Below are 143,360 nucleotides of genomic sequence, written 5' to 3' on the forward strand. Positions count from 1 at the left end.
AGGGATTAAAAAAGCATTTTCCTCCTGGTCACAAGCTGAGGCTGTGGGTTGGTCAAACAAGGCATTTTTGGGTCTTCTCAGTGCCCTCTTGTAGGTAAAATGCTCACCACATCTGCACATGCATATGCACCCAGATCACTACTTGCACATCAGGGCAAACTGCTGGTTGTCAATAAGGGCAAGTTTAACCCTCTTAGCTGTCTTGCCAAGGGCTGTTTAATGCTGGATGCTACCCCATTCCACATCCATTGGGTGGTGAGTCTCATGGCTCTGAGGCCCTTTCCTGGTGCCCAGAGGAGACTTTCAAGATCCTGCTTTTCCCTGCAACTTACTCCCAACCGAGGATGGCAGACTGGCACCTTCAACATGGGGGACTGAGCTGCTCTTGGTGGCTTCCTCAAACACACCGGAGATGTCACTGCCTGCTGGAGGGGATGGTCAGAAAGGACAGGCTGAGGTACATAGTATTACCTGGGATTTTGGAGAGCAAGAGTCGGGCCTGGCTTTCCCCCAGGCTTCCCCTCTGTGAGTCTGGGCACCAGACGCTTCATGTGAGTAACATCATCTTGGAAGTCTTCAGTGCAAGGGATTTCTGTACAGTACCTGGCACAGCATGGCCTTGGAGAAACAGTCATGACACTCAATGTAGCCATGGGCTCCTCTGGGAACAGGTCCCAGAACATCTCCAACCACCAATGCAGATGTTGGTATCTTTCTCCTCCCATAAACCTCTAGGGTGCATGTGGACAGACAGACCTGGGATGCACCAGACCGAGGGAAGAGTTACCTGGATGTGTTCCCAAAGCAGCCCATCTGTCCACAGCTGCCCCACGGGTGAGCCAACCATCCAAAGCACGGGCAGGCCACTGCTTTCAGCACCCAGGAGGATGGGTGGGCTGGTACCCCACTCATGGAAAGGCATTGCAATTTTCTGGTGCTGTCTGTCCGTAGGAACCTGGCTTTCATGCAGCAGGCGCTGATGGACATCTGTGTCAGCCTGGCCATCTAGTGCCATGAAGTCTGGGACCAGTCCAGCACATGGTGGAACTGTACTTCAGACCAATTCTCTTTACCAACAGATTCAGCTTTATTGTTATTCTTTTTTACATGATCCTTAGTGCATCATTTCAAATGAACTATCAAACTGTACAAAGAAACAGATAAAAGAAGAGGTGACAAAGTTGGGCAGAGGTTTTTTAGTGTCATGAACCATCATGGAAAACAGTAGTCCATAGGCTGTCAAATGCTGAAGGTCCAAATAAATCTTATTTTCTTTGTTTAAAAAATGCTGCAAAATATAAACAATAAATGACTGTAATTAGCAGCTACAAGATCCTTCAAAACTGGAACTTGATTACTGTGAATGCATCTAGCAGAAAGAAAAGCAATTTGAGATAAAGGACCAAACCAAACAGTGAAATAAATAAATAAACTGTGGGAGGACAGTCATGGCATTGAAATGCAGAGGAATCACTTCTAGCACAACAGTAAATCGTTGGACCACAGACAGCAGAAAGGAACAGAAACACAATTCCCCGCTTAAAAGAGTATAGCGTGTGCATTGCAAAATGGAGGAAGTACAACATTGATGGGCAGGTGGAATTGCTCCTGCACACAAAGGTTCAGCTGGATCTGAAGCATGGCTCCAGTTGCGCCTCAAAGCCAAAGTGGCGGACACCATGGATGCTAAATAAGCAGCCACTTGGCCAGTTTGTCTGAACAAGCAGGTACAGGAGAGTGATGTTTCACAGCAAAGCCAGGTGGGCTTTCCATTTGAATAAAAAAAGGAGGAACAAAAAAAAGATACATAGGCTACTGCAATTTTTAAAACATCCTGGTGGGCTGGTCAGACCCTCCATGGTCCCTAGTGTCTTCCCCAGGCAGCTTGCCTTCACTTGCACACTGAGGTTAAAAACCTACATTAAAGTTTCCTTATATATATATATATTTATTTATATATATTCATATGTATATATATATATATAAAAAAGGATAAGGTGACAGAGGGCACTTCAGGCCTCTCCTGCCATGGGCAGATGACATTCCCACATGCTGTGCTGAAGACGTCTCTCGTTCGGTCGGTGACTAGCTCATGACACCCATCCTATCGCGATGTGCTGAATGGTGCTCCTCTTGGGGGAGGGACATGCTCCCTGCCACTCTGTGCCCTTCTCTGGGAGTGCTGGTGGTGCCACAGACTGTCATCTCGGCTGAGTTTCCTGCACTGCCAGGAACTGTGGACATGAACCGGTGGGGACTCCAGGAAGATAAGGAGGAGGAGAGAGAGGGCTAGTGGAGAAAAGAGCAACCTGGCCCTTGGAGAACCAGCATATCCCTTTGTTGTACAGGCTGCGGTAGGAGGGAAAGAAAAGCCACTGGTGCTGTTGGGGATGAAGAAGAGATGGCATGTCTATGATGCTGAAATGTCAGAGCGTTGCCAGAGAGTGTCAACTAAAGCTTCTTTGATTTCTTTCACTAGAGCAATCACCATGTTGTACACGTCTATGGTTTTGCTCATGTAATTTCCTAGGTAAAATTGTGCTCATCGATCTAGTCCAGGAGCGCAAAGCATCGCCGGTTCATCCCCGCTGTGCACGCATTCCTTGTTAAGTGTTCTGCTCTAAAATGTCCTTTTCCACCTTACAGCTGATGGACATGTGCCCTTGGCTCAAGGAAGGGCTTGAATGTGTCTTCCGCAAAGCAATGTCATCAGCTTCCACCTTGAAGAAACTGGTTTCAATTCTCTCTAGGTCATCTGTCCCGACTTTTATCTTCATGCACAGCAGGTTGATGTATGTCTCATAGCGGCTCTTCTGCAGGGAAAGAGGGAACAGAGAGCCTGGGAACAGGGACAGGCCATGGCATGCATGGAAAGCAGAGGCAATGCATCTGCATACTGCAGGAAAACCCATCCTATATTGTCAGGATCCCACTAATCACACCCAACAAGTACTGTTTAACCACAGCACAATGCCTGGTCTACGCAAAGTCTGCAAAGACTGATCAACCCATCATTGAAAGGGTTGAGGAGAAAGGGCAGGGTTGTGCAACACTCTCCAGTTGCTGTTATGGATCTTGACTGCCATTCTGATTGTATGAGGCAGATACTGGAGGTGAAACCAGACCAACAGATCTGCTCTTTCCTGACTTAGGAGTTCCCCTCGATTGATTCAAATACTTCTGCTTGCCATTGTTTCCATCCAGTGATTCACTTGTTATTGCTGAGTTGTGCCCCCATTGCTCCTCACAGAGCACAGCATAAAGGGAGGCATCTTCTCTCTGCCTGGCACCTTTATTCCAAGGCTACATGGGACCTCTTTTTATGGACTTGGGTAATACTCGTTCTTTCCCCTAACATCTCAGAGGCAGCCTATACTCACTTCTTTGTAAGCACAGAGAAACAAACATTTCTAGAGCACATCTCATAAGACAGATGAGATTAATTATGCTCTGGAAGTGCCAACTTCTCCTTGCAGACTGAAAAGGCAGCCTAAAGAAAATGCTCAGATGGAGACTTCTCTGCAGGCATCCCAAACAAGATGTCTGGAAAACAGGAGGCAGCAGCAAGCAACTATTTGAAGGGTTGGTACAAAGGCAAGGGAACCAGCAGCCAGAAACTGTGGCTTTGGAGAGTCAGGCTGGGTGTTACACAAAAGGGTGGTGCAGCCCTGGTATGTGGAAGGAGGTGGGACATTTCCATCCTTGGAGATTTCTGACTCTGCCACAAAATAACACACTCAGCCTGGGCTAATAGTGGGAATAATCCAAGCTCCTGCTGGAAGCAGGAGTAGAAGCCTCCAGCAGTCCCTTCCCACTGATACCTATGTGGCAGGAATCACACCTTCTGCTCAACTCTCACTGGAACAAAATATCCAATTACTCCCACAACTAAATGCTTCTTAGACTTTGCAGAGAGTTTAAACTTAGCTACATGCATCCTCAAAGAGTCTGTAATCAGCTGTAATGCTAGTTTTGGCTTTATTTACAGAAAAGGTTGCAGCAAAACAAGATTAATTCTCCCAGGGATTCCTTCAGCTTTTTATTAATGTTGCTGAAAAAGACTGATGCACACCAAGAACTGAACCACTTCCTTACTTAGGACCTGTGGAAATGTCAAGTTTCAGCACAGTAAAGGAAGATTTTATTTCTCTCATCAGTTTTCCCCTCCTCTGGTTAGAAATCACAGAGGGGAGGAAATGTCTGTTATTTCTTTTTTTAGCTTCAGTGCAAAACAGTGAGGCTTGCTGCTGCCCAAGACACCCATCCAGCTTGTGAACCCTCTTCCTTCTCTCTCCTTTCACACTCTCCCAGGCTCACAGCATCCACTCTGGAGTTCTTAGTTCTCCTCAATCAACCAAGGTATCATTTATCACAGAAAAGATGAAAGTTCCTTTACCTCAAATATTAGGTAATGTTCTTTGAGTCTGTATTCCTCAGCCTCTTTTGACTTGAGGCTCTTCTCTACAGGATGTAATTTATGCTCTGCTAATTCGTCTGCAATCTGCTTCATTTTATTTTCATGAGACCTCAGCTGTTCCTCCTGCCGAGAGAAGCGTGTCAGGTATTAAAACGTAGGAGTGCAACACCCAAGTGCACTGCCTATCTGTTGATCTGGGATCTGTCTCCACAAAGATGTAAGCTTAGCTACTGTGCTGGAGACAAAGGTGTGCAGTACATTTGCAAATTCATCTGATAAGGAGCAGCTGAACAACAGGTATTTGAGTAAGATTAAAACCCATGTATTGCAAGTGCCAAGAGTGGATTTCTCTGGCACCTGGGCTTCTTTAGCATCATAAACACGAAATGCTCTGCATCCTTTAACAACCAGGCAGAACCAGAAGTGTCCCAAGAGCTGCTCATCCTGCTCTTTTTTTGAGGTAAAAGTACCCTCCTCACCTGGGCTCTGAGAAAGGTGACAACTGGCCACATCTGGTTCAGCAGATAGGAGCTGTATCTCTGCCCTGACATTTCAGGCTGTCCTCCCCTTTGCTGGGGGCCAGTAGTAATGCGTCCCTACTTTCTGGAAGTGCTAAGGCATGTTGGGCTTTCCCTGGACAGTGCAAACAAAAGCTACTCTTTGGGTGGCAGCTGCCCATTGCTCTTGGTTAACTGAGCCTTAGGCAGCCATGGACTGGTGCACCGTGCCCCCTTGCTTCCAGAAAACCTTCCCCAGCGAGACTCAGACTCCCCCTTTGTCTGTGGCTTTTCGGCTTGAGAAACAACAGGGTGCCACTTCTGAGTGCCAGATTATAAAATAAACCAGGGCTGTTGCCAGCTGTTGCGCTCAGTAGCACCAGCTGTTTTAACTCCAGCAACAGAAAGGTGCTGGGATGTGATGGGCAAAGAACAATAAGCAAGCCAGAATCAACAGCCATACAGGGAGGTATGTGTGCATAAGGTTGCTTTATAGCCATTGCAAAGGAAGCATTGGCCAGACAATCATCCCACGGTCTGTCCAAGTTGCCCACTCCACTCCCCTGTTCCTGCCCTGAACACCTGAATGTGTCTATCAGGCAGGAGCTGCAGGAGCTGCAGATGGGCTCAGCCTGAGCTGCATGCTGAAGGGCTGGCTGAGTGCTGGGCACCCCTCCATCTCTCCTTCTTTCACATGTTACCTGGCACAGCTTGGTCATGGATGAGGGCAGGAGCGGGCGGCAGAACTTCTTCATGGAGCAGATTGCAGCTGGGAAGGCTGGGGCAGAGAAAATGGCAGCAACAAGGTTGATTCGCAGGATCCAGGAGAGCATTTCTTCCTTGCTTCTGTTATGGAGGAAGGGAGAAGAGAGAGGATGTCTGTAAATGCTCCTGAGCCAGGACCAACCAGCTCAGAACAGCCCTGGAGCCACCCGCTCTCAGGAGACCCATCAGTGGCCTTGCTTTGAAGCCATTTCTATGCCACCCTGAGTTGTGAACAGAGGAAAACACTGGCCTAATTGGCTCCTTTACAGGGCCCTAATGATTTCAAGGCTGTTGTCTGCCTCTTGAAGCCCTGGCAGTCCTGTCTTCCTCATCAGCTCGGATTGCATTCCCTGAGAAGCTGGGGAGAGATAGCATGGTGAAAAGGGCCAAGGATATCCTGCTCTTTGGAGAGTGGGAGGCAAACAACAGAGGTCCCACAGAGCAGGGTGGATCCCTCATTTGTGTCATTCATGGGACACTGCCCAGGGTCCCTCATCAGATCTGTTCAGGCACTGCTTCCCCCAGCTTTCAAGTGGGCTTTCACTGCACAAATTCAGATGTCAAGCTTTAGCTTGATGTTAGTACCCCAGCCCAACTTACAGACAATGTCACCTATCTCAGCAGTAAACAAGGAAAACATCAGACAGAAGACGACTCTTGGTGATGACACATGACACTTACTAGCAGAGCAACTTTCCTCTGCAATGGACTAAGGAAGAAAGAAGATCTAGCCTGGCTGGGGAGACTTCTTTAATGAGCTTTAGACAGTTTCGCCATCAACAGCTGATGAGAGGAACCATCAGCTCCCTAGTTCAATGTACCACATAGATTTTCTCCCTTCCACAGACTGACAATAGAAGTTAGTAAGGTGAGCCCTTTACTCAGCCCTTTACATTCCAGCCCACCTTGGTGACAGAAAGAAAGGACCTCCAGGACTGACACACAGCTACCAAGAGTGACAGGTAGAAACTGACCCTGTGACCAAGTCCTTTGCACAGCCCTACAGACCTCACCCTTAACCTTCCTGCTCAGCACCCTCCTTCCCCCCCAGATTTTTCCCCTAATGTGTGTGTTGATCTGGCCAGGTTGGAGGGAGTCTGGTGGTGGCTGGAGGCCAGGCTGCCAGTCCAGGGTCTGTGGGAAGAGCTGGTACTTACGGGGCCTGGAAGAGGAAGACTCTCCAGTCAGCTGTCTTCAGCTTGAGCACATTGGACTTCTTGCTGTAGTCAGAGGCTTTCGTGGCTAAGGCGTGGTGCACACGGATGGCATTTTTCAGATCCACTTCAGAGAGGTCTTTGTCAGGTTTATATTCATCCTGTGAAGAGGAACGTTAATTGGATAATGACAACACTAACATTTGCGGGCTACTTTAATGAACCTGCCTTTGTCTCTGTGCTATAATCACAGAGTGCTGAGACCAGGAAAAGCACTGCTTTGTACAGTAAATGCTAGGAGCTGATAATGATAATAATTAACATCTGGCAACTTCTTCCATCATTAAGTTCACTGGGAAGATGTGAAGAAGGAGATGAAAGTTTTAAATGTAATTATCAATAGTTATCTCTAACACAGCACAAGCCTGGGGCTTTGGGGGAAGGTACAAGACAGGGCCAGGTTTCTGCAGAACTTCACCCAGAGCACAGAGCTCAAGCCGGGATGCAACTCCCAGTCATTGGCAGGTATGAGTGAGTGCCTGCCCTGGTGCTGCAGCTTTGTGTGGTGGAGGATCTGGGCTCAGGTTTTGCACCGTCTCGGGCAGCCCTGGAACAGCAGCATTCCTGCAGCCAGTACATCTCTGTGCAGGTGTGGGTCTAGCTGGGCAGTTGTCAGACTGAGCGTGGCCCACCTGAACCATGCTTGGTCTCATTAGTATGTTTGCCCCTTTGGCATGGTCTCTCATGTAATTCATTAGGCTGGCACTTGCAAATTGCAGCAGCATTCCCTGTATTCCTGCTTTACTTTCTCCAATGAAGGACAATTTCACACAAGTAGGGAATGTAGCAATAACTATATACGTATATATTTTATAAACAGATAGAAAATGCCAAACACGGGATTCTAAAAGGATGATCTTGGCACAGCACTTTTTAGGAAAAAAAGGAATTCAATCAATCCTCTGTTTACCCTTTGCTTTCCCAGTGACTGAGCTCCCAGCCAGTTAAAGTGATACCCTCCCTTCCACTCTGCACCCTTGCCAGCTCAACAGCTGGTCCAGCTGGGTGGTGGGATGGAAGGATGGAAAGATGGATGGATGCATGCACACATAGATAGGTGGATATAAGAAAACCTGGCCCTGGCTAAAACAAACCACCACCCCTGACCATGTTAGACACCATGTAAGACACCATGTCAAGACAGGGTGTCCCTGGAAGGGCCTGCCTTGCCCTGCTGATTACAGTGCAAACCTACAGGACTAATTTGCCCTTATGTTTTGATTTCCTTGACTGTCCTTGGCTGTCAGCACAGGGGCAGCTCTGTCCAATGGTGGTGGTCTATGTCTCCCAGCCCTTCCTTAGCTTTTAAGCTAGAGCTTGGTCTGTTGTGCAAATTTGCAAAAAGATGTTTTTTTCCTCTGTCCTGGTGGTACAAATACAGCCATTCAGGGAAAAGCCATGCTACAGTCTCCCTGGTTGCTAACCCTGATCTGTAAGGCTGTTCTCTGGTGTAGGGTCAGAAAGGTCTCTCCTCTGTTGCTCTTCAGAGCCCAGGGGCCAGCACTCCCCAGCCCATAGATGTGACTCACCCAGACCCTTGCTCCTGATGGGAAATAAGCTTCTGAAGCATTTCCTTCCCTCCTTTTTTGAAGCAATCATCCCATCTGGGAGAGTGGTTGCCATACTGTGTTCACCAACATGTGATACTTGGCCTTGTGCAGAAGAAATGCCATGGGGCCCAGAGCCCAGAAATGTCTGGCATGGGCTCCTGGCTCATGCAACTTCCTTCTTAAGGGTGAACCCCAGAGAAAAGCCCTGGCTTTCCAGGAGAGGAAGGGGTTGGTGCTGCAGGCACCCTGCGTTCAGGATGACATTCAGATGGGCTACGCCGCAGGGCAGTATAGATGACCTTTCCACAGTGGGGATTTCAGTAGGCAGAGGAATGGGCTGTTAGCCTTTTAACAAAGAAAAACACGTGCTTTGCCTTATGAGGACCTAATATGTTACCCCACTTGGAGAGAAATAGTTGCTTGAGGAAGACATTGCCACTCAGGCATCATACATTGTAGAGACTTCCAATTCTGGATGTTTTTCAAGGCTGAAGCTCTTTGGATCTGAATAAATCTGGCTGTGATGCCCACGATCTCTTATTTCAAGATAAGTTTTCTGAAAATACTGTGCAAATAGCTAGGCTTAATGGCACGTGACAAGGAGAAACTGCCATGGCTGCAAACCGGTTTGATTAATGCAGATCTTCACCTTGAATGGTATCATCGTGTATTGCCTCTACTGATTTCAGGCTCACAGGCATCAATGTAGCTGTAAGGAAAAGCCAAATCTTCTTTTTCTAACACTGGGCTCAGTAAATCAGTGTAAGGTTCAACCAAGCAGGTTCTTTCTACCTTCTGCCTCACTGCTGGTGGAAACAGGCTGTTTGCAGGAGTGCATGGTGCTGGAGGCTCCCTTCTGCATGGGCTGGCTCTGCCAGGAAGTTCATTTTAATGCCTGTGCTGCAGTAATCATGATGATATGTACTGCTGCCGATACTGGGACACCTCTAGGTTCTCTTAAACAGGCAGCCTCCACAAACAGCTCCAAGGCTGCATGATGCCATGCACACATGGCTGGAGCTGTCACAGTGCCCAGCACTTACACCGTAATGTAGGCTACACTGCGTAGCCTTCCCCTGGAGAATAATCCCATTGCCCTTCAGTAAAGCATGTCAGCTCTGCTGCAAAGCTCCCAGCAGCTTCTCTACATTTTGCCTCACTCCTTTTCTGAGCTTTGATGTAAGTTTAAGTGTGTGCATAAACTCCTGCTGAGGAAGAGATGTGTCCAAAAACATAATAGTAACACAGACGCTTTCAGTGAAGGAATTCTGGTTTAAATCTCAATGAAACTCATTTATACTAAAACAAAAGCAGTATCATATTTGGAGGAACTTCAGGCAATGGTTAGTCCATGCTATAGTACTGCTAACCTCACTCTCACTTTTTTCATGGTGTTATCCTGCCATACATTTCCTTGCAAAGGAGTTAATTTGGTATCACAGGGCTGTTGAATTTTTGTCTTATGTCTCCTGCACTGTTCACACAGGTACCTGTCACTGGGAAATGGGCAAGGTATGCTATGCCACACCCTTCCAGTTGCACTTAGCCCCCAGCCCTAGAATGGTGACATGTCTATTTTTCCCTCGATTCTCCAGGTGTAGGATGGTGGGGGTCAGCAATTTTCAGGGTCTGTTTTGGGGCTATCTTCTGCAGGAATTGAGCCCAAGTGTGGATGTTTTGTTTTGAAATCCCTCTAAATTAATTTCATTCACTTTCAGTTTTTAACGTTGATGGTGTACACAGACTCGCCGTTCATGTGCCTCTCCTGCCCGCACAAAGGCTCTGCTTAGACATGCACAACCACCCCCTTGTCTGGGCTTAGCTTCTGCCATGGCAGTGCTCCATGGTGTCTTTGGTTCACTCTTCTGATGCCAGCTCTCCCCTACCGCCCACCTCTGTGAGCGGGTGGTGGGAGATCCACAATTGAAATGAGCTCCCCAGCTCAAAGCTTGTTTTTTCAAGAAAAGGCATCGATCTCTTGGGCCTGCCTTCATAGGGCACCTGGATGGGGTGAGAGAGTCCAGTGTATTGGTCCTGCTGCCCTCTCCTCTGGACTCAGCACCAGCCCTGAGCAGTGATGTGAATATGGACATAGAGCTACAGAGATTTCTCATGCTCTCGCTTGTGAGTGGGTTTTCCTCTTTTTCCTTTTCTTCAGCTCACATCTACCAGCCTAAAGAAACCATTTAATGAGGAAAAGTAACCACTGCACCCTTTTCAGTCTGGTCATGAACTTAGCGCTCCAAGTAGCACTACCACGGCAAGGGCCTGCCTCCATGGAACAGCATCCATGGCTCAGGGATGTGCTGAGAACTCCTTCATGGTTGGGGGCTGCAAGGGCAGACCCTGTGGGAAGACCTGCACCCTTTCCAGTACTTCCATATAAAAGCATTGCATGCTTTATAGCTCTCCATCATTCCTCTCAACACCCCTCTATGTGTGGTGATTAAGGGTTATTATCCCCATTTCACAGAGGTGAAGTAAGTTGCCAAAGGCCATGGAGTGAGTCAATGCCCAGTGCAGATTAGAGCACAGGAGAGGTGTGCCCTGCTCCCAAACCTGCATTTCTTCCTCAAGACTGTGCTGCATCCCTTTAGGGGATCAAGCAATTGCTTCAGCAGACTATGCTAGAACACGCTAATCCAGCAATTAACACTGGCGAGTCAATGACATGTGACATCTCTACATCAGCAGGTTTATGGCTGCTGCCTGAATTGCTTCTAACAGACTGACTTCTACCTGTCCACCCACCTACCCATTCTTCTGCCTATCTTATGTCCACCTCTCTCTGTATCTGGCCATTCCTCCTTTCTACACACCTACCTCCCCAGGGCTTCCTTCCCGCCTCCTTCCCTCACTCACTCTTATGTCTACTCAACTTGCTCCCCAAAACCAAATTGAGAAGAGTTTCCTATTAAACTTAGGGGAATTTCCTATTAAAGCCTAGATCCTTGGTTTGGTCTGAGCAAAAAACTGGAACAGGCTGAACCTGTGTTCCATGGCATCAGGTGAGTCTGGAAGCAGGTACTTTCTCCTCTATCTTCACATCAGAAAATCTTTTCCCAGTGATTTGTGCTCAAGCCAGCTTCTACCTTATGTTTATCTGCAGGCATCTTCCACTGAGAGCTTGGGAGGCTGCACACCATTTCCTTCCTGTATTGTGCAACTCTTTTGCTCTGCAAACCACCCCATAGGCAAGAAATTGCACTAAGAATTGACAGGGAAGATGGATGTTTATCCACTCTCTGTTGTGGTGCTGGGAATATTTGGAAGTGGCAGGGCAAGGACTTTGTCTTTGTGGTCTCATCCTTCTGTCCGGTCTCTGCAAGCCTGATGATAGACACTGTCTACAGCCAAGCCCAGCCCAAGGAATCCTCTGAAGAGGACCATATACAGTCTGGCAGCAGCTCATGACTAAGAAACCCCTCTTTGCCCAAATCCTTTGCCCAAGCATTCCTCAGGTTAATTTTTGTTGTTGTTCCAAATGCTACTTCCTTGGGGCACCCTTGGCAATTCCAGTCCCTCCTGCTAATTACACATCAGTCATGGCTGTTATTTATCAGACATTTTCATAACCTAGCCAAATCTTAGGTATTTTTCTTCTTCAGTCCTTGTTCGTAAAGAAAGCCCTCGGTCTCTTAACCATTTGCTCCTGAAGGTCATCTAGACAAGAACATTGGCCTTCTAACTGCCACATCAATCTCATCCTCACTCTCTTTTTAAATTCTAAACACCTAGTAGTAACATAATGAACTATGGTAATATAACAGTCTGGCTGGTTACTGCTGCTAGCCTTGTACAGCAAAGAAAACCCAACCCCTCTGCCCCATCAGCAGCAATGACACTCAGTGTTGGCTTCATGGCTCCTTCTAGTGCTGTCCAAGCAGTCAAGAAAATCTCCACTAATCTGGATTTTGGTCTAGCATGGGAAGAAAATTCTGTCCTGAAAGTGTATTTCATTCCAAATATATACCCCCTCAACAGACTCATCCCAAGAGACATGCCCTAGAAGTCTTTGGTGAAAAATTCATTTAGATCTAAATGGTTCCTGTGATTTTGATGAAATTGGTTTTTTTTCCCATAGAAAAACTGTCATAAAATTAAATGTTGATGGTAGCGCTGTACAAGTTAAATCCTCATGCATCACCCATGGTCAGCATGAGGACCTCTTTGGTGGACCCTTTGTGGAGACTTTTAACAAGACAAGAGACTGAGATGTAAGAGTGCCACTGACTTGAAGAATGCCACACTTAGAGGGCTGGAGATCTGGGCTCTCCTGTATGCTGCAGCTTCCCTCAGCTGCAGGAGAGAGTGGCAAGGCTGTAAAAATACCACTTGGCTAAGAGCAACCCGTACCGTAAATTACGATCAGCTGCTGCCAGATTTCTGTTGGCTTTGTGACATGTGCCATAGAATCTGGCAAAACACGAGAATCATTGGGGTGTGCTACAAGCTCTGAGTCATAATTCCGTGCTGCCCTGAGGATCTTTCTGCCTTTCTTATATAATCCAATGTTTGTTTACTGACATTGCTTTGGAGATAATACTGCAATACATAGAAACATCTACCCACAGGGAGTGCTGTTCCAGCAAGGTGAGTTCAATGGGTTACTGCACAGCATGTGCTACTAAGGTAGTTCAGACCTAGTTCAGTGGGTTATGCTGTTGCATGATGAACAGACATTTGGCATCCCTGGCTGGCTCACACTGACATTCAAGTGAGCCCCTATCCAGGCTCCTTGGATTTTCCCACAGAATAGACTATCCATGGAAATCCTCCTAGCATCCAAGTGTCTTGAAAGGCAGAGAGCTGAATGCTATAGCATGCAGGGAAGCCCTTCCATGGTGACTTTGCCTCCCATGAGGACCTGGGATTCATACTTGTGTTGACTAGAGGTGGCTACAGAACAAACAGAGATGAAGAGAGGCAGAAAGTGTCACTTGGCAAGCCATGGAAGGACCCAGCTCAGCAAGGTCCTGAAGGAGAAGAGAAACTTTAAGCATGGTCCACACCAGACTCAATGAAGCTGCTCATAATCAGATCTATGCCAGCAAATAAAACAATAGGCAGGATAAGACTGGTCTGATGCTCCACCTCTTCAGCTTCCTATTGCATGTCTCTCCAACATCCTATTTCACCTATTCCGTATCACCTGTTCATTCATCCTCCCCAACAGCTCCTACTTGCTGGGACACTTCTGCAGAAATCTTGCCTCAATATTCCCTCTTTCATACTTCTGTATAGCCCTTTTTTCAGGATGTGAATAGTGCCCTTAGCATGAACACCACCACCAAAGATGATGGCATCCTCCAGTTCTGTATACTGGTCTCTGGAGGTGCTCTGTAGATGTGCATGCATGCATTAGGACATGGATTCACCTCTACTTGCATCTATGTGTCTCCTGCTTAGGACAGCATGACTGTTTTGGAGACAGCATGAAACAGCCTATGGGATAGTCCACCACGGTTACCTTTTGTAAATAAAGGATGGTCCCTTTAAGCACAGCATAAAATTTCTTCCAACCTCTTCTTCCTCTGGGAGCTAAAAAAGGAAGAACATTTAATTATATATGTCTGCTTCTGCCAGTGCTGGTTGACCTTCACATTTCTGGCAAAACCAACCCTTCTCCTGACACACCAGAGGCATGCAGTGATGCCCAGAGCTCATACACCTCCAAGCTATTGCTTATGAGTGGCTTGTCTGCAGGGACATGTGTTTGAGAGGCATGGGCTGGGAGATGCAGCCTCCCAGCAGGAACACAAGCAGGTCAAAACCAGAGATGAGTTGGTATAGGGGTACCCGTGGACACATGCAGGAAGTGCCTGCTCCTCCAAACCCAGGTTCATGTTCCTTGGACTAAATGCTTGAGGAGCAGAGACATTCCCTGAGCTCCTCTGCTTCAGATGAGTTAGGCAGACATACCCTGGATAAGGCAGCTTCTGTTCCACTGAGGAGGGAGCATTAACACCAGCCGTCTTGATGGACTTGGGGACAGAGAGCTTGCTGGAAGCTGGAGAGGGGTGGGAGGTGAGGGGAGCCATCTACATCACCACAAGACAGCTAATCCTCCAGGCATGGGCTATTAAGAAAGTGCTGGAAGCAAGGGAGGCCTTTGGTGGTAATCTCTACTCAAGACTTTTAATCAGCTGCAGTGACTAGGCCAATCATATCAGTTAGCAAAAGGGGTTATCCAAGGTTTCATTAATCTCTGCTCATTAACAATTCCCAAATATATTTTCCTTTACCTTTTCTGTAATCCCATATGCTGACAGCAGAGCTATGAGGCATCCTGTTGCCCAGCCAGCACATGGCAGCTGTTTCCAGCATATGGCAGAATATGGTCATGAACAAAGCTTCAAAGACCAGACTGTCCCCAAGGTCAGGGCTGGGGTGGACAACTGCTGTGGAACCACCCTCACCCCATTGCTCGGAGTGTGGGATTCAGGATTATGCCCATGAACAGGATGGAAGACCAGGTCTATCTGTGTGGGACAGGCACTGTTAGGTTCCTTGGCAGTGAGAAGGGAAGACTGAGGCCTCCTGAAAACAGTCATGTCTATAAATGCCTCAAAACACCCTCCTTTCCCTCTGCCCTGGCACTCATGGATCTAGGGATCTCTCTTGTGTTCCCTGGGATGCAGTAAGGAAATGCCTTCAGCAGGAGAGCCAGAGAGAAGGCTAGGGCAAGGTTCTGGTACTGCCTGGGGCACATCTCCTCCTGTCCCATTAACACATACTTCTCTTCCCATCCATGTCTGCGTGGGTTTTACGTGTGAGGACACCGTGCTTGTAGGTGACTGCGTTCAGCGCTTGGGGGATGTCCAGAAAGGGGTTGCTGCTGTCAACAATCCTTGTCACTTTCTTCGCACTGGCTCCGAATTTGTCATCTACCAGCTCCGAGAGTGATTTCCTCAACTCGTCCTCATCACTTGGAAACAAAGTCAGAGAAGAGATTGAGTGGAGGACACGTGGGTTGGGTCACAGTGTGCACTATCTGCTTTGGTTTTAAAGAGTTATTTATTACAAGGCTAGTCAGAGAAAGAAAATGAAAGGAGATGCAGGGACTGTAACACACAGAGTGTGCCAACGGTGGTGACCTGGACATAGCTGGGAGGAGCATGGGTGGCAGGTAACTGTCCCAGTGGTCCCACTGTGAGGTTACTCAAAACAGGTAAGGGAATGGGTGCTTGTCTGAACACCAGGGAACAGCAGACACACCATTGCTGAGGACTACAGGCATTTCACAGGGACAGTCTCCAATTTTGTGCCCTAAAATCAGAGCTTAAGGAGGTCTTTTGCTGCAGACCAGGTATCACTGGGGTTTCTCAACCTCTGAGAGGCAGTCCCTGGGGCCTCCTAGGTGCTGAAGGAGCTTGAGGAATGTCCTCTGCATCTCTAAGGAGCAAAAGCTCTGCAGACATTAGGGAGATGGGCCACTTGATCAAAAAATCACAAACCCTGGAATAGGTTATACATCAGCTCCCCATTTGGGTCCTCAGGGTGGGCCAGCAGAGAGCAAGAAGTGATGGTCATTTCCATAAAAACTGCTGCTTCTCACAGATCTCCTGGTCCTGGACCCTGGGCAGCACGGGCTGAGCAGATTATGGAAGTGTCCACTGACTCCACCAAGCCTGCCTCTTCCTGGTTGGAGTAAAACATATTCTGGCAAATAGCAACTAGAACTTGTATGGGAAGTGATATTTCCCAGTGTCCCTGGGACATTAAGGAGGGAGAGCAAACAGGGAATTTCTGCCCTGTGTGATACATGTCAATGTCTAAATGGTATGAGTGGTCACCTTAGGTTGCAGATTAGACTGGGACCAAACCTCAGCTGAGGAGTGACTCAGGGATGAATCCACTAGCTGGGATGTAAGCAGTAAAAAACCACACTTCCCCACCTGCAGCAAGTACGTGGCCAAAGCATCAGACACCTCTTGGAAGAGAAGAATGATTTCTCAGCCCTCAGCACCCACAGGAGTCCTGAGGCTTAGGCAGAGCCCAGACACTGCACCTGGGTGGGGAGTTAGCGGGGCTTAGTTCTCTGAGCTGCACCCTCTGAGCTCCTGCTTGCTGGTGGTCCTATACCTGCCTGTCCAGTTGGGCTTTGTGAGCAAGGGCATTTCATTCCCTGGGATGGGCAAGGACAGAAGGCAGAAGCAAGCAGGGAGAAGAGGGTCTCGCCTGTGCAAGGTTGCAACTCAGTGCCACACCTCCGAAAGAAAAACAGGTACCCCACGTCAGGGAGCATCTGTCCCACAGCAGAGGAGCTGAGAGGTCTCTCGTGTTGCAGCCTGTCCATCTGCAGCCAAGCAGGACACCCTGCAGCAAGGCAGGTCCCAGGTCAGTGTGAGGTGAATGAGGGGGTGCAAGGATACAAGCGGGGTGGGAGGAGGCGTCTAGATGCTGCTGACTGGAACTGCACTGCTGCAGCAGGACATCGCGGGGGGCTGACATCCCTCGGATGTGCTCAAGCCAGGGAACATGTGCTGGCAGGCGTTGTGTAACCACTGCCCGCATCCAGCGAGCAGATGCACTTCTGCTGAACTCCTCTTATGTAAACTGTCCCACCGGCACCTTCTGCGGAGCTGCAGGGCTCCCTCTCGCGACTACGTCGACCCGCTGATGCGGCCTTTGCTGCAGAGCTGGCATTGCTGCTTTCCTCTCACATAGATGCCATGTAAAATTATTTTTAAAGTGAAACTGATGCTATGTGACCCACTAAGAAACCACCGCCCTTCCAGGGCCACCGGCTGGCTGTGTCCTTTCCAAAGGAGACACTGGCCCACAGTGAGCACTGCTGCCATTGGGGGCATGGCTGGCAATGGAGGATCCTGCTCTGCAAAGCTTGACCCAGGTAGTTGGGGAGGGAGGTAGGATCAAACTGTCTCCACACACTTTTCTGGCCAGGACAATATGAGGAGAAGAGCAGGTGATAGAGCTAATGGCCCAGAACATCCTGCTCAGTTCCACAACCGTCTGGAGACAAGACAGATCTGAGGGGAGGGGAGAGAAGGAGAGGAGAGGAGAGGAGAGGAGAGGAGAGGAGAGGAGAGGAGAGGAGAGGAGAGGAGAGGAGAGGAGAGGGGAGGGGAGGGGAGGGGAGGGGAGGGGAGGGGAGGAGAAGAGAAATGTCCACTGAGTTAGCTTAAGGCCCCAGGTCTGTCATGGGCTTCCCCACAGCAGTGGTGGGGAGGCTTTGGGGCTGGGGAGCACAGCAGACCCCTTGCTGAGGGTCCTGGCCTGTGCTCTGGGCAGGGGGTGGGTAGCAGAGCAAGGGAAGAAGGGCTGAGGAAGGTGCTGCGTGAACCTGTCACGGAGGCCACCATGCTAGCTGTTCCCATACTTGTTTCAGAGTAACAGATGATGATCTGGAGGAGACAGAGAGCATCTCATCGAGTTTGTGGACGACATAAAAATGAGAGGTACAGGGCCACCGCTCAGAGGGACAGGAGCCTCACCAAATGCAACACCCTAGTACTGCACTGGTCCTGAAGGAGGGTTGGCCGGGGCTGACTGGCTGGGGAGCAGCTCTGCAGAAAAGGCCCTGGGGCTCCTGGAGAACAGCAAGATGAACAGGAGCCAGCCAGTGTGTCCTGGCAGAAACAGAGGCCAAGAGAATTCTGGGCTGTGTAACAGCGGCACAGTGAGGAGGCTAAGAGAACTGATCATCCTCTTCTACTCTGCATTCCTTACATCATATCTTGATACAGCAAACAGTATTGGGCCCCCAAAACAGGAAAGGGCATCAACAAGGAGAGAGTTCAGCAGAGGCCACCAAGATGCCTGGGGACTGGAGCACTTGCTATGTAAGAAGTGGCTAAGGGAACTGCACTTGTTCAACCTAGAGAAGAGATGGGTTTGGGGGACCTCATGGCAGCCTTCCAATATGTGTGAGGAGGTTATCAAGCGGACAAAGCCAGGTTCTTCACTATGGTGCAGGACAGGAGGACAAGAGACAGTGGGCATAAGTCAAAACAACAGTGGTTTCGAATGGATAAGAAAAAAATATCACTCTCAGAATAATTAAGCATTGGTTCATGGATCCAGAGGGGCTGTGGGTTCTCTATCCTTGGAGGTTTTCAGGATCAAACTGAACAAAGCCCTGAGCATCCTGGTCTGAATTCAGTGTTGACCATACTTCGAGGAGGAAGCTGGCCTGGGGATCTTGCAAGGTCCCTTCCTGCCTGAGTGATTCTCTGATACTATTTCCAGAAGAAACTATGTGGAAGAGATGGAAAGTCTCAGTGACCAAAATAACCCCAAATCTTGAGCTCCTTGTGCAAAGACCTCTGAAGCACCTGGAGTGGGACCAGCATTTTATACGTGTAATAGTAAACAAAGAGGTCATTCCCTTCCTTTAGATCATGCCTGTGGACCCTGTGTCCACTGACTGCCACCAACCTCCCCATCTGCTTTTGTGTCTAAGCCATAAATAAATCTAACTTGCCTACAGGAGGGACTTCAGTGCTTAAGGGCTTGGCAGGAAATGTTCTGGGAGCTTCTGGGGCTAAAAACATGACTCAAGACCTGTGAGCTACTTTGAAAGACACACTCTCTCTCAAATGCTTAACGTATACTTACATGGCCCACTCCAGCTTCTCATTCTTGATGGAGTTATATAGTGTCTGAAACAAGAACATGGTATTAGTTGTGTCTCTCATGGAAGACATGTCTGGGTGGTGGAGACCATCTCCTCCACACTCTGTCTGTGTTCTTGGAGAGATACCTTCCTTGCTGAACTGTCCTGGAGAAGTCCACCCAATGAGACGGACAACTGGTGTCCTGCTCGACCCTTTTTTGTCTATGTACCATGCTAGGTATTGGACTGGACACGTCAGCAGCAGAGGGATCTGGCAGCCAGCCTTGGTCAGGAGCCTGTATATGATATTTTTGACTAATTCTAGGTGCTGCAACTAGTCCTGAGTGAATCCTGGCCTACACAAAGATGTTAGAAGACTCTGGGGTACACCAAGACACCTCCAGTGTCTTGACTAGGGGAAAGGGACAGTGGAGGCTTGAATGCTGCTCTGAGAAGCAGGGTAGGAATGAATGACCTTAGGGATCAGCTTTTCCAGTTCTTCCTGTGCAAAATTGCAGTTACTTCCCTGGGGCAGTGAGAAAGAAGCAGGAATGGGCTAGGAAAACAAAATGTGGAGGTGGCCCTGACCACACTGAGGGGTGGGGTAGGGTGACGTCTGCTGGGAGGTGGGGGTGTCGTCTAAAGCACGATGTGACACCCCTGATATGGCACTGGTCGTTTCAACCTCCTTCCATACAGCAAAATCCAGGTCAGATTGCTGGATCTGCAGCAGGTGCAGGCAACAGTGGTGGTGTTAAACCACGTGGAAGGAGAAAATACTCACTTTGCGGTGTTCAACCAATATCCCATGGTACTGAACTAGTTGTGTTGGAACACTACATCTAATTACATGGAAATAAAGGCAGATAAAAGTATCAGTGCCAGATGGTCATATTTGGGGCAGGGGGTACCTTGTTCTGTACATTGTCTGCTGCATCACAGAGCTACCGTGGGGCAGAGGGACCCCTGCTATGCTCTGAAGGCAGATATGACACAAATCTGGATAAAACACCACCAGGGAACAGACCTCTGGTGGCTCACTGTGAGTTAGCAGAAGCTATCCATGTGGGTTACAATTCTACTAATGAAACAATTGTGCACTGGAAAATGCTGATTCAAGGGCTCAGAGTGTCCCAGCAGGACTAGGTGGCACTACAATAATAATGACAGTATCCCACTGTCTATTTATATCATGTTACCTTCAGCAAATCCTTTGCAAAGTCCTTCCCATCGTTCAGGCCATCCAGGTTTGCTATGAACTGTTGACATGACATCTTTTTGCCAATATTCTGTAAGGCAAAGAAGCAGCTCATTAAACTTCTGGAGAGTTTTGACTTTAATCAGAGTGTCTTTTAAAGAAAAATTTTATATGTAGTGGTGAAGCCTGGGTTTGCCCCAAGAGCTCAAAGCTGAAAGGTCTTCTGCTCTGATTTTCTATTGTGCTCTTTGCTTTATTTGCTCATGCCAGCACCCAAACCTTTCAAATGACCTCTTTTTTAATGGTGGAGATAAAACACCTGAAAATAACCTCTCTAGCTCTTGCTCCAAACTTTCTAAGTGATCTCACCTCTGGTCTCCAGGTTGGTCCTGGTACACAGTCTGTGTCTCAAAACCCAAGACAAGTACTCAGAATGCCTTGAAATTGCAACGCTTGGATGTGTCTCCAAGCCTGCCGTGTGTGAAATTGTGTGAGTATGCAGTGTCAGCATCTGAAGACAGCCAGCGTTGGGCAATTACTTGTCCTTCACAGAAACTGTTATTTTTGATTGCCGTTACGAAAAGAGATGATCCTGCTACTGGTACTGTGTGAACTTGAGTACTGTGGCATGTGAGGGCAATACACATACACTGGGAGAATCTCACAACCTGGAACAATGCCAAGGTTCTAATGCCAAGACTATTTGGTGCTGATGCTGCCAGGTCATCTGGCATCCCTGATATCAGTCTGTGGCATCTGTCTTCCCAAACCCTTTACCTCTCACCATAGCAGGTGAGTCACTCTCAGCCTGCAAGGGTCGAGGGGCTGGAGGCAGGCAGCCTTTCTGCAAGTTTCCCCCTGCAATCCTACCTCTCCAAAGGAGTGGAGCAGAGATGTGGAGGAGTCAGTGAGAATTGTAGGGTTCAGAAAAAGGAGTCTGATACCACAAAGGAAAGATAGGTGTCTCCAGTGCCATGTCATATTGCAGCCTTCACACCCTGGAGTGAAGTCCCCAAGGACAGACCCTGTGGTGACATCACATGGAGTGGACAATGGAGTTAGTGAGAGGAGAGCACGAGCTGCCACCAGTGGTCCTAAAGATCCCAACAGCATCCTGACACTAGGTGGACTTTGCATCAAGGTATCAACAGGGTGGCCATCCAGGAGGACCTGGGAGGATGGCCAAGAACAACGGATCCAGGAGCCTGCTTAGGGACTCAGTGAGGAAGAAGGGCCTCACTGGGTCACTGAGAGGGGATGAAGCTGCAGCAGATGATATAGGAGGTGCCCTGCAGGGCAAGATGTGTCCTCTGTGCAAGAAAATAACCTCTTGAAAGAGACTGACACCAGAAACCCCTGCCCACAAACATGCACAACAGATGACCTGGAGGCTTCTCCCCAGGTGAAAGCATCAGCAAAGAGTGAGGCCTTGGGATTAGCCCACAACGGCCCCCCACACACCCACCATCTGTGTGTGCAGACATACTCTTTGGCTACACAGGGAGTCAGCGCTGCCTTTGAGCAGCTCTGTCTCATACTCTTAATTATGCCTCCTGTCAGTGCCACCTCCAGATGAGCTGGCACCCTTGAGAGATCAAGAAAAAGAGGAATAAAGCACTGTTACAAATCTGCAGTGCCTTGGGACACAGTGCAGCACAACACGAGGCTCTCTGCTTTCTCACAGGGGAGACCCACAGCTGATCCCTGATAGCTAGAGGCTACTGCCAGCTAGTGCTCAGGGGGTACGCTAGCTGCAGAAGAGCTGTGGGGAAACCTGCAGACATGCTAGGTTTTATCAGAAGAGAGAAGAGAGATTTGTGTACTTGCTGGCTCGTGAATTACAGCCAAAAAAAAAAAAAAAAAAAAAAGCCAGCAGCACAAAGGCATGTGAATGGAGAAAGGAAGGAGGGTGAGAGAGTGCATTAAAAAATGCAGTAATGAACTTCCACAAGGGAGGGAGTTTGGAGGTGAGGTAAGTGTGTTGCCCGAGACCTTGAGGCACCAAATTACTTTGCACAGAGAGAAGGTGACTACTTCTACCCCTGCCTTGAGGCAGGAAAGCAGAGTGCACAGCACAGGTCTTTCTGCCTGCAGAGATCTTGTTGCAGTGATCCAGCAATGAATGCAGAGGCCAACACATTTTAGGAAGTGAGTGGATACAGTGAGATAAAGTGGCACAAGTTACCAGCCTTGCAGGCCCTTCTTTGGGTTTCTCACATATTGTGTCCAAGACATATATTAATCCCAGGGGATGGCTTTTTATTCTGTGATTTGTCTCTTTCTCTTGTGCAAGAAGATCTCTGAGCTTGGAGACAGCAGCCACACTGTGGAAAAGCAGCTAATTGCTGAGCAATTGAGAAGGATGAAAACATACCCTTTCTTTGACAGCCAGAAGAGGTGATGAGAAAGCTCCAGCAAGGATGCTAATACTATGAATCAGCCTGTTGGACAAGACTGTTGAAGCACTGCAGAGTCAGGGGCAGGATTCAGGCTGGCTGTCGGTAGGACTGAGCACAGGATGCTGGGGTGGCTCAGATGCAATACAACCCCAAGTCAACGATACCTTAACACTTCAGCTTGCTGCTTTGAGAAGTGGCCTGGAGCCAGCCACTCAAATACAAAGCCCTGCAAGTGCCTCCAAATCAACACCATCTGAACAGAGAAAACAAAAAACCACGGACTTCACAGCTTCACTTGATCAACACTTGCAAAGAAACAGTTCTGTGATCACAACTGCCTCATTATCAACAGCACCAGCACCAAGGGCTGCCTGAGCTTTCACACACTGCAACAGTATTTAGCAAGTATAGGGAATCCTAGGAACAACTCTGGAAAGGGTCATTATGAGGGTGCAGTGGGGTGCTGCCTTATGCAGTAGGCCACCTTGCTGATTCAGCAAGATCATCACATTTGGACATAATCTTCAGGTGAATGTATCTGCACACCTCAAAGCTCAGTGCTCAGATATTCTATAACCCTTGCTGAACTGGGACCGCTGCGCAGGGAGATGCATCTTCATTTCTGGCCAGCCACACAGATGGGGGCATTTTGATTTTTTGTGGTGCATCAATCACTTACCAGCAATAGAACAAGCAGCGAGGCTGCTTCACAGCCACACGTAGCTACTATTCCTGATATGTCCCCCTGGCAGAAAAGAACTTTTTCCCACCTTTGCTTGCTCCAGGCCATGCAGCAAAGCATGAGAAATCACTATCAGACAATCAGTATGGTGTGCTTGGATGGAGAGTGAGCTAGCAAACAGTGGATTAAATAGATGAGAAGGGATGGATAGTTAGATGAATGGGTAGAGACAGTATGGGAATGGGTAGACAGAGGTAGATGGGCACAAACAGTGTATGAGAATGGAGAGATGCAGAGACAAGGTGCACAATGGTGGTTAGAGTGCATAAGAAAAAATTAGGAAGGATGAGATTGATATGATGAAGGGTAGACAGGGCTGATCCTGCCAGCCCATTGTTTCAACCCAGTGTAACTAACTCCCCTGTTTACAGTTGGGTTCTTGCCTCCTCTGGGCCTCAGTCATCTGCTGCTGAGCTGACTCATCCAAGATGATTGCAGACCATCTCCTGAAGTGTCCAGGATGCCTCTATCCACCTCTAGAAGACTCTGGGCTGTAGCCTGGCATCCCTTGGGTGTTGCCAAGTTCCAGCCTTAGGAGGCTGGGCCAGTGAGTATGGAGCTGGGTGCTCAGTGGGAAAAGCAGGTGCCATGTGAAAGGCCCAAGAGGAGAAACAGTTCCTGGGGGCCAGAGGCCATGAAGGGTGGCTATCTGGAGTGCTCTCCCCAGCAGTCTGTGAGCTGTTAAACCACTTGAGCTTCTGGGCTAGAGGCCCCAGGCATCAAACATCTCAGCTGCAAAGTGGTGAGTGGAGTACATCTCCTGTGAGCTCCCCAACACGAGCATCATGCCCCTAGCAGGCCCTGCTTTTACTCAGGCTCTTTTGACCTCTCCTAAATACTCATCTTCAGGGGAAAAAACCCAAACAACTACATTTACGCTTCAGCATGAAGTGAGGGTCATTGGTCTGACTGGACCAAGGGATCTGGTAGTGGATGTGTTCTAGGCTGCAGAAACAAAATCACCCCACTGCAGGGGACAAACCCACAAATTTTGGGTACCAATGACCCCCGGGCCACGCATAGCAGCTGCTTGTACCTCAGAGCTCTTCTGCTCTCCCAGTGCTACTAACACAGCACTATTGCTAACACCAAACCATAAGCTTGGCTTAAGGAGAATATCACAGGGTTTGTAAGATTAATAGTGAGGGACATGTGGAGTTAGGAGCTGCCAGGGATCCCATTTCAAGCTTTGTTCAGTGGCCATGAGAGCTGCTGGCCTGCTTTTTGAACAAAAGCTAAAGCTTGTCACATTACAATGTGACTCCAGAAGCTGGGCTTTGCTAAAGTACCAAAATGCAACCGTGAGTGCTGGTGATGCATAGGTGTTGATTTGTCACTGTCCTTCCATGGCCAGCAGTTCTGAACAAGGAGGGATAACACTGATAGTTGAAAAGGAGACATCCCAAAGCTTTGTCTCCAAGGAGCAGAGATGGAGCAGAAAAGTACTTACTTTGTCATAAGATATCCTGGAGCTCAAACAGCACCAGCAGAGCAAGGTAGAGAGTTGCAACAACCTGGTTTATACTACAAGGCTTGTAATGCTGGCTTTTAAACACCAACTCCAGGTGATTCTATGAAAATGGAGTGTCTCATTTTAAAGACAGTAAGTTTTCTAGACAGTTTGGAAACAGGGTCTGAGTGTACCTGTGGTAGAAAATCAACAGTACTAAGGCAAAACTCCAGTGTGGCCAGGTGCAAATCTCATGTTTTAAAGCCAGTCTCATTACTTTTAAGCCTGGACTCAGTATATGTGATGGTCATTGCTGGAATGGTGAACTAGCCCATTCTAGACACACTGCTGTAGGGAACTGCCCCTTTACAGAGACACATCAACCATCTTTTCCTAACCAAAGGAATTTCCCACTCGATGGCAATGCACAGTAAAACACTGAAACACACACACAATATTAAAAAAGGAAATAAAATAACAACTGATATGCAATATCGTGACAGCATCTTTAACAAAAAGGGGTGAGAGATCAAGTCACACAATCCCAGGTACGCTGCAGTTTATGGAGGTTTCTTTACACAAGGAGAATTTCATGTGATGCATATCAGCTGCCAATGGGTTGCTAAGTAGTGAAGGACACTGCACAACCACTTAGGAATCCAGACAAACAAAAATCCTTATTTTTTTTTAACACAGAAAAAACAAGTTAAAAGCCAGTGCTTTAAAGCAAAACACTAGAATGACTGCACTTACCACCTGGTAAAGGGTTAAAGAGCAGAAAGAGAGGTTCCAGGAGCAGAAGGAAATAAAAAAAAAAAAAAAAAGGAGGAGAAGGAGAAGAAGAAATTAATGTTACACATGCGGAAAAATAAAGAGAAGATTTTTCAAAGAAAAGCTCGGGCATTTCTACACCTAGTCAAAAGAAAGCTATTTTTTCTTTGCCTAGATAGCATGAGATCATTTCTTCTTATCAAGCTTCTTAGCCAGCTTGTCAATGAAAAATAGAAATGGTAAGGTTTTGGAGGTTTAGGGGTTTTTTGGCCTTTTCAATAATTTTTATCTTCCCAGAGACATATTTAGGATTTTTTTTTAATTAAAAAAACCTAGATAAAATAGTAAGATTACTCTGGAGTGAAGTTCCATAGTTTGCCTTCTGCCACAATGCTGCTTTTGCTGTTGCAGGAAATGCTTTGATGAAAATATTTCCTTGGCTCCAACCATTTCGGTGGAAGGATGAATGCTTTTTGAGATCCTCCTGGAAGCCAGCCCCATTGCTATCCCACCGCGTGCAGAGACACTTTGCCTAGATGTGTTACTGGCAGCCATGTGGGTGGGAATGGACCCAGTGGCCAGTGTAACACTGGTCACAGGCTGCCTGTTCCTCAAAGGATGAGGCCACGGCAGCTGTAGCCAGCCTGTTGCAGGCTACAGTGCACGTCCGGAAAGGATGGTCTTGCAGAGACCAGTAATTCCCTTCACTGACTGCTGTGTTCAAACCTTGCCAGTCATGAAGGCAGTATCTGTGCCCTAATGATGGGGAGGGTCTCCCAGGAGGACTGTCAGGATTGCACCAGTGAAGCTGGTGGCCTTTGCATCTTTGCTGTCAAAGGTGAAGAGCACTCATGTAATGTCCTCTTCCCACCCCCACAGAAAAAGGCTCCTTTCAAAGGTGATTATAAACCAGTATGCAAAAAAAGAGCTAGGTTATGGCCTACTGTCCTCTCATTAACAGGCTAATTAAGAGAAAATCAGGGCAAGCCTCTGCAGATGCACAACGAATTGTTACCAGCTGGAGGCAGAAGAGAACTCTGATCATACAGCTTGGAAATCATGGGCTTGTGGGGCAGAAAAAGGGTGTGTAGGTTTCACATGCACAAGCTGCTATAACAAGCCATACCCCCATACCCTCTCCCAGATGTATGCTATAACAGGGGTCTCCAAGGGTACACAATGTCCCAGTGCTGGCCCCTATGACCAGTCCCATCTCCCCTCTGCAGTTATTTTCCCTCCCACTCTGCTCTGCCGTGTACACTTTTAGGAAAAAATCCAACCTATGCTGCCTGAAAGAGCCTCTAAAAGGTGGTGAAAGATCTTCTTACAGCCTCTGCTGTTTTCCAACCACACCTTTGGGCACTGAGCTCTGCTCACCCTGCTCTTTGTCTAGAGGCCTCTCTGATATGAAACTCTCTAGTGGCTTTCTGTTACACCTTGAGGAAAAGGAACAGCTGGGACTTAGTTCATGTTTTGGGAAAGAAAGATCAAATCTAGACCTGCATGAAAGTACTGACTCCCTTGCAGCAGTTTTTGGGATGAGAGAAGCCTCAGGTGTCTGCACCGCAAGAAATAGCAGCACAATTGGTGCTGCTGTTTGCCAGCCCCACAGAGACTGGCGATGAAGACCTGGGACAGGGCTGATGCATGCAACTGGTCCTGGGAAGAAAGCTGCATTGCGTGTGCCTGTACAAGATAACTGATGTCAGCAGGAGATATGCCTTTGGCTTGAGTGTGGGAGTGAGACACTAAGAGGACTCTCCCCAGGTCTGGGCCTGGCACCCGAAATTCCCCCTGGAGCTGGTCAGAGTACTCTCTGCCATCCTATCTCAATTTTCCAGCAACACATCCCGCACAAGGGGACAGACCTCTATACTGGGAAGGAAAAAAGGAAGGATGCCTCTCCAAGTACTACTTACATGGCCGTGAAGGTCTGTGTTTAGCAGCATCAGGGCGCAGGTGAGCGTATGAATCCCATCTGAAACACACAAGTCAGATGGGTATGATTACTCCCCTTCCCATGCAGTTTTGGTGTTTGCTGTCTTGGCAGCCCACCCGTTGCAAAACCAAGGCTAGTTGCTATGTCTGGGGACCTTAAAGAATACCTCTTTCCTTCAACTGCATAAGATAGTTTAAAAAAAAAGATATCCTCTTTTCTGTCAAACTTTACCTTTTTCTGAAACGATCACCAGGGAATTGACTTTAAAGCAGTTTTGTCAATGGCTTTCTAGAGACCAGACTTTCTGCTGAGTCTTCCTCGGTATCTGTTTTGTGCCAATGCCATTGTAGAATGGGGCAGAGACCCTGGCAAACAGAGCTAGTTTGCCCCCAGTTGATCACAGTCACCTCAGGGGTTTGTCCTGAGGTCTTTAGCCATCATTCCCAGGCAGCCTGTAAGCTCTTGAGTTGTTCAACAAACATTACTAAAAATTAGTGCAGCGTTTTTGGCTCTTTGACTTAACAAAACTCACACGAAGTTCTCCTTCCATTTGAGACAGTACAGCACCCTCTTCTTTACCATGTAGTCTGGTGGCTTGCTGTTATTTCAAAACCATGCTGTATCCTGAAACTGTTCAAGCTCAAGAGACCAGTTGCCACACACCACCTCACAACAGTGAGATGTAAATGCAGTCTGGCACATCAACTGGTTCTTGCCAAGGACCTCACAAAAGGGCTAGAGAGCACCAGGGAGGAGACATGGTCAGAAATACTACAGCCTTGGTCTTTGGCCCTGCTCTTGGCATGAGTTGGTGTGCTCACACAGATGGGCTGCTCCACAGACCAAGCAAGACATGACATGATGCTCCTGGCTTATTTCCCTCGTGCATCCTGCTCTATGAATTGGTGCCCTAGGGTCAGGCTGTGACTTACCGCAGGCCTGGCTGGGGAAGTGGCACTGGCCTTTTCTTGTGGGGGTAGATGTGCAGCCACAGAGAGCCAGACGTGGCCTGTCCCCATCCCAGGCTGCCACTAAACAAAGTCACCATTTGTGTGGAATAGTGCTGAGCCCTGAACACCCCATGCTCAAGACCAAGCTCTAAACACTGCCAGCTAAAGGCAATCAAACACATGAGCCCAGGATGAAGGTAACTCAGCACATGAGCTTCTCCCTTTCCTGGAAGAACCATGGTCTGAGGAAGGAAGGGTTTCTCATGGGAACATCACGTATTTCTCTGTGAGGGCTGACAGTTCTGGGCACATGGTGTGATGGACATCCCCCGTCAAGAAAGAATCACTTCCTAAGCAAAATGCTTCCTTCACTTTCACAAGAAGCAGCTTTGGGCTTAGGACAACATGCCTTCCCAGTGTGTATTTTTGAGTTTCTGTGGGAGGTTCTGGGCTGACATCTTCACCTGGCTCTACTGTATCACTTTGGTCAGGTAAATCATGTCCCACATGGCCCCAAGGTGGAGCTGGTGTCCCAAAACTTGCTATTCTCTCCCTGTTGCTTAGCTCAGTTGCATTCACTTTTTCTCTCTGCTCACACAGTGTCACAACACAACTGTATTGTTCTTCCATGTCTGGGCTTCATCAGTACAGGAAAGCATTAATAATGTGTCCAGGACACCACTCTCTGGAAGAAAAAACAGCCACCTCACTCAGTGGTTAGCAAATCAGAGCTCCTGCCACCCTCATTTGCAGCATCCCATCATGCAAGTGAAGTGACTCTCGGTGTTGCAACAGCCATGTCTCCATCAGTGGAGGAGTTACTGACTCAGCATGTAGTAACGCCCTGAAATGTCTTAGAGAGCTGTAAGACCTTCTCAGCTGCCTGATCATCTCCAGACAAAACTGCCTTGACTCTATCATGCCTCTATGCCAATAGACCATCACAGCCAGAGGTGTTTCTTTAGAAATCTAGATAATACACAGTGGCTCAGATTTCATGTTGGTGGAACATCCTTCGTGAGTTTAGGCTGGATGCAACAAGAAAGAACTACTTCCTGAAGAAAAAGCTTGCAATAGCTTTCTCAAATTACCATGTACCTAGTGCATGCTTTTGAAGTATCTGCAAAAGATGTGACCTGAAGGAGCCACTTTTCTTCCCTCCATTGCATCAGCTTCAAGTAGTACTTGGATTACAATTGTATTTTTCAAGCCCCATTCAATTCCAGTACTGAGCACAGCTCTGTCCTGCTTGGGACTCATTCAGTTTACATTTGGTCTGCAGAAAGTGGTCCTGCCCAGCCTTGTGAAATGTGCTGCCACCATCACAGGCAATGCTGTGGCCCTAAATGTTAATGAATAGGTCATGACAGCAGCAGCAGCAGTAATATGTTTCAGATCCCATTTTCCTTATTCTTAATAGTTTTGTACTGTTTAGGAGTGTAACATTTTCAAAACAGGTCCTACTGGCAGCATTGACATCTCCACTGAGGGCCATGCAGTTATGGAAGAGTTTAACTTTCTGGCTTCATTCGTGTTTGCATTAGCAGGCACCTTTCTCGCAGAGTCTTCAGAACTGGGATCTAATTTCTCTTCTGAACAGTTGCTGTAGCATGGCTCCATCAGCAGCTTTGTAACCCATGTTGCCACATGGCAAAGCTTGCATTTTGTTTGACTAGTTACTGCCCTCATGCTGAAGGGTGTGGGATGGAATCAGAGGCCTGACCCCCTGTGCTCCAGCTCAGCCTGTGCTCAAGTTGGTGTGTGCATACATCCACCCCCCACAGTGGGTGTTAGGCACCTGGGGACCAGAAGGGGAGAAAGGGACCCAAGGCCCTTGTCTACAGGGGTGGGACATGGATGCAGTAGAATTGGGGATCACTTCCAGGGGGAAGCGTTGAAGAGGGGTCAGGACTTGGCATTTAGGATATTTCAGCTGGGGACTGCTGCTGAAAATTCAGCCTGCAGCTTAATGTCTTCATGTGGAAGACCCTTCCCAGGGAAGGTTGTCTTTGGATCAGTGGGTGAGAACATCATACAAACACAGGGAAATTAAATCTAAACCTATGTTTTATTGGGATACCACTGATAAAAGCAAAGAGGTCATTCTGTTCTGAGAACAGTGTGTGTCCAGTTAGCTTGGCAGAGGGACTGGAAGGTTCATGTAACACTAGGCACTGCTGCTCTTTGGGAAGCCTGCAAGATGGAGACAAGCAGGAGCTCTCAAGCACAACTGGCATACTGCATGCAGAAGGGGGTGGAGGAATAACCGGCACTGCCATGGTGCCAGCTGAGAGCAGGTCAGCAGCCTGATTTCCACCCAAAGGGGCATTTCCAGATGCCTGTAAGCAGGCACGTAGAGGCATTCATATAAGTGCAAATGTGGGCATGCTCATGTCTGGATGTGTGCGTATGCACATGTGTACCAGGAATGACCTCTCCCATTTAGAACTATAAAACTAGAAACTATATCTAACTAAAAAAAATAATGGGGGGGGGGCTGAAAGTAGCTAACAAAATCTGCAACTAAGTGAGCCCAGAATTTTACCCAGCTGTGCTTTTTTCTGCTGCAGTTGTAGATGCAACAAACAATGAAATGAACACAACTCTTGTGCATGGCAAGGCAATAGCATTCCTCCGTCTGCATGGAAATGTATTCTTCCATTCAATGGACAAGGTCTTGGGCTGAGCTAGCACCAGCCACTCATTTGCCCACTGTCAGCAACCACTTTGCAAGCTACAACTGCGGTAATTTGCAACCCTGAGAACCATTCACTACCTGTGTCCCCAGTCCCTGCCAGGGCAAGGATAATCAGCAGAACAGCATCCCAGAGAAAGGGAGAAGCTGCAGCCTTGCCTGCCCAGTGGGTGCTATTCAGGCCTGGCTGTGGATGGTTGGTTTTACGCTCAGGCTCTGTGACACACATGCACTGTGAGTGCACAATGGACACTGGAGCCAGGGAAAGCAAGCGGTACCTTCGGACGTGCTCTCTTCTGGGTTGCACTGGCAGTATCGCCGGGAGAAATGAATCAGCACCCGCTCCCGCTCCTGCGTCTCTCCCATCAGCGGGAATGCTTTCAAGAATGTCCTGCAAAGAGAAAGTGATACTTAAAGATGTCATGGATCAATCTGCTGGGCAGCATCCATGCTAAGGAGGGAGATGGAAAGGGGGTCCTCAGAGCAGCTAGGAAGGCCTTTGTCCTCCCCCCAGCCTGTGCACCCCTGGGCCCCTGCAGGTGCAATGCAAAGGGTGTCTATGGAGCCAGCTCTGAGCTGTGTGGGGAAACATGATGTCAGCTGAGATCTGACCCACCTCTGGCTTGATGGCACCAGGATGGGTTGTCCGTCCCAAGGGAAGAAGTTGCTCCCACTTGCTCTGAATTTGTATGGGATGGGATTCCTGGAAAAGCTGCTCTCCACCATGGGGAAGCAGGTTGTGGGCCCTCCTGTTGAAGCCCACTTTTGGTGGCAGTACCTTGCGCCAAACGTGACACCAAAGCAAAGATTAAATGATAACCTGGAGCTCCCCCCAGTCCCTGCTCCTATCACACGGACAGCTTCCCATGGCGTCCGGAAGTCTGGAGGAGAAACCCACCGCGCTGCTCCGCTCTGTTCAGCCCAGGCCCTACGCGGGAGTGCCAGAGACCAGCTCACCTGAGTGCTTTGTCAAGGGTCAGGCCAGTGAAGTCAAAGAAGCTGAGATACTCCTCTGCTACCAACTTGCTAAATTCGTTACTGTAATTAAAGAGGGAGTAGTCAGCCCTTTAATCAGGGAAGAAGACACTGTCTACAAGAGGAACAGCAGACTGCTGCCTCCTGGCCAGCCCAACTCCCAGCAAGACACTGCAGACGTGACCCCAGACCCAAGGGGACTTTATCCTAACTTGAAATGCTGCTGGAAAACCTCCAAAGGGCCCTAACATGCCCACAGCCTAGCACTGCAGCTGCCAGCCCTAGACACCTGAGAGAGATGCCTGCCCTCACTGAATCCCTCTGCTGTGCTGCTGGCCAGGGAGAGCCTCCTCCCAAACCAGCCAGGAGAAGGAGGCCATAAGGATGTCCTGTGCTCATCCAGCACCCTCTCTCTTACCTAGTCCTCTCCCATTGCTGGACGTGTCCCCTCCTCCTACTGCAATGTTCCTGCTCTCCACTCCAGTTTGGCTCCCATACCACCCTCTCACCACAGTACCTTGCTCACGTCAGATGTATGCCGCTGAGAACTGGAGCAGGAGAGCTCAGAGGAGCTTCTGGCCCTGCTCATCCCTGAATGCTTCTCCAGAAACCATTCCCCTGCCACGTTTTTGAAGGACACTTGCAGACATGTTGCCTTTAAAGCCAGAATGGGCGCTGTTAAGTTCCTCTATCTATACAAATCAGGTAGTGGAAGTGCAAGAATAATCAATGAATGCTGGCAAGAAATGGGAGATGATCTCAATATGCTCAGCCTTTGCCATATACAATTCCTTCTCCTTCTCCCCACAAAATGAAAAGCATATTGCTAAGCATTGCACATCCAGTTTCATGCCGGGACATGTTACAAGCACAACTCATTGTCTTTCCTGCAGCATTGTTTCATCTTCTGCTGTGAGGTGGATGCTGTAAAGCCTCTGGCATGGATGCTGTCCAGAAGCACAACACACAGCAGGATCAGGCAGAGCAGTATGACAGCTCCAGGGAAGAGGTCCAGGCTGAGTTTTGAGGGGCAGGACATAAGTATTGGTGCTGGATTTTGTGCAGGAGACTGTTTCAAAGCCACATGAAGCCACAAGGCCTCACACTCATAAAACAATCTTATCATTTGGGATTGCTAGCTCTGGGAAAGACCATGTCCTCATGGGCCCATGGCCCCCCAGGTTAGTCTGTCTGAAGCAGTGCCACAATAACTGGAATGCAGATTGCTGACAGCTTCCCAGGGAGACTTCTCCATTTGTCCTGGAACTTCACAGCAAGGTGATATGAGATGCAGAAGATGACCACATGTTTGTGAAAGGAGATGTCACCACATCTTCACCCCTGTGCCAAAGAATGAGCAGAACCAAGCAAGCCCCAGGCCTCCTCTGGGATCCTCTCAGCTCTAAGTCTGCAGAAGACCTCATGTATTGCCCGTGCCAGTGCTGGGAATTAGCCAGCACTCTCCCTTCCGCAGGTCAGGTCCCACCTCATAGGTGCAGTTGTAGTCTCTCAGAAGAAAAGGTCTGATTCCTTCTGTCTGAGCACCTGTTTACCAGGTGTCCTGGGAAGCTGCTTGGGCTTGAAGAACTGGCCTTGCCCAAGGCTCCCTAAATCCAAAGGACTTGGCATGTCTATATCCCAGCACAGATCTTGGGTGGGCTGAATTGCTCTTGTGATGTCTCCATGGCCTACACTGGGAGCTACACCCTAATATACATTCCTAACTAGATCTATAGTCAGGCAGGATAAAGGTGGGTGGGAGCTCCCCTTCACCCTACTCTCCCATCAGGGCAGCCCTGAAAGGCAGGCATGCCTTGCTGCCTGTCCCTCAGCTCACTGGGTCTTGCTGAAGGCCAGGAGTCCATAGGGAATTAGCGACCCCCAGGACAAGTTGTCTGTACCAGCTGCTGTGCTGCCAACAGTCCCCAGCCTGGATGCCCATCACACCTTCTTGTGTGCCTCACTTGGTCCCTCTCTGCTTGGAAAAGGTCCAGGCAGGGACTGCCAGCTCTGCCGAGGGAACCAGACAGTGTTGCAGGACACCTGAAGGCAGCCAGCCCCCAGGAAGCAACAAACTCCTATGTCTAGCCAGGGGCTTAGTGACATTGATGGGACCCTTCTCTCTGAGCTCCAGAGCCAGTGAACATGCCCCAGGCATGCCTGGGACACAGAACTCCAACACTGGCCAGGGCAAGATCATGGCCTACACTAAGGTGGGCTTAGGTGTTTGCTCTGGTTTCCTCATTCAAGAATTGGCCTCCTCTCTCTCTGTGCCAGTCCCAGCCCCTCCTGCAGGAACAGGTGACAATTCCACCATGCAGCTCAAACATGATAGAGACATCCCCACAAGAACAGCAAGGTATTTCCCACGGGGACATGTCTGGCATCCTCTGGCTGGTGGCCTTGCCACACAGCCAGCCTCCTCAGACCTCCTCTCATCTTACACCCCAGCTTGACACTTCCTCCCTCTGCCTGGTTTGGGAAGGTCCAGGCACCAAGAATGCTTAGTGACCTGCTGGGTAACAAGCCACCCTGGGCGTAACACAGAAGCCCTGGCCTTTTCTCACAGTTTCATTCCTGCGTGGCTGGATGTGGACAGAGATGTGTTGTTTTACAGCCTGAATCACACTGTCCTACAGAACCAAGCCTGTATTGTCCAGGATCCTTTTTGCACCACAGTCACCTGGGTGAAAAAAGATTGTCCTTAAGAAGTTTGGCTAAGGAAAATTCACCTAATCTCCAGGGGAGGAAAATAGGCTGTGTGCCCATGTCATACTGCCCACGGGACTCTGACAGACCCCCCAGTTCCCAGTGCACTGTGGTGCTGAAACTGTGCTCTGTTCCCTGCTCCGTTGCTGCCTGCGTGGTTTTGTAAGCACAGTGGAATCCTGGGAAATCCCACAAGGAAGCACCCAGCACTACCATCTTCATGGTCTGGCAGCTGAGACAGTTCAACCTCCAGCCAGCAAGAGACATGCGACGATGGGTAGTGACAGAGCTGAGACAATGCCACAGACCAGTCCAGGAACAAGAATCTTCCATGGAGAGTTCAGTTGCCAAAACACACGCTCTTCAGAGAGACAAAGGTAATTTCTGGATTTGAGGTTAATTTCACAGAATTGTGTCAGCTGGAAAGAAAGTATTTGGAGATATCCAACCTGCATTTCCTTGTTCATCAAGCCTTTTCTATTTGTCCTGGTTTCAGTTGGGACAGAGTTAATTTTCTCCTTAGTAGCTGGTACAGTGCTGTATTTTTGATTTAGTATGAGAATAATGAGAATAATAGCTGATGTTTTAGTTGTTGCTAAGTAGTGCTTATCCTAAGTCAAGGATTTTTCACTTTCTCATGCTCTGCAAGTGAGCAGGTGCACAAGAAGCTGGGGGGGAGCATGGCCAGGACAGCTGATGCAAACTAGCCAAAGGGATATTCTATACCATAGGACGTCACGTTCAGTATATAAACTGGGAGGAGTTGTCTGGGAGGGGTCGATCGCTGCTCGGGGACTGGCTGGGCATCGGTCAGTGAGTGATGAGCAATTGCACTGTGCATCACTTGTTTTTCTTGGGTTTTATTTCTTTCTCTTTTTGTTGTCTTCCTTTTCATTACTATTATTATTGTTGTTGTTGCTGTCATTATTGTATTTTATTATTTCAATTATTAAACTGTTCTTATCTCAACCCATGTGTTTTACTTTTTTTTTCCGATTCTCTTCCCCATCCCACCAGGAGTGGTGGGGGGAGGAGTGAGCAAGTGGCTGTGTGGTGCTTAGTTGCCAACTGGGGTTAAACCGTGACACTACTTGTTTGATAATGATGAATGGTTTTGTTTTGTTTGGGGGGGGGGTTTGAGAAAATTTTCAATGATCACAAAGAAAAAAAAGAGGTTAAAATGAGCTAAAAAGCTTTAAAATGAGTTTTTACTTTTTTCACAACCCTCCTAGGTAGGTCACATGAGCTGGCCTGAAAGCATCACTTAAAATTACCCTGCTCCCACCACTGTAGGTTGGTCTTAGATAGTCTTAAGTGAGCAAGACCAACTTAAAACACACCTATCCTCATCCTTCTTCCTTTCCTGCTCTGCAAATCCACCTGCTTGGTCCAAGAGCCTGCAGCTCTATTCAGGTCTTGTGCTAGGAAATTATTCAGATGTCAAAAATGCAGATGATCAAAGCAAAAGTTTTCTTTTAAAGGCTGTGTCAATTCCCAAATGTGGGTCACCAAACAGCTTTCCAAGGTGTAAGGATTGCAGGTGTGAGTGAGGACTGCAAGAACTAGCAAAGGGACACACTCAGATGTACCCCCAGAGACCTATTGCTTGAAACTTTCCCCAGTCAGTGAGCTGTCATGGCAAATTTGCAAGAAAGAAGAAGGATGTTAGACCTGAGGCAGCAGCAACCAACAGTGCACCTGCTACAAGAACCACAGCAAAAAAGAAGAATGGGGATGCTGCCAGGTGATATAAAGAGCCTCTAGGAGATCATTCGTGGGCTACTTCTATCGCAGGACTAAGCTGGGAGTTACAGACAATCCTTGGTACTGAAAGTTTGGGTATTTGCTGAGGGAGTTGTGTTCTGATGATCTGGACAGGAGTGAGACATTTCAAGGACATACTCCCCGCCCCCCCCCCCCCCCCCCAGCAACCCAGGTTATATCTGATCCAGGAGAAGGATGATGGAGATTGGTATCCTCACACCCACTGGCATCCTAAAATAATCTGTTACTGCTACACTCGTTACTGTTACTCCGTCTCTTAGAAATCTCTGTAACTCTCCCACTTTTGAATAAGCACTTTTTATTTCTCTTCTGCCTTATGCAGGCAAATCTACCAGCTGAGGTGCTTGGACCTCTAGTGTGTATCTGGCTCTCCATCAAACCCTTCACGCCATCTATACAGACTGGGTCTAGAAGGCACTGCAGCAAGAAGATTTTGGGGTGCAGACACGAAAAACCTGGGAACTGGCAGGGAACCCAGTGCAGATCCAGGTCTGGATCCCAAACCCTTCAGCCTGGGGGTTGATTTAGGGGGGGTCTTCCTGGGCCCTTATCAAACGCAGGATGCTCTTGGTTCTGGTGGGCAGCAGCTTGTGGCAGTTAATGCCCAATATACACAGACAACTTGTAGGATTCACATTGCAAGGGCATTGGGCTTGGACCAGTTTCAACTGGAAGGATGACCAGTTTCAACTGGAAGGATCTCCAACAGTCATGACTTCACCCAGCAAGCCCTTGTAACAGCAGGCTTGTCTCTTCCTGCCTTTGTCCTGTCTTCCCAGCACAACCAGTGCTCCCCCAGACCCTCCCCAACACAGCTGTGTTTCTGCTGGCCATGCTCAATGCTGCCATCTCAGTCAACCCCCTTGCAGGGTTGGCTGCAACCCGAAGCCCACTTACTTTTTCCCAAGCTGGCGTGCCACATCACAGCGCTTGAACCCTTCGAGGTTGTAGAGGCGCTTGGCTAGCCTCTTGGCAGCCTCATTATCCGCCCTGCAGCCATTTGCCAAGGTGTCTGTGCTGCCCTGGTCAAGCTGCTCCATGCTGCCCATGTCAGAGTCAGAGTCTGACAGTGCGTCTTTCAAGCTGGCATCGCTATACAGAAACAAGAAATAATTCAAGGAGCAGCAATGTGACTTGACGAAACCCACAGAAAATGCCACAGTTTGATTTCTTCTTGTTCCAACCAAAAAATATGAAAAAACAATACATTTGTGAACTGGGCGTTGGACAAACCCTCTTTCATTTCAGGTCAAATGAAATAGTACAATTTTGTAGAAAATGACTGAAGAAAAGGTGACTTCTCCCTGAGAAATGAGGACATATCTGTTCAAAGCAAGCAGCAGCCCCAATACCTTTCTAAGCTTCCTTTCTCTCCACTGGTATGGAAAGTGATACCAAGCTCTTTCAGAGCTGTGGACATTCAGGAAATCTTCAGAGATAGATGGTATGCTTTTCAGTTCAGATTATTTGCCAAGGATGAGAAACTGCACTTGTACAAATCGTGCCAATGGGACTGGCACCACACCTGCTGTCACTGGTGGGCTGCTCCTCTCCCAGCTGCCTGCTGGTGTCATGGCCAGCTGTTCCCACAGACAACACGCTGAGCAGCCCCACTGGCACCATGTAGGTGGACCTGTGTCCCTTTATTTTCTTGCCCAAGGCCAGTTATGGCACCTCTTCACACATTTTTGGCCAGTGTGACTCACTAAAGGCCTGATAGCTAGCTGGACATATGGCCTCGCTCCAGCTCTCCCATGACCTGGCTGCTCATCACCTGGCTTCCTCATGCAAGGAAGTGCGCTGCAGATGAGCTGCTGCCTCCCAGGGATGATGGTTTGGGTCTGAGCTGGTCCAGGGGACGAAGTCTCTGCTGATCTCACTGCCTGTAGAAGAACTTTTGGTTACGCCTCTATAGGGGCACCCAGTCCTAAGTGAAACCTTGAGGTTTCCCTGCACTTCAGAGCACGTTTGAGAGTGTGCCTGACTGCCTTCAACCTGCCAAGGGCTTTTGCAGATATCAGGCAGATAAGGCAGTGGTCTACCCAGAAGACCCCCAGCTTTGCCTGCTGACAGGATTTGTGAGCAGCCAGATGAACGGTGGTGCCCTCCAGAGCAAATGAGAACACTAAGTGCTGAGGCTTGGCTTTTCTTGGGCTCGCAGGGCTCCTACAGGACGCTGCAGCTCACCTGCAGTTTGGGGTCCTGGGCTTGAGAACCGGGAGGACTCAGACACAGGCCCGCTGGGGACTGGCTGGTTTAATGCCATGAGACTTTGGTCACCAGCTGCAGTCCTAATCTACAGGTAGGAAAGTTTTTCCTGTTGGCATTTGGCCTCTCTGCCACGACAGCACATGAGAGGAAGCACAAGGGGGAAAAAAGCAGCTCCATCTCTATCACGTCCTCTGAGCCTTGCTCCTGGACTGGGACCCCATAAGACAAGGAGCCCTTGCCCAAGGAATTCCCAGCTTGTCTTACCTGATGGAGTTAATGATCTTGGTGGCATCTTCCTCTGACCCTTCCACATGGAACCCATTTGGGATACTCTTCAAGGACAATCGGCTCAGCACGTTCTCCGACCTGCTGCTGGTAATTGAGTGCCTGAGAGGGCTCCCAAAATCCCCCTCCACTGGCTTTGCTGCTGCTTGCTCTTGCTTATCAGCAGCCATGTGGTGAAGGGCTTCTCTCTGCTGGGCTACCAGTTTCTGCTCCAAGAGCTCTGGGCTTTCTTTGACCCTTTGCTGGATCAATGGGGTAAGTGGGGCCTCAAAACTGACACAGCTGTCTGTCTCATCTGTGAGAGAGAGGACGTCCAAAGAGTCCAAGCTGCTGTAGTATGTACCCTTCATAAGGTCAGACTCAACTATCTTCTCAAAGGTTGAGCTGAACCCATCCCTGATGTCTTTGAATTGAAAATGTTCCTTGTCATCCTCACTGCAGTTCAGCTTGGCATCTCCAGAAGCAAACCTGGACCAAAAGGGGAAATGTAGAAAATACTGTCAAGGTAATTGCTTGCACTGTTCCACTTGGAGCTAGGCGGCAACAGAAGAGGCAGAAATGGATGCTGTGATTATAGGCCCTTGGGAACTTTCTGTGGTATAACCTGCTTGGTTCCTAATTTTTTTACAAGCGTCTAGAGCTGAAAAAGGCAGAGTTTTATGATGAGCAATCCCGGGGGCCCAGCCAACCCTTAATTTGGTCATGCCCCAGTAAAAAGCCAGACCTCTGAACTGGAGACGTTTGCACCTGACACCTGCTACTGGATCCACTGCCAGAATGGATTTAATCTGCAGGTTATCTCTCCCTTCAAGTGCTCCAATTATGGCTACTTCAAAAACATGACAATCCTTAAGATCGAGGCCATTTCATCTAAATTTGGATGTTGGCAGCAAAGGTCCTTGATCCCTTCTATAGCGGAGAAAAAGCAGAAGCTTTTAGGGAGCAATTCATATGCTGTAACTTAAGCCTTTTTTTCTTAGATGAGGCACCCTAGAAGTGCAAGGCACCTTACAAATAGTTTTCTCTCCACTGAGAGGGATGTAAAAGGTGATGGACACACATCCAGGCAGGGGAGGCTCCATGCTGCTTTACAGCTAGCCTGTGGGATTCAGGCACAGCATTACAGACTGTGAAATGCATGAACCTACAAGCCTAGCTTCCAAGTAGGCATGGATGATCCTCAGCAATCGCCACTCTGGCTTTGAATGCAGGGGCATTCATTCCAGTGTACATCTCAATATGAACCCACACTGGGAGAATTAATCTGAGTCAAATCCAGCAACACCCGCTGTGCTGGGAGCCCTGGAGAGCTGGGAGGGCTCAGGCCCTCCTAGAATAGACCAGGCTGCAAGGACCTGCCTGAAATACCCCAGGTTTCTCAGGTGAAACCTGCCTCCCCACTTCCAGCAGATTCTGGTGTCATTTGCTTTGTCAGAACCAGACATTTCATGCTGTGATACAGGTGAAAGCTAGGGGAACAGTAAGCTGCTTTTCCTCTCCCTGTGACACAGTTAACTTTCTTTGTAGCAGCACATATGGTGCTGTGGTTTGGATTTGTGACTAAAACAGTGTTGATAATGTACCGATGTTTTAACTATTGCTGAACGTGCCCACACAGCATCAAGGCTTTCTCTATTTTTCACTCCCCAGCAAGTAGGCTGGGGGTACGCAAGAGGCTGGGTGGGGACACAGCTGGGACAGCTGACCTGAATTGACCAGAGGGATATTCCATGTCATATAATGTCATTTTCAGCAAAAAGAAAAAAAGGGGGGTGGGAGGGGTTGGTCTTTCAAAGTAGCCATTGCTCAGAGACTGGCTGGGCATTGGTCTGCTGATGGGAGATGTTGAGTGATTGCTTTTGCATAACATTTTTTCTTTTTCCTTCACTTATTAAACTGCTTTTATCTTGACCCACAAGTCTGCTCACTTTTGCTCTTCTAATTCTCTCCCCCATCCCACAAGGGATGGTGGTGAGCAAGTGGCTGGATAGGTGCTTAGTTGCTGGTTGGAGTCAATACACTGCACCTCCTCACTATGGTTGTCTCAGTTTGGAAATCCTGTGTCAGCATCATGGCTGTGCCTAGTGCCCCTGCTAATGAGCACAGCCTCACTTTGCAGCAGAATACGTTTCCCTGAGATGAATTCTGGGGGTAGATGAGGGACAAGCAAGTTTCCTGTGCCAGTGAACGAGATGCTATACCTGTGCATGCCCAAACCCAGCTACTGTTAGTAATGTTTCCTACTGGGCATCAGTGACAGCCCACTCTCTGCCTTCCACATCACCTGGCACAGAAGAGATTGGAAATGGATGTTGGGAGGTAGTAGGTCTAGCACAGAAGCAGCAAAACACTTGTGAGCCAGACATGGCAGAGCCATGAGCGTGTCTCCTAGGAGCCTGGCCACTTCTCAATGCACTTTACAAAACAGTTTAGTCTTTTTAGGTGGGGAAGCTGAGGCACACGCTGCACTCCATGGAATTGCTCATAGCAAAAGTAAAGAGAGGTGGAGAGATATAATCTTGTATCCCATCTCCACCAGCAGACAGCAGAGAACAGGGAAATCAAAGCCACCACTCCCTGACAGCCCCCACAGCCAGCCACATTTCCAGCTCCCAGCTATTTGCATTCAGCCCATTTTGTCCAACAGACAAAGGCTGTCTGGTTTCATAGTGGAGACGGACCCCTGAACTTCACTGCCGTGCTTGGGCCGAGGCTCAGTGGAGCCCTGAAGCCAGGTCTAGTTGTACCATTACAGGGTCTAGGGTGCATACTTCCTTCTCTCAAGGCAGGAGGGATTTGCCTGTATTTCCACTGCACAGCTGAGCAAATAGCAAGGAGGGAAGGCTGCCTCTTGAGCAGAGAGCAGGTTAGTAAGGCCCTGAATTTACTGGCCCAGATATACTGATCAAGTGTCATCCATTCCTGGAAACCCTAGCCCTTCAAAATGCCTCAGGCAGGGTGGAAGATGGCTGGCCATTTCAGGACACAGTGGCCCTAAGGGCTAGGGAATGCACGTCTTGCCACCAATAATAACACACCCATCTGGGAACCATCATCATCATTTTTGTGGAGCAGCCAGTTCTCATGGGCAGCACAGGACAGACCATGCCTGAGCGGTTATCCTTACACGGACCGGTAGTCCTCCAACGCCCTCATCAGCGTGGGCAGCAAGAACTCAGCATTTACATGAACACTAATTCCAGGGAGTAAAATGGGACCTGGCATCCCTTCATATAGGGAAGTCCTCAAAGTTATCACCCTTGTTTGCTACAGCCAGTGTGTTTAAAGACCCAAGCCTCCAGGATAGGACGTACTTTGCCAACAGGGATCTCCTCACCCCCAGAATCCACAACAACCAAAGACAGTCATAGCGTAAGAGGAGATAGAGTGGACACCTAACACAAAACCAGTGTAAGGAGGGAAGACTGCAGTGACGGATACACATAGGCTGGCCATGACTTTGTGTACAGAAAAGATCTCCTTCCACAAAGCAGGATGACTTTAAAAACTTCCCCTTGTGACAGGAAGGACTTTACAGCCTTAATTACACCCAGCAGTGGGAATTATGGACCTGCCTTGGCAGCTCATCCCATTGCCAAACTTCTTGCAACATCCCTCATCCCCAGTGAACTTCCACATCCCCTCCCCTACAGAGGGTCTGTGTCTTCCCCACACCAAAGAAAAACCCTGGGTCTTTGTGGTTTCCGCAGGTCATCACACCACTCCTTGGCCTGCATCCCTTCACTCCATCACCAGCATGTCTGTGCAGGAGCACCCATGCAGGAGTGCATGCCCTGGTCCATCCCCATGAGGTTTGGTGCTCAGCATGTGTTTCCAGGGATGTTGTACACTGCAGCTGTGCCTGTAGGTATTCTCCTAGGTGATCCTGGGCATCAAGCCCTTCAAGAGGCATCAAGCCCTGCACCTCCTGGATATTACTTAGCAGGTTCCACATTGCCATAATCCCAAGGCAGACAGCTCCTGCTCTCTCACCCCACTGAACAGAATCATTTCCATTAACTGTTCACACCACAGGGCTTGTATTTTACAGCCCTTTACTTATTCCTTGAGCCCAAACTCATACAGCAGGCAACAAAGTGAGAAAGTCTGTGTCCCTACAAATGCCCCAGCAAAGGCTGCATGGGACAGAACGCAGGGACTGGGGCAGGAGCTGTGGTCCTGGATGGGTCAGTGGGCACCAACAAGTCAGGCAAATCACATCTCTCCTTGCATGGTCCCAGAGAAGACAGAGGACAAAGAGACTTTCTACAGCTTACACCAGCCTAGGAGCACCATCTGCACCTAATTCAAACAAAGCCAGGCTAAGGTGGGAGACAGTGAAAGACCTCGCTCATGTGAATGAACATACCTCCCCACAGAGAAGTGTTGCATACTTATTACACAGCAGGGAAAGCAATCGCTTTACTTAAATAAGGAGCTGTATGTTTATTTGCATTGTAATCACAAGGTTTTGTAAGCGTATTGAAGTAACACTGTATCTAATTGCCTGTGCTGCTTTTCCCAGTCATCTCTGAAATGCTCTTTTATTGCTTACGGCGAGGCATGCAGAGCAATGCACTTGGTTATTATTGCAGCTGAACCGTACTGGATTCTTATGCACTGAGTTGTTTACATTTCAATTCTCACTGGTTAATTAATTGTAATAAAGTACAACCTAGTTTGCTGTGTTGGTGGAGTGGGGAGTCCTGTCGGAGAAGGACAGGATGGAAATCAGGATTTTCTTGCCTATGCACTGCAGGCTTTCTGCAAAGTTTTTCTGAAACTTTATTTAATAGAATTTGAATTGCTTGATGGCTGTATGTTGCCATGGGAGAAAATGTGTGGGCAAAGGCAGCAGTCCTAAACCTGCAGGTACTAAGTGCGTCTACAAGCCAAAGGTGGGGATTCCTCTGTTAAAAAGTTTGACCTTTTTGCACGAGTTCATGGGCCTGAAAGCAGAGAATATCATTTCACCGGTGAAGCTCTCAGTTTGACTGCAGAGCTGCAGCCTCCCTGAGATCAGCAAGGCCAATGCTGGGGGCTTCTGGGAAGGTGAAAGACCTCTAGGCAACATAGCCACAATGATAGGAAAATGGGGCTTTGACAAATGGTATATTGGCATGCCAATGGATACCAAGGGATAAACTAGAAAGGAGGTAAAAGGGATTCAGTTAATGCAAACTGCAGCACAAGCACTAAAGCTTTGGCTTTATTTCCTTTACTTTTTTAACAACCACTTCCTGCATAGACGCACACAGGGCAATCATGGTTTCTTTCTCCAGCTCCACTATGGAGTCGATGACTTTGGATGACTTTTTCCCCTTTAATTCTCCATTGGTTCAGTGGGAAGAGCAAGACTCAACCCCTTCTTGTAAAGTATTTTAAGATCCAGGGACAAAGTGCATCATATGAGAACCAGCATGTGGATGACGACAAGTGATTTGTTCCCCAGGAATGAATAGTTGACTGCTCATCGGTAAAACATTAGGCCAGAGACAGAGAAACCCCACATTCTCCTATATCCAGAATGGGTCATAACAGAAACAGCAACATACCGAACAGGAGTAAAGAAAGAACTGGGGAAACTCAGAGATGAAGCAGGATGACAGTGACTTCCCAGTGCCTTGGTCCATCTGTCAGGTTTGTTACTCCTGACCCACACTGATCTAGGAGAGCCAGAGAGTCAGCTATGGTCAGGAAAGAACCAGCGCCATGCTGTATTTGTCCCAGCTACGTTTCTGCCGTTTAATCTAAAGATAGGTGGTCAAAGTACTAAGGAGCTCAAACACAGTGAGCTAACCCAATCCCTAGGCAATAAGTGGTTTCCCAGAGTTCAGCTGTGTCCCTGAAGTTTTCTAACTGCCCTTCTGCCTTTGAATATAGTGTGTGCCTTGTCCCTTGTGCATTCAGCTTCCCAAAAGACTTATTTGCTATCCGAGTGAATATGTTTAGAGCATAAGATCATGAGCTGTGCATGCAGAGCCCAGTCAGGTTGCATCATCTCCAAATCCTCAGCCTGCCACTTCTCCCCATTCATGCCCTAGTACCTCAAAATAATTGCACTTTCAGTGATTGTAGCAGCATTCACTGACCACCCTTAGATTCCTCTTGAACCCACAGTCCCTGCCAGGGAGACACATACCAAGCAAATACGATTCCCTTGCAACCTGAGAGACTTGCAGACATCCAAGACCTGACTGAATAGCTTACAGGGCTTGTGGGACCTACCTGTGGGTAGACTCCTATAGCTCTCTGGACATCAGCAGCCTGCGCTGGACACTCTTCCTCTTTGATACTTTCAATAGTGCATGTTGAAACAGTGCTGCTCCTTCTTGCTGGGGTCCTTGGGTAAAAAAAACCACCAGCTTTTTATAGGGGAGCCTGTTCAACACTAGAGACGCAATGAATTAGGGACGCCTGTTGTCAGCCCACATGCTGTGTGGCTTCCCAGCTCTGCTGACACTCCTGCCTACGCTCCAGACAGCGCTCTGAACAAATGGCGCAGCCTGAAGCCTGCACTGGACTAAAATTAGGAGGTGATTCGATTCACAGGCCCCTCTTGGCCACCCTGTCCCTTTCATACATTCTCCTCTTAAGAAGGCCACGCTCCTCTGTGACAACCTCTGCTGCTCTTCTCCAGCCCCCTCCTGCTTGCAGCATCTCTCCTGTGCTGGGGTAGGTATGTAGGCAGGGCCATAAAATTCACAGCAGCCATCAACCCCAGGTGGCTACAATACAGACCCCCGGATGATTTCTGGTGGCAAAGGGAAGCATCCATACTTCTCCCACAGGAATGGCATAGGAAGCACCCTGCCTCATCCCACTGACCAGTCATTTCCCCTCAGCCCTCAACCTGCAGAACCCCAGGGAGGTCTAGGCAGTTGCAGAGGCATGAAATCAGCTGTGGACACTGCACCGGTGTAAGCGTCCCCGAGCCTGGAGGGTTATCCTGTGAAGTCAGGCTGCCAGTACAGAGGACACAGAGACTGAGGGGCATTGCACACGTGCTGGTTTGCCTCAGGCACTTGAGAATAGGATGACGCTCATATCTCAACTCACACTGCTATCCCTGTGCCACCCAGGCACTGGTAACACCTGCCACAGGTGCAGCAGGGAGCAAAGCTCAGTGCCTTGCCCTCTTTTACTAATGGCATGGTCCTTTGGATACAAAGCTGTAACCTGCTAGCCCAGGGACTGCTAGAGCAAGCCATGCTGCCAGGGACTTCCAGGGCATACCAGCCTCCCAGACAAGCCCAGCTCTCCATCATCCCCAGGCTGTTCGACTTGTCCTAAATTATCTCTGTTAACTCTGCCGTAAGTGCTGAGCTGAATCTCCAACTTGAATGTAGGACACCCCCAAAGTAAGCACAACCAGCACCCAGCACTCTTGAGATCCCTAAAGCTTCTCCTTCACTTTAGTGACTCTGTGGGCAGACACTGGCTCTAATCACAGCTTTTCTGCATTTGTAACAGGGAAAAGCAGTGTGAGAAGCCCAGAGAGAAAAAGAGTGAAAAGCCACAGTCAGCCATGAGAGCAGCTGCAGCTTTTTAAACTGATGAGTTACACACGGAGCAGAAGTAACTCGAACCAAGGAGGCTTGAGAAACAACACATGTAAACCAGCACTGAGCCGACGTTACAAAGCTTTCACACTCACCCGAGCTGCTCTTCTGGCTCGTCAGCACTTAGAGCTTCCGAGGATCCCAGAACACTGTGCCACCGCTCCTTGCTGAGGGCCTCGCTAGGTATCTCCTGGCTTGGGGAGCCCCTCTCCCCCGAATCTGTACTGCTTCGGCTGGGCACACCACCGTCCCGCTGCTGCAGTGGCGTCTGCTCCCGCCCCACGGTCAGCTCTGCATCCACGCCGTTTGCCAGCGCTGGCCCATCCTCACGGCTGCTCTCACTGGTGGCACCCGTCCCTGGTCCCCGCTCACCCTGCCTCTCGCCCGGCTCTGTCGTTGCTTCCAGATGTTCATCCCCCTGGCCCCCGCGCTCCCCCTCCACTCCTTGGGAGGGCTGAGCATCGACCCGGGGGCTGGCTCTCCCGCTGGCAGACTCCGGAGGCTGGCTGAGCTGCTCGTCCCCATCACTGCAGGCCAGCACGGCCGGCTGCGAGCCCGAGGAATGCAGCTCACAGCAATCTGCGGCAGACCATGGAAAGTGGCTGTTCTCGCTCATATTCCGCTTGTCCCAGCGCTTACGGGCTCCCTCCCCGTGCTCAGCTCAGGCTCGGTACTACCTACAACAGAAAAGAATCCACGTCACGAGCGCCTGCAAGGGCTGTCAGAAAGGCACGGGCTTGTCGTTAGCAGCTCAGTAGGGCAGCAGTTTGAAGCAGAGCACAGGAAAATGCCCCCCACCCCTCTCAACCCCTCATTGTAAAAGCAAGGAAGGACCATACTGGGGTTTGCTGCTTTTGCAAAGACTAGTGCTTGTTACTCAGCACAGTGAGATCCGGAGAGGAAAATCTGCCATTGTGGTCTTGAGCCATCAGGGGCCCAGGCACCCGCCTTCTCCTGCTGCTCCCATAACCCCCAGACAGCCCTAGTCTCAAGCACAGGGGACACATACCACACAGGCTCTTGGTGCCCCAGCTGCGGCAGGCAGCTGCCCAGGGCTGGGGACAGGAACATAGCACAGCTGCTTTTCCCAGGCTGGCTACCAGGGTGCTATTCCCAAGTACTCCCTGCTGGCCAGAAATAGGAGAAATAGGGGAAATAGGAGATAGGTGTGATTTTTTTATATTTTTTTTTTAACACTTCTAAGCAGCTGGGATGTGCCAACCTGTGTGATTTTCCCTGCTGACTTTGCGTTTATGCGGAGCTTCTTGCCTGCCAGAGTAACACTCCTCTTTTCCCGACACACAAGTACTGCTGAAGGGTGTCGTAAGTTGCCAGCTAAGACTCCGGCAAAAGTGTCCTTATTGAATATACCCTGGGGTGTTTTCTCTGTAGGGCAAGGGAAGGACTCTGTATTGCACCAAATGAGACAAGTAGCTTTTTGATAAAAAGGCACCTTATTGGCGAACATGCAAAGTTTGCAAGTCTTACAAGCACCATCATTAGCCACGGGCTGTAGCCCCACAGTGCCGTGCAAGCTTTTCTCCATTGTAACGCCTGTAGCTGTAACCAAGTGCCACCAAAAATTATCTCTTCTGGAAGCAGGAGTTTCTGTATGGCGTTCAGGCTGAGCCATGATAACAGCTGATTTTGTTTTAAAACAATATCTGTCTTCACCTGGACAGGAAGCATGGCTAATCAATTACAGCTGGCAGATGGGACCCCTGGGTTTTCCCCCTAATTCTGTTCCTAACTCGCATCTCAAGCAGATCATTTAAACTCCCTGCCTCAGCTTCCCTCTCTGTAAACCAGGGGTTATACATCACTTCTGAGAAGCCATGAGGTTGCCCAGAGGTCAGCAATGGGCTCTGGGTGCTCTGACTTGCTGAGCTGCAGCTCTCGTGAGCAGTAAAATCACTAACTGCTTGGCTAGTACAGGGTTCTACTAGTTCTTGGTAACAAGAGGTGCTGGACTGCAGCTGCCTCTGCTTTTACAACCCTTTACCCTGTGGAGATGTCAGCAGCCTCCTCCCTGCTGCTGATTGCTCTGCATCTGGGCAAGGAGCAAGGGAGAGGTGGGATTCTACCCCAAACACCCCTCTATGGCCTGGGTACGGGCAGATCCACAGGGGTACATGCTGAGCTGCTGGATGAGCAGGACAGACCCTGAGGGGAACCCCAGTCCCCAGCTGAGTTTGCTCCAGTCCCACAGCCCAGGCAATCCTGGACCCAGGATCTGGCCTGCTCTCCATGTTCTGCTCCCCACAGCTGGGAGATACGGTGGGCTGGGGAGTTCAGAGCCCTGCATGGGATGGGTTTGGGGAGAAACACTCCTTGAGGGCTGCATGTGCCACAGTCATGAGATGGGGCAGGTCCCTCCTCGAGGCAATGCTGGCAGTTTTACCTCTTGTCCACGTGCATCCGTGTGCATCCCCCGCTGTCACAGAGTGTGCAGCATTGCCGCACCTATTGTACTAGGCACAGCCAGGCGTATCCGATCCCTGCACGATCCCTGCCTGTAACAAGGGATCAGAGAAAGTGAGACCCAGGCCAGAGAGGACAACCCCACTGATCTCCTGCTACCCTGCCACTGCTCCATATCAGACTGTTTCCCAGACCCACCCCATGGCCTGTTCTTTGCAGAGCACTGCAAATGGTCTTCCTTCTGCACAGTCCTGGTCCTCGCTGGTTTTCAACCATAGCAGTGCATCAGCCGAGTGTAGAAGTAATCCTTAGAAAGGGCTTCTGACTTCTCTCTTTATCAAGTCCCCCCTGACCAATTAAAGCAGAGCAAAGGGACTATGTGGTTGCAGGTTTCAGAAGAAACTTGATGATGAGCCCACTGAATGTCCAGTTTCACCCACCAGATCCACAGACGGAGACACCTGTGTTACAGATGAATCCCCCCCCAACACTCCTTCCCAGCCCCACCAACAAACCAAAAGCCAGGTTAGAGGTCTTTGAGCCAATCGTAAGCAAATCTGAACTATCAAAATCATTGATGTAATGACATTTCCCTTGCAGAGTGTATTGTACAATGCAGACTGGCAGAGACAGTGACGCCTCTCCACAAGGTGATGCCGGGCTGGAGGAGCATGTCTGGTCACCACAGATGGTGTGTCACCTACAGACAACTGCCTGAGCTAGCAGTCCAGGCTTGCTATAGAGTTGATGGAGACAGACAGACAGGGCACCATTGCCTCTGTGCTGTTAGAGGTCTACCTCAAGCTGGGTAGATCAGGCCCTAGATGTGCCAGCTGCTTTCCAATGGCTGGAGAGAGCCCATGGAGGAGCTTGGCAGCAGATATCTGTGTCAAGACTCTGTGGAAGGATCTGCTTACACCCTCCCTTGGGCTTGCCCTCGTGGGCCTTTGGCCTCTCTCTGAGCCAGCCTGCCTCTCCCTGACAAGAGAAAGGCCAGCCTAGGCTTCCTGGGACATGGGTACATCAGCTTCCTGTGGCCCAGAATCCCACCCGCAGGAGCTGACCCTCCCAAGGGAGGTGTTTTGGGTTTGTGTGGCTGGGTTTTGGTAGCAGGGGAGGGTCCGCAGGGCCGGCTCTTGGGAGAAGCTGCTCGAAGCTCCCCCGGCTCGGAGCCGGACCCGCCGCTGGCCCAGGCCGAGCCCCTCAGCGACGGCGGTCGCGCCTCTGGGAGAACAGATTCCAGAGGGGAACGGCCCGTGAGTCGGGGGAGTGGGATGTGAGAGGAACCCCTCTGCGGATACCGAGGTCAGGGAAGGAGGAGGAGCGGGGGAGGACGCGGTGAGGCGGCAGGCTGTCCCCCCCAGCCCGTGGAGGGGAGCGGGGGAGCGGAGGCCGCCCAAAATGGCCGCGCCTCCGTGGCTGAGGCAGTCTGTGACTGAAGGACCGCACCCTGTCTGCGGAAGGGACCCGCGCTGGAGCAGTTGGTGAGGAACTGCAGCCCGCGGGAAGGACCCGCGCTGGAGCAGTTGGTGAAGGGCTGCCTCCCGCGGGAGACACCCCACGGCGGAGCAGGGGCCGAGCGCGGAGTCCTCCTCCCCCCGAGGAGGAAGGAGCGGCAGAGACAAGGGGTGAGGAACGACCCCAGCCCCCGTCCCCTGCTCCCCTGGGGAGAGAGAACCGGGAGTGGGGCTGAGGCGGGAGGGCGGGGGGGAAGCTGTTCTCAGGTTGGGTTTTGCTTCCTAATAGCCTTGTTGTGATTTGATTGGTAGCAGATTAAATTGATTTTGTTTCTTCCCCAAGCTGAGCCTGTCTTCTGCCCGTGACCGTAAGTGGGGAGTGATCCCTCCCTGTCCTTGTCTCGACCCACGAGCCTTTCTTTGTATTTTCTCCTCCTCCCACCGGGGCCGGGGGGAGTGAGTGAGCGGCTGTGTGGTGCTTTGTTACCGGCTGGGCTGAAACCACGACAGGAGGTCAAAACAAGCCTCTGGGACAGTCCTCAGGTTCACACATGAGGGCCAAGCCTCCTCTAGCTTATTCTTCTGCCATCCCAAATGAAGAGGAAAGACTTGCAAATCTCTGTCCTACCAAATCCAGGACAGAAAATCAGTCCCAGGCACTTGGTCTTCTCATGCACCACCACCAGGGCCAAGACAATGCAGCAACTTCAAGGAGTTTACCTGCAAAACTACCAGGACTCTCTGAGCATGACCACACTGTAATCTCGAGTAATAATGAAAACCTAACATGGGACAAATTTTGACTTTCCCATAGTGAAGGCATAATACAGACATGCAACCCAGAGCCAATGCTCAAATCTTTGGAGGAACCTTTCCAGCAAAGCTTTGCTGGCCTTAACATAAGATGAATAATGTGGCTTTTTCGAGTCCAATTTTAAAACCAGCCAAAGACTTTGGGCTGAAATTCCCCACCTCCCTGCCATCCATCCAAAAACTCCAGTAGGAACCAGACACCCCACCCAAGCCAGTCCAATAGCTAAAGCTTGGCACAGCTATCTGCAACCAGAAAACAGGAAGCTAAATGCGGTTAGGAGATGGGCCTGTGTAAGAAATGTTGGCAAACCTTAGTAAGTGTGATGTCCCATCCATCCCTCCTAACTTCAACCAACTTATATTATTAATATCAAAAAAATTAACATTGTTGTTATTACGTATAAACTACCGCATTATGCTGTTTTACCCTCCGTGAAGTCTAACTGGGACATTTATGGTCTGGAAGAAGGGCTGAGGAGTCAATAGTTAAACCCTTAGGCATGCTTTTCCTTGGCCTGGGTTCCTTCTGGAGAAGAGGCAGTGGGGAAGCCCTGGGAGGATGCATGCACAGACTATTGCTGAGCCAGGAAGACCATCAGCTCCCAGCTTCCAGCGTACCTGTCTGAGCAGAGCCATGAGGAGACATCCAGGCCTCTCGCAGTCTCCTGACCCCTTTGAGACTTGTATGTCTCGTGTTGGATCCATACTCCATTGCACACATGGATGGAGGCTGTCATGTGCACCTGAAGTCTGCAGGCAAGCTGAGTGTTTATCATCCCATGACAAATCACCCAAAAAGTCACTAGCTACTTGATTTATGCTTGTGGTGACAGTCACTTGAAACATACGCAGGTTACGCATGGCTGAGGCTTCCCAGAAGCTCAGAGGAACTGGGAGGTTGGGTTGTAATGTGCCACGGCTCCATTCCCAGCTGCTCATGGTGATGCCTTGTACTGAAGTCACGCAACTGACTCCTGCCACACTCAACCATGCAGCCCAGCCAGCTTGTCCCACATTAGCTGCACAGGGTCTCTCCCACTCTACAACCCAATGAGACATCCATATGTGGTAGGGCTCATCTGTGAACGCTACGTTCTCCAGCTGTGTGGGGTACGTACATCAGCAAAGGGAAGAGGAGGCAGGCTGTGATGCCACAACTTGGACTCAAAGGAAGACAGCCGAGGGTGGAGTAGCTGGTTGCAACTGTCCACATCTGCCTCCAGCAAGTAGCTGGAAGGTAACCAATGCTGGACAGAATCCAAAGACAGACTGTCAACACCCTTCTGTTAGTTCTGAGAAGGCACCAAAGTGCAGTTCAGCCTCTGGCTCAAAGCAGCCACAGCTTCAACCAGGCCGTTGGGAGAAGTCACACTGCAGCACTGGGGGAAGCGGGGCGGGGAGCTGGAGCTGGTATTCAGAGGTCCCCCTCTGGGGCTCCTTTCCATTGCCCCAAAGCAGTACAGCCTTGCAGACAGGAGGCTGAGTTGGACTGCAGGCTGATATTCCCCTCCCCATGTCCCTGCTTGTTTCTTTTTGTTTCTGCTTTGCAAAGCATTCTCCAGCACAAGTAAGGGCTGAAAGGTGATATCTGGGTTCCCACCAGCAGATTTTCATACAACCATAAGTCTTGCCCTTTCTGCAGGCTCAGGCATCCTGTCAAGTGACTGCTGCTTCCCTAGGTCCTGTGGGTATGGTGGGCATCCCTTACATGTCTACTGCTCCCAGCCTCCTGCAAATGTAACATGGGTTAGCATACAAAAGAAGGGTCTGGCAAGAAGAGGGAATGCCCTGGCATATGTCCCAGCCAGGACTGTTCACACCGATGACTACTGTGGCTCTGCTGTGTTGTAGACAATTGTTAAGCTGCAGTTCCATGATTTGGACCAGCCTATCTCTGTAAGGCCCACATAAGCAGAAGAACATAATGCATGCTGGAAAGAGGCTATTACTGCTGTAGGAAAGGGTAAGGGAAGCCAAGGCATCCATGATCCAGTGCTAACCATAGCTTTTCCATCTCCTCCCTAGTGCTTAGGCTTGGTGCTTCCACCGCAAGATCCGAGAGAGGCAGAAGGTACCGAGGATCCCATCCCCTGTGGCCCTCTGATGCTGCCCTTTCTTGCAGGCCAGATCCAAGCAAGCCAACTGCTATTAGCTTCATTTATCAGAATCCTGGCAACACCAGCCCCCCACTGTCATGTGCCCAGTGCCACAGGATAGCAATGCAGGACAGCCACCAACTCCCTGCTCCAGCCTCGCTCTGCCCCTGGGGCCCTGAATGGACCCTGGACCACGAAGAGACAGGGCAGGGCTCGTTAGGGGAGGAAGGAGAGCAGAAATGCCCCGTCACTTACTTTGGGATGATGGCTGGATCTGCAGTGGGGCCAGCAAAGCTGGGCTGGCATCCACTGCAGGAAAGCACCAGTCCCAAAGAGGCTGGGCAGAGATGCAGCAAAGTTTGCCCTGGTTGTGTGAGGGGTTGGAAACCACACAGCAGCTCTTTCAGGGACTGGCTCTGGAAGTCTCCCAGCTTTTGTTAAAGCTGAATGGCTGGTGGGAAATGATTTATTTTTAATTTTCTTCCCTGCGTTAGGAACTGGAAAGGCTCCCACTTCAGTTTTGTGTAACCGCTTGGCTGCTGCAACACAGGAAAGCTTGGAGAAGAATCTTGCTGCTTAGTCGAGCATGAGCTTTTCCTCAAGCTCCCGCCGAGCTGGGCTGCTTCGTGCTGCAGCCTTGCTTTACCTTGCTGCTCCACATCCCATTCTGTTGGGCTTGGTGGAGATGGGGCAGCAGCTCCTTCATGAAGGCTCTGTTCTCACCCTGGCACTGCAAGGATGTCAGGGGGTGAGCAGGAGGCACAGGGATGACACGGAGGAGAAAGGTGCATTCTGATGTGGCTGCCATGGTGCTGGAGGTGAAGGAGAAAGTGAGCAGATCCTGTGCTCATCTGACAACCTCAGAGTCAAGATCAGAAAGCGGGGGGGCAGGGGGGGGATGCCAGGAAGGGAAAGGGGTGGCAAGGTAGGCTGCCCTGCTCTGGGATATGCTGGGGTGCAAATCCCAGGGGAAGGACGGTGCTGGGACCTTGCACCTGCTTGTGTGCACCCTATAAGTTCAGAAGATGCAGGGCAGAGCAGGACTGACCCTTCTGGGTCTTTCAGCAAAATTGTAGAAGAAGGCGTCACCCAGAACATCACCGTGCTCAGCCAGATCTAAGGTGGTGGCAGTGCCAAGAAGGGGTGTTGTAGCCCTTGCCCAGGTCGTGGTGCTAACAGGGACAAGCCAGTTCTTGTGAGTGGGCTCAAAGCAGGCTGGGGGACACAGCAGCACCTTGGCCCACATTTTCTCCTGGTGCATTGAGGCGAAGGCTGTCATGAAGGGAGAGAAGATGTCTGTGCTGCCACTCGGCAGCCCTTTGGCCTCGTGAACCCACGCTGACACCTGGAGGCACATGTAATCCCATGTCCAGCTTCAGTTTGTATATTTCTTTCTTGTACTTGGAGGTCCAATACCAGACATGGAGTCCAGCTGTGGTCTCACAAGCCCTGGACAGAGGGGAAGACTCTCTTGCCTGAAGCTGCTGGCTGTGCCCTTGCTAACACAGCCCTGTATGCACTTGACCTTCATTGCACGCTGCTGACATGGTGAATTTCAGCAGAGCAGCTACTGCAGCAGTCAGTCCTCAGCCCATACCAATGCCCAGGCTCAGTTCTGACTCATGGTCCTGCAGGCGGAGGCTGGGGGACAGCTTCTTCAGCCTGAGAAAACCTCGCAGGATGGGATTTGCTCAGTGTAATGTGAATACAGCATACCCAACTAGAAGCATTGTCTGAGCAACCCCCAGTCCCACACACTCAGACAACCAGGTCAGGAACCCTTATTCCCGCTCTTTCTAAGTTATTTTCATCCTCAGGGCAGGATGTACCGCCCTCACACCTCGTTTGCTGACCACCACGAAATGCAGACCTCTGCGGCACTCTCAGTGCCCCAGGACCCTGTTCCAGGCCATTGCAAAGCAGCTACAGATTTCTCAAGATCTTGGTTTCTGAAAGACACCTTCCATCTTCCTTTTGCAAGAGTGAAAAGCAATTTCAGGTGGCAGCTTTCATGGCAGGAAGAGTTCTTCAGCAGAATTCAGAAAGATGTGACAGGCAGATGTTTCCTGCTTGGCCCTTTTCCTTGACACAAACTGCCACGCAGACACGCAGCCACCACTGACTCATGCAGCTACAGCTGGGCCTCATCCCCGTCTGTCTTACAGCCAGCCTGCTACGATTGCCTTCTGCTTTTCTTAGAGAGGGAAACACTAATGAGCCGAACCTGTGTTTCTGGGCATCTGTCTTGGGTTTTATAAGAGCTTAAAAATTTCCTTGGTCACTTGTTGGAGTGAGCCCTTGAACTCCTTGGGCTAAAATGCCTATAGTAACATCCTCTGCTGTGATAAACCACATACTCTGAGTTCCCACCCCCTTTGAGCAGGAACGAAATGCACTGTATGGCTATTTGATCTACACGCTGTTGATCTCATCCATAATGTGGCTGGTGAACAGAAGCAGATATGCTGTTACGACCCAACTCACCAATGAATTTACAAAATGCAGGTGCAACACATTACTCTGGGCGGAGGGTGTGTGCATGGGCACAACGATGTTTCTTTGAGGAGGCAAACCTACAGAGAGATTGAGAGATCATAGCTATGGTTCTTCCTTTTGAAGTATGTCTCCTCCCTCTTATGTCTCTGCTTTAACCTCTGCCCTTTCAACACAGCTGAAAATAAAAACCTTTTACTATTCTTGTTGTGAAAATCCTCATTTATTTCTCCCATGGGCTGGAGATTTGTTTTTATATGATTTGAAGACCTCAGTCATATCACCTCTCAGCCTCTCCTCTCCAGATTGTAGTCCCTGCCTTCTTAGCCTGTTCTCATAAGACAGCTTCTCCACCCCCTTGAGCATTTTGACTACCGTTCTTTGGATTTTTCCTAACTCTATTACTTCTATTACAGTCTGGAGATGGGCAAAGCAGCACTGCATAGTGAACTCAAGATGTGGGCACACCAAAGATTTATACAGCACCGAACCATTCTGTACAGCACCCTCTGTGCAGCACGTGAGTCCCTCCCAGATGACACCGAGCTCTAACTCACCTGTAACATCTCTGCTGAAGAGTAGGGTCTCAGGAGCAGGGCTGGGCTAGGGTCTCAGGCAGACACTGATTATTTCAAAGGTGCTACTCCAAGGCAGGATAAAGAGGAAAGTGGGCAGAGCTTGAGGGACGCAGTACTTTCCCACTCTCTTTTCTCCCCTTACTGTTCCTCTGACCATGCTACCTTTTACACTACTCTATGAAGCCCTTCCCTGTGCTCCCAGCACCTGCTGGACCCACCAGAAAAGGTCCTCCAACATGCAGTGGAGAGCATCTGTGACTACATTACCCATCGTGTGTAATAACTAACAGCTGATGTGTGCAACTGTTCATAGCCCACACCGTGTCCTGGTTTAGGTGGGGCTGTGTCCCCTTCCAGTGTCCATGGGTGCATGGAGATGCCCTTCCCTCTGAAGATCTGGATAGGATCCATCGGCCTGGGGTAGTCTAAGAAGGATCCTGGCAGTTTTGGTTACAGTCTTGGCTTGACTTGAGAAACCCATCCCATCCTTCAGTTCCCTGCTTTGCAACAGCCTTTCTGAGACAAGGCAAATCATTCAACCTTGTAGCTCTCTTGCTCCTGGAAACTGGGTAGAAGAGCAAAGTTCTGTGCCCTGGGAGGGGAGGGCTGGAAGGAGTGAGAGATGCACTCCAGATGGGGAGGAACTGGACACCCACCATGGGGGTCAGGTCTGTGTACTCTCTGCTCCAGCTCACATCCCCAAGCCTTGCTGTCTGGGAGGGACTTGGGGTGGACAAGGGTCAGTGCAGTGCTGTGGGAGCCCCAGACCAGGCTTCAAGGAGCCACCTGTGCAAGTCACCAGGGCCAGCCTGCCCATGCTAGAGCCAGGGTGCCAGTTCTCCTGCCTGGGTGCCACTGCATGCCAGCACTCACCTGGGCTGAAAGAAAACGTGGCTCAACAAGGAAATATGAGCACTCACTGATCCTAGTGTTATGCTTTACAGAGCCCCTGGGGTACTGATGCTCATTGCTCATGGCCAATATACTGTCCCAGTGGTTTCCATCCATCACTGGCAGTTTAAACTGCAGGTCCTATATCCTTCACTTCCAATGTAGAAAAGAGGCCATGGATAAAACATCCCACAGACTAAAATAAACCAGCTACATGCTAAAAAAAGAGCCTTTGGGTAATCAGAAATCACTGTGCATGGAACATACTTTTTCTTGACGCTAAACCTTACAGCTCCTTATTTTGAATTTTTATTAGAGTCCCCAGAGCTATTAGAACACACTCAGATTCAAACGACTCCTGCAAAACTTCATCTTGGGGAAACAATGGCAGTTTTTTGCTTACAGAAAAAATAAACCTGAGTCTTAAAATCCTTAACAGCTTTCCTGCTTGCACTCTTTTGCAGTTACTCAAAGGGGGAAAATAAAAGAATATACTTAGTATTTTTCACATGTTCCTTTCTTTGTACTGACACCTTGGCTACACAGCACTTTGTGCACGGAGTCTTCCTCTAGCCCTGTGCATGCATCATGCAAACCTGACTGTACTTTTCACAGAGTCACAGTCTCAAGCCTATGGGGGTGAAAGCCTGCACTGCACCATCACTTTACATCTTGTTGAGGTGGTAGAAGTTGCTTAAGCTTCCACAAAAAAAAAAAAAAAAAGGGCCAAAACATAGGGTTGGTGAACTTATACGTTCCCCAGGAGAAGCGTAAGCTTGAGACGTAAGGTCCAGGAGGCTGATGAACATGGACCTGAACATCCCTGTATTCTAGACAGCATGTTGCATCTGTAATCTTCCTGGAATAGGCTCCTTTAAAACCACATCCAGGGCTTCCAGGTTTGACTATGGGAGGAGAAAGGTTCTATCAGTGACAGAGCTGCCAGCAGGGTCTGTCTGACCCTTCGATCCCCACTCCTGCAGAAGAAGCCCCCTTGGAGAGCTTGCAGGGTTCCCTGCAGGCTCCACCTGCAGAAAACTGCTGCAATTCACAGGAATCCTCCTGTGGCTCAGAGAGAAGCAGGAGCTTCCTGAGAGGGAACAGCAGAGGAGGGGAAATTTTTACTGCATCCGGGGGAAAGGACAAGAAGGGAAGCTCCCATGGGGCTGTCATTCCTGCCTCCCCAAGACGATGCTCCCCACTAAGTGGATCTGGCCAAGGTGGGTGGTTGCTGCAGGAGCGCAAGGCCAGGAGCCTGTGGCACAGATGTAAAGCCTGAAGCTGTAAAGGCAGGTCACAGGGACACCAAAAGACTCCCATGTGTGCAAGGATCCCTACCACGCCTTCCCTGGCATGGGAGCAAAGGCAGGGGAAAGGGGGCAGAGGCTTTCTGTGCCCTGGCACCCCATCTTCAGGCAGCTCCTGCAGCTCAGAAAAGAGTTTGAGAGCAGGGTGCCTGTTAGGGCAGCAGGTGGGTCCCAGTGGCTCAAACCCTGTGTTAGTGCAGAACAAACAGCTTATAATCAGTCCATGTTGTTCAAGTTAGGAGTTTTCAAAGGGTAATTCCAGACAAACCTTATCCCTCTTTGGCTGTGAACAGCAGGGTTTCTTAGCTCAGCTCAGAGCTGGCTCCATCCTTACCTCTGTCTATTTGCTCTGGTGCTCACCTTCTCTTGAGGGGGAGCTTTATAGTTCAGGTGGCCGTTAACTGGGCTTCTGTCCTGGTTGTCCATACGTTTTATTGTAAAAACAGGCTGTTTATGGGGCCTTTCCACTCAGTTCTGTGCAACACTATAATTGAATTGAATTAAAACCCATCTTTCCCTGTGGCCAGGGTTACCTTCCATGAAAGTCCACAAAAGCTGTAACTGCTTTTCCTAAGGATCCTCCTTCGAGGAAGAGAACAGCAAGCATTGGGGATGTCATTATATACATCTACAGACATCTCAAAAGGTCTGCCTTTCCATCCTGGATCATCTCCAGAGAAAAAGGAATGACCTTCAGTCTCTTCTTAAAGGGTAACTAGGCTCCCTTGGCAGAGACGAACAGTCCTTGTTTCATCCAGCAGAGACTCAGCCCTGGCCTCTAAAGGGCTATCCCTGCTCTATCAATCAGGCGTGCTTTCCTCTTGTCAACACTGCTCTGCAATCTCCAGGCCACAGCAGCATGGCACATTGGTCCCCATGTCCTTGAGACTCCCATGTAGACAAACAACTGGTTCAAGACTCTTGGATGCTACTGAGTGTCACCACGTCAACCTGGCCAACTTGCGTTTCCAGCTGGCCTCCAAGCCAAAAGCATTGGTACCAAGTCATCCATGACTAGGTAGGACATATCTTGACTTCTGAAGATGTTCAGGCCCAGAAGGCATCGAATCTAGAAAAGACTGTTGGAGAAGGCCAGAAGATTGTCCAGATAGGACTAAGCCCTCCAAATGACTTCAGCAAGCAAAGCCTAAAATGCCATCAACTAGTCTCCACTTTGGACCTAAGGTGAGACAACCAAGCCCATCTGTGAGAGAAACAGTTGGGTAACTTTCACACCAGTGGTGATTTTCTATTTTCATCCCTGTGAAGGAAAGGAAGAACAGCTCCCTCGCCCAAATCAGACTGAGATGCACTTATTTGGCTTGAGAACACAGACTTGCCCAAGATTTACTGACAGCCAACAGGGCTGAAAATTCACTGCCTAACATTACAGGGCGTCAGAGCATGAAACGTGGCATTTCCACTGAGGTCAGCAGCTCTGCTTAGGCATAGAGATGTTTGCCCAGAGGTCCTGCAAGGAGCAGCCTGAGAAAATAAGATCTAATATGAAGGGACTTTAATACGTTGTCAGGACCAAATCAAGACATTTGGGAGACAAACTGGAAAAAGTTACGGGGGATCAGACAAGACAATGCTCTAGGAAAATCATCTCCTCTCAGACTAGGACATGAACATCAGCCCTTTACCTAGTGAATACTCCACCTATAAGCTCACTAGTTCTGCAGCAGGCCATTTTTTCTTTGGTTTAGCCCCAAAATTCCACCTTCCCTTTCAAAACTCTGGGAAACATTCCTACAAAGGAAGTGTGGGTTAAGTAAATCCTCCTCTTCCAAAGGCAAACAAACGATCACTGAACTTCTGTCTATTGGCTGTAGAGCACCAAGGAGACACTGACAGTTCATCATTCTTCCATGTTGGGGGAGTCACGCTCATACTGTTTGCTGGCAAAGGTGTATGTTCTGCAGGTAGCATGACCACCCTCCCTCTTTTCTCCTGGGATCTTTCACTCAGGAAGAAAGATTTGGGGCCCACCTACATTTTCAGTTGTTCCATCACACCTATGTAGTAATATGCTGCCTGTCTATCTCAGTGTCCCAGACTCAGTCTGCAGGGTGCTGAGAGTCAATGAAATGACCGAAAAGATAATTGCATATTTAGTTCCAGAACTTAGAGACTGTGATGGAGCCACTAAAAGAAAAGCAGGATTTCACTGATCTGTTAGGATGTGGTTAAGTTATCATTATATTTAACATGGCAACAGGAGATGCTAGTCAGAATTTGACTATACCAGAACTTGCCTGAACACATGGGAAAGCACTTTGAGTGGGACTCATCTCACCCAAATGTAGACATCTCCAGCTGAGCCCAGCCCCCAGGCCCTCTTCAGAGTCAGCAGAAAGACTGCATCTGATCTGTATTGGAAGTCTGTGTTACAGAAAAATGCACTCTCGTGTTCACTGGCTAGAGCTCCATAGCCTGGGACAGCAATCCCAGCTGCTGATGTTTATGTTGCAGACACCTACTTTTAGAAAACGAGCTTCCTGCCCAGCACTGCTGACCATGTTTAGGCTGCAAACACTTCCTCTGTATGCAGCTCTCCACAGACAGGCTTCTGCTTTCACAGTGCAACTAATGAGTAAGGAACACACCCTCCTGAAACCTGCAAGTCTTCTTTTTTCTTCCCACAGACTGTTCAAAGCAGATCCAGCTTGCATTGCTGTGTTTTCATTTTGAGAAAACAGGTGCTTCAGAAAGAATCGGTGAGATTTTCTGAGTAAGTTTCTCCGTTTTGGAACAGCTGCTGTCGTGAGGACCCTGGGAGCGACAGCCCCCAGGAACATCACTTTCCGACACGACAAGAACTGGCTCCCCTAACCATGGATGTCTTTGAGCGGCATGAAATGCTGAAGCTGACTTGTTTTGAAAACTGAGCAAGTTGTCCAGAAAGTACTACTGAAAACCCAATGGAGCCATTTTGCAGCTCCTGTGCAGAGGCTTGATCTGCCCTTAATGGATGTGCTGGATAACCATGCCAATAGGACTGTGATTTTCCTCATGAAGGAGTATAGCTCTAACAGGGACCTACACTCATGTAAAAGTGTTTTATAGAGACAGGATTGTTTCTTCTCCTCAAGGGAATCATAAGAAGAGCAAAAAGCATCATCAGGGTGATGTAATTGCATCAGGACAGTGCACTGTTCTAACTATACCAGCTCTGGGACCCAGAGGCTCTCCCAATCTCCCAATGCACAAGACATCCTGCACTAGATCTTGTGACCAGGCTACAGGATAGTTCCCACACCAGACTCCAGTACGTTGTTTTGTCTCTTAGTGGGCTTTTTTAAAGTACAGAGTTCTCAGGGCTTTTCTCCCGCTCCTTAGACATCATTACATCTAGGCATCAGACAACGATTTTGGGAACTGATGAATTACATCCTGGACTGAGTCTTCACTGATGCACAGAGGGGCCAGAGAGGCCTGCCAGAAATAAGTGCATTGTAAAGATGAAATAAAGGTTCAGGAGATGAATGCCATTCAGCCTGGTTCATCAGATGACCCAATGACATAGTGGCACAAGAGGAGTGGCAGTTAGGCTTGCTGTGGAAGCATGCAGTCTGAGAAAACTGTGCAAACTGCACATCATATATCTGAGACTAGGAATCTCTGATTTCAGCATGAAAAATTAAAGGGACAGTGTCACCAAGGTGCACTCCTTACAGTTTGCTGTTATCTGGAGAGCAGTGGATTCCCTACCATTCTGCTTGTGCTTACAAAAGCCATCTAGGTCATTAAAGCACAGGTTTTTGCTAGAGAATCATTCCCTACATCTGCCAGAAGCTGCTATAATTTTGTGGCCACTTTCCTTCTCTCTTGGTCTGATGGCAGTAATAGTAACACATCTGCATTTTAGGTGTTGCTATCATGCTGTGATTTTGCTGTGATACTGCACATCCAAGTCTCCTGCGTTTCACCTGGGGTTGTTACTCTGCTCCTGGTCCCCAGGCAGGTCTGGTCCAACACTCCCAGCAGGCAATGCAAAGTCACCTCCTCTTGACGTTAGCACAATTCTCACACCAGGTGCACATGGGAAATCCAAGCTTTCTGAAGCCACATCTGAATACCCCTTCTTGCATGCAAAAATGAAAAGACTGGAGGAAGCCTGGAGAATACCAGAGCTCAAAGTGGCAAAAGGAGGCAGCTCCCAAAGTTTGGGATAAAAATCTCTTTCTCTTTTAAGACAGTCTTACGATTTGGGGGTGAGAGATAACACCCATCTTAGTGTCCCATGCCTCACACTGTGAGGTGCTGTGCCAGAGGCAGGTCCTAGTTGTACATGCATCAAACACCCTTGCACAGTACTCAGGTGCTGTGCACGGTGTGGACACTGGAAAGCACGGCGGTGGGCAAGGATGCTGCTCGGGGGGCTGGCAGCTGCCTGTGAGGAGGAGCCAACAGAAAGGACTACCCAACAGAGGACAGGAGGAGGTGTGCAAATGGAAAGGTCATGCTTTATTATAAAGCACATTTGTAAATAGTTTATAAAGGGTTAACAAATTATTAGCAGAGGCTTTCAGCGCCTGAGCACCTCAGAAATACTGCCTGTAACACTGGATGAGCTGAGTATTAAGACCGCTCATTACCTGCCTTAATCCTTTCAAAATAACTTCTAATTATCTGGAGCCTAAAACCAAGGCCTGGACTGACAGGTAGGTGGGATGTTTTTTTATTTTGAAAGACAGTTGCAAGCTCTCCTCTCCTGCACTGCTGGGCTTAAGATGTCCCAGATGAGAGTGGCTGTGTGCCCCAGCTCCTGCCAGGCTCCTTGGCTGGGGGGCACAGGGAGGCTGACAAGCCTGGAGGTTTAATGACAAGTAGGGGCAGCAGGTTTGGGAGAGAGGAGGTTTCATTTCTCAGAGTGGGAAGGCGCAGAGTTGCAGGTCACCATGACATGGGGGGCTGCAGAAAGAGTCTCTTGGTAGTAACGGCTCTTCTGCAGGTGACCGGAGCCCCACCACCCCCAGCTCCACCAGCACACACCTCAGCAGGGGCTCACAGCTGTGCCGAGCAGGCAGGGCTGGAGAGCAAAGGACACCACAGACAAGCAGAGTCGAGCCTTCAGGCTTGGGACCCTCAGCCCAGCCCAGCTCATCTCAGCCCAGCGCAGCCCAGCACTCCAAAGTCCAGGCAGGGGGATGGCTGGGGGTCTCTCAGCCCAGCAGCCCCCCCACCCCATCATGGTTCAGGGAATCAGGCCAGACGTGGGCCAGGCACACCCTGTTTCTACTGCCATGTCTGTGACCGGCTCGCTGCCTGATGGTGGCTGCCCATGGTGAAGACAGCCAGCAGAGTTGGGCAGGGCTCAAGGCAGCGCGGAGCCAGCCAGGCTGTCCCTTTGCATGGCCACCCAGCAAAGGCCACCGTCAGGCCACAATGAGGCCATGGGCCAGCAGTGCCATGCACCTATCCCACCGTCCTCTAGGAAGGAGCCATCAAAGGAAACTGCCTCAGCTGCTGCAGCAAATAAATTCTCTCTCCTTCTGGGAGGAAAAACAACCCTGTGATTATCTGCTGCCTCAGTTTCCACAACTATGCAATGGAGAAAGCTGCCTCCTGGGACCTGGGGAAGAAAGAGACCTTTAATGGTGAGAGAATACCAAGAAACCTGGATAAACAGCCTTGAAAAGACACAGGATGCCCTTTCCTCGAAAGGCAGGTTAACATTCCCAGCTGCAGGCAACCAGCTCCTGCTTCGGCAAGCTCAAGACTCTGGTGAGGGGTGGCTCGAATAGCTGCCCTTGCCTGGTGTTGCTAACTTATGAGATAAAACCTAAATACTCATTAAAGCAGCACTTGGCAGAAACCCCATCCTCAATTACAAAAATAATTTCTTTTTTTTATGAGTCTGAAGCCTTTGGGGCCTCATAATCTAATTAAATAAAGCTTTCTCACTCTCCTCTTGCCTGCTCCCCTAGCTTCTGTTGTACCAGCAAAGACAAATATATATTTTTAATTTAGCATAATCCCCCTGCATCGTGTATCCCCTTCTGGCCAGAACCCACCCCATGCCTGTGTCCTGCTTGGGCAGGCTATCTCCATAGCCTGGTTGCTTTTGTTCCTAGAAAGTGCCTGAAATAGCAGGGTCCCAGTCCACCTCCATCCACTTCCACTGTCTCGGTAACCAGTGCCCCTTTGAGGAGCAAACGTGTAGAGCCTAGCAGGAGCAGAGCCTCACCTAAGGTAAGCTCTGCATTGGGACCAGTGCCTCGTGCTGCGCTGAGTGCAGATCTCATCTAAGTCTGCAAGATCCATCTGCCAGGACATGCAGTGGGGAAATGATGCTGCTTCAGGACATGCAACAGGGAGAGGCTGTTGGTGAACTGGAGAAGGTGCCATCCTCTCCTTCTGCATGTGTCCAACACCAGCCAACATCAAGTGGCCATGCACAGAGTGGACAGAGACCTCTGCAAGTGGGACCGGGGCTTGCTGTGGAGGACCCTACAGTCAGCAGGTCCTGCTTTGTATAGACCAGCATGTGGATGTTTCTCCGAGCTGGCCTCAGAGCATCCAGCTCTGGATTGGGTGCTGGAGGGAGGTGGAAGGTACCACAGGGAACCTCCTCTCCACCTCTACGAGGCTCTTTCCCAGAAGCGTGCAAAATTTTTTGGAAAAATTGTTCATTGGCCGAAAATTGCAATTACAGGTCAGCTAAGTCTTACCTAGATTTGTGATGCATTTGTGCTGAAACCACTGAAGAGCTGGATTTAAAAAAAAATCCCCAAAGTGTAAAAAAAGGTCACAAGAACTGAGCTTTATGCTTTGACTTTGGAGCATGTAAGCAAATACAGAAAACAAAAATTGAAAACAAAAATTGAAACTCTTCAATTTAGTTTGGTATTACAGCATTTCCCTACAATCTTACAATTTTTTAAGGATTTAAAAGAAAAAAAGATTTAGGTCAAAGTTGTTTTTTCTTATCTAGAAAATAATAGACAACTGTCACATGGGGGAGGAGAAGCTAGAGAGGTGGCTGAGCTCACATCATTTTCTCTGGGTTTTTCAGCACAGTTGGTGAACTGTAAGTGTATCAATCACCAGGGTCTGATGTAAGTTTTCCTGCTTGATACTGATCAGGAGAGCTCAGAGGCACATGCTCCAACCCCCAAAAAGGTGGCAGCACTGGGATTCTCTCTCCTAATGCAGACCTGCAGGTTTCATCTTTTGAGGGGGGTGTCAGTTGTCCATCACAGAGCCATAGAAAGGCCACAGAGAGATGAGTTGCTCAGCTGCGTCGCCTGGCAGGGAGATACAGGATGGGAAGTGACACACAAGCCACCAAAACCAGCTGTGAGCCCCTCAGTCCAGAAGACACTTCATCCAGAAGATCTGAGTGCTCCTGTCCCCAGCGCACTCCCTGCCACACTCACAACAGGCTTAAAACTCCAAGAAAGACCAGGAGCCTCTGCGATGCTAAGGTGTCTCAGCTGAAGAGCAGGAGGTACGAAACCAGTGGACTAGGGTTTTGCCATAGTGGGGGCTTTGGGATATGATCCTAGGAACCAAATCATGTCCTGTGCTGTAGAGGAAGGCAGAAAATCCTGGGATGAATCCTGTGCCCATCCTGCTTGAAAGGAAACATTGCCCTTTCCCTGAGCCCTTATGAGGTGTCTCAAGGCAGCCGGCAATGACAGGGCATCCCACCAACATTACCTTTGTTGGGAGCCATTCAGGATGCCTCAGAGAAGAAGAGGACCTAGGAGGAGATGAAGCAAGGCCTTCCTGAGCCGGTGATGCCACAAAGGTGACACCCTGATGAGTTTGCATGGGACCCCTCAGAGTGGTGCTGGGAAGGCTGCCTTCAGGTGTGGTCAACCTTCTTTCCTGGGTTCCAGTGCGAATGCGACTCCTGCCCAGGACATGGAGACACACTTTTCCTTCAAACAACCCTAGAGCAGACAGCCTGAACCACCTGCCAGTCCTGCCTCCTCCACAGCCACCAGCCAGGCCCTTCAAGACTGGCTCACGTACCACAATGCTGAAAAATCGTGAGGGAAGGACCTGAGGTGATGAGAAGGAGAAAGAGGAAAGAGTGGAGGACATGTAAGCAGTGGTGGTGAAGAGACAGGTAACAAACCATGCACCCAGTGCCAGGCTGAAGCCCAGAGCCCAGAGAAAGCATGGAGAGCACAAGAAGGGGCTCAGGCTCAGCTGCACCATCTCTGCTCAGGCTGCCTGCAGCTCCTTATATACTCTGGCACTGGCTGGTGCAAGCGAGGGAGCAGGGAGCACTGGGGCTGCTCTAGTGATGGGAGCAATGTTTTCTCTAAAGAAGGAATCATGTGTGTCCCTGCCTGGGACTTGAGCAGAACTAGGTGCTGCCCAGGGTCAGGAAAGCCAGGTTATGGACTGCAGGGAAGGACCTCCCTGAGCATCTCAGCCACTCATCTCCTGGAGCTCCTGCAGGAAAGCAAAGGGACAGCAGTGAGGATGAAGGGTGAGGTGGTTACTGTCCAGGTTGGACAAGTGCCTCTCCACCAGTGAGCCCAGCCTGCCAGCCACGTCCCCAGGGCCACAGAGGAAATGAGGGAGGGAGCCAGAACTGACCCCATGCCTCTCGCCTATGATTCTTGCACCGTAACCACCACAGAAAAGCATCATGAGTCTCATGTGCAGAAGGTACCACTCCTTTGGACCCATCTGACCACTGAGAGCCTGGATGCACTGAGCTCACGTGGACCCTATCCCAGCACATCCCTGGGAAAGGCATTTACCTGCTGAAAGAGCAAGGAGGACAATTTCACCCTCAGCAAATCTGGCAAGGAGATGTCTCCATGGCAGAGACTTTGTCAACTAGCAGAGCAAGCAGCAACCTCAAGAGATGTGGCCATTTACAGCAGCAGATCACCCACTCCAGTGACTGCTCGTATACAACCTCCAAGCAGGCTTTTCCCTCAGCAGGAAGCACTCTGCCCATAGCCAGCACTTTGGTGGTGGTAGCAACGGCCCCCTCCCAGCCCAGAGAGCATCCTTCTGGCAACGCCATCAACCTGTGCAAGTCAGCAGGACTGCACACAGATGTCTGAGCTGAGCAGGCCTTTCCATTTCCTTCTGGCAACAAGCACCAATTCCAGCTTTGGGCAGAACCACTGACACCACATGGGGCAACGCCACAGGTGGAGAAGGCACTCCCAACTTCAAAGGAGACTTTTCACTTCAGTCCCTTTAACGTTGTGGCCTGACATACTCGGCGCTGTGTGCCTTATGGCAGGCATAGCACATACAAATCACAGCATGGGCTGAAGCTTGTGGTAACACCAGACGGAGAGTTCTTCTTTGGTGGGAAAACTCATGGAGGAAGGGGACAAAAAGGTGTCAGATTATGGGATGGAGGGAAGAGAAGGGATGGGGCTATAGGTTGAAGTCAAGAAGGGCAATACAGGGTTTTACAGCACAGGAGATGAGCTGTGAGCAACACCAGTGGGGAGAGCGGAAAGCCAAGACACCTGTAAAGGCTTCACACTCAGAGCTGGATGCAACCATAAAGAGAAATAAGGCAGATACCTCCTGCCAAGCACTAAGTATTCAACTCCATGTGAAGAGCCGTGCAATGGGTCACATAATGAGGACACCAAAGGGGGCTTCATTTCAGTTACGCTGTAGGTGGGGTCAGAAAAGCATGTCCTCATCTTGGACACCACAGGAGCTGGTATAAAACTTCTCGACTCCCTCTTGCCACCTGCCGTGCAGCTCTAACAAGTGGCCTCGGCAAGAAGCACCCTTGCTCCATTCATCGAGTCTCCATGAACCAGTACTGCTTCCCATCACCGCCACCCTCCCACTGTACCTACAAACAGGACCGCACCATCTGGATACTGAATGGGCCTGGTGGTCAGAGAGAGGGGCTTGCTGGCAGAGCTCCTGTGTCCCCTGCCCAATGCTGCTGCTGTCACCTTGGCAAAGTCACTTGACCATGCCAAGCCTCAGTTTCCCCAGAGAATAATACACCCATGTCCTTGGGTGGACTGAAGAGTGATAACACACTGAGACAGGACAAAACTCAGTATTAATTCAGAACTACTTGGCTTCTAGCCTCGTGGATCCAAGGGGATCTCCAGGGAAAACCTCCCACTTCAACTCCACTTGTGCCTAACTTTTAGGGGGAAAGAAGAGACAAAATGAGAACCATCCATTTTGTGAATCAGCCATCTCTTCGACTTCCCCTCTGGGCTTGGCCACCCACTTTCAGACTTTATCCATTGTTCGCTTGGACTTGTACAGGAGAAATCACATTAAAGAAAATCCTAGCTGAATCACACACTTTGGAGCAGTTGCAATGGACAATTTGACAAGGGCATGGGGATTTAGCATATTTTTAATACAAAAATATCTAATGATAATAGGCTAGACTCCTGGCTGAAAACATTATCTACTGGCATGGGGGGAATTTAAGCCATAATACTAGCTACTATAATGTAGGCCTGGAACTCCATGCAAATATTACCCTCATCCAACAGCTACAAAGCTCTGTTTATCCTAGTAATTAATTCTCTCTTATGTTTAGTGATACAATTAGAGAAACACTGCCATTCTGATGGGCTTGTTTCCACCAGTGCCTTTTACTATATTTACATCCCCACAATAGGCTTGGTCTTACAGAAAAGGGTGAAATTGCATTTATGGAGACAATGCCACATGCATTCCCAAAGCATTTTATAGATGTAAAGTTAGGCTCCAAATTACACATTTATTGTGTGAGCACACAATGAGCTCAGATTAAATATTGACTAAAGCCAGCCTAACACCCAAAATAATGAAGATGAGCACAATAGTGTGATTTACTCCCAGCCACTAGAGAAATACACATCTGTAACATATAACATGCCCTTCCCACAGATATACTCTTTGTATTGTAGCTACCCTTAGGCAGGAAAATTTCATTCTCATCAATTATGGATTTTCTTTCCCAACTGCCGACACATTCATATTACCAGTTGCAAAGGAAACAAACATAATAACAAAACCCAAATGCCATTCCCCTGATACAGTGATGAGCAGGTGACTGGCTCCTTTTATCCTCAAAGTTGAGGCAGGAAAATGGAAGATAAACATGGCTAAAATCAGAGAATCCTTTCCTTTTGTCCCCTAAGATGTGGGAGCCAGCAGGGACGTGTGGGCATGGCAGGTATCTTTTTAGAAAGTACTCCCAGCCCTAGCTGTGCTCTGAAAACTATCTGTCCTTCTCACGCCTTCCTCCTCCCCAGACTTGCAGAAGAAATTCAGGGAGACACTGATGCTAATATAACAATTACGATAATAACACAGCGCTGAACGAGGACAACACACACCCTTCACAGCAGCTCGACCTCTAAATCCTCTAATATGGTACTCCTTCATTCAAGATTAAAAGAAATTGTAACCTAGCACAAACAAAAAGACACAGGAGGCAAAGCAGGATCTCACTCAGCAGTGAAGCCCCACTCCAGTCCAGATGCAGTCATATCACTTCAGCTTCTCTGTACCATCTCCATGACAACCATGTAATTTGGATGCAATAACCACTGCTGAATTGATCTTTAAATGTAGCCTTGTTATAAAACATAATACTGAACATGTCAGGCTCAGGATAAAGAAAAGTAGCCCCCTACCAATGAGGACTGTGATTTAAGAGCCCCCCTTTAATTTTCAGCTGCTAAACAGTCTTGCTATTGCAATAATTGCATGGATGAGTGGATTTTAAAATCAGTAACAGCAAACACCATTTGTGTGTGTGTGTGTGTGTGTACAGCATGCTGTAGTATAACATCTCAAATGAGACACCACACTGAGAGCTGGAAAAATGTGTCAATGTATATTCAGAGAATGGGCATCTTTCCACATGCACGCGCAAGCACACACACACACACACGTATCAGGGAGATTCAATCTCTAGCAACTGAAGCATACAGCTGATGCATCAAATAATCCTATTAAGAATAAAAAATGGTATAACTAAGTAAAATAGGATGGGGGATTAATGTACCGCATGACAATGAGAGCAGGGGAGCTCACATTTGCACTTACCCGAGCAATAAGCTGTTTATTTTTTGGTCCCTTCCCAAATGCAGCTCCCTTTTCTCTTCAACAATCCATGCAAATAATCTGCAGTCCCACCGACGGAGGAGTGGCCCCGTCCCTCCCCCTCCACCACCTTCCTAGACCTCCCTGTTATTGGCTTCCTTCTCCCTTCCCTCCTGCTCTCCCTCTCTCTTGCTGGCGATGGTTACACCTCCCAGCCTTCCCCCAAGGTGTCAAGAGGCTGCTGGGGATCCAGCAGGCAGAGTGGGAGGGGACGGGGAGAGGGGGAGGAGGCAGGGAGTGATGGTGAATGGACCCAGTGAGAGGATGGAATAAAGCCCTTGCTGGCGAAGCCCCTGGAGGAGCACACGGAGGAGCAGACCTGCCGCTTGGCTGGGAGGCTCTGCTCACGCTCAGGCTGTGCAGGAGCTGCGAACAATATCCCCAGGAGTGTGGGGGCTTGTCGCCCCACATGCACCTGCAAAGCGCTGGGGGACAGGTCTGCTTCCTGCCAGCAAATCGTCGCCCTTCAAGCTGAGACCGGCTTGAAGTTTTGGGTTCAAATCCTGCCAAATACTCACGCCGTCTTTAACAACTGATGCCCTTCCATACACAGACGCACAGCACTGGAAATGCCTCAAGGACCCGCCCTGGTGCAGACCCCAGCACTGCAGGTCGGCTTGCTCCATGCCTCTGGACACTCCCACCTGCTGCAGCCCCCCCCTCATCGCATCCCACCCCACCCCATCCCACGGCCGAAGAGCCCTGCTGGTCTTCAGCAGCAGTGCTGCCCATGTGCCTGCCTACCAAGCGTGCTCCAGAGCCACCCCCACCACGGCAGGCTGGACCATGCGCCTGCTCACCATCACTGGGACCTTCTTTGGCAAGGCTGACACATCTTCCTCCTGACAGCTCTTGCATGCAAAGGCAGTGGTTTTGTCTACAGGCTAATACAGGCATCTGGCTCACCGAGATGGCTGGAGATGCAGTGTGGTGTGGAGAGGCATAGGGACGCAACACTTTTCCTGCTTTAGGGGCCCCTTACTTTACTTGCAGAGCCAGTGCTGTAGGGAAAACACTGCCTCTGGCCATTTGGTGGCTGTAATGCAGAGGGGGTTTCTATGGGGGTACAGGTGAGAGGTGGTGGGTGCTCTCTGGTTCAAGTTGCCCAGCTGGAGCACAAGCCTGTGGTCCCTCAGCCTGAGCTGGCTGGGGCAGTGGCCAGCTACCAGGATCCTTCACCTGGAGCTGGCACACACCTTTGCACTGGGATCGCCCATGTCTTGGCGACCCAGGACGCTCGCCCATCTGCTTGACCGCTTCAAAGGGACGTGTGATGCCTGCCTGCCCTCAGCCCTGTGCCTCACGCTGCCCAGAACACCACATGCATGCACTGTCCTCCCTTCTAACAGCTCACAGGGGACCAAGGGCTCCCTCAGCAGCATGCAGAGAGAGCAGCCCCAGGGTGGACCTTTAGGCCGACAAAGAAGGGTTTGGTGTCTGCCCAGATGCATGTTCCAATACAGCTGATGGCTTCCTGATTCCCTGGAGAAAACCTCTCCCTACACCTCTGTGCCTCTTGGAAAGCTTGCTCCAGAGGATGCACACTGCTGAATGAGTGGACAAATCTCCAACATCCCAAATTAAAAATATCATTACAATATATAGCGATACATCCAAACACCAACGCACAGCCATTAGATGAAATAATGTCCTGGAGCAGCTCAGCAGAACTCGGCTGTATATTCTTCCAGAAGGGATACCCCACAGCACAGCACACAGGGTTGTTTGCCAGGGATAGTATCGGTAATGAACCATGTAATGAGCCACCCTGCAGCTACACTCAGGAGTTATCCAACAAACGCCAGTGTGAATGAAGGTTACTGCGCTGAAGAGCCACATGAAATGGATCTTGTGGCCACAGACAAGGGCAGTAAGCAGCCAGACAAAACTAGGTGTGGGACTGTTAACCTCCCTCAGGGTTCCTTCATCCAAGAGACAGGATTCACTTTACACCATCACAAAAGTCTGTCCTGCTCCTCTCTCTGATCAATTCAAATGTATTTGTAACCAACCAATTATCCGGTTAGGGTGCTTTAACAAAAAAAAAAAAAAAATTAAGAAAAAAAAAGCACAATCAATATTCATCAGTCTATTGTAATGGTCAGGTCTGAAGGCAAGTAACAAAATCCAATTTGTGCACAGCCAGTCCTAGGAAGTCACATTTTACAGCATGAAAAAATGAGGTTCTAGTTTCTAAGAATACATCCACTAGTGGGGCTCCAAATAACTGGGTTATCAATCATTCTGCTTCTGGGAATGAGCGGAACAACAGCTGGATTCAGGGAGAAACCTCCTCTCATCCCTTGAGCAGCATGGTGTGCTTGTCCTTATCATTTATGAGACACTCCTAACACTAACAGAGTACTAAGATTTTTCCTGGATTGCCAGTAGATCTGTGTTAGATGCCTTGCGTATGTCCTAACTTTTTTTTTAATTAAGAAAACTCCTAAACTACAGCAATTTTGGACATGCTGTTCAACTGCCTGGATGTGTACGTGAACACGCAGATGCCATTTGCCACCTGTGATACGAGTTCTCTGGGGAAGTGGGAGCAACCTAGGGTGAGGCCACCTTCCTTCCACACCAACAGCAGGGAAGCCATCCCTCAAGCCCCAAACAAATGAAAGCATACGTCTGGGAGCCTTCCAGGCAGCAGGGAACAGCAGGCACCAGAACTAAACACTGCAGACCACACAACAGGCATGAAAGTTAACCAGCTACACTATACAGACCATGCAAACACTCCAGCTAGGCTGATAGGAGAGGCAGACACCTGGAAAAAGATGGGAGTTTGTGGTCCTGAGATTGTTCATGGTCACATACCCCCATGGGATCCACTAATAAATCTGAGCTCCAAGGCTGCTCCAAGGCTGGCGGCTCTGCAGCCCTGGCTCTGCTCCCCCTTCACTCTGAGTGGAGAAGCCAAGATGACTTACCCTACAACCCCAAAGGGTTTATTGACTTCACCTGACAATTTTAAAAGTGTCTTAATCGCAGCTTAATGCCTAGGTTTGAAATGCTGCATCCCTGTTACAAGTAGTTTTCTAACCATGCCCTGCTCACGGTACTTAGTGTGGCACACAAGGACCCTCCTGGGTGCTGCTCAGCCTTCTTCTTATTTTTTCCTATGAAAACATCGCAAGTGTTGTCATGTACCCAGGAATGATTTTGCTTCCATGTCCTTCCACAGCTGTTTTTCTCAGGAAATGCCTTGGATTTCCCAGCTGGGACTCACTAACTTTCAGTACAAGTCACTTTGATGGAAGCCAGAATTAGGAGAAAGTTCTACGAGGACTTTGCTGCATGCTCTTTGCAGGTAGTGTGAGTAGGGGGATGTGGAAGGGAATAACAGCCCTCTGAAGAAGGGTCAATCCTTGTGAGCCTTTGTCTACATTTCTCTTGACACTTAAAATCAGCTCTTTGTTCTGGATAATGGCTCTCCTGAAAAGTCTACCCTGGAGCTGTTTGAGCAGACTACTAAAATGTGGAAATGGTGGTTCATATCAGGGGCACTAGAGCTGGTGGGGAGATGTCTCCTCATGGCTATTCTGGGGGCTGGGAGAGCTGAGATTTGTTAGCCTCACCCTGGGTGGCTGGATGACAGGCAGAAATGATGCTTTAAAAATAATCATGGGAAAAAGGGTGCATGCAAAGAGCTCCTTTATAGCTCTGAGGCAGAAGGGCTGCTAACAGGTTTGTAAGTCTGGGAAGATGGAAAGGGGAGAGGGAATAGGAGAGAGTCTTTCAGAAGAGGGTCCCGGGAAAGCATATGCTTTTGTGTGTGTGCGTGTGTGTGCACGTGCATCAGTGCATGTGAGTGCATGCACCTGGAGAGACCCCACGGAGTGCAACACTTTGCTGGATTGGGACTGAAGACTTGGACACTGAACATGAGACCCACAGCTGGTTCCTCTTCTCCAGTCCCATCGGTTCTTGCTCCACAATGGCTTGTTCTGGAGTGGCTCATGCTTGGTGTGGGGTCACAGAGCCACTGGGGGACCACGTTGCCATGATGGGTCAGGAGATGGTGGAAGGGAGAAGTTATGAAGAGGGAATTGCCAGGAGCCTCTGCTTTAACAGCCAGCTGAAAACTCTTTGGCCTGAGAGGTTTGGAAAGCCCAGATAAAATGTGTCCTTCAGTAAAGAAGCTGCCACTTATGTACAGGAAAAAGCACCTTCATCCCAGGAGAAAGCCTCCCAGCCTGTAGGTGATAGTGTTTATGGCAGGTACTGCCAGATCCAGAGGCCATGGCCCACACTCACAGCCGGTCCTGCAGGAGGATGAGGAGGGCAACAAAGTGACCTTGGAGATAAGATGTGGTCAGAAAGTCCACACCCAGAATTTCTTCATCAAAACGGGCTCTTGTCTGAGTTATAGGCATACAGGGGAAGACAGCCAAGCACTGAACTACACCAACCACCTCACCCTGAGACAAACTGTCCAGCAGTTAATTAACTCATGAGGGAAATTACTCCAATCCCAGTCCCAGGACTTGCACCTAAACACCATGTCTGGCGTCACCCTGCAGCCATTGGCTTTTCTTACATGACAAAGCCCAGCTACTGCAAGCATTTTCCCCTAGGAAAAATTTTTTCCCATAGGCTGTGACCAGTTCTCCTCATAACCTCCTCCTGGATATACATTCAAGTGGAACTTGTTTAGTGGCTCCAGAGGAGTCTGGTTTTCTACACCATAGTTCATTCTTAGAGCTCCTCGATAACTTTCTGGGTGCTGGGCCAGGACTCAGACTTGAGTACCAGCCTGGCCAGTGCCCAACACAGCCACCATGATGTCCAGTGCCCTCTGCAAGTCCTGAGACAACACTGTGCACAGCACGAATCTCCTGTGCAAGGATTAGTCACCTCTCTCGTGCGTGCAAAAGAAATCTTGATGTGCTCTGGAGATTTTTGATCCCTTGCCCAGTGTAGGTATTTCTGCCTGGGAAATCCCAGCCTGGAATATGGGAGACATCACTCCTGGCATTTCAGGTTTTGGCAGAAGGCAAGATTGATGCTGCTGGATGATCACTCTGTTCATTCTCTATCTTCCTGCATGTCAACTTTCAGATGAGTCACTGTCCTCCAAAACACCATCTTCCCTCTGCTCGTGGGGGTTCCTGAGTGTATGAATTTGCATTTGTCTTCCTGAGAGCCCATCGTTGACATAAAGTCAGCTCCCCAAGCATACCCAACCATTCTTAGCATCTGACTTGTCCTAATTTCTCTAACTTTTAGTGTATGAAAACTGTATCCTCAGCAACTGATCTGAGCAAACTCTGGGAGGTCCAGCAGGGAGTCTGCTGTTCTGGCTACAAGAGGTTGGCAGCATCTCTTCCAATTTTATTATATTCTACTGCAATGAGTCCCCCTCTCTGCCATTCATCATCTCACCTAAACAAACGTCATCCTATTTTGTCTGACTAACTTGAGGTGCAAATACACCTTTCCCCAACGCCCCAGGTACCAATATACATGAAGTATCAACACCCTAAATGGATTTCTCAGCCATGTCTTATGAAACTGTTCAACATAGTTTTTCTAGTCCTAGATATGTACAGACATTTGAGTTTACCAGTTATCATTTAATATGCTGCCTGATTACTACTGGAGCAAGAAGCTTTCCATCATCTCTGTAAGATATGAACCCATCAGACTCTCTTTCTCCAGAGCTATGAATCTTTGGCTGGACACTTCTTTTTTTTTTGCAGTATCAGAGCAGACTCTTTTATCACCTTCATCTAAAACCAACAAGCAGCATTTATTTTCTTCCTGACATATATGCATATAAATACACGTACAGGCACACTCTTTTATAGTCCTTAACGCTAGTAAACATAATTTTCATTGACTGCTCTTTCAAATTAGCCTTCCAGGTCTCTGCATTACATAACAGTTAATTCACAGCTTTTGTTACTAAATCCCTTCTTTCTCTATTTGGTTTTTGTCTTACTGTTATTATTTTTGCTTTTCTCTTCCTTAACAATGATAGATTCTTAGCTAAGAATATCTTTGATGACTGCAAAATTGTGTGCATGCTGTGGAGGAGACAGCACCTATCAAAGTTTTCTTAAACAACCCCCATTTATAACACACATTATTTTGTCTCATTTTTTCCTTCAAACATTTCTTGCTTGTAATTGTTCTCAACTTAGGAAAATTGACCCCTTTAAAGTGCCTTGCATATGTATTATCAATTTAGGATTACATTCTCCTCGTAACAAATGCAATTAGGTTGTTTAAGCAACCATTAATTCTGAGTTCAGTAATCAATTCACTTTTATCTGTCGGATTGAGGTCTGATACAGAATTACACCAAATTCACTGCAATACTTTTGGTAACAGAAAATTATCATCCATCATTTTTAGAAACATTGGGGCTGTGTTATTGGCAGCAGCATGAGTCCTTCAGCATCTATCCCTGAGGCTGAAAAGCTGTTCTGGGAACATGGATTTTCTTTCACTTTGTTATGAAGCTGTTTAGGGAAGCTATTTGTCCAGCCCCCTAGTTCAATCAACTTGAACCTGAATGGAAGAGCAACCCTTGGCTATGTATTAGGACAAGCATGTGGACGGTGTCACAGGAAAGACTGACGATTTGGAGGCAAAAAAGGCTACGGCTCTGTTAGCAAATCCCCTCCCTTTACCCAAGGGAAAGCAACTTCCAGAGGTGACCAGAGCTCCTCCGCTGTTGTCTGGGGGTATCCCTAAGGTGCTGCTTCACCCGAGTGCCATCCCAGGGAGGCAAAGCTCTGCTGCATCTCCAGCAAGCTCTGCACAGTGGCACCTCCCCAGCTCACCAGGATCTCCAGCGTTGTCACCACCAGCTGGATGGGGGATGTGACAGGCAGAGCATGGCTTTCTCCTGACACCACTTGGCTCTTGGATTCCTACGAAGGTCTCATCTCCAGCTCTCTGTCCTGCCTGGTGACTAGAGTGTCTTGTGATTCAGGCCTGTGTCAGTGTGTCTCAGTACCACCTAGGATGTCCTATTTATTTTTGGAAATGAGAATTTCTGATGTCCGTTTATTGCCCAGGCACATGGCATTGATGTATGGGACAACTGCAATCTCCTTTCTACCCGCTTCTCCTCATTTCAAGCTCAGATGGCTGTAAGGGTGCTGCCGATAACTTTGTTCATACACTTACACAGAGTTTATCATTTGCTGTGATGGCCAAATCTAACTCATGGTTCAGAGGAGTCACCTTCCTTCTTTAACCAAAGGCTTTTGCCAGGTCCACCTCTGCTAGGGGCTTCTGCCAGCCCCGGCACCCTGAACACTGCGTTTGTCTTCAGAGCATCGTCACAGCCCGTCACTGCAGACTCTGCATCCTGCCTCATAGACGAAAGAGTCCCCCTGAGCAGGCAGTCTACCCAGAGACAGATACACTCCGACTGGATCATCTGGACTTGCTGTGAGCTGCCCAGGGCTCAGCGCTGACTGCTGGGCACCCGGGACCACAATGCAGGGAGGAAGCTGGGGAGCAGCAGCTGCAAAGAGATGTAATTTATGCGTCCTCACATCAGTCAGGTTGTGTAGGCTCCTGATATCTCTGGGAGGTTTTCTCTTGCCAAACTGCAGCAATTCCACCTCACCCTGCCTGGGCCCTCGCTCTTTTTGAGATGCCTCACACGCTGGGCTGAAAACCCTGGACACAGCATGGAAGCGGACATTTGAAGAGGGATTTGCTCAGAGCTTATACTTGTTTGGGGCTTGGACACAGCCTAAAGTTGTGTGGAGGGCACAAGGAGTAATTTTGCTGCCCGTGGGCAGGTTCTGGAGCACTGACGTGAAGGTGCAGAGAGCAGAGGAAGTAGAATTTGCTGTTACCTGAAACAATCCAAGACATGGTAAGAGAGGATGCTTCAGCCATGGGAAGAGAGCCCTGGCCCTGGCTCTTCCAGGTCAAGAACTGCTCAGCCTGTAGGATTCAGTATAGTGGCCAAGGATGGTCAAAAACTCTGGCCAAGGTAAGCTACACTGTCTGTGTACGGGGGGAGTATTGCCTCTCTAACCGTAGATGTTGGCCCAGTCATCTACCCTCACCTTTAAGGCACATTGTCAGTCTGGATCCAACCTAGAGGTCACAGCCAGGTGGTCTGGCTCTGATTTTTCAAGGAGTTGGGATAGGGGAAGGGGGATTAAAGACAAATTTTGGAATGATAAATCTGATTTACATTATATTGTCTATAAATGTAAGTTTTCAGATGAGGGAAAGGGACATTTAAATAATCTGATGTTTCGTTTAAGCTCAAGAGTTAGGGCCTGGCTGGGAGATATGGGGAACAGAAGTACAGAGGGCATGGAGCTCCCACATCTGGGAAGGTGTTGGGTTGAAGTGAGACATTTAGCAATGATGAGGCTTGCACCTACACAAACTACTGTGAGGAGGATCCCAGCATCTTCTCTGCTCTGAGTGTTCCTGGGTTGCTAAAGTGGATTCAATAAGAGGGACATTTGGGGATGCTGATGGAGACATGACACAGATGCCAATGAATTACCATTAGCTATGTGTGCCCTTAGGACTATTGTAGCTGTAGCATTTAATCTTGTTGAAATGGCCACTGGAACTGGGACAGGGAGCACAAAACTGCGCGGCTGAAGCCTTTACAGACACCTAACATCACTGCAGCTAATGGCACTGAAAGGGGCAAAGAACACATTCTTCAGTGGCTGGACTGAGAAACTAAACCAAAACTACTTCTGATAAAGCAATTAGTTATAGCCCAATGTTTCATCTCTTTTGAGCTAGGAGTCAGGGGAAGATAGTGATCTTCTGCAGGTAAGGAGATGGAGAGCAGTTAAACAATTTCAGAAAAAAATCAATTTCAGTAAACTATCAGAACAAGACCATTCGCAATGAAGAACTATAATTGTAACCTTTACAATGTGATTTTTTCCCTGTGTGAAACTCCCGCAGGAAGCTGTGAGCTAGTTGAGCTACCAAAATATGTTTCATTTGCAAAAGAAATGGGGTTTTTTATTTTATTTTTTTATTCATTTCACTTCCAGACATTTTGCTTACGTTCTAGAAGAGGTGAATTTCTGTAAGGCATCAGGAAGGGACAATTCACTATATGGGGATTGGGAAGGAAGCTGAGATAGGTCTGGAAAGGCTGTTACTGTCCCTCATGCATTAACACATCTGCTGTTGCCATCACTGACGGCATCAAGGGCACAGCCATAACCAAGCTTCCTTTCTTCATCCTTCCAGCCACTTATAGATAATCTCACCAGGGCTCATGTTTTTCAAAAATCTCGATCACAGGACACGTTCCCATAGAGTTGGCATCCCTGGGGCTACTCCACACCATGAGCATGTGTCTGTAGCACAGAGGATGGGAACCGTGTTTTCAACGGGAGAGTTTATCATTCCTCAGCCACAGGTCGGTATGGGACTGAGATGCAGTTAAGTAGTTCCCCAGCCTGCACTACCTTTTAACTCAATTTCCATTTCCTAAACCACTGCTGACGTCTGTCTAAATAATCATTACCTCCAAAACCACGCTGGGTGTTAGTTTTTGCTGAGCATTGTGCAGAAGATTTGGAGCTTTTGAAAGGATGCTGAGCTTAAGAAGCTGCCGCTCCAAGCGGCTCTGGGTGTTTGTCACATTTCACCGGCTTTTTTTCCCAGTGCACACACAAACACACACAAACACACACCCTACGTGCACACACGCTCTTCTTTCATGTGAGTTGCCTAAGTGAATACTTGCCATCAGATCTTCCAAGCCACAGCATATTTTTAATCAGTCAGACAATTCAATCATTCATTTCAGACCTGCTCTGCGCAGCTGTCATTTTCAAGCATCAAAGCTTCTCTGTCAAAAACAACGCAGGCTGGAGGTTCATTCAAGCATCGCTATTTCAAAGTCCTGGGTGGGGAGCGGAGGGAGTGCAGAGGAAAAGAACTAACGGGATGGATTAAATGAACTTATTATAAATACTTCTGAAGCTACCAGCCAACCATCCTCAGCAGAGAACAATGGCATGGCACAAGGGCGACTCAGGCATCTGCAGGATTTGTAAGGCATTTGCAAATCTCACTCTTAAATTGCAGAGTGGGGAGAAGGGGGGATGTGTCAGATGAAGCTTCCTGCCTGAGATACTCAAAGCCACCGAATGGGATTTGGATGTCTGGTTCTCATTAAAATTAATGGGAATTGGGTGCCCAGACCTACAGGCAGCTTTCAAAAGCTTCGTCTCCATTTATAATTAATGTTCCCAACAGAGTGACTAAATATTTATACAATAGGTCATGTTGTATGCAAAATAGAAGAGGTGCCTGTTGGTAGATCAGGGACCAAGAGAAGGAGAATCTGATGGGGTGTCAGGTTCAATCCACATTGTCCCTTGTTTAAAGCTCTTCTACTTGCAAATCTCCAGCAGTTCCCACTAGATGAGCAGCTCGGGTGGTAGCTCCAGCAACAATTATATTCTCAGGGTACAATACAGCAAATTAAAATGGCAGCTTTACAGCTTTCCTGGGTTCTTCTCCTCTCCCTCCCCACAGCTCTGACTTCCTTCACCAACTCACTTCACCTCTGCAAATCTCAATTTCCACTATGAAAAAAACACAGTATCACTGTAGGAGGAATGCAGCGGAGCTTAATCCATGAACACTGCTCTGCCTTGGTCAAAGATACTATAGATGGCAGACATCAAGTAAAAGATTGACACTAATCTGCCTCCAGGCATTAGCAAAGCCGTGGCTGGATCTGTACCGCTGCATTTGCTCCATAGCGATGGAGTAATTCAGTGTACAAAGCTGGTGGGTTGAACCCTGAGAGCATCTGGGGGGTCTATGATCTGGGGGTGAAAGCCTGGCACTCCTGCAGGGGAAGTCCAAAGCAACCAAGTCCTGTCCTGGTTTGCCTGTCCCCCAGAGGAAACTCTTCCTCAGCTGGGCCATGCCTTAAACCCTGCCCCAGCTGACCCACTGAGAGGGTGTCCACGGAAGCTTGGGCCTTGTGTACTGGGTAGCCTTGGGTCCCCACCCAGAAGAGCTCCTGAGCTTGGCTTAAGACAGACACTTGGGGCGGGCTTGATGATCGCACTGCTTTACAATGCTTTAATGGAGGAGATTCAACTCCTTGAACCTTTGAAAATTTGCCTTTTAATTTTTTCTTCCATGTCTCATCCAAAGCCACCAGATGGAGAAGCTCTGATGACTCAGGGAATATGGAGACCCCTGCAGTCTCCTCCCGTGCTTTGGCATCTCAAGGTTTATCAAGCGCAGATGTACGTATTGAGTGGTACCTCAGAGCTCATCTGGGATTCCTCTGTAGGTCCCCAGCTTCTAGTATGCAGGTTGTAGCTCCAGCTTCACTAAAAGGACGCAAAGCTCAGTCAAAAGACAAGTAGTCTGGTCTTGTGTCTGTGGTCAAACACTCTCTGTTATAAAGGCATGCCTTATACTCCTAGCCTCTAGCTTCTAGTCACCTTGCTCTTCTTCTCTACTACACTAGAAATCACCAGTAGCTAATGTTTCCCTTCCATGTGACCTTGGATGCATTACACAGATCTTTCTTTGGTTCTCCTGGCCATCCTGATCATATTTCACAGCATAACATGGGCTATGGTTAGTGTCAAGGCTGGCTTAGCACAGTACACAAAGCTGTATGCGGTCACTCAAAAGATGAAACTGAACATGAACTACAACCACATCACCTGAAACCCACAGCCCATCGGGCAGTGCAAAGGGGAAAGAAGGCATCATTCCTCTCTAACACCATGGCCAGTCTGCTTGGCATGGGACATTTGCTGTTCCATGGCTTTGTTCCTAATTAAAACAATCGGCTTTGCAAGACAAAAATTCAAATTCAAGGCTTAGAGCTGTTGTCCCCAGACAAGATGTCAGGAGAGCATCAAGGACACATAAAGAATAAAACAGCTTCATTTTCCTTGTGAATATCTGTCTGCTTATTTTTTAATTAAACAACAGCTGGGTGTAGACTTGTGAAACAGCAGAAGGATCCTAAGACAGAGGAGATTAGGCGATCTACATAATGCAAGGATGTAAACCCTTTCCATCACTGCCAGAGCAGCAGCTGATGCTGGCAGAATCCGCTCCATCACTGAACTCATCATTACAACAAGCTTCTGCAAAGGGCCTCTTAGATTTGGAGCATTTAATCCCAGAATCCATTATGTACCCCAAATCACAGTCAACTTCCCATTTTGTAAAAGAGATAGGGGTCATGGGCAAGGATTTTAGTAGCAGGTTGGAGAAGCCTCTGTTGGCAGCGACCTACATAAGAACTGGTCCTATCTTCAGGCATGAGCATGGACTAGGCCACCTCTCAAAGCTCCTGCCAGCCCTGCAGCTCTATCACTTGTTGAGATACATGTAGGTGAAAGTCTGAAAGTCTGTGTTTTCTTATCACATAGACTCAGGGACAAAGCAAGCTTCCCCATCCAGAGGTCCGTCAGGGCTTGGCCATGGAGGGAGGGCTGTGAACCCTGGGAGAACGTCTTGGCCTTGCTGGCAAGCAGCCAAGCCTGCACCCCTCTGACGTGTGCGGTTAAGAAGAAAAGACTGGGACCAAGGGCTCGCACTGCTCAGCCCCAGTAATGCCCCTTCTCAGACCCTGAGCCACTGACCCAACCATCATCCGAAGCCACAGAGGCAATCCCCCTTGCCGCTCAGCATAGCCATGCCAGGCACCCGTGCTGGGAACACAACCGTGCTCCCAAAGAGAGCCGTGCAGGCTGCTGCCCTGTCAAACTGCCCTAGATTGGAGTGAATAAGCTCCTTTCTAAAGGAAGATAATTGCTCTATTTTAAAACTAAGTGGTTCAAGGAGAAAAACGCAGGCAAGAGGGCCTGATGCTCTGAGCTTGGGGTGGGAAACAGGAGGTGTGCGGGGCAGAGCAACTGCACAGCTGCTTTGCTGGATGGTCAAAGTGCTGGATGAAAAACATGAGTCAGGCTGCTACTGTGTCCTCAGCCCAGCCAAATTGGTGCTGCTGGAGAGAGCAGAGACTTTGGCAGGAGAAGTGGGTGCCCCTCCTCGGGGTACTGAGCTGTGAGGCTGGGCACCCTTAAAAGCCAGAGGGAAAAAGCTCCTGGTGGAACAAAGAGCCTCTGTCTCCTCTCGTCTGTGCCCCCTCCACTCGCAAGTTCAGGTTTTGTGGCCATAAAGGAGGTCCACAGAGCACTTTGGGTCAGCCCGTTAGGCCAGCGCCACTCCACAGGCTGGTCCGAGAGCTGGCGTTGTAAAGCTCAGCCAAGCAGAGGAACTGCCCCCACCACAGGGACAGCTCGGAAGGAAGCTTCTCTGGGGAAAATAGTTGCTGCTTCGGCAAACCGTCTCCCAGAGTGAAGACCAACAAACTAGAGCAGACAACAACAGAGTCATTAATAAGGCCAAGCCTGGCATCTTCCTGGATGCCCCCACCACTGTGATCAGTGATTTCACCAAACAAGCACAGAAGAGGCCTCTTCAGCAGAGTTTTGTCTTTGCTGCTTAAAATTCAATAGCTCCACTTTCCAAGCGGGCAGGAAAGAAACAGTTTTTGTACGTTAACGGCCCGCCCCCCTCATCCCCATTTGTATGGAGGAAGCTCTCTGGTTTGAACTTGGCAGACGTGCCTCTGGCCTGCAGGGGAAGGACACCAAGAGGCTTGAAGGATGTGTCAGCTGCTTCCTAGCCCTGCTGGACCGGCACTGGTCCTGGCAGAGACGGGTCCGGTTTGAACGTCCCTCGGCTGGAGCTCAGAGAGACGTATTCAGTGCTCCAGCAGCCTGGGTCCCACCACGGATGCCTGTGAACAGCTCCCAGCTTCCCCCAAGGTGGGCACCCTTGCCGATTCTCCCCGTGTCCCTTCCTCTCGGGCTCAGGGGCAGAGTCATGTCATTGGCAGGATCTGTTGAAGGATTGGCCTCATACATCCACACAAAGAGAAAACATGCACATGGTGAGCAAAGCTGCAGCTTGCCTTCGGGCAGCATCTCAAGACGATGATGTAAAATCTGTTTTGGGGGGATCCTGTGACCTGGAAACAATGGTGGAAGCACTCAGCTGACCTCTTATACAGGAGCTGAATACTATTTATGTAAAATTTTGCTTTAAAACCAAGGCTGGCCGCCCTGTCTCATGAGAGCTATTAGCTGTCATTTTAGGTCAGAGTTAAGGTTACTAAGAACATAAATGACACATTTTCTCTCACAGACAGCTGAGACTCCTCTTTTGCACAATGAGCACCCAGAATGAGCGGGAGGATGCAGCAAGTGCCCTGCAAAGCTTTTTTCACCTTAAAATAGTTTTGCAGTTGACGAATCCTTAGCTGTAACTTAGCACACATGTCTGGAAGAAAGAAGTCCTTGGGCCTTGCTTGTGTAACCCCACCTCATGCCCGTGACTTCCATCTCAGCTGCCAACCTGCAACAACCCTGTTGGGCTGGCCAAGCTGTAGAGACCCAGCTTCTCTCCGAGAGACCTAGGGTCATTCCCCTGGGATGGTCACCTCCATCGGTTTAATACACTGCAGTCTGCCAGAGGCAGAGCCAACTGCTCCCTCTGCACTGGATCATTGATGAACCGGGCACAGACAAGCAGCAAAAAAGGTTAGGGGCTGAAGCACTGGGGCCAGAGAAGTACACATCATTCACACAGATAAGATGTCCTTCTGGAGAGCTGGCAGCAGCAAGGGCAGCAGAGAACAGTCAGAACAAGGGGAGCGTTTGCTATCTCTGACCCCTGAGCACGCTCCTGGCAGTACGGCTTCAGAGGGAGGAATGAAACGTAGGAACAAGCAACCTGGTCTGGGCATAGACATTGCATTCAGCGAGGGACGTGCCTGCCTTGCACAGATATGAGGGACCTTCTGCCTTCAAATCCTTTCTGACAGCCACCCCACTCCCTCCCCCTGGTCTGCAGCCCCTCCATCCAGCTCTCCCACTACAGCAATTTACCACGTGAGCCTTATCTTAGCCACACGTAATCTCAGTCCTTTGTCTCTCAGGACGGGGCTTAAAGAACTCCCCAAAGTTAACGAAGCAGGTCCATCCCCTCATTAACTCACGGGGCCTGTCTCCTTTGATTAGGTTGTGCTGACTCTGCTCACACTCACACTTGCTGCTCTAGATGCAGGGACACTGGGGCATTTCCAGCTGGGACACAGACAAAAGGAGGAGATAGCAGAGCCTTGGTTACCACCGGAGCAATTCAGGACAAATAATTAGAGGCTTTCATGGCTAATTGGATCTGTACTGTCAATCCAGGACAGGAGATGCCTTAACCCACACTGCCTGCCTGAGATTGCTAAGCAGGCCATAAATAAACTGCTGCACTGGTCCAAAGCTCACCGGCCTTCAGCTTCCACCCTGCGTGCTCCCTCCCAGCACTGCTACAGCACAGCCTACCTGGCGGGGGAGTCCAGCTCCCTTGCCTTTTTCCGTGACCACAGCCTTGCAGCCATGCAGCCACGCCAGGACACTTGGAGTCCACCTCAGGTAGCTCAGAGACCCTTCAGGCATGCAGACCTCAGCATGTCACGGCTAGCTTGAACAAGAAGCTACTGTTTTCAAACTAAAGTCAAAGGGTAAACGAACCAGTGGTTAGGAAGAGCCAGTGTCAGAGATCAGTATTAGCAGGGGCTGGCAAGCCAAAGACAAAGTATTTTCAGAGGAAGGCTTGTGAGTTGGAAGTTGGTTCCTGCAGTACCTAAACCTACTTTTTGTTTTCAGTTACAGGACAAGGCTCTAGTCCCATCCCCATCTCACTCTCAGCCCTGAAAGTCCTTTCCTTCTGTGCTCAGACATCTCTTCCAGATCCTGGGAGTGCTGGAGCTTGAAGACAAGCCATGCAAACAAGAACAACCACCTTCACATGACTGCCAGCCAGTGCAAGGACATCCAGACCCTTAAAGCAAGCTGGAAGCGTGACCCTTCCCTCTGAGGGCCTTCAGCATTTAATGATCTTTAAGGAGGCAGGCTCAAAACCGTGCACTGGGCCCCCGAGCCCGCACCCTCTGCAAGGCTGATTGCTATCCAAGGTCCCAAGTGCTTCCCCCAGGAAACAGAGCAAAGGAAAACGGCTTGTACTGCTTGCAACCACAACCTGCAGAATTTCTACCTCTGCCACAGGAAAGCCAGGCACAGGTTGTGTAGAAAGGCAAAGTCACAACAAAGGACAGTCCAACACTCTGGGCCAGGCAAAAATAGATTAACCTACTTGAAAGTAGGACGACATCGCTAAAGAGTAGGACATCTGGTCACCACAGCAGGAGGAGCAAATACAGAGGAGGCATCTTGTCCATGGACATGTCTAATCTGATGGGAGACAGCTAAAGCACAGACGTGTAGTATGTTCAGGCAAGCAGCTGGGACAAGCGGTCCCTGATCAAAGCAGAGTGGCTTTCCTTCTTTCTCAGATGGCTGCTAGACTTGCTGCCGACAATCAGTCTACCTGCCTACCAGAAGCAATATCCTGCCCCCAGGAGCCTGTGGAATATGCGTGCCCAAACCTAACAGCTGATGCCTTCTACCTGACCTGCTAAACCCAGGGTTTTGCAAGAAATGATCACCAAGAGAGAAAACGTAAGAAGATTCCCGATGTGCCTGAACAAGTTTAATGCTTGTGAGCTGCTTCAAGGCTCCCTGCTGCCGAGGCCATCCCCTCCGCTGGCTTGAGCCCACCTACCTCTGCTCAACTCCTTGCACCTCAGCGCCTTTCCCCCAGACAGATTTTCAGCCCACTAGCAGAGCACTGTTCGGAGAGGACATGATAAAGAAGTGATTAAGGATCACTACTGAGCTTGTATTAGCATCTTCAAAAGCTCAGCAGCCCACCAGCCAGCCAGCAGGCTGCAGCTAAGCCAGGCATGATGGGTCTTTCAAAATGAAACAAGAAAGCAAATGCTGCAGATAGCATGCTCATCAAAGGAGCCTCACTGCTGTTTGCAGAGAGGAGTTAATGCCATGCCACTGACTGGCTGCTCCAGGGCCGAGTTTCCTACCCAGCCTTGGCAGGACAGGCAGTTTTCTTGGCTTAGGACCCTGTGCTGGAACGGAAACCCAGAGCACCAGGTCTCAGGACACCATTCAAAATCCTGTTCCTTGTTGCTGCTCTCAAAGGATGCAGCAGGAAACCATCCAGGTCCTTTTGCAGAAAGCTTTAAGCCCCTCCAGAGAAAGGTCTCCCTGCCGGGTGTGGTTTGTTTTCTTAAACTCACACTTGCAAAAAGCAGTCTGGGGCAGCCGTGAACTTAGGTGTGAACCACGGCAGGCCCCTCAACAGACCCTAGACTGAGGTGAGTGGTTTCTAGTCTAACCTGACAACCGAGCCCACCCTGAGAAAAGCCATCAAGACCGTTTTGCAAGTATGCCCACGTCAGCTTCCTTTTAACCTCAAAATTATCAGTCACCCACAATGGCCTTTTAACTGCCTTGCATTGAATTCAGCTGCTCAGCCACTCACTCTGGGCTAGGGGAGTTTGCACACCAGCCTAGGACGAAGCCGAGAGGTGGAGAAAGGTTTCTCTAGTCTTTGCTAGGGCTGTTACAGTGGCTGCTTGCTAGCACTTGTCTTCAAGAGAGGACAAGGCTTTTGGGGCAGAAGGAGTCATTATCTTTATGGATCAGGCAGGGCAGATTCCGGCAGCAGTAAAGCAGGAAGGTGGCCTGCCCGCCCTGTGCTGGAACAGTCATCATGGTCCTTCCCTGGGGACAGCAGTCCAGGATGGTGAGCGGTGCTGCTGGACGGGGAAAGCCCAGGGGTGACAGGAAACACTGGGACAGAAGAGACCACCATCTCCAGTGCAGGGCTCCCTGAGTCCCATTTGTGGTGCCAGCAACGGTGATGGGACAATGCCTTTGACCTCACAACAGTGAAATTCGGTTTGCCAACAGCAGGGTGCAGGCTGAAGCCGGCTTTGAGCTGCAGAAGCTGACTGTGGGTGCACAAGCTGTCTGTTCAAGGCTATCCCATCACACACCACCTCTGCCAGCCCAGGCAACAACCCCAGAACTGCTTCCTCCCTCACACAACCCAGAAACCATTTCTCCCCTTTTCCTGCTGGACTGATGCCAATTTTTGCCAGGCAGAAAGAACCAGAAGTACTCACTTTGGGACAATGATGTTTTTTACTCTAGAGTGTCTTTCGTCCTGCGCAAAGGCACTTCTAACTAAGGAATCATCTCAAATCCACAAACAAGAACTTAGTTCTGAAGATGTGATAAACATTTTCCTTTATTTTAATTTTAAAAAAAGATATTTCAGAAAAGCAACCTAATTTATCAGATATTCTCATACCCTTAAACCTGCCCTCTATCTCCCCCAAAGTATGTCAACAAAGAGGTGAAAGCAGACACACTCAGCTCTAATCAACAGGCAAGGTCTGCTTTCTTCCTACCAGCACTACCCAGAGAGACTGACAATGAACTTGAGGCTGAAGATATTTAATAGCACAAGAAGACTGCTCCTCATAGCAAGAGCTTCCCGTCCCACAGAGGCAGCACCCCATGTCTGCAACTTTGCCAAGAGGCTACTAACTTTGCATGCCAAGAAAGGCCTGAAACCTTCACGGTGCAATTCTTGTCCATCAGACCAAGATGACCTGCAAGTCAGCTTGAATGGGGTTGTCCAAGTCACGCCTTTTTAATTCTGCTTCTCAGCCTTCCCTCTATGTCAGGGAATTACAGCAAACCCAGTGCCTCTCGCCCACGTCCGAGCAAAGGAATGCTGCTTAGAGCCTGGCAGGTATGCTGCTTCTCTGGCTCATGTCTTACACATCACTGGGTGGTGGTTGAAAGGGTGTTTCTGCCACCCAGTTGAGCCTGCTCCGTTACACAGAAGAAAGCTGGAGAGGAAGAGCTGGACAAGGAAGCAGCTGGCCAGGAACCTGAGAGCAGAAAAATCCTTGCAGCAAACCCTCTGCCAGGCCTCAAATCCTCCACAACCCGTACACCAAGTCCTTCCCTGAACAGCCTGAGAAGCGTCGCAGCCCTTTGACACCACTCGAGCACAACCTTAATCCCCCAGTACTCCTTCCCGGAGGCTCTCGGGGAAGGACAGCCTTCTAACCCGGTGCGTGTCACTTCACGCAACACCACTTCTAAAAGGGTGCTGATCCCGGGGCTGGTCGCACCAGCTTGGGGCTCTGCCCGGCTTGCGGAGAGGCGTGCGTGCAACGTCCTATCCTGCACCCCGCTGCTGATACGGGGGATAACACCGGCCCGCGAACACCTTCATCCCTCCGGCACGGAGGCTGAGGGCTGGACCACCCCTTCCCGAGCCCACCGCTCACCCCGAGGGGCCGCGCCCGCTCCCACTCCTGGACGTGCTCCCCGCCCTACCTCCGCGCTCCGCCAGCCTCCGCTTCTGCGTCTCCTCCGCGCCGGCCTCCGGCTCCCGGGACAGGCGTGCGGCCATGGGGAAGCCGCTCCGCTCCGCTCGCTGCATCCCCCCGGGACCGGGCTCGGGACCGGGCGCAGCGCGGGCTCCGGCCGCCAGGGGGCGGCAAAGGGCGCGGCGGCGGCGGCCGCCGCCGCCGCGCCCTTTGCCGCCCCCTGGCGGCCGGAGCCCGCGCTGCGCCCGGCTCAACGTTGCGGGGGGGGGGGGAAGCGAGGAGTGGGCGAGCCGTGGGGCAGGAGGGTGCAGAGAGCTGGTTGCGGGGGGGGGGGGGGGGGGACACAAGCTACGGAGGTGTGGGCAGGGCGTGGGGGGCTTCCCCCCGCCCCCTGCAGTCACCACAGAACCTGTGCTCGGGAGGTGGGAGTAGGACGCTGCGTGGGGAGCCCCCCCCCGAAAGGGAGCAGGTCCCGGCTCCGCAGATGTTTTCTCACCGGGGTGGGGGTGTTGGGAAGGAGCCACCGGTTTCCAGCTCGTTACCTGCGCTGGCAGCACCGGCGCCCACCCCGCCACCGGGTCCTACGCTGGGGGTGTGCCCACGGGGAGCCCCCTCCACCCCGGGGCACGGCCGGAGCGCTGGTCCCCCCAGCCTGCCTGAACCCGTGCTCATCCCCACCACGGCTCTCTTGGGGCAGGAGCCGTCTGAGCAGCTTCTCAGGGCCTCGTTAGCGGTGGAGGAGCGAGCGGTGGCAGAAGACAGGTGGTGGGATTTTTGCAGGCCCCTGGTGCGGACAGGGGCTGCGGAGAGCTCTGCAATGGGCCAGAGCACAGGGCAGGGGCACAGGGCTGCGGTGCCCCACGTTGGTGCTCAGCGTCCTGTGCGCCTCGTCCACTTCCCAAGGACACAGGAGAGAGGAGGTGGCGTGTACGGGGGGGGGGGGGGACGACACACACGCAGTCCCCTCCCTTCCAGGCAGCATCTGCCCTCTGCCCTGTGCACGAAGCCCCCATGGACCAATGGACCAGATGTGTGCTCAGCATCTACCTTCTGGGCTGGAGCGTTGCTAAGAGACGGGATCCCCCGGGAGGCTGCGGTGCCAGCGGCTGAGCCCGGCAGATCGGCAGGAGGGGATGCAGCCGCCCAGGAACCTCTGGATGAGGGAAGGCCTATGTGGGAGATCACACAAAAGGCTGCAGCAGAGCACCGTGAGAGACAGCCCCACGTCTCACAGGGAAACCTCTAAAGTAGGGAGAAAGGGGTCAAGACCAGGAGGAAGCGCTCAGCATCAGCGGGATGAGATTAATCTGGAGGGAGGTCACCGGAGGGTTTCGCTTCAGGGAGATCACACTGAAGCGAGACGTTTCTGTTAGCAGCTCGTTCCCCCTCCTGGGGCCACAGGGGGGTCTCACTTGGCTCATCGGGGGCGAGCAGCTGGCATGTGCAAGCTGAGGGGTGAAGGCTGAGCAAGCAGCCTGGCAGCGGGGGGGGGCAGGGGGACACTGAGGGCAAGGATGAGTGCACTGGGAGCTGGGCACTGCTACAGCCAAGTTGCTGCTTGGGTCACTGACTGGGGCGTTCACACTGGGTTGAGAAATAGTCACTCGGCCTCTTTTGTGCCCCCTCTTTTGATGTGGGCAAGGAATTCACAGGGGATCTGAAACCCAGTGCAGGGGATGGTGAGAAAGATGGCCAGAGGTGATGCAGGACCCAGCTTCCAGGACTTTCCCCAGTGCAAGTTAGCTGGACAGCTGTCTCAGAGATCGGACTGGGGCAATGGGGCGTCTCTGTCTGAGACATGCTGTGACATTTTACAGGGTGAGTAGCTGCCCCTCAGTACCACGGTAGGCATTTTTCCACCTATGGGCAAGTCCTTTTCATGCTTTTCACGGTAACTCACACAATCTAAAAACTTCCTTTGCTTTTTAGGTGACGAACATTTCTATCACATGATTTAAAATTTAAAAAAAAAAAATCATATGTCGTGAAGGTGGCAGCACCAAGGAGGCCTAAGGAGAGAAGAGCAAGAAGCACAGAACAAGATAGACTTATGGCCCTGCCCCTCATCCTTTGACATTGCCTCGCTGAGCTTCCCGTGCAGTTGCAGGCACTGAGTTTAAAGTCCTGGGCTGCAGTGACAGAGCACATTAGGGGTTGGCTGCTCCAAGCAGGCAGTTAATTGGGCTCTCCCAGGCCTTTGCAGCCCCAAGTGGGTGCCCTGAGCCATCCTCGATGGTGCTGCAGGCTGGGGTGTCAGTGGGTGCCACAGCCTGGCTTGGTTGCTAGTGCTGAGCTACTCGTGTCACTGTCTGATGCAGCATGGAGCAGGGCAGTATTACAGTGGTGGCCGGTGGAGGGATGCACAGCCCATCTGCCACCGAGCCGAGCTGAGCCCCACGCTCTGCAGGGACCCCATCCTCTGCAGGAGCTTGGTGAAAGGGACATTCCCTGGCATCTTTACTACCCTCACTCTGATGCAGATACATATTGGATGATCCTCAAAGCAGAGGATTAGACCACAAGAGTCCTTCCCTAGTTCATTGAACCTTGACCCAAAATTTTGGTATTTTTGATGTGGTCATTAGTGGTAATTTAAAACTACGGACTCCTTTAACATCAGACTGCCCCAGAGTGGTGTCCAGATAAATGAAAAAGCTTTACTCTGCTTGTAATTCTTCCCAGGTGATAGGTTACCCTTCTTCCTCTGCACGCCCCTCCCACATGGGCCATGTTTTCCTTTCTCTGGATGCCCCTCTCACCCACCCTATAGCCCTGGGAAGTATTCAGCATTCTGCAGGGCAGAGCACCTGGAAACACAGGACTCCTTGTTTGCAGAAGTCAGTCATCTTGAACTGAGGCCCAGTCAGGTTAACAATTAGGTTCAAAAGTTTCTTCAAACTAGGGTGATCTTCTGAGAGACAAAAGACTCGTGCTGGCAAAATGAAGGCTACTAGAACAGCATAGGAGTGATGCTTGTTTTCTCTAGTTTGATGGGAAACTGTAAACAGCAGCTCTTCATGAATGTCTTGCCACTGAGACTGCCTGAGAGCTGTTTTTTCTGGGCTGAAAACTCAGGTAATCTGACCTGGCTTTCCCAGGGTCCAAACCCAGGTACCCCAGGGGATGCACTAGAGGCCAGAAGGTGCTGTTCAGAGGCAATTTTTCCCTTCCCAGCACTGCCATAAGTTCAGGGCACAAGTGTGGGAAGGTCCCAGCCTGATCCTGAAGTGAGCAGACCTGTCCCACCTGCTGGGCACAACACTGGTTCCTGGCTCCTGCCCCATGCTGCCCAGCTCTGAATCATGTTTTCAGTGTCACCTTCTCTACAACTCCTATCCCCTTCTTTCTGATGTGTGGGACCCCAGCTGGGAAGAGCTAATGGCACACGTCAGTGAGTAAGGCACAGCGCTACTGAAAGATGCTGAGCACCGCTAGCACCACCCTGCATGCTGCATTGCCTGCTAGGAGAGGAGTCTCTGGCACATCCCAGATGCTGATGGTCTGGCTTTCTCTGGAGAAGTACCACTGAACACGCCAAGCCTGAAGGACCAAAGAGGTACTGTCCTGGCTGGACAGGTGGGATGCTCCATCCCCCAAACTGTGCTGCACGAGAAACGTACCCAGCTGTCCCAATCACCCCCAGCCTCATTTTAAGAAGCTGGGCATCCCAGTTCCACCCGTTTGGAAAAGGGTGCTTCAAATCTCCCAAGAAAGTGAATTCCCTCTTTCCAGAAACATGCACTGAACGGCACTTTGAGGACTCTCAGTGACTGCCAGAGACAGCCCTGTTCTTGGGTTCCCTCCCTCTCTGCCGTGACTCTAAGTATATGGCAAGCGGGGCCATTTGCCAATGTTTGTGTCTCGACAAACAGTCTGTCAGCATTTTAGTGTATGGCTTCAGCTGGGATCAGCTATGCGTTCTCTCCCCATTAAATGGCAGAGCTGTGTGCAAACACCCTGGCATCAAACCATCTGGGGCATGCTCGGGGCCAACTGCTGATCTCCCAGTAGCATGTGTCAGGCACCCTCTCGCACCAAGGCGAAGGACGACTGCGGGATTGGTACTCCCATGCCACTGCCTGCACAGGTAGCCAAACCCCATCCTGCACATGGGGGGTCTCCTCTGCCACCAGTCACCTCTCCCACTAGGACTGCCTACCTGGATCCCCTTTGCTCCAGCCTGGCTCACAGAGAATCTGGCACGAGCAAGCTGCAGCAGATAGCAGTCCTGAATAAAACAGACTATTGAATGGTAGCAGAGGCCAGTGGAAACAGCTTCTGGTTGCTGATAACACACAACCCCCCCCACTCCCACTAACATGATAGCAAGCTTTCAAGGCCTTCATTCATGGAGCTATTGAGCATTCACCTCCCTCCGTGCCTTGCTGGGGAACTGTGGCCTGGGAGGCTGGGAACAAGGCAGACTTTCCCCTATGGTTGCACCCTGACAGGGCACAGTCTTGCTTACATAGATGCTGTTCGAGCTCAATGGTAAGAAGACGCCTCGGATATACAGTCTAGATTCTGTCCAGACTCAAAGGCTCTGGAAATAGTTTCTGGCCCAGAGAGCTGGGATTCAGGTACCTTTAACTTCAGCCTGACCTCTGCTATGTCCTCCAGCCTCAGCAGTTTGCACCAAGAGCAGAATCTGTTTTTTTGCCCAGGGTCACATTCTGCCTTGGTGTAGCTGTTAGAGAAGAGCAAACTGGAAGAGTAGATGTGTGGGATGTCATGCATCCCATCTGTCATCAGTTGGTGGAGACACCAGCCCCTTGCAGCAGCCAAGGGTCTTCTGAGTTAGCCCCGCGGACCCAAAGACAGTGCATCCATTTACACCAGAGTTGAGTTTGTCCCCAGTAAGCTGTTAGCGTATTCCCCTGCCTTTCCTAGTGCACTAGTTCCTCAATGCTGATCTGTGAAGACTTGAAATGGTACCAAGATGGTCACTTCTGAGGAGATTTTCACACCTCTGTTGGACACTGGGAAGACATGTGGGTTCCCCCAGACCCATCTCCTCTGTACAGCACAGTATAGCAAGGGTCTCACCCCTGTTACTTAGCACAAAATGAGGATACTAGCTAAGGCAAATAGTGGAGCTGGTAATTTATTTTACATCTCTGAGCCTCCTCTTGCTTGGAGGAGACTGACTCTGTTTCACCATGGAGTGGAGCAATTCAAAGCTGCAAGGACAGGTGATACTCAGAATGTCACTGGTGGTACTCAGTGGTTAAGCCACCCTTTGTAAGGCAGATCTGAAAGCTTCTTTCTGCTACAGCCCCTCCTCCCCTGGAGTTCAGGGAAGTCAGTGATCAGCCCCAGACACTGACTCCACGAACCGTCACAGAAGGTAGCACTGCTGGCAGAGCAGCCAAGCTCACAAGTCCCACCGCATCTGGGCTGAGAAGTCTTCCAAGATGTGTTCAGCAGGACTTGGACAAGCTGCTGCCTCCACATAAAGCTGGAGATGGAGCAAGTGACCTTCAAAGGAGTATGCGAGTAGAGACTGATGGCCACAGACTGCAGTGGGACGTGTTTCTGTTGTGGTTTACACCGTGGATTTGTAGGTAGTGCTGCTTGAGCGCTGGTGTGACCAAGACCAGGTTTACACTGGGTCTCAGCGGCTGGGCTGAGCTGCAGATGCACTGATCACACAGGCACCACTGAAAGCAAGGCACCCACCTCCTTGCTGGGCAGACCGCAGACTCATAGTTGGTATTGTGGGGCACTATCTCAATCCACAGGCAGGCCTAGGTTTCATTCTGGTGGTATTGCTGGTAATGTGTTCATATACAAGCCCTCTTTCTTTCCAAAGTTACACATTAATGTTTCCTGAGGATAAAAGGACGGAGCAATCAGCATCACCACAAAGAGAGGCCATCAAGAACTGCAGATGACAAACACATAACTGATCAAAGATCAGGGTTACAGCAGTTATTTCACAAATCTGCTACCACTGAAGGAAATGCATGTTGCACCTATATTATCATTAAACTACAGCAAAAAAAGTGATCAAAACAAGAGCAAACACGGAGCCAGAGCAAACACGGAGCAACCATGGCTAGCACCCTGTCACAGAAGCCTGATCTGCTTGCCATAACTCCCCCAGCCCCAAGCTGAGTGCTTAACTGGGAAGTCAGTGCCTGACTCCGCAAGGCAGCTTGTGCCAAAATAGCAGCCATGGCTTGCCTCTCTATCTGCTGCTCTTCAGTTGGACACAAGCATCCCCAAAATTCCAGTTCCTGGGGCTCGCCAGGAACAGCAGCCCAGCAAATGGACCATGCCCAGCACATGCTGGGTCCCAGCCAGGGAAGGCAGTGCCACAAGGATGCATGGAGGCCAGTCTGGTATTGGGATGCGCGGGGCAGGAGCTGCCTGCCTGCCTGTCCCCCAGCGTGGGCTGGCTGGGAACCACTGCACGTGACACCCAGGTGTCCTCCCTGTGGCAGTGCTCTGCTCCTTGGGCTGGGACTGGGCTGCATCAGGTCTCAGCAGCGTGCACGGAGGCTGCGTGTTCATGCTCGGGCGTTCATCAACACGACAGTTTGATCACAGCTGTGTTCCGGAGGCGAATGAGCACAGAGGTGGGATGTGTTCATGGGGGGATGCATGTAGCCAGGGCATTTTCTACCCCCTGTACAGGCAGAGAGGGGTAGGAATAGGGTCTGGGGAGGAGGGGGAGAGGAGCTGCATGAGGATAAATCAGTTTGGGATTAGAAGGTGGCACTGGCAACCTGCCATGTGACAGCCAGGCTTGCACAGCGAGAACCCCAGCTGTCAGCCTGGTGGCAGCAATTAAATGAGGTATCGATTGAGGAATTGTTGTCTGCAGGGTTTAAAGATAAGATCGATGGAGACCAAAAGGTTTAGGCTCCGTTTACTAATTAGTCAAGCACGCTTGGGAGAGAAACCTTTGGAGACACAGAGAGCTGAGCTGTGTACGGGCAGTACTGCCAACGTGCTGGGGTTACTCCCTCCCTGGCATCCAGTCTTCACCACTCCTGACTCTGGTGCCAAAGGGTGGACAGGCACCAGTGTGCCCATGCCAGGGATTTAAATCAGCAAGGAGGCAATCAGCAGCGAGGAGCGGGTGGGGGCAGCAGGGTGGAGTATTCTGTGCTGGGGCTATGAGCTGCTTTTCTCCTAAGGCAGGGATGTGGGAAAGAGGGGCTGTGCATGTGTCTGTGCGTGGGGAGGAGTAAACCAAGAGGAGAGCTGCTCCCTTTGCATTGCAAATTGTTTGGGGGTGAATTGATCCATTTCTTAGGCTCTGGCATTAGTTACAGCCTGAACACATTTCTCTTCCCCCTGCTCCTTGTGCAGCAAGCCCAGAGACACAAAGGAGACAAATGTGGCACAGACTTTTTGTGGCTTACGTGCTGATTCTGCCTACGCTCCATGGAGCTAAATCAGGGGAGAGCAAGGCGATGGCTTTATTCCCTCTGCTTTGATCCCTCACTTCCAGACAATGTCCAGGACATGGTCAAATGGGGACAAGCAGGCAGTGGCCTTGCCTGGATGTGGTTTGGGCAGCCTTTGAGACTGTCTTCTTGCTTGCCATTGTGGGAGGGGGGTCTGTGGCTTCAAAACAGAGTCGCTTTTAAACCAGCTGGGGAGCTCGGCGAGATTGTGTCTCCCACGGGATGTCTTGATGTCAGCTCTGGGTTAGGAAGAGGCATCAACGTGGCTCCCCCTTCCCAGGGCAGCCAGAGAATTCCTCTTTTCATCTCAGCTTACTAGGAAAACTCAAGCCCAGCAAACAGAAGAGGGTCAGAAGCTGTTGCGATGGGTCCTGTGACCCAGTGCCAGCCTGGGGGCAGTGCTTCGTGGCCACCCCAGCCATGGGTCATGCATCGCCTCAGACCCACCATGTGACAGGACATGCCAGAGCACCGTCAGCCGCATGACCTAACACGAGCTCTGGGGGAAAACACCCACCAGTTTACATTCCCTGCACAGGTCAGTCCTTCTGGTGCCTCCCAAAACAGGACAGAGGGGAGCGGGGGCCAGACACCGATGCTACTGACAGAGGTGCAGCACGTCCTGCTGGAAACCTCGTCCTTCAGCTGGGACTGCCCTCCCTCTGTGCCGAGCTTGGTGACTGCTATTAGCAACTGCAACCTGACCCAGCCGGCTGTAAAACACAGCAGGACGAGAGAGAGCAGCATTTGAGCAGGCTGAGAAACCGTAGTCACCGGGAGACTGAACGTGCCTCCGGGGGTGGGGGCTGAAAGGAAGGGATGGAAGAGAAAACAGAGATCAAGGACACTGTGACGCCGTGTGGCTGTTCCAGGGTGTCTCATACTTTCACAGCAGGGCGAGGCAGATTTATAGCTTTGTCTTGAGGGTCTGGAGCCAGCCTCCAGTTATTTCACATTTAGGAGGCAGTTTCCTTTGCCTTTGCTCTTTCTCTGGCTTGTAAAGCTGCACGCCCCACACTGGACCAGCCCCATGTCCTTGTTCTCTGCGTACAGCATCAGTGCCTGGGACAGATACTGCACCTCTGCTAGTGCAGGACAGGACCGACTAGGGTTTGAGGGATCATTGTTTTCCTGCTGTTGTTACACAGCTCCATGCCACTGCAGTGTCCAGAAACTGTGAATTTAACAATCCTTTTCTGTTGGAGACATGGACCAGGCAGCTGGCCAGGGCTGCCAAAGCCATGATGTCCTTCCCATGTGGATTTCGCTTTCCTTATTCTCCCCCAGGTCAGTCTGACCACCCTGCCTAAGGCCACCTGTCTGTGCTAAGAGGGAACAGGAGACCCTGTGGTTTCTATGGGTTGCAGAGCCAGCAAGCCTCCTCTAGACTCTGCTCCAAAAGCCATTCCAGCCCATGCCACCTCCTACACATGGCTGTGATGAACGAGCAATGCAAGAAACGTCTCCCTGGCTCTTTCTGGACCATCATGGCTCAGCACATCCAGGATCCTGGCTTGTGATATGACTCTGCATGTTGGGCAGGAGATCATAGCACTGTTTCCTAAATGTTTCCTAGAGAGGTTGCAAGAACCACCCAAGCTGACCCAGGTTGCTTGCCTTCCAACACCTGCCTCTGCCAGGAATGAGGTTGGCGGGTGGCTGACGATGGCTACCCCAGTGCCACCCTGACCCCATAAGCAGTTCTGGGGGACCCATAGCTATCTTCCAGTCCTGCTGGCCATGATAAGGCACTTGAAGAGTCCCCCCAAGGGAGATGTAGGTAAGGAAAAACCCATCTGCAGAGAGATAGAAAAGACTCCAGAGGTCAAAGTGGGTCTCCTACCAAACACAGTGGGTCCCCTCCATACCTGATCACCCCAACTGGTCTGTTGGATCAGAGGTGCCCAGATGGTGCCTGCTATAACATTTCACTTTCCACTTGACATCAGGCCGATATCTTCCCTTACCAGGGCTATGCTGTGGTTTAATGCCCATCCAGGAAGGGAAGTCTGAGTTCCCTGCATGTTCCTAGGGGTTGGATGCTGCTCATAGACAGGAAAGCTTGATACAGGCAGATGTCCAAGAGCCACGGAGGCATTTATTTCTTATTTGTCTGCCCTGGGTGAATAAATTCAGTCTGTCCAAGCCAGGGTGTAAGTGTTTGCCTGCACACAGGAAGGCGTGACTCTTGTAAGGGGAGGAGAAGCGGAAGGTTGGGTCCGTGTGTGGGGAGACAGTGTTTCTCTGCCACCTTTCTCTCCTGGCAGCCTAGGAGGAATGAGGCACGGGATGGCTGCAGGGGCATGCCAGGCTTCCAGAGCGTGCAGGAGGCACCCTGCCTTCATGGGTCACCATGACAAAGGGGACAGCAGAACTATTCCCACATCCCATCCATTTTCCTTGTGGCATGAGTCTGTGATCCAGTGGCAGAGAGAACAAAGAGCAGGCATTGGGAAATCTGTTCGCAGTTCCCCACTGCGGGTTGCTGTGAAGCAACAGGGAGCAGGAGTAGGACTGAACCCCAGCCTGTGCCAAGAGCATCAGCAGAGGCACAGTACTTTCCTAGGCCTCCCCACATGCATAATCTCAGTGTGGTCATTACTCTTTAACAGACATGCATGTCTACAGACAGATAAATAACCCCAGCAGCATGCAGGAGGTTTCTTGTCTGTGCACAGGAAATCTCCATCTTTTAGGCTCAAGGGGGATCTTATCAATGTATATAAATACCTGAAGGGAGGGTGCAAAGAGGATGGAGCCCAGCTCTTTTCAGTGGTGCCCAGTGACAGGACCAGAGGCAATGGGCACAAACTGAAACACAGGAGGGTCCCTCTGAACAACAGGAAACACTTTATCTCTGTGAGGGTGACCGAGCACTGGCACAGGTTGCCCAGGGAGGCTGTGGAGTCTCCATCCTTGGAGATATTCAAAAGCCATCTGAACATGGACCAGCGCTACTGGCTCTGCGTGGCCCTGCTTGAGCAGGGGGACTGGACCAGATGACCTCCAGAGTTCCCTGCCAACCTCAGCCAGTCTGTGATGTTGTGATCTTGCTGGAGGCTGCATTTCCAGACCCTGGTTCTTCTTTCCAAGTCAAAGCCATAGCTTCTTCTAGCTCCCTCCTACTGACTTGCCCAGCTTGGTGTCTGTCACAAATGCCAAACTGATCTCCATCGATTCCCGCTGGTGTGGGGCCAGGCAGCCACAGTTCGCTCTCACAGGCAAGGAAAGTTGTTTACCTGCTCAGCTGCAGCCCTGGGAAAGCAGCAGGCTCTGTGTATGGGCCAGAGCCATCACATGCAGGGAACTTCACCTCCTCCCTCTATGCCAGGAGGGGCACACAGGCTGGGAGCTCCCACACAGGCCACAAGCTGGCCTCAGCCCCTCCAGCACTGGTTTTGATGTGGGCCCAGCCAAGGATGTGTTAGAGACAGACTGCACAGAAAACAAGGCTGCCCCAGGGACAGCATCCCGCGTCGGGCTGTTCCTGCCGCCTGGGCTTCCTCCCACCCAGACTTCCCTTCCTCAGATCCGGGTCACTGCCTCTTGCCCTCCCATCGTCAGAGATGGTGAATAATTCACTCCCTTCATTTATGTCATTACCTTGAAGGTATTTATAGTGCGTGATCAGTGCCCCTAGAGAATTCCCTCTCCTGAACTCCATAAATTGCATTGTCTCGGTCTCTCCTCCCCACCCGCCTGTGCTAATTGCTGCATCGTGTTTGCTGACCTCTTGGATTTTGTTTTGTTTCTTCCATACTTAGACTTTGGGGGCAAGTGCTCTCTCCATTTCTCCCCAGGCTCTCCAATCGTGCCCCACATCTTTGTAGGCAACCCGATCCAAAAGTAACAGGGACACAGCGGGTGTTATGAGACTGCAGGGTCATCTCGCTGCTTGCTGGGCATTAAATATGTTCTCGCTCATGGGCACATCCCACATGAAGAACTGGCTCAGCCAGAACAGGAGGATGTGTTTCTTTGCAAAGCGAGGGCAGCTGGAGCATGTGGTGAACTGATGTTATATAGGCAAAGGCTGGATGGGTCATTGCTAACTCCAGCTCTGCCCCTAAAGGTTTTGGGGACAGAAGGGACCTAAACTGATGTATGGCTTAGCATGAGGTTAGATGTCTTCCAGCATTTTCTGGTTTGGGCCATGCTACCTTACAGGGGCATGCACTTTAGAGCTGCCTCACCTTCCAGTAGGAACCATCCGTCCTTCATGCCCATGGAAGAACTCGCTCAGAAACAGGCCAAGAGTAACACATGGTGTCCCAAACTCTCAGGGTCTGCTACCAGAGTTGTTCCAGAGGAACACGTAGCTTTGAGCCGTTCCCCACGTCTCAGAAAACACCACGTCAGTGCAAAGCACCTCTTGCAGGAACCCCGTGCTCAGCAATGCCTCACCGACCCAGAGATAAGCACCACAATCTAAGCTCGTGGTGTTTCCCTGGTCAATGCTAGACAGCCCATAGGGCATTGTATGACACGAAACAGGAGACAAAGGTACCAGGCATGTAGGAGCATTATGCCTGTTTCTCTCAGCGATGCAGTTAGTTCTCATCAGTCGTATTATTTCTTTATTCCTGTATCCTCGGCTCTTACCACCACTAGTCTCTCATGGCAGTGAGTCCTATGGATTGGACTTGCAGGAAACAGCCTGCTCCTCCCCAGCTCCATGTTAATGTGGTTACTTTCAGAGTTGCTCAGGGTCATTTCGTCCCTCCCATCTGAGGGAGGATCACCAGCTGAGCTGTGCTGTGTCTGTCAGGTCTGAACACTGCTGGTGGGGCAGAATCCAAAGCTGGCCTCAACTGGACTCCCAGTGGGGCAGCTGCCAGTCCCCAAAGGGTCCCTGGGGCAGTCGTGGGGTCCTAAGGGAGGGCTCCACTACCCCCGGGGCTGCTGAAACTGAAGAGGAGCTTTCCCACAGGGTGGTCTTTGGCACAGCACTGTGCAGCAGACAAAGCACAGATCAGGGGAGGACCGGGCTGGAGCAGGTCAGGGAGGACACGACTGCCCAGACCCACAGCGCATGCTGAGCTCCAGCCTCCCTCTGCTTGCATCAGCTGGATGGGCATCCAGGAAAGCTGCTTTCCTGGGGACCGTGCACACAAGTGATGAGGGTCCAGCACTGCCACGCTCCCTTCTCGGAGGTGGACCCACCAGGCACCGACTGTCCCGCTGCAGGGAGTGGGGAGCATCGCCAACTGTTTGCAGCTCCCCCCAGGCCCAGACCAGATGGCCTGCCCTGCTCTGCACTGCTTTGTAGGGACCAGGGACGAAGAGAGGCAGGCTGTACTGCTGTGTAGATGCTAAACTAGGCCAGCATATGGTGCTGTAGGTCCATGGTATAGCTTGCAAGACATCGTACTGACCTGGGCTACAGGAATTACTAGAAGTCAGCCCAGTAGCCCTGGGGAAGCCGGGGGGGGGGGGGGGGGGGGGGCTGTCTCCAATTTTGCTTGTTTTGGGGGGAGGGCAGATGTTTAAATCCTAAAAAGTTCTGCCCCCAAACCCTACTAAGCAGAGGATGAAATGCGGCTGGTGTGTTCCTGCAGTAATGCTGCTGCGCTCCGGAGCCCGTCCTGGCTACCAGCACTGGACTGTGCATCTCCAGGCTGCATGTCCTGGTGGGGGGCCGGTGGTGAGAAGCTGGTGCACCCAGGCCGTGCCTGGCTGCCTGAACTGGAGGAGATGCTGTGGGCACAGGCCAGTGGGAGAGGAGATGGGTGCAGTGAGAAATCTCATTTCCCATGAGGTGCTGCACAGCATTTCCTGGCTGTTTCCAGTTTTAGAGGATTTCTTCCCAAGGAGAAAAAGGAGGAGTCCCACTTTCCCAGGGACAGCATGGACTGTTTGCTTCATCTCACAAATCTACTGAAAAAGAGTTTTGATGAGCAGTTTGCAGCTAGTCACACCCAGAGGACCACTGCACCCTTGCTGTAATGGGGAAAGCCAGCTACCTGCCCTCACTTCAGCCACAGTGACGGGTGAATTCTCACACTACTGCCATTTATACTCTTACGCCACATCTCGCCCCCATCAAGACCCCCTCTGCTTTTATGAGTGCCCAAGGACACAGCATCATTGCCTCTGGAGCATCAGAGAAGCCTGCGTGCCTTGGGGACTGCGATGGCTCCGAGGTGGCTGAGCGAAAGGACCAGCTGCTGGAGGCAGTAACGATACCCGGCTCCACACCCCCGCAGCCCGATGGCCAGCGTGAAAGGAGATGCCGAGAAGTGAAGCGCTTGCCCATGCTGGGTCCTCAGAGTACGGCCAAGGATCGCGCTCGCTCCAGCACCACCCCAGAGCTTCCCAGGGCAGGGGGCTGCGGGTGCCTGCCAGAGCCTCCCCTCACAGTGTACTGATGCTGGGTGAGGGTCTCACCCCAGGCAGGGACCCCTCACCAGCCCCGGGCCAATGCAATCCATCTGCACATCTCAAGGCCACCCAAATCACCCCTCCCTCCCTTCCTTCCTCCCTCCTCCCTCCCTCCCACGGTCCACTGGCTTCCCAGCTCACAGCCCTTCCTCCCAGCATCTGAGGGGCACTGATGTGAGATTAACCCCGTGCTCTCCACAGCCTCGCTGTTATTACAGGCCTCCAAGCGGGAAGAGTGTAGGGGACGGGTGTTGCGTGGGGGTCAGCCTCTTCCAGTGGGTATAGCCGTGGCCAGTGTTGGGGTGACAGTCCGGGCTGCCAGGACAGCTCTAGTGCCCCTCTGCTTTCTGCTGTCTCCCCTCCAGCAGCACCCTCCTTGGTCCTCTGGTCCCAGGACTGCTCCCTGGGCTTGGGGACCGCTGCTGTCCCCGTGGCTGGAAGCAGTGGCTCCTCTCTGGGGAAGGCTGCTCCCCGCACCCTGGGCGGAGGGTGCACCAGAGCTGGCCGAAGCCCTGGCAGCTCGGCTCCGTTGGGTGCTCTGCACCACGCAGAGTGATTTAAGGCTGTGGCTGGAGCCTTCTGCATTTCCCTGTCAACAGTGCAAACGCGACGTTTAATGTCGTCCTTTGTGTTTCTCAGGCAGGAAGAGCTGTGTGTACAAATAATTAAAGGGAAGAATCGGAGTGATTAGGGCAGATGATTATTGTCAAATTATGATTTATCTCAGAGGGAAGTTAGTACCCCCCCTCCCCCAAAGGGCTCAGCCTAGCACGGTGAATGGGCACTGGTTTTTTGATTAATAGATGCCTTTAGAAGGTCACCTACATCCATTGCAGATTAACTCAGTGGGAAAAGTTCTTTCAGTAATTCAAGCTGTTGTTCTCACAAGCTGTCAGCTAGCTGCGAATCGGGAAGGTCCATCCGTTACAGGGCTGCTGGTTTGGAGGGGATCTTTCTTTCCTCCGGACACATAGGCGTGATATATGATGCACAGAGACATGGATGACCGAGAAAACGAGCTGTGGAAAGAAAACAAAAACAGCAGTAAAGGGAAGCGAGGAAGCTGAGCGGGCAGAGAGCTGGCCCAGGCAGCATGGGGCCTGGGACTGGAGGGGCAGAGCTCAGCTTGAGGCTGATGCTGGAGCAGTGGTCCTAGAGCTGGTCTATTCAGCGTGGTGGAGGAAGGGTTTAGATGCCCTCTTGTTGCAACCATCATGAGCTCCTCCTGCTATGGAGACAGTAACTCATCTTGTGTTTGCTTCATCCATGCCTGTATTTAGACATGTCTGTAGAGGTGCTGGGCAGGCTGAAGCCAGCGTCCCACAGGATCTGACAGTCTCCTGTGCATTTCTGGCAAAGATCCCACAGTGTCATGACTTGATTCTTCCAAACTGTGGACACCTCCCAGTTGGCTGCTGAGGAGGAAAGACCACACCAAGGTCTAACTGCCACTCAGGCATCTTCTTGGAGAATGCAGGAACTGTTGATGGCAAAGAGGAAACAGGACCAGCAGGGCTGGAATGAGGAGAGGTTGGGACTTGCACCACTGTGAAGAGAACAGTACAACAGCATCAGTCCACCAAGTTACAAGCAGTGTCAGAAATGCTCATGCTGGTACAAGCTGCTCTTCATATTGACCTTCTGTAGTTGCTCCATTATATTTCTTTTGAGCTTCATAACCACTGTGCTTAACAAAGATAGGACTGCTCTTCTCTCCTCATGTGTCCATCCCTGCATGGAGACATGTAGGTGGTCTCACTGAGGTGACTTTGTGCCTTTAGGTTCTGAACACAGACCAAGGCCCAACATCTCTAACTGTGTTGGGAATGCTGTGATGATGGCATACCTCCTGCCACAATGCTGGGTGTACAGTTACCCATTTTTAACTTGCATGCGTTCAAGGTGAAAGGAGAGACAGGGGAGTGCTGGTATCCTGCATGTTAAGGTGGACAACAAAGAGATGAAGAAGACTCTATTCCCTGATAAATAACCGTGATGATTATATTTAGCTTTCTTTTCACAAATGAATGGTATTTCAGCACAGTCATCAAAAATTCCCACTAACAAACGTTTCTTTTGCATCCATCTAGCCTTCATCATAAATCTATGTGCCAGGCATTAATAATATTTTCAGCAACAGATTGATTGACTAGAACATAGCTTGGTTGTCTCTAAACACTAAGGGGTTCTCAACTGATTTATCGCTTACTGAAGTCTGCACATATTTATATATGTACCATATTCCTTGTTATATACGTACCCCTCCTTTACCCAAGCTTTCTCCAGCAGATCCATCATGGTGGTGTCAATGTCTACTGTAGATTTGGACATCTTGTTGCCAGTTCTATAATAAAGGCTTTTCTGCCACAGTACAGAGTCGGTGTATTTTTGATAAATTAGTTTTAAGGCCGGAAAAAACAGTTAGATCATTTTGAGTGGCAGAGTCCAGACGGTCTTATCCAGTTGCTCCTGCACAATGTCCAGTAACATGAAGAGACCCAAGGTTCCCCTTGCAGAAAAGCCTTCTGTTTGAGGCATCGAGGGGTTGCTGGTTTGGCTGATTTTAATGTAAGGCTTTGGATATTTGGAAGGCTTGGGGGTATGGGAGAATCTTGCTTTGATATATTTATATTTTAGTTAGTTTGAAACTTGCTGGGAAGAGCTTAAGCCTGTGGGCAACACTCTTCAGAGGGCTTCAGGCTGGAGAAGAAATCAAACCATCTCCTAATGCAGTTTTCTAAAGCTGTCTACATCTAGATTTTGAGGGATTGGCCACAGAGTACATCTGCTCTGGAACCAAGAGGTAACTCTGGAGCTGGTCCCTGTATCCATCACACTCTAAGGACAGGACACAACAAAATGGAAGAGGAAAGAGAAGCAGGACAGTGCCACACCAAAGCAAGGGCCAGTTTGCCCTGTATATCCAGACTCCCTGCATTGGATCTCCACGACAGTATCGGTCATCACGGGGCTTAAGAAAGTCTATGGCAGGGACAGAGACAGAGACTCCTGCCTTCAGCATATCCTGCGGTCTGATTTTGGCTATGTATGAAAAAGTTACTGGTGAGCTGATGAGAGGCAAAGCTTTAGACAGTGGCTGCCCAGAGAGCCGAGCATCAGCTGGAAGAGACAGTCTTTGGCATGGGCACGGCATCCTCAAGATGTTGTGTCTCTACCGGCAGGAAGAAGAGGCAGCTGGAGGAGAGATCAGGTTGAGTATTTTATTTTTACCCATTTAATATCCTTTGATCCCGTGGTAGGTGCTAGGGGGACCTGCTGGTGTACTGCTGTGCCCAGCTCTGGTGGGAAAGCATCCGCTGGTGTATGTACCATTATAGTGATCACTGATGTGATTGACTGGCTGTCTAATGGGTTGTTACAGCACTGCAGAGTCTGTCTTGCTCTACAGGTTAACTGTGAGGAGCTGGGGAGATGAAGCAACACTCCTCTAAATTGGGCTGTGCATTGGGAGCACCAGGAAGGATCTCAAAAAAACCACCCTACCCTTTGCAAAAATTTCTTTTATGGTCTTCACAAGGGAGGCCACAAACAAACAGATCAGATGCCAGGAGTCAAAAGGAAGTTTTCATGTGGGTTTTTTTTTTTTCTCTTTCTCTCTTTAAATGGCCTGAGATGTTCAAGGCAGGTTTACTGCTCCTGGAGGTCATGTAAGTGCAGATATGCCCAGTCTTTGCCCTGCTGTCCTTTGTGTGCTGCAAGGAAGCCAATGACCTGGGGTCTTTGCGCCCCTGTATGTGAAGTTAGGGGCTAGGTGCTCTCTTCTGCAAAGCAGCACAGCTCTGCAGAAGCCCCATGCTGGTTTACACCCCACTGCAGATCTGCTCCAGCTATTTAAAACTACAGGTATTCCTTACCAGGTATGTAAATCTGCTACCCCGGATATTTGATATCAATCATTAATGCTTGCTATCTATTTCTAATGTGCATGCATGTCCTACGCAGATTCATGGATGTCACCAACACAAGAGCTCCTGGGCTGTGTGTCTGTGCCCTTGGCTACAAAATCAGTCTCCTCTCAGCAGATGTATTGTCACAGTGCGTCTGGCTCATGGCATCAGTTGCTGTGCTAAGCCACAGCACAATGCCCCAGCAGATCAAGGGGCAGGAGGCCTCAGCAGTGTGGACCTTTTCTTCCCTTCCCAAGTCTTCACATGAGTCCCACCACACCACAGAGCCAACCTGGGAGCTGGTGCAGCCCTTGCCCCAGGTGACCAAACCCACAAACCACGCTGGGCAAGGGATGGATGGTAACCCCCCCTTGTGATGGGAAGGATTCTGATGCTGAGGGACAGAGGAGTTTTGGCTGCAGGATTGCTTTGGAAGAGCAGCCCCCGGAACTCCCTCCAACAGTGTGCAGCCGAGGGCAACCCTCCCCGGAGGAAGGCAGGAGGGATGATGGACGATCCTGCACCGAGCCTGGAAGCAGCCTGCCTCTGGGTGGCTCCTGAAGGGACATGGAGGACCACGCAGCTCCCGCTGTCGATGCCATGTGTGGCAGGAGCACACTTGCTGTTTGTTCTGGCTTTCGAAACAGCAGGCTTTTGATTCCCTTGGTAGAGCTCATCTGTGCTTCTTTCTGGCCTCCTCCTTTCTCTGTGCCAACCACGTGCCCCCCAGCCCGTGGGCTCTGCTGTCATTGTTGGCTGCTGGTTCCACTGGCCTCAGCTTATTGCATCTGTTTTGATTTGCTAGGTCTTGCATTCAGCCATTCGTTCAGCTTTTATTGTACGTTTCTAAGCGTCAGCTCCGGGTGGTCATCGTCGGCTCCTTTCACTCAAGCCCGTGCACCAGCTGCATATTAATTGCTCTCCTTTCTCCTCTCACTTGCTTCCTCCCCGTCTCGCTGCATGACATTTGCGGTTTGCAAACTTTGTGAGAACACATTGCGATCCAAGCCCAGCTCTTCTCTGGGTGAAGGTGTGAGGAGGGCTTGGCACACCACCTCTTGCAGAGAGACTGGGGAGCTGAGGATTACACCGGAGGCAAATCTGGCCTCTCTCCTGCAAATCTGCACTGGGAAAGCCTTCCTCTGATCACTCGGTCCGTCTGCTGGTTGGTGGCAGATTACTTACCATTGTCTACTGGCTGATGCTTTGTCCGGTCTAACTTTAGTGTCCTGAGCAATGGGGCTCTGACTCTTTTCTCTGGTTGATCATTGCCATGCCAAGTCAATTCCATCTTCTAGACAGTCTCCCTGATGCTAAGCCTGAGGTTCCCTTTCCCTGGTGCCCCTGTGGTACTGCCTAGTGCCAAGCAGAATTTCACTTCTCAATATGAGCTGTTGTATTGAGGGGGAAAAAAAATAAATGTTCATGCTCACATGCATGAACAGGCTCCTTCTGCCTGGCCTTGCACTGCTCCTCTGGGCTACAGCACTTTGGAGACCAGGCTGTCTTGAATCATGAGTCTGCCCTGGCTCTGAAGTATTGTGTTGCTTAATGACTGATGATAATGTCTCTGTATGTAGGCTTGTAGCCTGGCTATCCATCTTTAAATTTCAAAATCTTTCCTCCTCAGCCATTACCTCCACCCCCGTAATCATTCCTGTTGCTCTTCTCTGAATTCCACCTCATTTGTCCTTGTTTGAAGGCAGAGCACAATCAAACCAGCCCGTCTGGGAGCCTGGGTGGGGGCTGAGGTTCGAGAGGGGTCCACCTCCACTCCTTGGCCCTGAGCTGGCCGGAGGTCAAGAAGGCTCATCGACCTGAGTGGATCTGGGCTGCTGTCCGACAGCCCATGGGCTGACCTGGGAAGAAAGGTATTTCTCCAAAGCTTTATGAGGACAGAGGCTGTAGGCTAAGAAATGCTTCCAGAATTTAGCCTGCCTTTGCCTGTATGTGCTCACCTTCCCCCCGCAAAATCATTGCAGATAAATGGCTCAGTGTTTTTCCAAGGTCTGCCTGCTCACAGGAGCCCTTAGCAGAGCATGCTACACCTGAGCTCAGTGAAACAGATAATGTCAGAGTCTGCCAAACTGAGACATGAAATAAAACCTGCAAGTGAGCTGGTCTCTTGGGAGTTCTCTAGTCCAGCCTCCCACTTGGAGCAGGACTGTTGTCAGTCAGATGTGGCTTTGTTTGGCCACGTCTTGAAAATCCCGCATCTCTGTGACCTGACCCAGGGATGCACCACCCATCCAGGAAAGAAATTTTTTCTAATGTCCTACCTGAAGACTCAACCCATAGCCATTGCCTCTTGTTATCCACCACTAGTGAGACCTTGCGGGTCAATCACACTGGCCTGTGCTCTAGGGAAATAACTTTCTGTCTTAAGGTGAAATAAAGCTAGACTGACTCCCCAGCATGTAAAGAAATGCCCCCTCCTGCCTTATATCTAACTCACTATTATGCATCTGAGCTGGCTGGGATCTCAGCCTGAGCCGATACCCACTGCTGCAACCATGATTTCTATAGACCATGGCATTGCTCCTGTGGCAAGACACGGCCTGGCAGCTCCACTAAGCCCCAAATTTTTCTTTGCCTGGAGTAAGACTGGCACTTTTTCATCATAGCAGGGGAACCGTGGTATCCAAATTAAGCACAAGCTGTAGTGTTTAAAGTCTGAGCAATGAGCTTTCCTCAGCAGTGGGTGGGTTTTTATCATGGGGGTAGGGAATTCCTCATCTGTCCTTGATTTCATTTGCAAGCAATTTCTGTTCTGTGTCCTCACCTCTGTTCATTTGATGGACACCAGTGGGATAAGTAGATCACAATTAAAGCCACAGTTAGGGGAGCTGGTCAAAATATTTGATAGGAACTTATTTAAGTGGAAAGATTGACACTTTTTAATAAATAAGTGGAACTTGGCATGAATTCAATTTGACATTTGCCACTTTCTGCAGAATTACGAGCATTCACTTTTTTCAGAAACCATATTTAAACAGAGTGCTTTTGGTCGATGACAAATTTTGAACAGTTTTGAAGAAGATTTCAGTAAAAATAGACAACGTGTTAGCAAATGAAAATCAGGTCTTTTGCGAACTTTCTGGGAGACCTTTGCAACTTCAGTGTGTTCACGGGCAACAATTCAAACCATTTTTCAACTCAGAGAAGTTGATTTGAAGAAGCTGCTGAACTCCTTGTGAACATCACTGAGAGGGCCCCCAGTTCAACCCAGCACCTCTGGACAGAGATGATCATGTACCTGCCAATAGGTAAGAAAGCATGTGCATTTGCTCAGTCTCTCCAGCTCCAATTGACTACTAGCACATGGCTTCAATTATCCAGCACAAAGAAGCTTCTTGCCAGCTTTTGCCGTGAGCAAGGAGGTCCAGTGGGAGGGGGGAATTTTGATGCATGGTGCTATAAGCAAAGAGGACATGTCTGAAGCCACTTCTTCTGTCTGTACATGCATGCCTGGCCCCAGACAGTAAGTTCCACTCCTGCACCTCACTCCTCTCTCCTCTGTGTTCTGAATGAAGGACTTTTGTCATTTCCAGCCCCAGAAAGTGGGGTATCTTAATCTCTCAACTTTAGAAACCAATTAGCTGTATCCATCAATGACTCTTGAAATGTTTGGGGTAATGCCATTTGCAGAACCTCCTGTCCTTGGTCCCAGCAGCATCAAAACTCTTCCAGCTGCAGGTAACTTGGAGATCTTGCTTAGCAGCTGCACTTGGTTTTAACAGTTTCTTCCCAGATACAGGCAAACTGGACGGGACTCAAGTGGCCCTGCCATACTGTCAGGTCCTGCCAGGAACAATCTGCTTAACGCTGCCTGTTGGCTCCTCTCCCGTTCAGTGTTTGAGCATATCTTATTTCTGCAGTCAGGGCATGACTCCTGACTGCCTGGTTGGTGAGGCTGTCAGTGCAGGTTTTTTCTGATAGTTTCGCAATGCCGATAGTAAGACCCCATTGAAACCTTTCTCCTGTTCACACACTGACGGGGACAGACGCAGGCTGATACCTTTGCCAACATCTTCCTTTCCATCACTGTATGGTATAGTCCTGCGGAGGTGAGAAGCTAGTCAATCAGTGGCAAGTAAAACAAAGGACAATGGCCACAAGTTGTGCTTGAGACATTCTGGTTGGAAAATGTCTTCTCCGTATAGGTGTTTCTTCCCCGGGATAGGTCACCAGAGAAGTGGTGCTCTCAGAAAGCAGTTAGAACAAACCACAGCTGATCTGGCATTGCATTGGCCATAGTCCAGCTCTGAACAGATTGGACTAGAAATCTTCAGAGGTCCCTTCCCATCAACATTTCTTTGTGTCTGTGATGGATACGGGTGGCCATTGGTTTCCCTTTTGTTCAGTGGCAAAGCTTGGATGCATCCTTTTTCTTTATTGTCTCCTTGCCTTGGTCCATCCTTGGATTTCAGCTCTTGTAGAAACCTCGTTTGTGCAAAACACAAAATGTAGAAATTATATACAATAATCACAGAATAATCGATTTACCCTGATTTAGGCATGTGCTCAGTCAACTTGAAAGTGTGTGAGAATCTTTCAACACTGGGCCCAAAAAATGAGCTGGTCCCCCACTCAGACCAAGCTTGACCTGGAAAGGGCATTGGAGTGTTTCTGGATGTCAAGGGTAGAAACCCTTCAAGGAGCCTTAAGCTACTGGATTTGCTCAACAGATACTTTTTGCCCTTGCTCTCTTGAGTGAAGTATGCCCAAACAGCCAGCTCAGGGACAGAAACAACATGGGGCAGCTCACGGAGGCAAAGGTGGACTAGTCCGCCCCACACACTACAAAGCCATGAGTTATCACATATAGCTTCTCACACCCGATAGCTCCTTACCTAAATCACAACTTGATGTCTGAGCTCCCTTCACAGCCAGAGAAACAGCTGCTAGTGTTTTCTTCTGCCTGGGACAAACTGGTCTCCGAGGTAAGAGTTCTCCCTTCCTTACCAAAGAGATCAGATAGCAAGACTCCCCAGCTGTTGGGAAAGAGCAAGGTGTGATCCTTCTTTGACCACGATGTTGCCCACTGGAGAATGGGTAGTTTCGGATGAGCAGGTGGTGGATACTTACTTCTCCCAGCTTCCCTGGGAACTCTGGTTGTGTCTTATCAAAGGCCAGTGGTCATGCACAGCTTTCCAAATTCACTTTCCACCCAACAGTCCCTTTGTGGTGTCCCGTCTCCTCTACTGACAGTTCGAGGACTCCTCCTGCTCCCTGCTGACTTATGTGTCTTTCTGAAGACCTCTGCAGCAAGACATGTCAGTGTTGAAGTCCAGGTTTACGCAGGAGATGAGAGAAGCAGCAACTGTTCTATTTCTAGTGTACATCCCCCTCGCCGATATGTAGTGTGTCCTGACCCTCTGTGCTCAGAGTTTTATTTGCTGAGATGCTGTAAAAAACGCTGTAAGAAAAGTCCGGCTCCTGCCTAGAAAGCAACCGTGTAAAAATGGCACCTTCTTACTCAACCCACCAGCTCCCTTGTGCCTCAGTCTGAACTGATGTGGTAGTGGCAGGAATAAAATCTTGCTGCTTTGCGTGACTCACAGCTCTGCAGAGCTGGGCTGGCTACAGGGGAGGGAGCCAGGAGGATGCATTTTCTGGTGAATCATCAAAAAGAGCAACCTACCCTTAACACACGTGGAGACCCTGGTAAAGGCCATGGAGCAGCCACGCTCTTATGAGTACAGAAAAGTGACTGGCACTTTCCCCTTTTACACCTGTGCTTTCCCTCTTGCTTCCCTCTTGAATATGGAGGAGCGGTGGCAGGGGTGGGAAGCAAGGCAGTGAGGATATGGGCTGGGACACCCTAGGAAGGACTGGCCCCGTCTGGCTAACTGATGCACATAGGCCATGAAGGCAAGTTTTCCTCCACAGCTGGTACAACACTGTTGTAGAGGAAGAGGAAGGTCTTTCTGCCCTGGACCCACACAGAGCCTGATCCTTCCTTTGTACAACCGTGCAGTTAGGAAAGAGTCTCTACTGTGCTTTACATTTTCTTATACGGCCAGTAAGATAATCACCATGGATTAGTCTCGCCACAGAAGTCAAAGCTACCCTCTGGTAAGATATCGGTGGTTCTTCGTGAGTGTGACTGTTCTTCCAACCATCTGAGCTAAGGTATAAAGAGGAACACTAGCTCTTTAGTAAACTGTGGGGAAGCACGGTCAGGTAGCATTCAGTTTCAGCTGGAAACATCTCCAAGACTAGACTGGAGAAAGACTAGAGAGTCCTGTAGTCAGACAAATATGTGATATCTAGAATTCTCGAGGTTACTTATTTTCAACTCCGCATCCTAAGACAGCATCTGCAGGAAAATGGCATGACTAGACCTTTATAAAAGGACTATAGGGCGAAGGGCTGAGCAGGTGTTCAGTGAAGCCAGCTTTTATCCCAGAGAACCTTTAGTACCAGTGGTACAAGCAATGGAAAAAAATCTGAATCTCAATTTCCTACTGAGCTGATGGGCTGAAAAAACATCTGTTAGCTTTAGACTGCATGCATTTGATGTGGGATCCTTGCAAACAGAAAGTGGGAGGCACCTTGGGTGAGAGCAGCTGTGAGAGTTCACAGCTCTGAAGTGGCAGGAGAGTGGCAGGAGAGTGGCAAGAGAAAGACAATGGGCTTGAGAGACATCTCCTACAGCCTCGGAGAGCCAGGAGGTGAGCTCCCAGGGGGTTAAGGGGGACAGAGATGAGGGCTGCTGACAGTTCCTTACAGAAATGATCTTAAGGATACAGGTACAAAGTAAGGCAAGGAAACACAGCAAATAACCAAAGCAGCTGAATCCTGAACTCTTCACTGATCTGAAACTCAAGAAGGAAAAAAAAAGCTGAATAACTACAGCTGAGAAACAGATAAAAGAAGAGTAAGAAAGTATGGGTCAAACTTAGAAAGGTTAAGGCTCAAAAAGAGTTACAGCTAGCCAGAGAGTACAGGACAGCAAAGTCCCTCTTGCCTGCCTGGGCACATGCATGTCACCCACACTGAGAAGCCATTATGGGTGAGATCATGATCCAAAGCTGTATTCCAGGCTGCTGGTCAGACACAGGGAGAGAACTTGTCGCTCACCCCTGCCAACACAAGGTCAGCAGTGCTGCTGGTTTCTCACTACAGAGCCCTTTCAGGACCCCAAAGCTGAGAAAGACGCTGCTTGGTGCAGACCTTCATGCCAGTATAATCCAGCACAGGAGCTGTAGCACAAGACAAGGTCTGCCTAGGGCTACGCGGTACACCACCTGGAAGTGGTTCAGTTAAAACCTGACTCAGTCCCCATCTGGATGCTTGGAAATGAGTTTTGGTGGGTGAGACTGGCTGATTGCTGAACGCTTGTGCAGAGATATGTGTAAGTCAATGCCGACCCAGAAAACTGGCAGGAGAGTGGCAGTGATGCTACCTTCTGGCTCTGCTTGTATCTCTTTCTGTTTAGTTCAGGATTATGGAGATAAGTCCCATTTTATATGAAATAAGGAGATCTGAACCATATGTTGTGCAGGTTCACATCACATCTTGTGGCACAGATCTGCAGGGAAACTTCCGCAAGTCTTAAACCAAACCGGTCCATATCCAGGTGGAGGTTACCTCTTACTGAAGAGGCAGCGCAAAGATAAACAAGGGCAGAGGAGACATGACACAATATCTATGCAACAGAGCTGGCTCCAAGTGATTTTACACAGCCCATCTCTCTCCCTGATGTCCCTGCATCACCACCAACTCCTGGGACACAAGCACTGCTTCTGCTCTTGAGCACTGGGAAAATGAGGCACAGGGAAGGTAATGACTCAACCGTTCTTCAGGACATCAAAATTGAAGGGTAGCACACTCTACCCACTAGCTCTTCCCTCCAGCCTCAGGCCGTCTGTCCGTTTGGATCAATAGAAGATCTGTGGGGGAAGATGGTCTTGATGGACCTATTTCTGTATACGGTATCTTTAGGGCCCAGCGAAGCTTTTGTCCACAGCAGACAGAAAGTGACGCCCCAGTGCTGCTTTGTGAACTAAACTTTGTGGGTGTACTGGGTCTGGCTGGGGTGAAGTTAATTTTCCTCACAGCAGCCCATATGGTGCCGTGTTTTGGTTTTGTGACTAAAACAGTGTTGATAACACACTGGTGTTCTGGCTATTTCTGAGCAGTGTTTGCATTGTGTTGAGGATTTCTCTGTTTCCCATTCTGCCCCCAGGCATGGGGTGGGAAAGAGGTTAGGAGGGGACAGAGCCAGGACAGCTGACCCCAACTGACTAAAGGGATATTCCAGACCATATGATGTCAGCAATAAAATCTCAGGGGAAGGAGGATGAAGCAGGGATATTCGTGGTTATGGTGTTTGTCTCTCCAAGTAACTGTCACATGTACTGAGACCTTACTCTCCAGGAAGCAGCTGGACATCTGCCTGCCAATGGGAAGGATTGAATGAATTCCTTACTTCCCTTCACTAGCACACAGCTTCATTTCACTTCTTAAACTGTCTTTACCTCGACCCATGAGTTTTCTCACTTTTGCTCTTCCTGTTCTCTCCCCCATCCTGCTGGGGGGAGGGAGCAACTGAGCAGCTGCCTGGGTGTTTAGCTGTTGGCCAGGGTCAGCCCACCCCAGTGGGCCTAAAATACACAGACTCCAGGCTGAAAAAGCATCCTTACATGCTGAGACCACAGTGAGTGCTCTCATCCCTCTTTTAGAGATGGGTAGCTATGGGGTGATGATCAGAAACAGAGCAGACAGGGTGAGCTCCTCAGATCTCTGCTAGACTCTTGAACCCCCAGGTACACACCACATTCCAGCTGTCCATGAAGGTACCATTTGCATCAATACCATGTGTTTAACTGCTCTCAGTTCCTAAGAACCTGAGAACTATTGAGCTATTGCAGCTCCCAATAGCATCAGGGATGGGCAATATGTGAGTGGTATGCATTTCTCCAGGATGGGCCTGGGAGCTGCTTTGACATGAGGACACAGATTGTCTCTGTTGTCCCCACTTCAAAAAACACGCTGGGCCTTCTTTACCCTCCTCCCCACAGAAGAACAAAGCTAACGAAAAACAAAAGCAAGTGGTGTGTTACCTGAGAACATGACTTGCTCAAAGTCATCAATGCGTGGACTTTTGGGTTATGGATTTTCACGTGCAAAGTCCCATTGATTTCCTATGGATCAATGGGAAGAAGCCAAGCAAAGAGGAAAAACTCCAGAGAATGATTTATCAGCCTTTGTCACTCAAATATCTCCCTATATGAACATATTCTGTGTGGAGTATTTGTTCAGCTTTAATACAGTGACAGTGCCTGTCTGCTTTTACATGTACCTGGGGAGTGCAGGTTCCTCGCAGGGGCAGGAATCTGAGGTTTCCAAGTACCTTGAGAACTACTCTGGGAATCGGAAAGGGTTTTGTTTTCCAGCTCTTGTGATGTGTTGCAGCTGCCCACCGACTTTTTTGTTTCCATCCTTGGCACACAGAAGAATTTCATCACCACACTCTTTATCATGGAAACATGTCATTCAGTGGCATTCGTACATACTGTTCACATCAAATCAGAAGGTTGGCTCGAAACCCCTGCAGAGATGGGACCTTTCCAATTGAACCTGCCTCCATAGGTTTGGTGCCGGGCTGAATGCAAAGCCAGAAGGAGACCGATTTTTTTTCAGACAGGTTTTCAGAGACGACAGAAGATGCATGGAAGCCTCCCAAGAACCGCCTACCCCATGAGATGTTCACCATTCAGGATGTTGGCAAACTTGTCAGATCAGAAGGTTTTGCAAGACGCCAGCCGCTCAGGGCCAGAAGTGTTCGTGAAGTTTTGGGGACTGTCAGATTTTCGCTGAAGAGCTACCTGAGGCAGCCGTATGGCCGAACACCAAGCGCTGAATTGAATCTAGGTCTTCCTCAGGATCTGACACCCGCTGCTCTCTTTCCCTGCTTGGGATTTGGAAAGCCAGACCTGGAACAGGATGTGATTTGCTCATGTTGGTCTGCGTGATGCCAGCTGAGGCTACTGGCAAATTCTGCTCACTGAAAAATTATCTCATGTAGATGAGGGTCAGATGATTAACTTTGATGAATCTTGCCACAGCTGAAATTACTGCCAGTGCTAGGTATGAGAAGGAAACATTGGCAGAGCTGTCTCCCTGCCATGGGAAGGATCTCTTTTTCTTCTGGAAAGTAAAGCAGGGGTGCTATAGCAGCTTTAGCTGGACTCCTCAGCAATGGTGAGAGAGCAGGGTTTAGTTTCAGTGCTGCTTGCCTTTCCTTCTGAAGTACTTAGACAAATGAAGTATTCTGCCTGAGGAAAGAGTCCCTGGAGAGGACACTTTCATCTGGAATAACAGGACAGTGGATGGCATTTCACAACAAATCCACCAGCTGCCATGTATGAGGCAAGGGCGGTAGGGATTGCTGCATTTGAGCATGGTTCTTTTCATCTGGTCTGCCATCCAAAAAGTGTCCTGGCACAGGAACTCCCTCTGGGGCCGATACCAACAGTGAGGGATTGATAAAGCTAGGAGATCTGCCTCATCTGCCAGACTCCAAAGCCCATGCCCGTCACCAGCTCTGTGGAGGCACGGGGGGTCCTTTGGGAGACCAGAACAAGGGCAGATGTGTGTGATCACTTGCTTAAGGTGGCATTCCTATGCAGTTGTCCCAGGTGAAGTTTGAGGAGGGTGAAGGAGGCTCCTTGGCTGTTATCAAGTCATGTCTGAATGGTGCAAACGGGAGAGGTGAAGAAAAAGATGTACAAGACAACCAGTACAATGCCCAGTACAGTGCAATCACCACAGTGTTCCCACCAGCCTGCGCAGACCTGTGGAAGCCTATGCTGTTTTCAGGATGCTTGAACTGCAGCCACACAATGGCTGCTGGTTGTCCTGCAGCAGCAAGCGTTGGCTTGTTGTGACTATGAGGAGCACTACCCCAAAGGGCTTCAGCTGACAAGTTTATGGAGGGAAGCCACGTGCAGTGATACCAGCAGTAGGTGTCACAGTGCCCTGTAGGAAGTCCTAATGCATTGGATGCTTGGAGAAGAGGCACAGATGGGCAGGCCTACTTCTGGGACCCCAAGAAGAGCGGGGCCACTGGTGTAGGGGAGCACAGAAAGGCAACATGTACTAGCTGCAGCCAAGCGCAGCTGGGCTCTCACAGCTTTTTGTTAAACATCAACCACTTTTTGTGATGACACCAATCAAATTTCCAGCCGGTTGTCTCACTAGGGGGACCCAAAGCAAGAGCAGAGAGACAGATGAATCAACTATAGATTTGCTTGCTGTAGCATGCCTGTTGCCAGTAGATTTCCATGTTTCCAAGAGCAAGCTAAAAGCTTAGTTCATTTGCTGAATAGAGGGATGCTCTACCAGATTGTCTGCGGTTGGAAATAGACTCATCCAAAACTTCTAGGCTGGGCATCTTTCAAAAAGCCATGCTTTAGCTCAACTGCAAGTTTACTGAGCATCACGTATGAAAGTCAGAGTGAGATTTTGTGCCCCGTTATGCAATAAATCTGATGAGACAAGGACAACAATCTCCCCAAGAGTGTGTATAGCCTCTCTAACAGAAACTGTGGCTTTACAATTGCAGAATGAGTGGGTTTTTTTCAAAACAAAATGGAAAGATAATCTACTAGTGTGTTAATTTCTAATGGATCCATACTTTGTGAAGGCAGTATCCTGTCTATAGCCTGTGCTATAGCTATTACAACCAAACCACCTAGATGAGGAAATTCATGGAGCAGCCACCCTTCCCCAAGTTCATGTGCCAGAAACTCACTGATATTGAAAAGGATAGGGACACTGCTGCGCAAATATCCCCGCTAGTAACTGATCTGTCAGGGAACAAAGAGCAACCTGCTGAAATCATGTCAGAGACAAGCAGAGACAAGGCACTGATGGTGTCACCAGCAGTGATAGGAGAAAGTCGTCCAGAAATAACAGCCCTGCTTAGCTTGGGAGAATGGCACACAAAGGACTCAGAGGAAGCTGAAGAGAAAAGGGTGAATAGTCCACAACTTGTGATTCCAACATTCATATAGAAAGAGAGTGTGTTAAAGAAAGAACAGGGAAGCATATATACTGTGAGGTTCCCGGTGCTGCTCAGACATTAAGATAACTGATAGAGATATGTTTACATCAGCCACAGAGATGTGCCTGGATCCCAAGTGAATGACATCCCATCATTATAGTTCTTGTCTTCCTCTAGCTTTCCTCCTGTTTCTGATCTTCACTCCTTACAGCTTGGCAACCATAAACACTACTGGACCAGGAACTATTTCTTTCTTTAGTTTTGGGAAGAATCTGTCCTTCTTAAACATGCACAAAGTAAACACTAATGTGTGTTATTGCTCTGTCCCAAGCTGCTGTCCATGCTCTGTCCAGAGCAATGAAGCACAGGAGCTCAGGCAAAGCAGAAAAGGTCAGACTATGGAGGAGGGAGGGAAGGAAGAGAGGGAGAAACAGATCGTGTTGATTTCAGTAAGCTCTGGACTACCCTTGTTTCTGGATGACAACTGGGGTCAGTGTTGGTCTGTCTGAATGGGTCCTCTCTGAACATACAAGATACATGACTGAGAAGTTTGGTAGACAGGAGGTGAGAGGAGATGCTCCTGAAGATTGTTTGAGAATGAACAAGACACCAAGCACCAGAGAGCTGTCACCTTCCCAACATCCCAGTCTGCTGAGGGCATGCAACAAAACAAACGTTCAGTCAGTGTCTTGCAATGTCTAGACACCCACTATGGAGACAACACAACTAACGAGCAGGCACATCTTCTTGACTCAGCCATTCATCAGGGTGGAACTGTGCAATCGTTTCCCTGCCTAGGTTTCTACTCTCACGCTGCCTTTAGTCCTTTCTCTGTTTACAGTGACCATCCTCCAAGGTGACCGTTCCCCAAGCCACTCAGCCCACACCACCTCCTGTGCTGTTGCTGTCAGCACTGAAGTTCCCCTGAGGTTCCCCATATCATATGTGCCAACTGCACTGGCAACAAGCCTGCTGTCTCATTACATATAGGTATTGTGCTGTCAGAGTGCAGCCTAGATCTCGGCCGAGGCCTTTATGTGATACTAAAAATAATAATGGAACAAATCTTGAAACAGAAAATAATGCAGAATGTGAGAAAATGCTGGGGAAAGTGTGAGCCGGTGGAAACGATCCTGAAGGAACCTTCTTCTAGAAGAAATTGTGAACCAGTGCCACTGGGGAGGCAGTATCTCTCATAAGCTTTCTGGGGCAGGGGATACATCTGTCCCAGTCTGCTATTGGCTTTATGGAAATGCGCAATCATTAATAACAACCGGTAACGAGGAATCTGGAGAGCCTCCTCCTGCACAGCTGCGTCTGTGGCACACACACATCAGCAGTCGCCTGAGACAGGAGAGAAAGCAGCGTTTGAGAGATCAGTGAGAGGAAGTCCAGACTGGAGTATTGGCAACTCTTTAATCACTCAGGTGGTAAATGGGAAGTGGATGCTGTGGAGCACACCACAAACACAGACCATCCACTCACCTCTACCTCTAATGGTGAAGACGAGCCCCTGTCTAAGCAGCAGGCAAGTGCCCACGGAGTTGCAGCAAGATAGGAGGGAAGAGCAGTGAGGTGCCCATCATTCAGAGCAGCAAGGACAAGAGAGAGGATGAGGAAGCTACAGCTGTGACCACACAAAGGCCTGGCACAAACTCCTAGGATCTGGGAGAGGAAATGCTGCTAGACCTTGTGCTTTAGCTACCCCATGGGTCTCCCACTGGGGCAGCACCATGGTGAGTAAATATGGTGACCCAAAGGATGGAGACACACTGAGAAGAGAGGGAGTGGCCCACAGGAAAGGCAAAACCAGTGCCTTTGGGATGAATTAATACCTCTTCACCATTTTTCCCAGTGGAAGGTGGTCCTGCTGCCATGGCAGGAAGAGAGCAGCAGCCACATGAATGGGTAGTGCTCTAGTACGGTCCCCATAGGAGCCCAGTGGCTCCTGGGCTGCAGCAGTCCACACTCACCCCACGAGGGTGTAATGCCCTCTGGTGCAGATAGGATCACTTGCTGCGCTGGCAGAATCATAGGAAAACAAGCTTGCATGGCTATGCTGGAGAGACTGCCAGACGTCGCCGAGTCACCCACCCAGGCTGGCTGCAACCATGGCTGAGAGGTCGCCTATTACACACTGCAGCTTTGTCACTCTCCATTATTTAATTGATAATTTATCATGCCATTCCAGACAGAGAAGAGTTCCTGTTCATGCCACTGTTTGTTCCCTGTCACATAGTCAATTCCCCAATCCAATACACCAGTTGTACTCTTATTTTATGAACCATACCTTAGGGCCTAATTAATGCAATTAATCAAACTTTTACTTAGGCAGGCATATCTTCATTTCTCCGCTGACTGTCTGCTTGGACAGCTGGGTGTGTTGTCTGCATAGTATTCATCATCTTAAGCCATTACAATGCTCTGGAGTGCACTGAAGAGTATGGGGAAGGGAGGGGACTGTTGGTAACAGAGCGCTTGTGATCAGGTTTCAAATACAGACACCGAGGGCAGATTATGCTCTGTCTGAAGCCAGTCACCATCAGGAGAAAATCCAACAACTCATCACCAGGGAGCTGGGGTAACGGAGAAGTGAGCGGTCACAGAAGCAGGCCCTCAAAACCAGGTCCCCGTACCACCTGGAGCATGCCTGCAGTCCCGACAGAACGTGCTCCCAGCACCTCATCCATCAGCACAGCTTCCATCTGCCCGGGGGAGCCACTGACCAGCAGCATCCCTGCAGCCAGATTCCACGCAGGCCATGCCGCGGAACTGGAGATCCTGCTAGGGCCACACAAGCGGAACAGGAAGATGAAATTTTGATCTCTTCTCCTCCTGATCATGGCTGCTGCTTGGGGTCAGGAGATGGCCTTAGGGGCATTGCTAGTCTGTTGGAAGACAAAAAACAAGGGTCTACATATCTGTAGGATATGCCTAACAGACATTTAGGTGAGGGAGAGCATAAAAACTAAACAGCTAAGGATCCTTCAAGCCCTCCTACTCCTCCACACACAGTGCTCCCTACAGGAGACACCTGTAGGCATCCATTGGCTGTAGAGGGAGGTGATGGTAACGAGCTTACAGCAGAGATGGATACTTAGTCAGATGGCCCCTCATAGGGTCTGTGTGCTGACTTTCTGGAGTGTCTTTCTGGAGCATAGGATCTACTGTTGACTACAGCTTTAAAAATGGTATTTCAAAGGCACTTTTGACACCTCACTCACAGCAAACTTGAGCAAATACTCACTTTTCAGAGAAAAACTCCTTGGAAATATTTCTTCATTAATATTACTGAAGAACATAGAGGTCAGTGGATTTACAGGTCACTCTCCACAGCAGATGAAAATCTGATGATAATTGGAAGTGTTAGCCAGAAACGTTAACAGTGATTTTGTGACTAAAAGACCCATGAAATGGAGTAAACTGTCAATTGGGACAATTTTCTAAGAAGCCATTTCACATCTGATATCCCAAAAGATCACTTGCAAAAGACCCAAGTAACCTTTCCTATAAAACCAAATGGCTTTATTCTCTTTAATTATCTGTCAGAATCTAGAAAGTGACTTATAAGGGGTCTTTTGTGACCAAAACCATTGTTATCTTCCATCACCTCCTAAAAATAATAAATAGATGAAGCTGTGAAGATAATCTTCTAAAGCATCTTGGAAATGGTTGGGGCCAGCCCAAGCACAAATACAGGCTGGGCAGAGAATGGATTGAGAGCAGCCCTGAGGAGAAGGACTTGGGGGTATTGGTTGATGAGAAGCTCAACATGACCCGGAAATGTATGTTTGCAGCCCAGAAAGCCAACTGTATCCTGGGCTTCATCAAAAGAAGCATGACCAGCAGGTCGAGGGAGGTGTTTCTCCCCCTTTACTCCGCTTTTGTGAGACCCCACCTGGAGTATTGCATTCAGCTCTGGGGGCCCCAACATAAGAAGGACATGGACCTGGGGGTTGGAACTAGATGATCTTTAAGGTCCCTTCCAACCCAAACCATTCTATGATTCTGTGAACACTTGGCTGAGTTGTGACTCGCTGGTATGGTGGAGCTCGACAGAGTCATGGTTATCAATAAACTATGTCCAGCCTGACATTCAAACATGATCAGACAAGGTTCTTTCCCACATCTGTAAACACTTAAAAATGTGTCAGGACTCACTATTGTGTTGAGTGCTTATCAATCAGATACTCTTGAAAGCACTGCCAGAAAATACTAACATCAGGGATCACAGAAAGGACTCAAGGATATTTATAGTGTTTCCCCCAAACTGGCATCCGCTCCACTGTCAAAACAAGAGTAAAAAGAGCTCTTTCCATATCTGGCAAGTTTTATAAGGGAGAACTATAAAGAGCCAAGCAAAACAGAGTCATAGCTAAAACCGGTCAAAATGTATTGTGTCACCACTTCACAACATCTCAAGGATTGTGTCCTGTAATGTGGCAAACCAGACAGTAGGACACTTCAGTACAGAAACGACAGCTACAGGCCCAGGACATCTGCTGTGTTAGTGTCTGAACCCAGGCTAGCAATGTAGTACTTCTTGACACTTCAGCATTTACAAACTAGAAAACTTAGGACTCCCTATCACACTTGGCATAGAAAAGGCCAAGCTTATGTTCATTGGTCATGAAAAAGCCACTGGTCCATGCGTTAATTGGCTGTGACATTGTTTTGTTCTTTGCAAAACAGGGTAGGCATGCAGAGTGTGTTTGACAACATCAAGGCTGTCACAATAAACCTAATGAGCCATTGATGGAAATCCTTAAAAGACTGAAAATCTACCTCTATTTTTTTTCCCCGTAATACCACAATGGCCACTCTGGCTGGATCAGCCTTGTTGCTCATGGACAGGAACATTCACCTGCTCATGCAATGGAGTATGTGCTCACCAAGTGGCCCTACCTGTTACCATTTGCTAGCGAACATCTCTGAAATACAAGTATTAGACAACCAGAACTGGGAGGATAAGGAGAGGTGGAAGAACTGTGATAGTCCATGGACTAAGAGGAGGTTCTTAAAACATCACTTGCCAGAGCTTTAAGAAGCTGTTCCAGTTTTAAAAGGTAACTTTCCAATTGTCAGTCCATTGTGGCAAAATGCAACTATAGCGTCCAGCATAAGAACCATCTGCAAACTTCCAAAGCCATGGTATGTGTGACACTGTGAATTTCTGGGATATACTGCAAATACACAGTTATCCCTGAGAGGTGGCTGAAGGACCCGCTGCTGTGTGGTTGTGTGATACAGATTAAAAAGCAGCCTGAGCTGATAGGTGGAGCCACACATACACACAATTTTACAAAGTTCATAAGAAACTGAAGCAATTATTGCTTGTATTCAGCATTAATAAACTTATTATGACAAGCATTTAGCTAAGCCCAGTTTTAAAGGATATACTACTGTCTGGAAATTCAGTTTCTGCTCAGACCAAAACCAACATATGTGACAGCAGTATGATATAATAATGATGTCATGCTGCATCATTGTAAAGGAGCTTAAATCAGTCAACATACAGGCTTGGTCCATAGCTGTGCCAGACTCCATGTTATCAGCAACTGGACCCCCATAATATTGTCAGAGCACTCTGACTGAAGCACCAGTATAGAGAGAGAGATTTGGAGGTGTTTCAGCACTCTTCACTATGGAGGAAAAAGGATATAGTTCCCACCAGTAATGGTGTAGAGGTTAAGACTACGTATGGACCGGGGAACTTTATCCATTTCTTAGAATACAGACATGGAGGGACAACCATAACTAGATCTAGGCTTTGGCAAACCCACTGCTTGGCATTTTAATGAAAACAGGAGATGTGAGACAAACACTTGATGTGGCCAAGTGCAGCCCAATGCAGATGTCTCACAGGAATAGAGCAGAAGAATACACACCAAGCTGCTCTTTTGTTGTATCTGAGGCTATGCTTTTTCTGCCTCTTCCGGTTCTTGCCCATCACCTCCTGCCTTCACTTGGACTTAAACCCTGGTGAAAACCAGTTGGTTTTCCCTAGAGATGATGACTGTGATAGTTAAGGTCAAATTCCAATTCTGGAGTGCAGAGCTCAAGGCTCTCACCTTCTGACTATTTTTTTTCCAGGGGTATAAAATTGATCACCTTACCTAGGGCAGAAGTAGAAATGAAAGTGATGGATGAGGAAGGTGAGAAAGATACCACAATGCCACTGGGGACATGGCCCGAAGTCAGTAGGAAAAGACTGTTTGGGTCTGGGGGATATCTGTTAGCCCCTCTGGTGGAGCCACAGCCACCTAGACAAACTCTATCTAAGGGTGACATGTCTTCTGTAGACTTCAGAGTGTGTTCTTCAATGGGAGGGCTAAGAGCAAGAACAGATCAGGCTGCCAGGAGAGCCTTGGGAAAGGAATCTAGCTCTTCCTTAGATCCTGGTACCATTAACACAGGATCTTTGCAGAGCACAGTCATACCCCATAAACATCATGCCTCCAATATGTGCTTCAGTAGTTTATACTCTTTGCAAGCAGTCAGTGCTGAATCCATGTCCCACCATGGTGACAAAGACCATGTGCCACCTAGCATCTGCCATCTTTCAGGTAAGGTCCTGAGCACTAAGGGTTCCAAATCCTATTTGCCTCATTTGCATTATTCCAGGCCAGATACCGATATGGATAGCTTTGCCTAGGTTACTTGTGTGGAATCTGAAATGTCACTGTATATCATCAAAGCACTGATGTCCTTCAAGGGAGAGGCTGGAACCTCCCTGTAGAGTTTTCACTGGTGGGCAAAGTGAGGTTTCACAGGTAGTTCCCAGTTTGGCAGATATCTCCTTGCAGGCAGACACCCACTGCGATACAAGCATCAGGACTCTCGGGCAGCAGATGCACCCTGCAGGGCTGGGGCAGGGATGCACTGAGGTACGTGGGAGTCTCTAGAATAACCAGCACCACCTAACTCATGAGTGGGGGGGCGCAGGTCTCCAGGACTGAAGCTATACAGAAAGATAGCTTTGCTTTTTCCTTGTTACTGCCAGTAAGTGAGCTGTCTTTTCAGCTGCTTATTACCAGGCACGCAGAAAACATCTGCATAGCGTGAGTAATTACATGATAGCAAAAGCCCAGCCCCACCTTGGGGAAGCCTTGCCATGGCTGCTGGTTACAAAGGGCGGGCAGAGATATTTCCAGCTCGTGTCTTCAGATGCGCTGGAAGAAATGAGCTGTCCTTACTGGAAACCACCTTGTGGCAGTCTCGCAGCTCCTCGGAGCCACACAGCCGCCCTGCTGCTCCTCAGCTTCCCCTCCCCAGGGGCTGATAAATCACCATCTGGCAAGAGAGGGGACACCAAGGACGGCGCACGTTGGGGCCTGGGCTGGATCTCCACCCCAGTACTGCGGGAGCTGAGCTCCTCACCAAGGATGCAGCATCATCACTGCTGGCGGGTCAGGGATGCAGGAGAGGCAGAGCTGCTGCAGCAGCACCCCTGGTGCTTCCCACAGCACTGACCCCAGCCCTGCTTCTGCTCTCACGGGGCAGCGGGGGGACATGCTGTCCCCCACTGTGAGTGATGCACCCTTCCCCCTGCAACACCAGAGCTCAGGCTGGTCCCAAAGGCCTTGGTGGTCTTTCCATCGGTTCAGCCAGCTCTGGCTCAGCCCCAGAGGGACCAGGTTTCCGATGACTCACAGCGCTGGCTAGGGTGAGATCATTGGAAAAGTGGCCAGTGTAGCCCTTTCCATGAAAGAACGGCGCCTGGCAGGACCTGGGTGCAGGCAAGAGCTGCGAAGGCATCTCCAGACTAAGCACTTGAGGCAAGCCGGGTGCTGTTTCAGCCTTTTGGCTCTGCTGCCTGCAGCTCCCCTGCAGCATGGAAATGGCTCCCTCGACGCATGTACGGAAAGCTGCCCCAGCAGAGCTGCACACAGGGAAACAGGCAGCAGAGGCAGGGGCTGGGGGCAGCCGAGGGAGAGCGCTGGCAACGTTGCCCCGCCTGAACCGATAACTCACAGGATGGCTGCCCTTGGGAAAGGTGATATGGGATCCAGGGGATCCCACATCCTACCACAAACCCCTGATTTCTTATGGCCTCACTGGTCCTGAAGGAGTCGGTCTCTTTTAGGGTGAAAGAGGAAGGTTCCTGCTGCTGCTTGCATGGCTGCGGGTGGCCGTGGGAAGCACAGCACATCCCTACCACAGCATCCAAAGTGACAGCAGCATGTGCCAAAGCTGCCTACACTAACCCTGGCTGTCCCCCTGCTCCCCAGGCACTGACAGCAGCATCACCATGTCGGGCTGGGACGAAGGACCCCACCAGGATGCAGGGCATGTTTTTAGCCCCTGTTTCCAGGGGTTTGGTGCCTGAGTGCCTCAGAAGCCTTTGGCCAAGCAGTCTCTTGCTCCCTGAAAAGCAGAGCTGAGTGGCCAAGGAGAGGTCATGTGCAGGAGCACTTGCGACTTATAGACAAGTCTGACCGGACTTCTCCCTATAGGACACCTCCATGGTACTGCTGCTCTTTTGAAAACCTTGTGGTTATTTTCTCTCTCTTGCCCTCTCATACCATTTTGCCCACTAATCTCCTGGACCGCAGAGGTGTTCCCAGATGGCCAGAGGTGCCTCAAGTCCGCACAAAGCACAGTGCTCACGGGAGGGAGCTGCAGGAACCACGATCTCACCACTGCCTGAAGGCCAACATACTGTGCTGAGAGCCCCAGCTCCACCAGCACGGCCTCCCCGCTGGCTCTGACGAGGCTGCGATGTGGAGGCATCTGTGCTGCACGGTCGCAGGCACGAGCAAGGACTCAGACCTCCCCGGGTCCCTCCGGCTGGGGGGGGGGGAATTACAATTTCGGCGCTGCCCCACGGAGTGGGTGGGTGCCGGGGCAGGAATAGTGCTGGCAGGGGGTACAGGCCAAGCTGCAGGACGGGGGTCACGCTCTTACTGCAGAGCCGGCAAAAACCAGCGGGGCAGGGGGCCTGGCCCTGAGGAAATTGCCTGCCAAGGACTGCGGAGGGCAGCCGCCACTCACTCTCCATTAGCATTCAGCGGCACTGCCACCGCGCGAAGGAGAAAGCCACCCTCGTAAACATAAGGAGAGGAGATAAAAGCACTTAGCGCAGGCTGGTGAGCGAGACAGAGGCACTTCGGCTCAGGTGGCTGGCTCCTTGTCGGGCTTTTGTAGTCTCGCTGCAGCCTTCCATGCGGCACCGCAGCAGGTTTGCGCCCCATCGCTCGCCTACGGCAGAGCCGCTGCTACGCCTGAGTGGCACTGGCAGAAGTTCCCCAAAGGTTAATTGATGCTGCAGTGCTGCAGCCACCCTGTAGACAGCCGCCTGCTAGCAGCTTCGCCCTGTCAGCTCCTGTGCCGGAGCTTCTCCTCCCTCCGCAGCATCCTTCCCCGAGGTGGACTGCCTCCCGGGCAGCCAGCGCAGCCCTTCCACCCACGGGAGACAGCCAGCGGGAGCTGCATCTCTCCCCCCTCGGGGCACGGGGCGGGGAGATGGGGCTGGGAGATGGGGCTCCTTGGGCTCCAGCGCTGTGATCTCACCCGGGGCCGAGAGCGCTGCCAGCAGCAGGAATCATCATCCCCATACCCCCTCCCGCGCCCATCCCCGCAGACAGCAGTCTGGCAGGCTCCGCGCCCTGCGTTCTTCGGGCAGGAGGAGGGACGTGCAGCCCCAAAGCCTGCGGTAATGCTTGTGCTGTCCCCCACCTCACTGTGATGGTCTCCACGCCTCACAGCCCTCCACCCCCGCATCCCCTGCCTCATAAGTAGTGGCACCCCCCGCTCTAGGAATACAGCCGGATGCTAAAGCCCACGGCACATCTCCTGGTACTTTCAGTGGCTGCAGAGCGGGTCAGCAACAGTATTTAACCCAAGGGAAGACAGAGGATGGGATTCAGCATGCACTCTGTGCTAGTTAGCCCCCCTCACTCCAGACCCTTTGTATTCCCTTGGTACCCAGTGATGAGGTGGTACAGAGATCTTGGACTGTGCATCAGGGCAGCCTCAGAAGAAAGAAACAGACTGTATATTTCTACTTGAGTGGCTTGCTGGGGGGCACAGCACAAGCCTCTGGCAGGGAAGCCAGCAGTCCTGAGCAGACATGAGACTAGACTGGACAGCCCTTTCTTGGTTTGTACTGGAGTCGCCATGCAGGAGGCCTCTCCTCAGATGTATTTCTAAAATCTCATGTGATGTCAGCTTGTTTCCCTGTCCACAGGCTTTAAAATAAAAAAGACCCATCTCTGAGATGTCATCCATGTTCAGTCAATATTTTAATTGTCCTGGGCTCTGCCCCCCTGCTTACTTCCTCAGAGCTATAAAATAAATAGCACTGGCCTTTCCCCCTCAAATCAGAAAGATCTTCCTTTGTTCTTCCCTTAGGGACTGATGGCTTGCCCATCAGAGGCAGATCGTTATGCTACAAAGTCCAGCAGGCCCCTCCCCACAGCAAACAAGGTTAAAATTCAAAGCCCACTGGAGTCTACGTGATGCTGATCATTTATACAAGCACACTGCCCTGAACAAGGGCTGTGTGAAGGCGCTGCACCTCACTGGAGATGTCCCCATCTCTGGGAGCTCACAGCCTTGCCTGGAGACAAAGGCCAGACAGAAGATGAGCCACAATCTATGGAAGCCCAAAGCAAAACACTGTTTGATAAAAGCACCCTGGAAATATGGTGGGAAACCAGCTTTTGCATCACTTTAGCCAGTGGCCAAAACCAGAATCGAGGAATAAAGACACTCGTGCATCAGCAGCCTCACGTGTGTGTGCTAGCTGCAGGCTTGTGCTGCACAGCAGCAACCGTTGCTTCCCATGACCCAACCGTGTTTCTCCTCTGCTGGGCATGCTGGCATGTGCAGCAGTCATTGCAGCCATGCCAGAGGGTGCTGTGGGGTGCAGGGGTACAATCCGTGGTCCCAAGCACAGGGACCCATTGCAAGACCTGAGGGGAAGGCTCCCTCAGCTTTTACATCCATGTCAGCTACAGAGGATGGCAAATTCCCCCTGCCCCTGGTAGCACAGAGAGCTTTCCAACATGGGTCAGCAAAGCCACATCCCTGGCTAGACAGCGAGCTTCCAGCACAGGAACTCCTTGACAAGGGTGCTGCGGTCTTGTGCTGCCAGTGTCCCCATTCAGTGCCAGCCCCTTCTCAAAGAGACACCCAGCTCGCCCTCCCTCCCTCTCCACTCTCCCCTGGGCTCTGCAGCAGAGCAGCGCTGGGACAGCCTGGCAACGCTGGCCAATCGGGATAGGAAACTCTGCAAAAGAGGCTTTGTAAATTAAACAAATACCAGTTGAGGAGCCAGTTTCTTCCTTCTCCTTTGTACTCTCAGTGCAATCTGGCAGGGACCGGTGTGTGCATGGACTGAGGGCTGCAGCTGGTGCTGGGAGGATCTTGGTCTCCCGCTGAAACGTGCTCAGCTCTGGGGCAGGACGATGCAGCTATTTAACAAAAATGTTTTGCAGCAAGCACACCCGATCCATTTGCTAAGGGCAAACAGCAGTGAACAACTTGAAAAATCAAAATCCCCCTGTAGAACTGAGCTCAGCTTCACCTCCCATGAGCCACCAGATCACTCAAGGGACCAGGACCTGTTTCAGGTAGCCTGAGAGTGTGAACCTCTCACAGGTCTGTGAAAAGCTTGCACTGGCAAGATAACTAATGATTGGGATGACCTCAGCTTTGGGAGCCCCGATTTTCCTTGAGAGGGTGCCCAGCCTCTGAAAGCAGAGAGGTCCCTGGTACATGCAATGCCAGGTGACAGCCCACAGGTATTCCCAATCCCATGGTGGAAAAACCACCCCCAGAGCCTGTGAGCTGGAGCTTTGGGCAGGGGAAATTCCCACTGCCTGCCTCTAATACTGCTCAGCTGTGTATCATGGACCTCCTGCTGGGAAGTGTCTAACCATTCCTAGCTGCCCGTGGCTCCACCATCTCCAAAGCGCTGAAATTCAGTCCCAAGAGATCTCCTGCCAGCTGCCCAGCACTGGGCACTGCTGCAGGTCTTGTTCCTACTTGGGCTTTTCAAAGGTGCTGATTTATACAGCGGCTGAGCAGCACAGACACAGCATGTTTGTGGAGCAGGTCAGAATAGTCTGATCCATTTTAAAGATGGTAAGCAGAAGCACATAGGGCTGTGTCTTGGTTATGATTAGAGCCCTGATCATTCACAGAAGAACAAGAGCAGTGCTGAGTGCTCTTGAAACATCCCAGCCCTCATAAAGGCCACATTTGGTCTAGAACAGACCCCAGACCTGCTAGTTTCTCATCCTACATTTCAGCCACAAAACTCCTTTCCTTTAGACAATTGGGAAGTGGTGCTCACTCCTCACAATCCTTTGAAAGTCATTGCTCTCACAATGGGGGTCAAAGAATCAATATTCCCTATTGCATGGGGTCTCCTGGAAGGAGATATTTTTCTATCAGAACATATTATTCACTTCGATCAAGTAGGCTTTGATTTACAAAAGCTTACAGACGTGGCCCAATGTTCTTCCATGTGCTTTTGTGCAACAACAGTAGAAGACATTGGAGCCCACCATTCAGCAGCACTGTGAAGAACCTATCCAAGTTACTCAACAGCAAACACAAGGATTATTCTGTTGTGTCAGGTGGACTTGCCAATACAAGTAATCAAGAAAAAGCCTGCAAACAAGGCAGTCTCTTACGGCCACGGGAAGGAGCTAAAGGACAGAGTCTTGGGAAGAGGACTGAGCACATGGGACAGGTTCTGGGAAGCAGTGAGCACGTAAACTGCATCCTGGTTTTTGACTCTAACTGTACTCAAGAAGTAGGATCTTGTATTCATCATCATAAAATGGATTGACCCAATATATCTTAATATTTTCCCTTCCCGTGAAAAAAGAATTCTTCGGGAACCTAAATATTATCTGATGTTTCAGGTCAAAAAAGAAAGGACCAACAGTTCAGACACTAATGAAAGGTTGTGTTTAGAGCTGCTCCTTAGCCCGTATTAAGTAAAAAAATTACACTTGATTATTTGCTGTATGAACTCTTCTGTACATGTTCTTCAAATGTTCTGCAACTGCAGAGGAGCCCACTGCCTTGTAACAGCTTGCACAGACAATACATAAATGCGTTTGAAGTGGAAGGGCATGTTGAAAGGACAGTGTCAAGGAACTTTACCAGTAATGCACCCAGAGAAACCAAATGCAAAACAGCGCTTCCGTGAGAGAGGGGGACGGGGATGCCTCCAGCAAAGCCCACCTGGCGGATCCCAGGGGAATGTGGAGGTACCGCATGGAGAAGGGACCAGGCAGGTAAGCCGGAGGCTGAGCTCTCAGCAAGTCAGCGGCTCCACGGCACCTGGGCACGCATGGGACAGCGAGTAGCTCACAGTGCTTTGACTGAGGAGAGGAATGTATGACTTACTTGACACTTAGCATTGGGCAGAAACATGCAGATGAGCAATTACTACAGCACCTAGTGTGCAGTGATCAGCGTGTGTATCCGTGTCTTGGGATATAAATTTGTCCAGAGATGTGCAGGTTCCTGCAGGATGGGGAAAAATTATCACAGGACAATCTACAGCACCAGGAGATAGGAGGATACTCTGTCATCCTGATTTCAGTTCCCAAGCACATGGGAGCTGGCGGAGTAGCCTGTTATGACTACAAGAAGAAATGAAGTCCTGCTTTGTACAGGGGTAACATGAGAAACTCAGACCAGAATATGATGCTACAAATCATATGTGACTCAATTAAGGCAATGTGACTATCTCTTTCTTCACCAAGGAGAAATGGTTTGATGTGGCTCAAAGCCATCTTTCCAAAGCAAACGTAAGTTCACCTCCTTGAGTATCTGATTCCCATTTGCTTATTTTGCCTCAAAGGAGGCTTTTGGAAAGAAGAGTGGTAAAAGAGGAGAGGGAAGACCCTTCATATAAATTCTTTGGGGTTTTTTTGTTCTGCCTACACACAAAAAGGAATAGACTGCTGGGTAGAACGAGGGAGGGAAAGGAAGCGTTGGAGGTTGCCTTTAATGTTTCTGGGGCCAGTCAGAGGAACAGTGGTGAAGATATTCCTGCATATATTGGGGTATGAGCTCAGACTCTGTTTCAGACTTGTTACAAAGCTGTCAGGCCAGGGAGATGACACAGGGATGTTGGCTGCTGACTGTGGAAGCTGGCCTTTCCCACTTAGAAAGAGATGTCCCTCAGTGATACGTGCAACACAGATCCAACAGCACACCTGGTCTGCTGTCCAGGTGCCCCTAGTGAATTGCTTAAGACCTGAAAAAGAGGAGAGGAGCAAACTGTAGCAGCAGATGGCATCACTGATGGAAGACGAGAGGCAGCAGCTGGGTCCCTTCTTAGTAATTGCAGGGCAGATTTGGACTTTGCCTTAACCTGGAGCAGCTGAACCAGACCAAGAAGAGGGAACATTTTCACTTGCCCAATAGGAATTAAAATTTTGCTGAAATGAGGCAAATTCTTCAATGAATTAGGTGCATTGGCAGGGTATGGGCAGATTCCCCTGGACAGAGAGGACATCAACATCTTCAGCACTCTGTTTGGCAGACTTCTCTGCTTCTTGAAACTGCTTTGCAGATGTGGGCAGTACAGCATGTGTTCGACTGGATGGTGTCCCAGCTTCACCATGGACTCTCTAGAGTGAAAGGCTACAGTGACAATGCAAGATGGAGAGCACTTCTCATCGCTACTGGCAGAAAACTTACCCTTGCTCCCTGCACACTTCCATCTCTCTGCCCCCTCTTCTTCTTGTCGTGCTCTTCACTTCCCACACTAAATTCCATGCAGCAGGGACCAAGCCCTGAACAGTTCAGGGCAGTTCAGGTGTAAAACAGGAGCCTTGAGAGGCTGTAATGGTGAGGAAGAGGAGGAGGATCTGGACAGCTATGTTGAGGAAATATCAGAAATGATCGCTGCATTGCTGTGGGGCAGGAGAACATTCTAGGAAGTCCCAAGCAGATGAAATTATCTTCTAATGATGGTAAAGGGCCAGGGTTGTTGACACACATCGTGATTACAAGACTTTGATGCAGAGATCCCTGAACACAAGGACTTGGGGACTGCAAGTCCCCTCTAAAGCAGAACAGCAAGCTTACAGCCAGCTACTGAGCTCAAGCAACTTATCTTTGTAAAATCCTTTGCCATGGTAGAAAGAAGCCCAGAAAAGAGACCTCAATGCTTTGAAGTGAATGCTGAAATTATTGCCAAGGGCTCATGGCAAAAGATCGTGGGAAAAAGACTTTCTATTGATTCTTTTTTTTTTAACTAGTTACTTAAAGCTTCCTCATCTTGGCCAAGGAAATGTAACCATTCACTATTGCCTGCTGTTCAGAATAGCTCCTGTATCCATTTATCATGTACTAGGAGATGCAAGCTACTTGTTCTAGGGTTGTAACTCCATTGGGAAAGTTTTCAGTTAAGGCGAAGGCAGTTCTTCAGTTCTGGTTAGATTATATATATATATTTAAATCCTCTAAAGTATCTACGTATTGGATCTCAATCCCTTATGAAAAATTGGGGCATTGCAGTTGCCAGCCAGGAGCCAACACCAGATGCTGAGAAGCAGAGGGGAGAACCCTGCTGAAAGAGCCGTTGGACAAATGTCCCCCAGCACTAGGTCCCATCCTAGTCTGCACCTGGTTAGGTTGCAAAGCTGAGGTTCATTTTCTAAACTGTTGCTATTACTCATGCTGGGAGACTCTGATAACTGTAGTTAAGTACATGAGTGCCCAGGAGAGTCAGAAAAAGCAGCACCAGGAGGATTTAGGAGATCTGACAATATCAACCAGCTGGAGTACTTGGAAGTGCCCACCTCTACCAGCAAGATTCTATGGGCTGTTCTGGCTTCCTAGGAAAGATTTTAGCAGATCACCAATTCCTGTATGTGTGCTATGTCTCTGATAAAGTGGGAGCTATTCACCTCCAAACACCACTGTGAGCTATTGCCCCAGTAACAGTGGGTACACTTCACCCAGGAAAAGGCTTTGTAGTGATCTGCAGCCTAAAAGGGGACAGCAAGAATCAGTGATACTCACTGTTCTTTAAGGAAAGTGGAAGAAAGGGTGTTCTTTTGTACAGGGGAATATGAAGGGAGTACATGGCTAGGGACAAATCAGCCCAGGAAAGAAAAGGCAACTTGTGCTCCCTGAGCGAGAAAGTCTGGATCCTGTGCCTGACTCAGCCAGTGACCTTGGGGAAGTGACCTTGGCCTTATCTACACAGAGACAATCAGGTAAATGAATCTGAATTAACCTTTGCAAATTGGATTAGCTAAACTTCATTAAACTGTCTATGTGGACATTCCTGTTCAGAATTCAAGCAGCCTCCACTTATCCTAGCTTACCTCATATCGACAACAAATGAGAAGAAATTAAACTCAGCTTTTTTCCATTATGAGTAGGACTATCCATACAACTGTTTTCAGTGCAGTTTAACTAAACCACTGTAACATCCAACTTTCTGTTCCTTCAGACTAATGATCCCTCGTGGGTTCACATTTCTTCGTCTTCCTACCATGCTGTCTATTTGGACAATAGGAAATCTAGAGTCTCTAGATGAAGGAGCAACTCTGACTGTATGCAAAGATCATGCCTACTGCAGGATCAACATAACCTGTAGATGAGTCTTTTATATAAGTAGTAGCAGTGCAATGGAAAAGCTGTTGATCTAGGTAGGAGAATGTCCATCCAGGATGGGTTGATTTGAACCCAGCTGAACAAAGCCTGATGAATGCATGCCCTGGTACACATGGGGGACTTCAAAACCCCTGCCCCTGGAAATGCAGTGGGGCTGGGTGCAAGCAATCCAGGAGATTTCTGGAGTGTCTTGAGGACAATTTCCTCAAGGTAATCAATGAGGTGACATGGGGAAATGCTCTGCTGGAGCCATGACTCACAAATCAGGAAGAGCTGGTCAGGAGTGGGAAGGCTGAGGGCAGCCTTGGCTGTAACAGCCATGAGAAGGCAGAGTTTCAACTACTGAAATAAGGATGCAAGGCACATAGCAGAACCCCAACCCCAGATGCAGAGCCGGTTTTAGCTTCTTTGGGGATCTGCTTAGCAGGATCCTGTTTGAGACTTCACTGGAGGGCAAAAAGACCAAGACAGCTGGTACATCTTCATGGACCACCTCCTCCAAGCACAAGAATGAGCCATTGCTGTCTGGAAGAAGTCAAGCGAGTGGGGCAGAATCTAGCATCTGTTAACAGGGAATGCCTGACTGAGCTCAGATGCAAGAAGGAAGTACACAGAAGGTGGAAGTGGGCACAGGCAACCTGGGAAGATTGGAGAGGCGTTGCCTAAGTTGTATGGGGTACATAGACAAAGCTCAGCTGCAGTGGGAACCAGCAATGGATGCAAAGGGGAATGAGGAGGCTCCTAGAAGTACATTGGCAGCAGAAGGAAGGCTGAGGGAGAGGTGGCCCTGCAGATCACTGTGGCAGGACCCAGTGACCACAGACCCAGAGCAGCTGAAGTACTCAAAGCCTTCTTTGACTCGGTTGTTATTGCTGAGGTTTGCCCTCAAACCACCCAGGTCCCTGGTCCTAGCAGTGGAGTCTGCAGTGGTGAGGCATTATCCGTGTTAGAGGAAGCTTGACTTAGGACACACTTGAGCCACCTGAACATATGCAGGACTGGGTGGGATGCACTCGAAGATGCTGAGGGAGATGGCTGATGCCATAGCAAGGCTCCTCTCTGATCTCTTTGGAAGATCATAGCAATTGGGATGTTCTGATGAGTGAGAGAAGGCAAACATTACACACAACTTTGAGCAAGGCAAGAAGGAGTCTGGTGAACTACAGCCTGCCCAGCATCACCTCTGTCCCTGGGAAAGTGATGGAGAAAATCCTCTCAGCAATCACTGCCAAGCACCTGAAGGACAAGAAGGGAACAGCCAGCAGGGATTTACAAAGGGCACATCATACCTGAGCAACCTGACTACCCTAAACAGCAAGAAAACTGGCTGTGTGGATAAGGCGTGGATAAGAGGAGAACAGTGAAAGTGGTTTCCCTTGCCTGTAGTAAAGCCTTCAATGCATACTCTCCTTATAGCCAGACTGGGGAGATATGGACCTGATATGTAGAAAAGAAGGCAGCTGAAAATAGGTTGGACTATTGCATTCACAGGTTGACAATCAGCAGTACAAAGCCCACTTGGCAACTTGTTACTGGTCAGATCCTGGAGGGACGGGTACTGAGGCCAGTACTGTTTTACAGCTTTACTGATGGCCTAGATAATTGGGCAAAGTGCACTCTCAGGAAGTTTTCAGATGACACCAAAGGAAAAGGTAGGGAGGGAAGCACTCAATACCCAAGAGGCTGCAGCTGCTGTTCAGAGGGATTCAACAGATTGGAGAAATGGGCAGACAACAAAAGCAAGTGCACAGTCCTAATGGCATAACCTCATGAGGGAACAGGAGAGGCTAGGGGACAGCTGGCTGGAAAGCAGCTTGATAGAAAGCAGCTTTGCAGAAAAAGAAATGGGATACCTGGCAAATAAGAAGTTGAACCGGAGTTGATACTGTGTCTACAGCAAAGGCTAACTACACTATCAGCTGTGTTAGCAAGAGTGTAGCCAGCACATCAAGGGAAGTGATAATTCCCCTTTGTTTGGCCCTTCTGAGATTTCTTCTGAAACACTGGGTCCAGTTTGGGACTTTCTAGGACAAAAATGACATTGACAGATTGGAGGAGGTCCAGCAGAGGCCACCAATATGGTTGAGGGGCTGAAGCACAGGAGGTATGAGAAGGGGCAGAGAGAGCTGGGTTTATTCAGCCTGGAGGAGAGCAGGCAGAAGATCTAATTTCTTTCTGCAACTACCTGAAGGAAGGGGTAGAAAAGACAGAAGGACTCTTGGAGGTGCAGAGCAGAAGGATGAGAGGCAATTGGCAAGGCTGGAGTGCGGAAAATTCCCAGTAGATACAAGGAAAAACATTTTCAGCTCATGTCAGAAAGCAAGAGCAGGACTGTTTCATGAGAGGGGGTGAGCCGGGAGCCAAGAGTGACCTGAGCACAGACAGTACTCTCACTTACCAGGGCACAGTCCTGTAGCACCTGACCAGAGTGGGCAGAGCATGGTAACAGGGTTCATCAACAGTCTGAGACAAGGCCAGGCAATGAACCAGGTCCAGGGTCCATCCAGGGAGTCCAGTCAGGAGCAGCCGGAGAGAGGGCCAAAGACAGGACTGGAAACAAGGCTACAACATGATTCAAGGTCCAGCCAGGAGACCATACAGGAAAAAAGTATACTTACAAAGTAGGTCAGGCAGGGGCTGAAAGCCCGGGGCTGGGCTCAAATTGAGCTTCCAAGCCCATGGTAAAGACTGTGGGTTGAGGCCCCAGGTTAGGGCAATTAAGCTCAGTTGCAGCATCAACATGTCAAACTGAGATGAGGTCAAGAAGGGCCGTGGAGTCTCCATCCATGGAGGTACTCAACCCTCCACTGGGCACAGCCCTGAGCAGCCTGATCTAGGCTGGCCCTGTTCTGAGCAGGGCTTGCGACCTGAGTTGTTCTATGATCTAAGTCTGGGCTTTGACTTCCAGAAACGGTGCTAGGCTCAGCCACAGGTCCTTGCAGGACAGGGATGCTCGCATCACGATGGCAATCTACTTAAGGATTTGACGATGCTCTCCATCATCATGTTTAGGCGCTGCTGGTGAGAGATAGAGAAATATTGCCTCCATATCCATATAATCTGGATAACTGGAATAGTAAGTACATAATAAAGTAATAATAATAACTGTAGTTCCCTTCTAGATTGATTAATCTGAGTGCTAATCAAGGAATCATTCTGATCTCTATTCATATGTAAAGGTGCTTGCCAAAGCTAATCCTTTGAACTTCCTCATACCTTTCCATCAGTGGCTCCACACATGTCTTCAAAGCTCCAGTGAAGCCTGTGAGATGTGTCACTGAATTCACCCTTGCTCACAAGTGGGGAGAGTGAGGTTCAGAGAAGCCGAGTAATTTGTTTAGAGACATGGTGAGCACTGTGTTAGGTAGATGATCAAAGCATTGAATGCACCTGCCTTGTGTTCCTGCTTCAAGTACATTTCACCCTGCTTTTTAAATCCGGACATAGTCCACTCTTACAGCTCAACTGATGGATTCTAACACATTAAGCAGCAGTAATGCAAGTGGGTCTCTGAGCCCTGCAAACAATTCCCTAAGGACACACAGCCTCCCCTCTGTTCACACAGGGAAACTGCTTTTATTTCCCTGACTCTCCCTGAACCTCTTGCTGTTCCCAATTTGAAGTCCTTTCCTGGGGCACTTTCAATAGGATGTTTGGAAAAATTGGGTGATTTTATCTGTCTTTTTTTTTTTTTAATTTAAGGAGATAATAATTACGGAGATCATTGTGTTGATGCTCTACTAGACAATCAGAGAGGCTCAGCCACTGAACTGCTGGCAGCAGGTGGACTGTGAGTCGCTATCTGCTCCAGTTGCCTGCCAGGAGTCCCCCACCCCTCTTCAAGCAGATCCACTGATGGGTTGTTGTGTATTTTTTGTTGTTGTTGTTGATTGCTGACATAAAAGAAGCTGAAGCGACACCGTTTTAAGCTGAGTATCCAAGGCGACCTCATTAACATCTCTGCAGAGGAGCCCTTTAAAAAAACATCAGTCACGTTCAGTAGTCCTAAGTGGAAGAGAAACAGTTCTGTGTTTTCTTGATCAATTGCTTAAAATTCAAGGTCGGGGTGCAGAGCAGGGAGGGCTCCCCGCCAGTCACTGCAGGGTTGGGCTGAGGGTTTTTTTGGAAAATAGTGATGCTGTCGTACTGGAGAAAATCCATGCGCTCCCTCAGAGGAGCACTATTGGGAATAAATGCTGGAAGCTGTTCCACTTGAGCAGATGGCTGAAAAACTTTGGCTGAGAAATAAATTGAGTATGACGGTCTGAGGGCCAATCACAGATGGATGAAATTCTAGTGATGTCCCAAATGTCCTGAACATAGAAGGTTCTCTTCTTTCCCCTTTTGTGCTAAAAACCATAGTAGGATTTTTAATACAGACTGAAAAAATGTTGATGGAGTGAGACACAGAGATAATGGTTTAATGTCTTCTGGATCAGCACCATGTTTAGAGGAGCCCTGAGATTCTGCTACCTCCAGGTCAGCAGTGGAGGAAAGAGCTGATCGTGCATGGACCGTGACAGAGGATCTGGGAAATGTCCCCGCTGCATAGCTGCAGTGGAGATCCTGCGCTTCTCCAGACACCGGACGTTTGAATACTCCTGCTAAAGACGAGTCATGAAGAACCCAAAAGCAAATTATTCTTTCTTCAGGATCTTTCAACCCTGCCTCAGGGTTGACTGGAAAACTGTGCTCCCAACATGAAGTTAAATGGAGAAGTCACTAGGAACTCCTTTTCTTGGTTCCAGGCCATCTCCACAAACCCAGGGATGACCGTTGAGGCTTATAACCTCAACAACCATTCTCCCTCCAGTGCAGCACATAAAAGGAGCCGTGAGGACTGGGTTTCAAATCATGGGCTCTGGGATCCAACTCAGTGTGAATCCCAGACTTCAACTCATCTCTGCTCAGGCTCAGAAGTGAGATGAGCCACATTTCAAGTGGCACATGTCTTTCATGTCCTGAAAACACCCTGAGCCCAGATCCTCCCTTCCCAATTCCTCAGTTGACAGGATGCCATAAGAGCTGGTAAGAGATCATCTGTTTAGTTAGGTTAGCACAGCTTGGCAATCAACCTGAGCATAGCATGATTCCCCAGGGACCCAGTCCTCTGTAATGTGAGGACCAGAGGACAGAGCAATCCTGTGCCTTTTCTAGCAGACAGATGAAGCCACACACCCACCATATTCAGATTTCTTTCCTTGAACAGGGCCGCCGTTCACTGCTTCTCACGATGGGAGAAGCTCATGCACATGAAGGCTATTATAACCCAACTCCAACATACAATCTCATGGGGCAATCTCGGCAGCTTCTGACAAGAATCATCTTCTATGATCAAGTGACCAGCTGGACCGATTACGTGGGATATAATCATCATTTCAACAACACAGGACACCAAAAATCCATGGAGCTACAAGAAGGGTCTACGCTGCCTGTGGAGTCTTGGTACCAACTTGCAATAGTGTGTGCAATTTACTTAGATAACAGCTAGTGATGTATGGTCAGGTCAACGACAGCTGTGGCACATAAGACCACACCGTGAGGACTCATCAGGACGCACTGAAAGCTGTACAAGAGGTAGACAGGGTTACAATAACTCCTGACAGCTCTGCCTGAGAACACTGCCTATGGAACTGATATTAAAGGCTGGACTTAGCCTGCATCTGCATTGCCCAGCAACAGCTTTATCAAATGAGCTTATCAGCAATGCTGCTTATTCCTATCAGCCAGCGGCTGGTGTGTGCTGTATTAATTACCTTGTGTTAGATGCCCCTTTAAAAGCCACGGTTTGAAAACAGTCTTTGCAGCTCAGGGATGTATTTGGATTTTTTCAACAAACATACATTCACATTCGTATGATCTTTGTGGGTTCTAGTCCCAAGAACAAAGGAGACAAAAAAAATACTTCACTGGGTACAGTCTTCATTGCTGAGAACGTAGGTGATGAAATTCCCATGGGAAGAGGATGTGAAATCTGCTCTGTCTGTGCAGAGAGCACGACCTGCCATGCCACTGTGACTTCCTCGGCCAACCTCACTCCTCTTTACATTTGCAGGCTGAGTCTGGCACTCAGGGTGCCCTGCTTGGTCCCACGCCAACCTGGCAAAGGAGTTTTAAATACTGGAAAAGACTCTCCACTGAAGACAAAGGAGTTTCAATCCTGGGCTGTGCCCTGCCTTTGCACTGTGGCCAAGCAGAAAGCAGGAGTCCAGGTTTGGAGATGTTTTTGCCATCTGCTGCATGGGCACAGGGGTAGCTCCCACAGGGCTTGGCCAGGGCAAGCAGAGAGGAGGGGTGGCACGCACATCAAGGATGGTGCTTCACTCCTCATCTCATGGTATGTGAGCAGGGCTCCTTGCTGTCTGTCTCCATCATCAAAGTTCTGCAAATCAGATCATGACAGTGGCATGACACAGGACTAGTGGCACCAGGCAACGCAAAGGTCCACCTTGGCTCAGCAGCCTGTCTCCAGCACTGACCAATATATAGGGCAAGATGCTCATGGTCAAATACTTCCCCATGATATTATTCCAGTGTGCAATAGTTTGTGGTTTAGAGACTTCCCGACCCAGAGGTAAAGTCTTTGTATTTAGTCATCCTCAATGGATTTCTTTTCCATGACCTTGTTTGTGAGTTTGTACCCCCCAGTAAAGTCAGAAATTCAGATGCTTCATTATAAGCATTTTCTTTACCATTTCCTGATTAATCATCCCGGCCACTATGGTCATTACAGCGGTTCCTAGAGACCAAGCAATTGTAGGCCTCATTGGTTAGGCACCACGTAGCACACAGTTCTCACTTCAGAAAGTCATGATGGAGTAACTGAGCAGAACCACCAGTGGGATGTGGGCAAAGTCACATCCCCAGGAGGAGGACATGGGAGGTATCTAGCTACAAGGCACACACTGAGCAGCAAGACA

General features: G+C 49.7%; 1 protein-coding gene across 5 annotated transcripts; it reads right to left on the minus strand.

Moving 5' to 3' along the window:
- Window positions 1-1,068: 1,068 nt before the first annotated feature.
- PSD2 (pleckstrin and Sec7 domain containing 2) lies at window positions 1,069-90,260 on the minus strand. 5 transcript variants are annotated; one of them, XM_029998021.2, is made up of 16 exons: window positions 90,123-90,260; window positions 49,095-49,206; window positions 46,789-47,370; window positions 39,111-39,599; window positions 37,533-37,727; window positions 32,124-32,204; window positions 31,445-31,557; window positions 27,500-27,560; window positions 20,222-20,312; window positions 19,025-19,068; window positions 15,181-15,371; window positions 13,914-13,984; window positions 6,837-6,994; window positions 5,616-5,760; window positions 4,397-4,540; window positions 1,069-2,813 (listed from the first exon to the last, which is right to left on the minus strand). In XM_029998021.2, the coding sequence occupies exons 3-16, from the start codon at window positions 47,307-47,309 to the stop codon at window positions 2,607-2,609; spliced, it is 2,511 nt and encodes an 836-aa protein (XP_029853881.1). In that variant the 5' UTR covers window positions 47,310-47,370; window positions 49,095-49,206; window positions 90,123-90,260; the 3' UTR covers window positions 1,069-2,606. The 5 variants fall into 5 exon arrangements, with proteins under 5 accessions (XP_029853881.1, XP_029853882.1, XP_029853884.1 ...); XM_029998022.2 differs by lacking the exon at window positions 90,123-90,260 and adding an exon at window positions 87,469-87,534; XM_029998024.2 differs by lacking the exon at window positions 90,123-90,260 and adding an exon at window positions 70,768-70,943 and having other exon boundaries at window positions 20,222-20,311; window positions 27,502-27,560.
- Window positions 90,261-143,360: the final 53,100 nt, after the last annotated feature.

The sequence above is a fragment of the Aquila chrysaetos genome, chromosome 22 (genome assembly GCF_900496995.4).
Source record: "Aquila chrysaetos chrysaetos chromosome 22, bAquChr1.4, whole genome shotgun sequence".
Lineage (NCBI taxonomy): Eukaryota > Metazoa > Chordata > Aves > Accipitriformes > Accipitridae > Aquila > Aquila chrysaetos.

Bases quoted from the DNA above. Each gene is read 5' to 3' on its own strand.
- PSD2 (XM_029998021.2), bottom strand. From the start codon at position 47,309: ATGAGCGAGAACAGCCACTTTCCATGGTCTGCCGCAGATTGCTGTGAG. The intron at 19,069-20,221 runs GTAACATGATAT...TTCTTGTTTCAG, and splicing joins TTGCAAAGGATTTGCTGAAG to ACACTATATAACTCCATCAA. The intron at 2,814-4,396 runs GTAAAGGAACTT...CTTTCCCTGCAG, and splicing joins AACATTACCTAATATTTGAG to AAGAGCCGCTATGAGACATA.